We start from the raw sequence: 144,179 nt of genomic DNA, 5'->3' as shown, positions 1-144,179 counted from the left end.
ACTAAGTATCAGAAGTTACATTTTTTATTGTTTCTTGTCAAAGAATATGTGATCTTGGCCCCCAGGTTTCTTTGGGGGGGTTCTTTTTGCAATTTTACTTAAAATGATCTATATTTTTCCACTCATATAGAAAACAAGTATCTTGCTTTTGCTCTTGGTTGGTGGGTTTTAATGAAATAGAGAATTGATGCACCCCCACCACCACCACTACCACCACCAATTACAGTTGACAAACCAGGCACATGAAAGACGTTCATTTTTCAAAGCTTAGAGCCAGCCTGAACCCATTATGCATATGAACAGCATTACACACCAGAATGTCCTGTTTAACCCACTCGAAATTAGCATTAAAATAAAACTTGGTTTAGGTAGACACTTTTTAATGTCTTTCTCTGTCTTTTTTTTTTTTTTTTTAATTTGAGGAACAAATCAAGAGGGTGCTTTACAAAATGCAACCCTTGGGCAGTATACCTCCTTTCTAATCTAGACAGTCAACGACTTGGCCCTCTGCCCCCACACTTCCCCTGAAACAGGCCCCTTCAGCCTCCCCATCTCGGTGGTTCCGGATAGACAACCCTTCAATTATTATCTTTACTTGTTCCTAAAATCAATAAATGCATTTTTAAAGTAAACCTCAACCCCATAATGAGATGCTGTAATATTTTGCATCCTGTTTTTTAAAAAGTTTTGGCTCTCACTCTAAATGGGGAGAATACTGATATTTCACCAGTAGCAATTTATCTAAAAAATGTTAGAACGATCTCACCATTTGCAATAAGCAAGTAACTTAATTTTTATAAAATATATAAAATCACAACCAAATGTGTGATTTGAGATAATTTGCATTGAAGGGAACCAAAGTTTTGCCATCCTAAAGCTGCCTTTTTGAAATATTGATTTTAAGCTATTTATTTAGGAACAAGACTCAGGGTGAACCTTTGATCCTCCCCCACTTTCCTACCAAAAATATTTAGACAGAAAACCCTGTTCAGAAAGGCAATCTTAGGATATTGCCTTAGCCCAATTTGATGAAGCAGGTGCCTGCTAGCTGAACGCCCTCTGTGTCCCACAGTCTCTGAGTTGTCTAGCAAGAATTTTCCTGCCATGTATGTTCTGCTCTTCCTCAACAACTTGTAAATCACCCATTCTCACTTCTGAAATCTAACACCCTGTCCTCCCTTCACACTCTTTCTTTCTTATCCAAAATGTCAGGTAAACCCAATGTTGCCTCACTTCTTTGGAATTGTCATGGTTATGTAAATTCCACATGTGCATGTATTAAAATTTTATTTTCTCCTGTTAATCTGTCTCTGTTAATTTGATTATTAACCCAGCTACCTGAACTTAGAAGGTGGGAAGAAAAGTATATTTTTTAAGGCCCAACAAGTATTAGTCTTCAGAATTGTCAGTACTACTCATGAGAGCAGAGTGTAGGCCCAGATATTAACTCCAGTATAGTTAGTATAATTCCTCATTCACTTCTGATGTACATGGCAATATTTTCCACCAAGCTTCTCTAAAAATCTAAAGAGTGTAAGGAGAATGCTTCCCAGCTCCCATCTGAAAGCTAGATGCAATTTAAAAAGCAAACCTAACTAAAATATTCATGAAAATTTTGGAGTTATTAGGGAAACAAAACTCCTGTCTTAGCAAGCCATGGAAGGTCTTCTTAAGAACATTTAGTGTTTAATTCCCAGAGGTCATCACTGCCATTAACAGACAGTGGAAGAATGTTAATTTCAGGAAAAGTGTTTACACATAAATACAATGAACTCCTTTTGAAAAAGCTGATGTCAGAAAAGTTAGCTGCCCATTTTTGCAGGACATAATCAGTTTCCTGGTATTTCATTTTAATCAGGAGTTTAAAAATGCATGTAATAATTAGGATTCTTCTGAATCTTAATACTTTTGTGTATAATATTTATTAGCAAATAGGATTATCACATTTAAAGCTTTCATTGTTTCAGAAACGATAACAAAACATTAGCAAAAGCAGCTATTGAAAGTTCTCAGTTCTAAAAATCAGGAATTCTCAACGGAAATAAAAGGGATTCATCAGCTGCTTGTTCCACCACTTATACCCAAAATATTGACAATGTCCCAGGCCGTGTACTATGCCCATATTACCTCATATGTCAGCACAACTATCCTAAGAAGTAGAATATTTGTGGTGTAATAAGTCCACACACTCAGAATTAAAAGTAAGTGTATCCTTTTTTTTTTTTTTAAGGAGTGGAGAAAGACAGGAGGGAAGTACTCACCAGTTAGAAACAAGGGCTCATCAGTCCCCAGGTGGTTGATTCATAAAAATCTCAGGCTTTCATTTACAAACAAGTTCAACCGGCCCCTCCAAGAAATCATGGCATTTGCTCATCCAGAAGGATTCATCTCATGACACAGATAAGGGAGAGGAAACCTCATGATAATCAATATGAATGCGGAGAGTGGACCTTGTATTAATAAGGTACCAAATTTCACGAAGGCTTTTCACTGACAACATACATTTTAATGAGTCTCAATATTTGCCTAGAAAATCATTTCAGATGTATAAGGTAGTCAAGTGTTCATCCAGGAATGCAAAACATTAATTAGTTGAGACTTTTACTTTCTTAGTCTAACTGCGAACCGATAGTATTGTCTTGCTGTAGGAAGGCTGATTCTTCACCACAATTTATCCCTTGCTTTTTCTAATAAAGCTCAGAGTCAAAGTAACTTAATCAAGTTACTTCTTTAAGTTACTTTAACTTCTACTTCTTTGATGTGTTTATCTGCAAATGGCAATAATATTTTTCTTGGAGATGGTATAAGGAGTAAATGAGATAATAATATATACAAAAGATTTGGTGTAGGTTATAGGCTGAAAATTCATGTTGAAGCTTAACCCCGCCCCATGCCCATTACTCAGAATGGGACTATATTTGGAAATAAATTTTAACAAGGTAATTAAGGTAACATTAGGTCATGTGTGTGTGCCATAATCCAATCTGACTAGTGTCCTTATAAAAAGAGATTAGGCCCTGGCCGGTGTGCTAAGTGGTTAGAGCACCAACTGGAGCAAGGAGGGGTCTCAGGTTTAATTCCCAGTCAGGGGAACCTGCCTAGGTTGCAGCTTCCCTTGCATTCCCCCCCCCCCCGCCCCCACAGGGTGAACGCAGGAGCCAACCAATTGATCTCTCTCCCTCTTTTTCTCTCCCTCCCTTCCACTCTCTCTGAAAAGCAAAGAAGAACATATCCTCAGGTGAGGATTAACAAACAAACAAAAAAAGAAAAGAAAAAGAAATGAGGACACAGACACACAGATACAGACCATTTGAAAAATACAACCAGAAGACAGCCATCTAAAAGCCAAGGACAGAAGCCACAGAAAAAAGCAATCCTGCTGACACCTTGATCTTGGGTTCCCCTCCTGCAGGGCTGAGACAATACATTTCTGTTGGCTATGCACCCAGTTTGTGGTACTTTGTTATGGCAGCCCAAGCAAACTGATACAGCGCATGTTGGGTGTCCAATAAATGTAAATTTCCTTTGCATTGGCAATTTGGAGGCTGGCTGCTCTGATAATGAGCTTCCTCCAGATCCGAGATGCAGGAAAATTCTTGACTGCTTTGTGTACACGTCCTCCACTGCCTGGATTAGATCACATTCCTTGTTTGTAGGTCCCCTCCCAGCCCCAGAGCCCCGTGCTTTGCTAATAGCAAAAATTCTTTAAAAGATGAAAAGAGAGAGAGAGAGAGAGAGAGAGAGAGAGAGAGAGAGAGAGAGAGATGTGAACCCTTAGCAAGGCCTGTGGCATGTGACAGGTCCCTTCGGGAAATCATGTCAGCCATTGAGACCACCGGGCCCTCCCTGTGCCTGTTAGCACTCCAGGCCTCCTTTACAGAACAGAGGAAAATATTTGGGTTTGAAGGAGTAAATGAAATGCCTAAACTCGCTTACCTTGCTTCTTCTCCTAGCAGTGGTTCTCAACCTTCTGGCCCTTTAAATACAGTTCCTCATGTTGTGACCCAACCATAAAATTATTTTCGTTGCTACTTCATAACTGTAATGTTGCTACTGTGATGAATCGTCATGTAAATATCTGATATGCAGGATGGTCTTAGGTGACCCCTGTGAAAGGGTCGTTCGACCGCCGAAGGGGTCGCGACCCACAGGTTGAGAACCCCTGCCTCCTAGAGTAAAGGAAGCCCCGGGAAAGTCCATTCATTGATTAGTAATAATGTGTACTGAGTGGCAGTTTTTAAATGAACAATGAGTCACATCTCTCTTTTTGAAGCTTATCATGATTAACAATAAAACTGGCAAATGCCTAAACGAATTTAATGTGCAAGACGGATTAGATTGTTCCCCACACTGATTGATAAGAGGCAAACCCAACAGTACTGCTAAACTAGGCCCTTGGTCACTGCTTGGGGCACGCTGGAATTCTCATATAAACACGTCACTGACAGCGGGACTCTGATGGTGAAATGTCCTTTGGGAGCCACTCCCAGCTAATGGGAATGATCTTACCTCCCCACCCCAGGTGAAAACTGTGCTTGCCTGGTTCCCAGACAGTAAGGAACCCAGTAAGCCTCACGCTCATAAAGCGAGAATCAGCACGGATGCCATCCGCTTCAGCTGTGATCATCCTGCCTGGAGAGTGACAGAGAGCATGTAGGCCAGGGTCTGCACGGTGATAAGCTTGAACCTTGACTTAAGAAAAAAACATTAAACCTGTATTTGAAGGCACTGGCGTATGCCTTAGGGCTTATCGTTTCTAGGACCACAAGGACGAGGAGTTTGCTCTTGGGATTTCCTGATCAGGAGAATACCCAGCAATAGCATCACAGATCTTTGCTGTTCATAACTCTTACTGCATCTGGGGGCTTAGAAGCAGAACATCAAATTGATTATTTTTCTGAGCACATATTCTATCTAGATATAGTGGAACTGAAAAGGCTTATTTAAGAAAATGGTTATCATTTCATTAAAATGTAATGTTAATTAAAAATTCATTGCAAGTTTTATGTCACCCATGAGCTTAGAGGTTTAGTGTGGAGGCTCTGGAGTAAAAAACAACATGTTAGTTACTTACACTACCATTTATTCGCTATGACTTTGAGCAAGTTATTCTACCTCTCTCTGCCTCAGTTTCCTCATTTGTAAAATGGGGTAATAATAATATCTGTGTGAAAGGATTGTTGTGAAGAACAAGTGAGCAAAAGGCTTAGAACAGTTTGTGGCACACAGTAAGCACTCAAGAAATGTTATTGTTTTCCATGTCCTGCCAATGGTGACAATATTAATACATTCACAAGTTGGAAATTTTCCTTTCTTTAATAGATTTCAAAAAGATGACCCTAAGTAAGCAATGGAAGCTTGTACAAGCTCCTAGATGAAAATTCTGGTGCACTGGGTCTATGATTGCATTAATTCAATATAGTGATTAAAGACTTTTGCAGCAATACAACTGCCTCAATCTAGACAGATTCTGATTAACCAACAAGAGGTATTAGAAAGCTATTGTAGATCAAAAATTGATACAAAACAGTCAAACAGATTGCAGAAAGTTGTAAGTGATATTTAGTATATCTAGCCAAATGATATGTATTGAATATAAAATATACAATTACTGGCTAACAGTACAGAATTTGGCCTATAAATTAGGAGGTGGAAGAGAACAAAAGAAAATTAAGCATTTTATTTAATCTTAGATTTGACTATCAGGTCTTTTTTTATTTAAAGTTAAATTACTTATAGTCACCTATTGTATATAATTGCAATATTTTACACTTTCACAAATTCTCAAAATATTAAAATTCATTTAACCGAAACCCAAGCAGAGATTTCAATCTATCTCCACAGGGAATGCTGGCTTTAAGCGATGGGTCCTGCCCAGTGTCCTGCAGAATAACAAACTGACGTGTTCCAGAGGAGCTCAGCACCCAGCAGAGGGGGAAATGCACGCAGCCCTGAAAGGCTTTGAAGAGTCGCCAGATTCCTGAGATATTGCTACTACCTGTATTAGGCATTTTGTGAAATTTTTCAGGAGAAAAACAGTATACTTTAGTAACCACTTTCACACAGTCTGACTCAATTTCTTCAGGGAGGGGGAAAGAATCTGACTATTTCTAAATTACCATTTCAGTTTTGACATTCCTGGAATCTTTGGAAGTCAGTTGTACATTTTGCACTATAAACAATCCTCAATAAATATTAGTTTTAAGAATGAATGAATGAATATACTTTATACTCATTCTCCACATAGTTTATAAACATTTCTTTGAGGTCTACCACTTAAATACGAATTCAACTTTAATGCCTCATCTAATCTGGTGAATGTTGCTTCAGAATAAATTTTTCATAAAACATACTTAAAAATATATATGTATCAACATGTTTCTTTGCTGTGATTCCTTGAGTAATTTGGAGTGATGAGGTGCAAGCAATGGTACAGTCTCTTCAAACTAACTGCTCCTGGGTCAGTCATCTTGGTATATGCCACCAAAATCATAACTTTTTTTCCTGGGTTTCACTTATCTTTTTTTGTCAGAAAAGGTGATTTGATATTTTTAAGGTATTCTAAGTTTGCCTCCTTTCCAGGTGAACACCTTGGAAAGTTCAGAAACTCATTCTTCTCTGCCTTTCCAGGCATTGAGCAGTTTGGCAGCAGAGGCAGAGAGGCCGGCCTATAAAGAATAAGAACTAGAATTATGCAAGGAGCTATATTGGGAGGAAGGTTTCCATTAAATGGATGTCTTGGTCTTGCCATCTTTCACTGTAATTGCTGTGTCCGGAAAGTTGACTGTCTTTAGAGATTAATCTATTTGAAGTTTAATGGATCAGTGGAAGCTATTGAAAGACTGGCACAACTCTTTCTCCTTGGTTTTTACAGTCTAAATGAAGACTGCTATGTATAAAGCTGTACATGTTTCCATACCGACACCCCGCCCCTATCCCACCAAAGAGAAACCACCTTCCATGGACTTTATATATTGAAAATCGCTCGTGCTAAATCATTATAATTTACTAGGGGCCCAGTGCAGGAATTCGTGCACCTTGAAAGGACCTGTGGGCCTTGAGGCTGCTTTGGGCACATGGGCTTGTCCCAGACCATCCTCTGCACCCCTGCCTGGCCCCTACCACTGCGACCCCCAATCCTCTCTCTGCTGGCAGCCCCCACTCCCCGCCACCACTGCTGCTCCCATGTGCTAACAGCGCTGGCCCTACTCACACCTGCTGACAGCATGGAGCAATTGGGGCCTAAGCCAGCAGCGGGTACGAGTGGCGCGATCTCCCTCACTATGGGGGCTGGCAGCCACCACTCGCATCTGTTGATGGTGCCAAGCGATCAGGGCTGACACTGGGCAGTGGATGCGAGTGGGGCTGGTGCCAGCAGCAGGTGCAAGTGCCAGGTGGGACTGTGGCATGCAGAGCAAAGAATTTTCAGTAACCACCAGAGGCTTGCCCTGATGACAGCTACCGGCACCCCGCCTTCATCTGGCACCCCCGCTCACCTGCTCCACCGATGCCCCACCATGTTCTGTGCTCTGCCACCTGTTGCCAATGCCCACCATGTTCCGCGTGCACCCCCTGGTGGTCAGCACATGTCATAGCGACTGATTGTTCGGTTGTTCCGCAGTTCAGTCTATTTGCATATTAGAGTTTTATATAGAGAGATTAGTAATAATACATTTGTTTTACTATATGCTATACATATATTCTATATACACATATATTTAGCTAGCTAGATAGACTAAGCAGTGTGAAATAATTTGTATTACAAACTGAATTGACACAATGCCAAGGAAAAGCAAAGAAAATGTGTATGCACTTAATTAGTCTTATCTGTCTTGGCCTATTGCAGGTAAATGTATAATTTCCATGAACTTACATTTGAAAGAACCTTGGCATTCAAATATGTAACCTCTGTGGATTAATATAAAGCCACCTTCAATGTTTGTGGCACAGAGTCATTTTTGATCATTCTGAAGGGCAGATGCCAATCATACATAGATATGTGGTAAAAAGTCACTTAGTTGATGAGGAACCTAACCAATTCCCCAGCTTCCAGCTCAGCAACTTTGGTATTCTCTGCTTCTCATTCCATCTAGAAACACCAGTGAGAAAATAATAAAACTCTTTCTTTTTTGTAAAATATGACAGTGAAAGTGAAGATGAAAGAGAAAACAAAGAAAGTGATAACTTCTAATTTGTCATGCTCATTCAATAAATGTTTAATTCTTTTCTACAGACAAATGCATAGGCATTGATGATACAATTTTGAACAAATTAGTCTTCATGGAACTTATAGACTAGTATACAGAGCAGGAAAACAGTAAACAAACAAACAAAATCACAAACTAAATATATAATTAAAGATTGTTATCAGTAATAGGAAGTAAAAGCTCAAGGTGCTGTGAGTCAAGTATGGACCTAACAGACTGGAGCATGAAGGAAGACTGACCTGAACAGGCAACATGTCGCCTGAGTCCTGTAAGATGAGTGGGATAGATATTAATTAAACAGAGACCAAAGAATCAAGTTTTCTAGCAAAAGGAAACTGTTGAGTAGAGAGTTAAACATCTAGATTTGGAACTCAGAAAATAGATCTAATCTGAAAATATATACTTAGGATTGTTGGTAAATAAATAATATTCAATATTCTAGCAGGGGTTGGGGGTGGGGGGAATGAGATAATCTAAGGAGAGAAGATAGAATGAGAAGGCAACATTCAAACTTAACCCCAGAGGAGCTCTATTAGGGGAAGCTTAGTGTAGGCAGGATTTCTCATCCTTGGCTTGGATGACCTTTTGAGCCAAATAATTATTTGTGATGGGGCTTCCTTGTGCATTGTATGATGCTAACAGCATCCTTGCCTCTATTCACTAGATGTTATTAGCACCCTCTCAGTTATGACAACCAAAGATGTGTCCAGGCATTGCCAAATGTTCCCTGGGGACCAAAATTGCCCCTGATTAGGAACCACTGGTGTAGAATAAGCAAAAAGTAAAAGTTTCAACAGTAACTAGAGAACAAGGAAGAAAAGCAAAAGGGCATGATGAATCAGAAGCCAAGAGAAAAGACTATCTTAGGAATTATCAATCAATGCCGATAGTCAAGGAAGATAGTGTCTGGGAAGGGTCCAGAAGTTTAAGCAACTTGGAGATCATTAGTGACTTTACAAGAGGAATGTTGGTGAAGTAATGAGAGCACAGGCCAAACTGGAGTAGACTACAATTATATTTTTATTTATACAATGGAAAACAAGTATAAATGTAATCAATTTTAATAATATTTTGTGGGGTTTTGTTTGTTTAATGCTATTGGTTGCCTACTCAACAACAATTTCTCTTTGTTAATAGAACTGTATCTTTTTCCATATACTATGTAGTCTTCATGGGAAACTGCTTTACAGGCCCATGAGGGTGACCTCATTCTCCTTGCCAGTTATTGGTTTAGAAACAGGCATGCAATGCAAGTGTAGTCAATGATGACATGAGAAGAAATCTACTGGCTTCAGGCAAATGTTTCCTTGCCTATACAGATAACCCAGGAAAAATACCAATGTTCCTCTTGGATGTAGCCTCCCAAGATTCCTGGAGGATTTGGGCACTTTTAACACAATTTTCTTCTCCACTGTGTAAGGAGAGTTAACCTGTGAACAAGCCAAAGAGTAAATGCAGCAAAAGAAAAAAATAGGAAGGACATGTGCTCTTGAATGAAGGGGTTAGAACTTTGAACTAACCAACCCAGAACCTATCCATATTCAGATGTCTTAATAGATTAAAACTAATTTCCTGCCACCTTCCATCTGTTGTCAGTTGTTTTATTTATTTATTTATTTTTTGTATATTTGTTTGCATTTATCATCACCCTAGCATCTTTCCCTTGGGAATTTTTATTCTATTTTTAACAACCTCTGGAACAATACAATTCTTTGTCTCTGACTGGCTGCTTTCTTCCTAACCTGAATGGAAACCTGAATTTCCCATTTCAGTTTTCCACAGTAAGGAAAATCAATCACTGTCACCTCTTCACCCTGATCCATTCTCTTACACAACTGGTCTCTTTTAAAGTCAGCACCACTCAATTAGCTCTTCCCTCTCCGTGTCGCTATTGTCCACTGATTTTCACTGCCTCCCCATGCGCCTGGGGAGTTTGCCCACTTGGTTCACCAATCTCCTCCTTCCTCCATCCATTCCCCAGTGATTTACTTTTATGACCCTTGCACTTCAATGATGCCCAATGACCTCCAGTTACACCCACGTTTAGCACCCGCATTCATGGCCACACCTGAACCTCATCATTATCTGAAACTGCTCCACCCTCAAGACCTTAAACTCAGAAATTCTTTCCTCTACGACAGCCTCTGACGGTTTCACTTCTAGGAAGCCTCAGTGTGGCCCCTCCATAATCTCCCATGGATGTGAAACGTAAATGGAAAGCCCTCAGGAACTGAAAAATACAATCTATTATGGGAATTGTGATCGTTTAATTATTATACTCTTCTAAGAACCCAGCCTGGAACCACATTTGTTTAACCATTTCAATGAATTTTTACCAACACTCAAAATTCCTGCATCCTCTCACCCACCTTGTTAGAAGCCAAGCCCAGGACAACTTAGAATGAGTTTTTCCCAATCTTGACTCACTACAAAAGACCATTTGTAAGCTATATATATATATATATATGAAGGCCATTTAGAGGAGGGGAAAAAAACAGTCTTACTATTAGCTGAAGAGGAAAGCATATGCCATAAAGAAGATGCTACTACGCAACTGGAGTGGCTCCGTGGTTGAGCATCGACCTATGAACCAGGAGGTCACGGTTCAATTCCCAGTCAGGGCACATGCCCAGGTTGCAGGCTCAGTCCCTGGTGTGGGGCATGCAGGAGGTAGCCAATCAATGATTCTCTCTCATTATTGCTGTTTCCATTTTTCTTTCCTTCTCCCTTTCTCTCTGAAATCAATAAAAACACATTTTTTTTTAAAAAAGAAGACGCTACCAAATGTTTTGTTTTGTTTTTTAGTTTTCCTAGGGTCACCTTTCTTTCCATATAGTCAGTCTTGGTGTGTGCCCAAGTGTTTCTTTTTGTCCCTAGTTGCCGTCCTTCTCTTCCCTCACCCTGGCCATCCCTTGAGGTGCCTTGATCAAGGCCACGGAGCAGGCACCGTTTGGGAAGGTAACAGCAGCACTGCAGTCAGTGGACCTTAACAACTGAACAGGAGTTGGTTTAGCTCTTTGGATTCTTCAGAGTAGAACAGCTACCCTCTACCACCATTCCTCCCCACCAAAAAAATACACACACCACCTTCCTCTTTTAATATCACTTGACTCGAACAACAAAGCATTGATACATTACACTGGAGTCAGATCATTTAAGAATTTAATGAACATGTATTTAATATAACAGTTTAATGAAATAATAATATAACAATGTAAAATGATACAACTATATGCTGACCATTCCATTCAATGAGCTTGATGGCAGGGGGCGGGGGGGAGGTCAGGGGTAGGGAAGCAGATGAAAAAATATGCTGTTTCCTCATACAGCCTTGGCTCATGCTATAAGCCTATCGTGTTATAAGTGTCTCGGCCAGAGAGAGTATTGTGGTTCTGTTGTTCATATATATGTGTATGTATATAATTTATTGGACATAGGTGATGTCATCTCCTGCTCAACCCCAGAAACAGTGCTCTCTTCAAAATCCAGAGACTCTTGTACTTATTAAAAAGAAAGTATGTAAGTCACCAATATGGCTTCACCACTAGGGATCTTGAGGAATAATTTTGACCATGTATTTTTTTTGCTTTACATGTTGATTTAGACTCTACACCCTTGGTTAACTTTCATCTCTATCACACTGAAGTTCCCCTCTCCACCATGGGTAAGGATGAGAAGACACAGAAGCCAAGAGGGATGTCACCATATCATCCTGGAGACAAGCTTTTTAACACCAGCTGGACCATTGGGAAACTCAGCAGCCCACTTCCTCACAGGGAACTGATTTGCTTTCTGACTGTCCTCAGTCCCAATCCTCCATGGCCTTGTCAAGCCCTGGGTTCTACTATAGTCCCTGCCACTATTGACCAGAAATCACATCTTTTTAAACTAAGAAAACCTAAATCATTAAGCTCCTCAAATTCCATTCTGTCCACCTCAAGGAATATTTATAATTCTGTTAGTTTTTACTTAATGACTATTTTAGAGTGCACCTATCTTTCAAATGTCAACTACCCCATACAATGCTTTTATTAAAAAATGTCTTATTGTGGTAAAATATATACAAATAGTAACAAAATATAACAGCATAAAATTTACCACTTCCATCGTGTTTAGGTGTGGAGTTCACCACTGTTCATCTCCAGAACTTTTTCATTATCTCAAACTGAGACTCTGTACCCTATGCTTTTGAGTGCACGAAAATACTATGATATTCTGAATTCCTACTTCTATTAATGTATTTTCTTCAGTCTGTAAACATTTTGATTTCTCATCAAGATATGCTTTTCTTTGACTTGATTTTTCTTTATCACCCATTAACCATCATTCACAATTGCCTCATGTGTCCATCAGGCTGTCTTCCCTGCTTACTCTTCTCCTTCATTAAACTGGAAATGCCTTGAGGGCCAAGATGATGCCTTTCATACCTGTGCCCTCAGTGCCAGGCACAGCGTCTGACACAAAATCGACAGTAAATATTTGCTGGATGAATGACTAGAAGAAAACAATCACTACAGTTGTAAGAACACTTGCTGAGCATGGTGCTAAGACATTTACATGGATTTTTTCATTACAGACAGGTACTATCATTAATCCTATTTTGCTGATGAGAAAATGGAGGCTTAGGCCACTCAACTGGAACTGGCAAAGCCGGATTTGACCACCCAGTATTCCAACTCCAGAGAATGCACTCTTAAAGCTTTCACTATTCTGCATCTGCCTAGTCAACCATATACACTAACCCACTCCTGATACTAATCTCTGGCCTCCAAAATCTTTGCGGAGAAAATACTTAAGATTTCTACCCAATCCTAGCACTTCATTATTGAATGAATGTTAAAGGTAAGTAGTATTTGGTGTATCTGTATAGATTGAGTTCAATGTCCTAAATAGAAGAGTGATAGTGAGTGAACTAATACTGAAGAGAAAAAAGAAGAAAAACTATCATTTTTGTTCACATTGAAAAATGCTTTTATACATTGTGGTAGATTATGCTTATCAATTACTTGTTGTTCTCCTTGAAATAGGAGTATATTCCTTCCCCACTGTCATCTAGGCTTGGTCATAAGGGTTGCTTAGACAATAGACAATATGTCTCAGAGAGTGAGCATTTCTTCATCCTGATTTAAAATGAAGAAGACATGCAGAGCAGAGCCAGGAATGCCATAGTCTATCTGAGACTACGTGCAATGTAAGAAATAAGTCTTTGTTCTTGAGATTCTGGGGTTGTTTGTTATGAAGCATAACCTAGTGAGAGATGACTCATAGACACACTAATTTATCCCCAAATATATAAGGTCAATGAGAATATAGATATTTTTATACAGAATTTCAGCATAAAGAATTGTCCAAAGTAAACCCTTTAGTGGAGTTACTGATAGTCCTGAATAGAGCCAAATAGAAAACTTCTAGGACATTTATACTAAATTTGCTTTAGTACATGTGACTTTTAATTTGTTTGAGAAATATATAATAAAATGAAGGTTTTAAGTTTCAGGTAGAAGTTATGATCTGAAGAAGATACCAATTTTTAATAAAATATACATGTTAAAATAAATTTAATATTCTATGTTGGGTTTTGGTTTTTTTGGGTTATAGTAAATTACATCTTTTCCTCTAACATTCACTCAAATATTTAGGATTTATTTATTTTCTGAATAATAAAATATAACATTGATACTGATCTCTTTTCCCCCAATGATGAAAACTCATTCTCTATGCATCATGTTATATGTGGAAAACATACACTCCTATTAAAATGCCTTACAGCTCAGGTGAACACCACTGTGAATTGGTTTAACTTCTTCAGCATCACTTTTAAAAGGTCTATAAATCTATTTGTTGTAATACCCGTGGCCTCTCCAAAGCTGGTGCTATGCATAGGCTGACTTGTAAATGAGACACTACCTATGATTTGGAGCACACAACAGATTCAACTCAAGTTGTCCTTTACCCTACACAAGCCTGATACTTACAGCATAATTATAGAATATTAAAGCATTGCATGTTTGAATTAATAAAGTCAGGAAGGCTGAAAAGATCAATCCTTTTTTATTAGCCAGAGCAGATTTTAGTGTATCAGGTTAGTTGAGCTCTGCAGAGGATGCTGGTAAGTTGTTTCCCAGGTGGAAAGGTGGAAAAGGTATTAAAATTCTTCAGTGTCTCCCCAGAGCCTCAAGAAAATAAAAAGAATTCTTAACAAGACAGACTTAAGTCCTCTGAGATCTGGCCTCTGATTTCCTCTCCAGACTCATCTGTCTGACTTTAGCTACACTGGATTATTTAAAGAGGACATCTCAAGTCCCCTTCTTCTGGATAACTCTAAATTTCCTGATTTACCATGTGGCCTATATTTTATTTAGTATAACTAATGCTAGCTGTGACAACTGAAACACCCTGGAGATTTCAATGTCTCATACAAAGAGCCCAATGTTGGTCTGGTGGACAAGACAGGGGCCTATCACCCAACTCCAGCCTGTGCTTTACTAGGCCATGGTGCTCATGACACTGAGTCACAAACATCTGCTTACCCACCTCCCTTCCTCATTCCATGGGGAGTGCTTTAAAGCTGCATGTGGACCTTATTTGGTTTTGCACCCAGAGATCCCAGCACTTTCCCTGTCACAAAGCAAGTGCTCGATAAATGTTTGTTGAAATAAAGAATAGATGGATGGATGGATGGATGGATGGATGGATGGATGGATGGATAGATGGATGGATAAATGAGTGAATGGATCATTAAGAGTGAGGGATCATTAAGAGTGAGGGATCATTGTGAGGTTTTTCAACACCTATGGGAAATATTTCTTTCCTTCTTGAAAACTCTGTTGTAAGTGGGACATTTTCAACATCTAGAATCCTCAAAGTAGACCCCAAGAAACAGGATTTTCTTCAGTCTCTTAGACCAGGAGAGGATGTGATCTGACTGTCACTGGTCAGGTGGACCCACACAAGACTTCAACGCAGAAGCAAGCCTCATGAGGAAACAGTCTGTGCACCTTCCCCTTGGCAGATGCTGGAGGTAACTGAACAGATTTGATGGCATTAGTAGAAGCCACAGGGATTTTATAATCATTGTCCAATGGAGTTCCTGGGGCAGATGAGCAAAGGGAAAGTAAAGGCACTCATGGCAGAGCAGCGGAGATGGTTTCTCATTAGGGTGTCTCTGTGGTTGTGGTTTGGGACACTATTCCCCAAAGTTTGGCTTTGAATGTAGTTTTGCAGCCCCAATATTTCTTTAATTACATTCCTTTTTACAGAACTAGAAGGAGTCAGCTTCTATTGCTCACAATTAAGAACCAATTAAAATCCAAGAAAATAGCATGAAGCCACAGGACATTAGAAGAGCGAGAGAAAGAAAGAGGAGAGAGAGAGAGAGAGAGAGAGAGAGAGAGAGAGAGAGAGAGAAATCAAAGGAGAAGATATAAAACAGAAGTAAAATCATTAAGGTGATGAGTGAGTGGCAAATGGGCATAAAAGTTAAATTTTGCTGACTTCACTCTATGCCTTTGTTTTGTTAAACTGAGACACTGCTATACATTACATTGTAAGAATTCTGGGATAGTGGTCCAATTATAATCTTAATATTTATCTATCAAACCCATGCTTATTCCTTAAACATGCCATTAAGCTTAATATGTATTAAATTCATAAAATTGTGCTCTAAGTAAAAGCTGTTGTGAATAGCTTCAAGTGGTACACAAATTCATCTGTCTTTGTATAAAGTGTGCATTTGAAGGCAAGCTCAAAGTAACAAGATTTCTGAGTGAAAAGATAATGAGACCCAAAAAGTTTGTCTCACTGCAAGTAACAGAGTTTTGCTTAGAAGTGATTGAAATAGCAAGACAATCTTAGAGATCGAATTCAAGAATATTCTGAAGTAGAAAGTACTTCTACTGCATAACACAGTAACATTATGAGTGTACTGATAAATATCGACTCAAAAAAAAAAGAGCTAACATCATTTTGGAAGGAATAGTTAATAAAAGAGAATTTGGAGTTTTGCCCAAGAACTTTTAACTGAATGTTTGTTCTCATAAAATAGTTATTTCCACTAAAAGTTCATAGACTATAAAAACTTTGCTTCCTCAGGAATTGCTTTTTCTAGTGGCTGATACTTGTACACATTTATGTGTCAATTTAAAAAATTTTAAAAACCAACATTTTTGAGCAACCCACCAGAGCTTGCCACTCTTCTTCAAAAGAGCCTTTTCTGAATTCAAATAACTTTAATGTTTAAAATGCCTCGATTTATGATTTTCAACTTGGCTCATTCGCAATGTGAAAGTGGAATACCTACAAGATAATTGACTTTTACTTGCAATTACACCTACAGTTTAAAAGAAGTGTAATTGACACTAACATAACTGCTTCTAAATGTTTTCAAGGTACTGAAAGACTGGCTGGAAATGAAGGGCTGACCCTCTCTGAAAGCCTGAATAACCGGAGGTCTCATAGTCATCTGTCACAGCAACAGCTAACTCTTCTTTTAAAACAAGTCCATTTTTCAAGCTCTTGCTGAGATTGCTATAGATCCTGGGGGCAGGACTGAAAACAAGATCATAATTGAGCAGTAGGAGGTCTGCTTATCTCTCTCAGCGATGAGCTGGCAGAGGACAAGGGACCCAGACTGAGTAAATGCAGGAAACAATGCACCTGCTTGGAGGCCTCACTGATTTTAAATCCTGTCGGTAAGAAGGTGTGAAGAAGAAGCGGGTCTGAATGTTTTTATGTGCTGATTTAGGATCTGGGGAGGGGGTGGAGGCTGGGAGGTTCTATGGAGTGGGAAGTAAAGACATAATTAAAACTATTCATTTCACATACACACACACCAAAAAAAAAAAAAAAATCTCCTCTATTTTCCCAGTGGGCCTTGATCTCTTTGTTACACTGTATTTGGAAAGTTCTATTGAAATGTCATTCAGGAAGTGCCACTGGGGCCTCGTAGAAAAATAGAAAGGATAGTTAGCGAATAACAGGCAGTTGAAAGATAAAAGCATACGCTTTTTAAAAAGTAATATTTCATTTGAAGCCTCTTACTAAGTCTTTGCTCAAACCTGAGAACTTTGATCCGGATTTTGATTAAATTATTTCCAACAAACAAAGTGAGATTTTAAGACATTACTAATTTTGTGCAAAAACATATTTGATTTTTCTTCTTCACTAACACGCTAACAATAACATTTTACCAATGTGGAAAGCTGATTGATACCTAAAGGAAGACAAATGGCAGTAATAAAGTAATAATGCCCATCATTAAAATAACTACAATCATACATCTGTGATGGTGTCATGAATAAATATTTGGTGCACTTCATGATTTTGTTCTCAGCTAATGGATATCAACCTTCAAGATGATTTTCTAATTCCTCTTTCTGCCTCTGAAAAACCTCTTTCTGCAGCTCAGGATCTCCCGTTGGATCTCCGTTGACATCAAAGGGAGTGTCTTGTGTACAAGAGGAGGAGGGTTAAGGCTGCAAAAATGACATTTGTTGGAGCTAATTTTTACAGAATGTACACACCGTATGAATATATGTTTAATGTAAATATAGAATTATCCAGGAGAAATATGACAACTTTTCCTTCATCCGTAAGAGCTAAATGTGTAAAAGCTAGGTGTTTCAAGAGTACAGGAAGTAATATTAGCATAGATATTTAAAATTATCAGTTATTTTTATTCTCTGAGACCAAGCCAATGCAAAGTGAAAGCAATTTTGACAATTTGGAATAATGAGTCGGTCTTGAGGTTATTAATCAAAATATGGTCAATCTGCTTGTCTTCATTAAAACTTGTTGCAGAGGAGAGGGGATGGCTGGAGGAGGGGGGGTAAGGAGGGGAGAACCCTTTTATAATAAATTTGAGCTCTAGTTTCCAAGTTTATCTGTGTTCCGCTCTCTTGCTGAAATATGGATGCAAGTTTCAAGTTAGATAAATAGCAGCATAACTATCAATGCTTTCAATTATGACTATAATTAGACACTCGAGTAAATCAAATATCTTGCTTGGAGTGTCTCTGTATTTCACAGAAAGGATAAAATTTGTTTTTTCCAGGAAATAATTTTCTGTCATATAGTCAATGCATTTAATAACTGAGTAAATTGGAATCATTTCCTTTCCTAACATCAATAATGTTGTTCATTCAACTATAATGAATGTGGCATTGCATAAAATTTTATTGATCACTAGAAACAAGAAATGCAGAAAAATCACTTTTACCCTTTAAAGAATAAATATAGAAAGAATTTGAACACAGCTTATTAAAACTTTTGTGAAACGTGTTTTCTATTAGGAACAAATGGATTCTTATATTTTAAATAATCAAAATTTTGTAATTAATTTATTTTTAAGGGGACAAAATTCCAAATATGTTTGTAGCAATAACTCTACTGGAATTTATATATATGAATGAAATATTCATATGTATTTCAATTTGGGGTTATAAAAATAAATATTTAACATTATTTGACCACTTTCTAAGGTAACCTTTTCACACAACCTGAAATCTTAAGAAATATTAAATCTCTCTTTAAAAAAAATTACAACTTACATGTTTCTTATGTGGCTTCCAACCTTTCACACTCCAGCTTTTACAAAATTAAGTAACTACCTAAGCATGTTCTATGTCACGGTGTGTAAAGCACAGCACCAATTCAAAACAACTTAGTGAAAAAAATACTGATAAGAATTAAGAGAATAATGGTGTCTTGTGTACCTCAAAGATGGTCTTAATTTATAATCTGAAAGCTTTTATTATAACATAACAAGCTGTGTAATCCCCACTTTGAAATTAAAATTGCTCTTCAGGATACATATTGTAAAACGGTGACATCAAAGACTGTGATTTTGAGGAAAATTGTTCTTTATAAAGGAAATACCCTATACTTGTCTAAAAACAAATTTTGCAGAAAGACATCAAGACAGTGTTTCATTGTAGGTTGTGAATCCTTTCAAAGGGCCGGTGGCCTGAATATTAACATCATCTCACATATTCCCAAGATGTGTGCAATTACCTCAGAGAGAAGAGCTGGGATCGTGAGGTCTCGAGGGCTTAGATAATGACATAAAATAAATTGCAACGATTACCCGTGTACTTTTCCAGGAGACGTATTATTTAAAACCTAACTAGGACTTCAAGAATGAAACCAAGGAATGTCCACTTTATGAAATTGCTATTAAAGTGTGACCTAGAGTTGAAGACAAGGTTAATTATTGGTTTTTAACCGAAGTATCATTCTAGTTTAATATCAGTGCCCAGGTCCTAATATTGAAGCAAGTCACATTTTTCAGGGACAATTGCCTTTGAATGAAGAATGACAGGGCTCTGGTCTCTGCTGACCCTTACAACTCCTGCAGCGTAATCCATGGCAACTCAGTTACTACAGCAACCAAGGAACACGCAGAAGAACAGGATAAGACCGTGAAATCTGATGTCATACTTTCATAAGATATAAATTGCAAATGATATTCTAAAATAGATTTGTTGAGTTGTGTGATCTAAGTTATAAATTAATTGGAAGTGAATACGGAGCTTTCACTGAGACCAAGATTTAAGGATCCTGTGCTCAAGCACTCAGCAACATTTATTGACCACCTACTGCTATTGTGGCAAACAAAGATGAATAAGACATAGTTCCTGAAGTTCTTTTCTCCCCTTCACCTTCGCCCACTTCAATTGGAAGCTCAAAGTTAATTCACGGCCTTTCTTAGAGGCTTTGTTGCCAAAAATAAAGCATTTTGAAACACTTTCATTGGTTTGGTCAATATAAAATCCGTAACCAGCGCTCATTAGAAATTATCCAGATATTTGCTAAATTTCCAAGTTTCTTTCTATATTAATGGTTACCTCTCAGCCTCACCTTTCCACATTGGAAAACTGACTTAAGTATTTTTGTTTCTTGGGGATCCAACTGTAGAAAATAAGGCTCCCAATTCCTTCTGTTGGTGCTTCATTTTTTAAGTACTTGCTGTGACTTTCATTCAAGTATTTCTAGTATTTCATCATTAACACACATTTGGATATGAAAGTGAGAAAGAGAACTGTTATTGGCCTTAGTTTATCAGAGTTCTACGATTAGATTATAAAAAGTCAATTTTCCAGCACATAACATGGAACTGGGAATTGAGTTTTTTGTTAGGGCTCTGTTAAGGGTTCTTAATAATAATAATAATAATAATAATAATAATAAACCTGAGATGAATGTGGCAATAGTCATAATGATGTGTCTTGGCAGTAACTCTGCTATTGGCTCTGATCCAGTTCATCACTAGATCAAGACTCATAGACAACTCCAACTTTATACGCCTGGAGACAAATGTCATAGCCAGTCCTTCGACTTGCAAGTTCTATAAAAGGAAACACCAAGACTCTTGGGAAATATGAATGAGTGATATTACAACACATAAATGACTATTTCTCCATCTTTGTTCACAGATGGGATGGAGGTAGTTCTAACGATTGCATTTCCCAGCAACCCCTGAACTCCATTGCTGGCGTGATCGAGATGTGCTCCACATCCAAGCACACTCTGTGGGCCAAACTGCTCTGCTCCAGCCTGCTTCTAAGTCAGTGACTATAAACTGTTCTTTCTTTTCCTTTCAGATCAGTTTATACTGCAAGTTCAACCCTCCTGTCACATATTACAAAAATATAAAGGAAAGCATATTTGCACTTCACAAGAGTTTGGATGCAGAAAACAGCACTGCCATCTGAGAGCTCAATTATTCCTTCCTTCATCCTACAAAACACTTATTGAGCACCTATTGGCCAAGCACTTATGAGCCTTGAAGAAATACCATCCTCAGATCAACTCACGTGTCTGGAATCAAATGCTAGACATGCTAAGTAGGCCATTGTTATCAGAACAATAATTAAGATCCGTCAGCCTGCCAAGAGAAAGAGAGGCAGGGCACCAACTTCAGATCTGAGAGGGAGAGCAAGTGAGGCTTCCTAAATAGGAGGCCTGAGTGCCCTTATAGAGAAAGTGTGCAGTTCCATGCAGTGTCCACAACAGCGCGGCCTTGCAAGGGGTGAAACAAATGCAATATGATTGGGTTCTATGGGCCAGCGGGAGAGGGAGGCATGGGCCAGGTTGTGAAATTTGGTCTTCCTTCCCCTCAAAAACAAGCCAACAAACAAACCCTGGGAGCCTTTGAGAATACTCTTTCTGAGCTATCTGCAGCAAGTGCTGCCAGGCCAGCAGCTCAGCGTTAGGAGAGCCCTAGCTCTGGCATTGTATTAGTTACCCATCGCTGCATGACGAATTCCCCCAAAACTGAGCATCCTGGAACCACAAACATTTATTATTTCACAGTTTCTGTGGGTTAGAAACCCAGGTGTGGCTCAGCTGGTTGCCTCTGGCTCAAGGTGGCAGTCTGGTCCAGACTGAAGGGATGGTGCTAGACAGTGACTGAAGGAGGTGTGTGCTCCCAAGCTCACTCCTCTAGGGCTCCCCATGGGAGTGGAGTTGGCCTCATTCCTGGGTGTGTAACCCCAGGGAGAGTGAGACACACCCTAGATGAAAGACACCCAAGACAGAGCCACATACTTCTGCAACCTTCTCAGAGTGACATCTCATCACTTTTGTCATCTTCTCTTTGATAGAAGTGAGTCACTAGATCCAGCCCACAGCCTCGGGGAGAGTATTAACAAGGGTGTGAAGCCCCAGAAGGCAGGGGTCATTGGGGGCTGCATAATGAGCTGCCTAGTACGCCTGGTATGGGGACAATCCCAAATTCCCGCCTATTTGGCTGGCAATATCATTTCATGCTACAGGATCAGGAAAGACAGTGGGACCATCCTTTAATTGCCTTCATAATTCTAGTAACATTTTCTGTGTGTTTATAAGAACCCAGGCGCTGTATTCAACACATTATTTACTCTAGTTCTCAGAACAACCATGTGAGACAGGAAGTATTGCCTCTGCTTCACAGTTGAAGGAAGTGTAATTAATTTGCCCAAGGAAAAACAGCCAGCAACTGTTAAGAATATTATTAGCATCGGGATTCAGACCTGACCTAAGTATGTCTCTCTCCAAAGTCCACGCGCTTAACCGCTGTGCAAACAGCCTCCAGTCTCCTATCTGCTTCGGAAGCTTGTTTTCAACTGTGCTCCTCCCGGGCACTTCAGAACACGGTATAATATTCCTGATGTCTGAAGGGGGAAACATAATATCACACAAAAAAAATGTCAAACAGGACATTATGACAGTGGTTCTATACCCTCCAGATTAGACCTCATGGCGCTGATAATTTGATCATTGCTCAATGATCCAAAAAGTTGCCCATGCACAAATTGAATCTCAGACTCGCAGTGCTAATCCCATAATGCATGATCTCATCCTGATTTAAAACACCATCCTGTTGGCTTTCTATGCTCCAAGTAGCACTGGGAAGCCTACCAGACATACACTCCTACGCACAATGAGTTGTACGTTAAGGCAAATTTTTCTGAAAAGAGGACTGACAATGAATACACAGAATTTTCTTTCAAAATTCAAAGCAAAAGTATTAATGACACCACACTGACTATATACACTAAAGTACTCAAAAAGAGATCACTGAACTATTAAAGTAAATCTAAAATTTAAAAAAAAAAAGTAGTCTGAGTCGCTATGAAAGCATCTAGTAAAGAAACAAGCAGATATTAACTCCATTTGATTACATGGTTCAGAGATGAAACATGTTTAAATATGTTCTGTAATAACAGCCTTTATTTATATTTATACCAAGGAACTCAAAGTACTTTGTGAAATTATTTCATGCCCAAGAGGGAGGAGGAGATGGGTATCATTATCCTTTTTTGGGTGAGGAAGCTGACAGTTCTCTCATGCAGTCCTGTGCAGGGCAGGCTGCCACTGAGCAAACGTGTCACACAGTCTCCGTGTCCCAGGGGTTGTCTGGGCAGCACTTGAGTGAGACACGGTCTTTGAGAAGCTCGCCCTCTCCAGAAGGAGATCAGCATGTGAAAGAACAGGTGTTGCAGCAAAGCACTCCTGAAATACAGACATGAGCGTGATCAGTTCTTCCTGAGACTATTGGAAAAGGTTGACAAAAGGAGACAAATTCTAAACGAGACTCTGAGGGATGAATAGATGGAATGAGAAGTCAGGAAGAGAGAACAGCATATGCTAAAGTGGAGAAGAGTGTAGAAGTCTGGTGCATTTAGGGAGCACTCACTAAAGACAGTGCCCAACAAGCTCCCCTTGCTAGTTGTCACTTTAGCTCCACATACAAATTGCTGCATTTTTGCCTTTTGTTTATTGATTACTGTCTTAAGTTTAGGTTTTTGTTTTTTATAAAACCTCTTGCTTATTAGAACTGCGTATTAAAGTCCCTATAAAAGGACATCAGATGCAGGCTATAGGCAATTGACAGAGCTTTAATTTTCCTCAGCAAAAAACATTCTCCAGGATTGAACATGTTCTTTAGTTTTGCTTCCTGGTATCAGAGGTGCTCCCTGGCCTACCTATGGCTGCCTATTGTAATCCCAGAACTAACAATTTCTCTCTTGCTGGGTGAGTCCCACCAGGAATACCTACCTGGATCACCCACTCAGCGGCCTCCTGGGAACTTTTATAATTATTACTAAATGAGGGTTCTCCATAAAGTACCCCAGGACCAGCAAATTCATTTATTAGGAAATCAAGGAAAGAGAACAATCTATGAAATATAAAAATCATTTCTAAACAAAAAGTGTATTCCTTGCAAATAAATATAAGCTGGTCTATCCCCACTTATTCAATTTCAAAATATAGAAGAGTAAATAATTTCTTCTTTTTTAAAATAAATATTACCATGGACTTAATGCAAAAAAAAACACCCAAAAACTTGGAGAATAACATTAGATTTAGAGTTGTGAAACAGTGTTTTGTTTTCCAGTTACTAATCTACTGCATTAAAAATGTTTAAATAAAAGTGAAAGTACCTAGATAGATGAAAACATTTCTAAAAAACTTAACTAGACTTATGTACTAACATAGAAAATTGTCCAAGGCATTAAGTTAAGGCGAGGGAGGGGGCAATTGAAGGATTCCAATTGGTTAAAAGTGATTATAATGTGTATGTTAGCAAATTAACTTTTTCTAAATATAAGGAAAATAGATCTAATGGTTAACAGTGATTATGTCTGGGGAGGACAAAGTATAAGAAAAAAAACTACTTTTTATATTATAAATGTCTTCATTGTTTCAATTTTTTATAATGAGCATGTATTTTTTAATAATCAGAAAAATCAAAAACTGTGTGACTCTTATAATCTTTGGGGTATGGGTGAGATTGCTCAAGCATTGTTTAAAGTTGTTTATATGCTAGAAAGACCTCCCTGAGGTGTCTTATTACGAAATGTTTCCTCCTTCTCAGGTGAGATCTTAACATTTTTCTTGGTAAGCCCCTCCAGCTCTAAGTTCCCACCAAATGAACTTTGAAAGTAACAAAACAAACCGAAACCAAACCCAGAGGGATCCTTAGACCACAGCCTGACAGAGGAACTCCCGGGGCCTGAAATCAGCCCAGGATGGGCCTCTGCCTGAAGCACAGCCTCTCTCACTGGAACGAATCTGGGGCCCCGGGGCTAGATCACCGGGTTTTGCTGCTAAAATTGAATTAACTGTATTTTCCCAGCTGGAAAAAAAAATGTTTTAAGCTTTTCTCTCACAAATAGTTCTTAAGCCTTAGGAACCTGCTACTGTTACCATTGTAATTAGCTAGTTATTAAAAATAAGAAAGGAGCAAAAGGGAGGCCAGACATTATAAGCACTGGCCATCTGGGCAGCTTCACCAGGAAGCTGCAACTTTACACTCCCCAGGGAACCGCCAGTCCATTCCCTGCAGATCACTGGGGAAAGGTACCGGACAAAGGCAAAGATGGACACATGCCCAGCGCGTCAGGGTGACATAGGGAAAGTGCCTGTCAGTCAAACCTGTAAACAGAAACCATTGGCCAGAGGGGTGGGGGGCCACTGCAAATCCGCAAAACTTTGAGACTACATAATCCCCTAGACAAAGGAGTTTGGGCTCTTGGCTCTCTTGGTTCTCTTGGCTCTTGTGGCTCTTTTGCATTCACCCGTGTTCCTAGAAGCTGCATGGCCCATGGCCATTCGGACCCCACGCACAGTGGACTGACGGACTGCAGCTGGGAGCACACACTAAGCTAGCCTGATGCTGGATTGGCCTGTGTCCCAACGTGGACTGGAAACTTTGGGCAACGGCTTTAATCCTAATGGGGCCTTGGAAACTCGGGGATTTCATTCCACAGAAACCAAGCCTTCTACAATATCTCATCCTCCCTGTGAGACTCAGAAATGTCTTTTTCTTGTGACATTGCAAGAACCCCACTTCCACCAGCAACAGGTGGCGACAGGGAGAGCTCCCACCGATAACACTACCACTGGCCTTGCTTTGAATTTTTAAAATAAAAATGGTATTTATTTTAAGACTAAATTATAGGTTGGTTTTAAGCTTAATGCATGGTTATTTTATGTACTTTTACAAAGCACAGAAGGACTTCCTGGTGCATCACCACCTGACTGTACATTAGGATGTCCAGCCCAATACCCCCAGCAAGGTGCAAGGGCCGGACCGCCCCCCGCCCCCTCCCGTGTGCTGGTCAAGAGGAACACAGGCCTTTGAAGTGCCCCAGGCTCTACCCCTGCTTTTCTGCATATGGTTCCCTCTGCCTGGATTCCTCCTCCTTCCTCCTTCTCCTTTCAGACTCAAATCAACCTTTAGCTTCTTTAGGACATTTCCCCTATACTCTTTCCCTGCTATGCTCCCATATCACCTGGTACATACCTCCTTTTACAGACTATTCACACCGCAAGCTTATTTACTTGCATTTCTCACCTCAACTCAACTAAACAATGGGTCCCTCGAAGACAGGCACAGTGTTCTGGTCACCTCTGTTTCCCTAGCAGTGCTTGCCACAAATGGTTTAATGTGTTTAACAAATGATTACTTAAGTAATTTCTTCAGAAATAGAGAAAACATTTAACTCTAACCCAAACTTTAATTCCACTCCTAATCCAAAAGAATCATACTGTATCCTAATGTGAACTCAAAAACAAAGAAAGAAGAAAAGGAGAGAGAGGGGGAAGGAGGAAGGAAACAACTTTGCAAAGCATTTGTCTTACCTTTTAAACCAACCTATATTATATGAACACTAGAATTGAGGTGGCTTGTACAGTAATGTTCCCCCAACATATCATAGTCTCATTTTGCAAATATTTATGGAACACCCATCATGTGCCAATCACTATACTGAGCATGGTGAGCAAAATATACAGTATGTCACAGATCCCATAGTTTGATGTGGTCAATAGTCATTGACCCATGGTCCCATGTATATATTTATAGGCCATGATCATTGCCACGGATTTTAAAAATATGCATAAGAAGGGATCCTAAACCTAGTTTGGGAGCATCATGTTCCCAGGAATGTGCCCATCAGCCTAAAGTGAAGAATGAGAGGATTTCAGGAGGCAATGAGGTTGTGGGGAGAGACTGGGTTGGGAGCATTCAGAGAGGGAAGAATATCATGTCACAAAGCTTCCAAGACTGAAGAGGCCTGGACGTGGATACAGAGGTCAAGGTGCCTTGAGAGCAAAGATGCGGGAGAGAGATGAGGACAGAGAAGAAGGCAGGAGCAGGTGACTGGGCCTGCTTGGCCATCTCAAGGACAATGGGAATGCACGGAAGGGTTGGAGCCTGACAGTGACACAGTCAATGGATATTTTGAACAGCTCTCTGTCCGCAATGTGAAGAAACAAAGAAGGAAAATGGAGGAGACCATTGTAGGGGTCCAGGTAAGTGAGGCTGACAGCCTGTACAATAACAGTAAAGGTGGGATGAAGAGGAAGAAAATAGATAAGTGAGATTTCTAGAAGCTGAAACCAACAGGACTTGGGGATGAGGTGGATATGGGATGTAGGGGGAAGACAGGCTGGGATTTCTGGCTTGCGGGATGGACGATTCATTTATATCCTTTACTGAAATCATTAATCCTGGGAGATTTGGATTCATTTTGGACATGTTGAGTTTCAGGGTTCTTCTAGACACCCAAGTGGAATTTAAGTAACTCTCATACTTACTGCAGGAATGCAAAGGAGCCAAATCTTCCGTTCGGGCTTTAGAAGACAGAATATCCAACCAGGAAGGATTTGAGAGGAGATCTGGGGAGGAGAAAATTGCCTCTCTTCATGCCTCCCACCTGAGCTAAGTCCACACCAGCCTTCTTTGTCTTTGTAAAATATTTTTTCATGGGACATGCTGAAAACAGGACTATCAGCAAATGCTAAAGCCAGTTGCTGTGAAGACCTACAATGGGAAGACTCAAGCACTCATTCATTCAGTCAGTCACCTATTTATATATGTGTTAGTACTCTCTGATCATTATATTATATATTATATTATATATTATATTATTCAATTATACTTCTTATGGTTTTATGCATGTTTACTTTTCCTTACGGGAAGATAGGTTTTTAAGGGTAGAATCTTTCTTTTCAACTCTCTTATTTCTTTGCTCTTCTAAACGTTCTCCAAATAAAGATCTGTTGAGAGAGTTGAAGGAATGTTAACTAAACATCCTGGAAAAAGGCATTTATAAAGCAATTTTTCATCGCAAGTTGTTAATATGAGCTAATCAGCAGGTTTGCATGTGGCCTTTATAATTCGGCAGAAGGAAGTGTTCACACACTGAGCTACTCATTTGTTCAATCAACAAGCATTGCACACCCGCCAGGGCAGCACAAGGAAGGGGAAGCAAAGATGCTTTCTCTCAGGAGTGGCCTCCGATGCTGCCACCGTGGCCACCTGCCCGGGGAGCTGCTCAGCCTGCAGTCTCTCTCCAAACTAGACAAAAGCCACAGCCTCTGCTCAACTAAAAGGCAGGAGGAAAGGCATTTTTCTCCTCCCCAATCTTTCCAAAGCCAGAAAGGAAGACTTGGCTCACCTGCATTATTAAATGTTCGTATGAAAGAAACTTAAACTATTTAGGATGATGATTTTGGAGGAGAGTCAGCATAAAAGCTGAAATGAACAGGAAGGTTCTTGTCAAAAATCGCAGGTGAAACCGCGGAGAGGTATGCACCCCTCCCTGTTTTCTGACGACTTCTGAGATCCTCTCTGTGGCCATTTCGTCATCCTTCCATGACTAACCCTCTGTCTGGTGGCCTTAACCTTCTCGCTGCCATCAGGCCTGGGAGAGAGATTTGGACCCCACTGTGGGGCAGAAGGGGTTGGGGGATGGAGAGGAATCTGTGACCTGCTGCAGAGGGCAGATCTTTCCTAGACAGTTGGACGGTGTCCTCCAAGCCCCCAAGATGCTGATCTGTGCGTACTTCTACCCTGAAATCAGAGCCTGTCTCTGCCGTGACCACGGAGCCAAGTCCTGGATTAGGACTTTCCCTCGCTGTACCCTGAGCACAGGAGTGAATTCCATCATGCTCAGTCTTTTCAGCTGCTTCGTACAGATGGAAGCTTTGCTCAACGCCAGAGGGCTGCTAGGAGGAATAATACAAGGCTATAAAATTCCTTCCAAGTGTAAAGGCATTGTGTAGTGTATAATAATTTCAATGGTCATTAGCATTTTTTCAAAGTCGCTTAGGAAACATTTCTGATCTCAGGATAATTAAAGAATAATGAAAGAGTCTTGTTCAAGGCACCTGTGCACCAGTGTTCGACACACAGCGAGCAAGGTTAAGCTGAAGTGCGAGTTTACTTTGGAAAATGACAGGCTTGTTTTTCAAGGTGCAATAGTTCGTTGCAACAGTCTACAGCACGAAGTTTGCAATGATGAAATAGCAACTCACATCCTTCATCAGTTCAACAATATTTCTTTCATGCTGGATAGTTATTAAAATGAAAATCTGCCCTGGTCCAGGAATGTTTAATTCTTCTCATATGTGTATTGTTATTTTTTATACTTTTGATTATTTTCTTAATCTACTTTCCAGGCTTACTTATTTTATCAGCTGAAAAGCTGGAAAAAATCCTTATGACTAAATACTTTGCTGTTTATTATTTTACTTATTTTTTTAGCCAAACCCTATGATAACATTTTAATTTGATAATGTTCCATTAAACACATTAATAGGAGATAAAAAATATATATAACAATTAATATATATTAATAATTTTTAGTAAGATGCATCCGCTAGCATAAAAACATTGTATTTAATTTTTTTGAGCTTCAGTAAATGTGACAAGTGATTTGTATTAATAAACTGTAGGTACATCTATGTACACATTTTCAGAGTATAAACTAGAACCAAACTAGAAGCTATATTATGTGGACAGTGTTCTGAAAATAAAGACTCATATGGCCTGATTCTAACACTTTTTGTTACAATCAGTATATCAGTGATCTTGCCTTCATTTCTCCATAAAATGCACAGTGAAAATAATGTTAATAATATAGTGATGTCATTATGAGGGACTAAGTCAGAAAAACATTCCCCATAAATGCTGCAAAAATAAATGCTCAGTTAGAACTTAGGTCTTAAACATATTGTAAGTACAACTAAAACTAATGTGCAAGCCCATTTAGATCTAATTTTTAGAATATAGCTAAAATCAAGCTGGGCCTTATTAACTGTATAAAATATAATAAATATCCTTCCAAGTAAGAGAATAAAAATATTATAACATAGGCTATTAAGTTTTTTATGGCAAAGATTGCAATAAAGGAAAAAGAGAGATTTAAAATAACTGTTTACTAGTGACACTTAACCACTTAAATAAATCTTTCTATAAAGATGATTACACTAAGCCAGTGGTTGGCAAACTGCTGCTCATGAGCCACATGCGGCTCTTTGGCCCCTTGAGTGTGGCTCTTCCACAAAACACAGACTTCTGCGCATGGGCCACGAAGTTTCAATCGCACTGTATGTGCGCGCCCGCACATGGTATTTTGTGGAAGAGCCACACTCAAGGGGCCAAAGAGCCGCAGTTTGCCAACCACTGCACTAAGCCATTATTAATAAGAATACTTATATTTAGACTTCACTAAGTCAACAGCATTTCTTTTGTAAGTTTGTATTTCCTTTAGCACATTTTTCTAGTAGATGAAACTACTGTGTACTCAAGTTTTAAATTTAATTTTTAGAAAGTAGCTATGGAAGCAATCAACATCTGTGTTGGTATCTGAAAATAAACATTGAGCAGAAAACAATAAGATTAAGTAATATTTACATAATGAGTCTAAATTAACCACATATACAAATGTCTTGAATTAAAGTAGCAAAAATTTGAAGCTAAATGTTTGGGTACTTTAGAAAAGCTTTATTCCAGACATTTCTAAACAAGTTTCTTCAAAATAATTAGAAAAGGAAACAAATCCTTATTAGCCATATATATGCTTATATATGTGTTAAAGTTAGTCACAATCTATTTTTTATATGGTATTGTGAAATTGTTATCCTGCACATTAAAAATTTGTGAGTAGAGGTTACAGAAATATTTTTGTTTAATATAATCTCAACTGTTATAAAAAAATTCACTTTGCTTTGGGGATTAGCATTGTCTTATTTGCTAGCTTGTTCAAAGTATATATATATAGCTAATATGCTAAGTGTCTGACCGTCCAACCGGTCGCTATGACATGCATTGACCACCAGGGAGCAGACACTCAACGCAGGAGCTTCCATGATGTGCACTGACCATTTACAGAGAAATGGCACCATGGACTTGGCACCCACAAAGCAACACTGAGCTTCCCCCAAGTGGGACACAGGCCCCACCACCACCCCGGAGCTACAGCCCACCAAATCGCAGCCGACGCTGCCGAGACCCCATGGTGCAAAATGCGGCCTACAGCCCAGCTCAGCCCAGAAACGTGGTTGTGGGTGCCGGGTAATGGCATCATGTAGCAACATCCAGCTTCCTTTCCCTAGCTACTAGCCTCCTTGCAGTTTCTTCAGCCCAGGAACATGTCTTGCTTTATAGCCAGGTGGAAACATTTTGCATTTTAACCAAATGTCTGTGAAACGTTTTCCCATGCCTCATCTCATTTGATCTTCACAGAAGTCCTGGAGTAGGTAGGTAGAAGACTCAGTGGAATCCTATTTTCTTTTCATTAGCCAGAAAATGGAGATTTAGAAAGCTTAGAAACTTGACCCGACTGAAAAAAAAACGTAAGAAATCATAGACCTTGAGAATGGCTTCAGGTTTTCTCACTCGCAGAATATAGTCAAACATGGCTGCAGTGAGAAAACTTAAATACTTTACCCTTTGTTCTCCCTCCATGATCTACAATAATAATCTGCTTCATGTTAATATTTACTGCTGTATTGCTGACAGTTACCTGAAAGAGAAATTGGAGCGTTTCACTGGGCTGGAAAAAGTTTAGCTAAATCAGAAAGCAGGTCTAATTAAGCAAGTTTATCTATATATATAAAGCTCTCCTTGGCGCCAATCACACGTGTGTGTTTTGACCTGTCATTGTCAATCATGAATTTGGTTCTATTATAGAGAAAGGGTGAATAGTAATATTAAAATATTTCTTCTAATTAATTTTCTTTCAATGTGCATGGATTCATGCACTGGGCCACTAGTTAAAATATATTATATTGGAAAAGACAAAACTATGGAGACAGTAAAAAGATCAGTGGTTGCCAGGGTCTAGTGTGGAGGGAGGGGTGAGTAGGTGGAGTACAGAGGCAGTGAAAATAGTCTGTATGATACCATAATATTGAACACATGTCATTATATATTTGTCCAAAGCTATAGGATGTGCAACACCAAGAGTGAACCCTAAGTACACTATGGACTTTGGGTGATTATGATGTGTCGGTGTAGATTCATCCATTGTAACAAATGCACTACTCTTGCTGGAGGTGATAATAAGAAGGAGGTATATGTGGGAGCAGGAGGCATATGGGGAATCTCTGTACCTTTTGTTCAGTTTTGCTATGAACCTAAAACTTCTCTAAAACATAAAGTGTAAGGGGGTCAAACAGTATAAACTTCTAGTTATAAAATAAACAAGTCATGAGGATGTAATGTACAGCATGGTGACTACAGTTAATACTGTATTGTATATTTGAAAATTGTTAACAGCATAGATCTTAAGACTTTAGACTTATTGCGGCGATCATTTTGCAATATATACAAATATCAAATCACTATGTTGTATACATGAAACTAATATAATGTTATATGTTAATTACTATTCACTTAAAAAGAAAAAATTCTAATAAAAATTTTAACTATTATAAATTTATTATGAAAATGAAAACCTTTATCTAACTTTTTCATCTATATATTTTACAAAAGACAAATGCAAATAAATGTCTGACTGAGAATAGCTGACAATTTGTTTTTCCTCATGTCTTTCTCTATGAATTATTTCCAAAAAGTTCTCTTTCTTAAAGCCAAATATCTTGAAATACTGAATTTTCCAAGTGCTGTTGTTGCTGCTGACCAAATTCCCCATCTTGGTGGGCTTATGCTTGCCATACTCATCTGTAGAAGGATTCATCCTATTCATATTTGATGTACAAGTTTCTTCTTAACTTATTTTCTTCTTTTACTTCCTTCCCACTATTTCTACCCACCACCTTATAGTCAAGCAAAGAGAAAGAAGAAGGTATACCATGCCTGGCATGTGCTCGGCACGCAATGAGAGTATGTTTGTTGAAAGAAGAAAGAAAGAAAGAAAGAAAGAAAGAAAGAAAGAAAGAAAGAAAGAAAGAAAGAAAGAGAGAGAGAGAGAGAGAGAGGGAGTGGAGGGAGGGAGGGGAGGGAGGGAGGGAGGGAGGGAGGGAGGGAGGGAGGGAGGGAGGAAAGAAGGAAGGAAGGAAGGAAGGAAGGAAGGAAGGAAGGAAGGAAGGAAGGAAGGAAAAGAAAAGAAAGAACTAATTTCTTATCTATTCACATTCAGTCTTTGGTTTCCCAGTTCATCTTTCAGGCTGTGCCAATCATAGGCAATAAAATAAGCAAAGTGAATATCATGTCCCCCCAACCTTCTAGTCCTTCTCTCCATCTTCTTCTTTCCCTATGAGCAAGACCAAAACCCACGGCTTTTCTGCTGCCATTCTAGATCTTAACCCTGATGCATCCGTTTCCTAGGGCTGCCATAACAAACTGGGTGGCTTAAAACAACAGAAACTTATCATTTCACAGTGCTGGAGGCCAGAAGTCCAAAATCAAGGTGTCAGTAGGAGCCGGCTGCCTAGACTCGGGGTGGAATCCTCCCTTGCCTCTTCTAGCTCTGGCCTTGTCAGCAAACCTCTGTGCTCCTCGACTTGCAGTGGCACCATGCCAATCTCTGTCTCTATTGTCACATGGCCTTCTTCCTGGGTGTCCCTGTCTTCACATGGATCTTTCTCTTCTTATAAGGACACCAGACATAGTGGATTAGAGCTCACACTGATGACCTCATCTTGACATGTTTGTATCAGCAAAGATCCTATTTCCAAATAAGTTCACATTCACATGTACAGAAGGTTAGGACTTAGGTGTATCTTTTTGGAGGACAGAGTTCAACCCGTAACACCGGCCACCCCTTCCTGGAAGTGCCCCTGCTTCAAGACTATTCCTGAACAACTCTGACAACTATTACACCAGTGGCAGCAACAACAACAAGCACAATGGAAACAAAACAAAAGAACTCCCTGATGATGATTTATATTATCTTCATGTTTATTCCAGAAGTGCTCATTTTGAACAAGTTTGCTACAAATAATGAGAAAAGGAAACAAATCTCTACATCTTGACTTTATTAAAGTCAACAAGTATTTCTGGTGTATGTTTCCAATTCTCTAACTTTAGCTACTTACTGCAAGGGAAATCATCTGATATTCATTCAGATTAAAATTTGGGGAAATTCGTATTTTAGTCCAATGATGTGAAATCTTGTGGTGAAATGACAGGTTTTTAAAGCAGGAAATTGGAAAGTGTTCAGGGTGCATACCTGGAATTCTGCAAATTTATGCCACAGAGACCATCATCAAATCTGCCCTCATAATTGAGGTCTCACCTGCCACCAGCATCCAAGCAGAGCGAAGCTTCAATTCTTATCTCACAAGTCCAAGGTTCAAAAGCAACTTTATGTAAGTAGGTAAGATGGGTTTAAATATGCTCATCCTACACAGTCTCTCATTCAAAATACAGGTATTCCTAGTTTGTAGTTTTAGATGGCATGGTTTTTATCAGTTGAGAACCCAGAGTGAAAAGAGCGTGTGAAATTCCAAGTCTCATCTGCTCGCTCTGCCTCCTGCAGACCTGTAGATCCTAATCGTCATTATGCCTTGTCCTGGCTCGTCAGGAGTGCACTGACGGTGAGTTGGCTTTGCAGCCCTAATTAACGGGAAATTGTAGAGAGAAAACATTCTCTGTTTCTTTAAAAAAATATTCTAAACAAAATTTAGCAAGTTTTTAAAGTAGTATGAGAGTCTAAAAGATTGAGAGCATTATAATTATCTCTAATGAGGCAGTTTAGGCCTCCATCTGTGAAGGCCCCAGGGCTTACGACGGCCCAATCAGATCAGGAGCAGGACATTCTCTGGCTGTTCCTACGCTGTAATTAAGTCCTGCGAGTGAGGAATGCTGGCCCAGGTTATATTCTGAGATTCTGAGACAGTGTGCTGGTGTGGAGCTCTTAGGTGGTAAATGGAGCCCAAGAACTGTGTGATCTGTTGAAGATGTATTTAGGATCTATATATGTAAGCTGTGAGTGGGAGGGGCTTTGGGGAAGGATAGCATATCACTATTTCTAAATGGAGACAGCTATTGCCTCTGAAGGAGCTAACCATAAACACCAGTAAGTTTTTAAATTTTTGTTTTATTTTGCCTTGTTTTTACCAGTTTTCTCCGCCCAGGGAGAGCACAAGCCAATTAATATGTGAGAGAACAATGTTCTTCCACTAATTTAATGCACTCATTCGTTTATTTGATACACATTTACAGGCTGACTGATAGATGACAGGCCACCAGTGTTTTAGGCAGAAAGGAAGGGACAGGAACAGTATGTGTGACATCTGCTTCCCAGGGAAAACCCTCCAAGCTTTCACATGTGTCTCATGTCCCCAGCCACATCACGTGGCCATCCCCAGATGCAAGTGAGGCCAGGGGAGCAAGCATGGGCTCCCCGATTCCTATAGATAACAGGAAGTGGATATTGGAAGGGAGGTGGAGTCCATGAACAGTGCCTTGGACAGAAGCACTTCTAAGGAGGTGGTACCTGAAATAGACAAGAAGGAAACAGCCAATTGAAGGTCTAGAGGAGGTGGTTCTAGGCAGAGATCAAAGCAAAACACAGCCCTACATTTGGGATGATCTTGGCCAGATCAAGAAACGTGGTGTGGCTGGAGCCTAGTGATTGAGGGAAGAGTGAAAGAAGGCAAGGTCCAAGAGGTGGTCAGACGAAGACCAGGGAAGGCTTTGCGGGGTAAGAATGTCAGATTGTATTTTGTCTAAGTATAGGGGGAGCCTGCTGAGAGATTGTATAAAGTAAGGAGTAAAATGGCACACCTTGCATTTTTCAGAGGTCATTCTGGCAAGGTGCTGAGTGGAGAATGGATTATTAGGGGTGAGACAGAAGAAAGAGAGAATACTGAGGAATTTGCCACAGGAGCCTGGCAGGAGATGATAGTCCTGTGGACTGGGGTGGTAGCAGAGGAGATGAAGAAAGGTAGATGGATTTGGGATTTAATTTATGGCGAAAATAAACGAACTTGCTGATGGAATAGGGTATATCATTTATTGTCCAGTGACAATTTTGAGAGCAAAAGGAAATGCTATAAATAAATACTCTGGATCAACAAACCTAAGTGACTCTCCCAGACAAATTAGGACACAGGCAGAGGTGAGGGGAAGGGGGGGATGAAAGAAGACTCCTGCTTGGGTGGGGCAATTGGCTCTAGTGACATGGAGAAGGGAGTGTACCAGCTGTGTGTGTTTGAAGGAGGTTGAATTTGAGGTGGCTATGAGATAGCCATTTATCTCCACCCCCCCCCCACACACACACACACACAAAACAAAAACAGAAGTAATAAGAGATAGGTGAATAGTTGGATGGATAGATAGGTAGATAGATGGTAGACAGATACTTTTTTGAGGAATTCAATCTGTAGGTCAGCAGGCTGGAAACTCCAGCAGGAATTAATGTTGCAGTCCTGAGTCTGAACTCCATAGGGCAGGTTGGCAGACTAGAAACTCAGGCAGGATTTCTATGGTACCATCTTGAGGCAGAATGGTTTCTGCTCCTGAAAACATCTGTTTTTGCTCTTAAAGCTTTCAACTAATAGATAAGGCCCACTTACATTATTGAGAGTAATCAGCTTCACTTAAAGTGATTGTTGACGTTAACCACATCTACAAAACCCTTCACAGCATCACCTATGTTAAAGTGTGATTAAATAGCTGGGTGCTATTGTGTAGCCATGTTGACACCTAAGGCTATCACACCCATAGAAATGTCAAATAGAGAAGAGCTAGCTAGCTCATGGAGAAGTCTTGAATGACGATATATAACCTTCTGTAAAGCCAAGGAAGAGAATGAGATCCTTTAATGCAGTGATGGAGAACCTGTGACACGCGAACTCATTTTTTTGGTTGATTTTTCTTTGTTAAATGGCATTTAAATATATAAAATAAATATCAAAAATATAAGCCTTTGTTATACTATGGTTGCAAATATCAAAAAATTTCTATATGTGACAAGGCACCAGAGTTAAGTTAGGGTTTTTCAAAATGCTGACATGCCGAGCTCAAAAGGTTCGCCATCACTGCTCTAATGAGAGGGAATAGAAATAGAGAAAATGGACTATGCTCAAGTCATGGAATACTCCACATTCAATGTTTGAGCCAAGAATTATGAGCCAGCATATTAGATCGGCAATTAAAGCTATGGAAGTAAAAGGCAAACCAAGCAAATGGTCTTTCATGAAAGCAAAGGGAAAAGGTTTCAAGAAGAAGGGAGTGGTCACCTTATTACATGGTGCCGAGAATTAACTTTAAAATGGAGAAATGTCTGGCACTTACCATTGGATTTAGCAACATGAAAGACAGAAGATGTTTGAGAAGTTTCAGGCTGAAGGGAAACAACGAAAGGGAGTATTATTATGGGATGGAGGAAAGAACCAAAATATGGCATCTATGCCCAGCTTGGGGGTTGGGGCAACTTTCTAAAGGAGATGAGTTCCTAAAACAGGGGAAACCTAGAGAGATTTTCATGACATATTAACAACCACACACTTTTAGTCCCTGGACAAGTGGGGACCCTGGGAAGAATGCTGGCTGTGGGCAGATTTGAGTTTTAATTAAGTTACTATGGTAACCAGGAAAGTATGGATTGTAGGGGTGTTGAGTCGGGGGAGGGGCAGTTAGAGCTAGTTGCATAAGTAGTCAAGAGAAGAGATGGCAAGGCCTGAAGGTCGCAGGAATGGAAACATGTTTTAGGTTGTAAAACGATTATGGGCTTGCTTGAATTCAGGCATAAGGGAGAAAAAATTGCCCTAATGAGTGTTGTTACCACCAGAGATAGAGTCCAAACTGGAAAGTTAGTCTTGTTCATTTTGCTTAGCCTTTTGTTGGGTAGGGTGGAAAGTTGATGAAGTGAACTTGGGGACGTCTTAAATTTGAGGTGTCTGTGGGACAGTTTAATGATGTTTTCAGCAGATAGCGGAATCTGAAGTTCTAGAGAGACAGCTTGGCTTAAGGCATGAGCCCCAACAGGATGCTTGGCGCCATGGGGTCGATGGCATAATCCAGAAGAGTGTGGCCACAGCTCTGGCTTCTTCTAGAGTTTCAAAGCTTCGTGGGGAATTTGTGATTGTCCTAGATGTGGGCTGTGTTGAGTGAAAGTTTGGCTAATGCAGACAGTTTGGCTGGTTGATAGAAAAGGTAAAGATAGGGGAAAATGATTTGAAAGGAGCCAACAGCTCACATTTCTAACTCCCCCCCCCCCGCCCCCCCGCCCCCGGCCCCATAGCTAGTCAGTGTGTGAAGGAAGCATCTTTATTATATCTTTTTCCCCTCTGGCTTTCTTGCTGTGAGTCTTAAGTTACTAGGGACCTGCAGGAGTTTCAATAGCAATGTCATAGCCAAAAGGTTTGGAAGCTGCCTTTAATGCTTGGCGTGCTGCTAAGAGTCATCTGTTAGGCTAAGGGAAGCGATCATCAGGTGACACACTCGTTTTGTATTGCCAAAGTAAGAGCAGCCAAGAGGAGAAAGAAAAACCCAGAGATTTATCAGACAGACTATTGTTGACTAACCTCAATGTAGGGGGAAAATATGGAGATTTTTTATTAAAGTGCTGAGTAGCACACAAGACTTCCTTCTTATCCTCTTAGTCCTTACAGGCTACCTCTATGAACATACTGAGAAAGCCGAATTTGTCTGAAGCACAGGGGTGCTTTCTTGGCATGAATCCCAGAACCTTCCCGCACTGTGTGCTTGGTGGGGAGGTCAGGAGAGTGGCATAGTTTGGAAGTGTGATGGGTATAAGAGGAATGGAATCATTTCTTCACTTGGGCCATGGATAAATATATCTGACAACTCTTGATGTATTTCACCTCAGTCTCTAAGAGTAGCTGTATGTTGCGGGGGAAGGGGGGAGCGGGGGAGGGTAAACACTATGCAATCTGAGAATGAAATACGGGTGAGTCCGAGTGACAAGATGAGGTAACACTGAGTGTTTGCCAGCCCTGACCATGGGTTGAAGTGCTAAAGTTTCAGGCAGTGGAAAAAGGCAGGTGATACACTCTGGATAATGGATATGAGTGAGTTCGCTGATGATACCCAGATGAAAAGCTGAAGTCCGTGGAGAAAAATGTAGCTGTCTACGTTGAAAAAGCTTCAGGTGGTGGAGTCAATACATAGGAGAACCGCTATTACAAAAACATGTGGAGTACCTGCAAATACAATAACTTGGTTTCTATGTTTTAAAAAACTGCAGGAAAGTACAGAACAGAACAGATACCTGTACCAGCCAGTATTCAGAGTCAAAAATCGCTGACATTTTTGTTTTTAATTATTTTTAAAGACAGTAAAAAAAAATTTATAAAGTGGACCTTTTGTGTCTCGACTCCCCTTCTCTAACTCCTCAGAGACAAACATTATAGAAATTTGATATGTGTATTTCCCATCTGTGTTACACACAGACATACACATACATGCATACACACACAGATTAGTGATGTTTTTTAATATTGTCATGTACTGTGTAATTCTATGTCTTACTGTTTTGCATTTCATAGTGTGTTTTTGACAATGATTCATGCTGATATGCATTCATCTTATACATTTCAATTACCATGTACTCATTTCAACTTCGTTGTATGAAGGTGCCATACCCAGTTCCTTCATTTTAATTGTTGTACATTTATTTTTAACTCCATTATATGAATACATTGTAAATAGCTTATTTATTTTCCATGCTGCAGGTTGAGTACCCTTATTCATGTCTCCTGCACATGAGCATGAGTTTGTCTAGAATATATGCCTCAATGTAGAATAGCATACCTGAAACTTTAATAACAATTGCCGATTTGCTCTCTAAAGATACCGGATCATTCTATCTTCCCAACAACATACATTGGTATTTTGGGGAGAGTCTTATCAAAATGAGAGTTGGCCATGCAGTTGGCCATACCTTATGGAAGCCTGACAATTTAGAGCAGCATGTGTATGAAGGATGGGTTAGAATAAGGGAGGCCTCACAAAGCACAAGGGGCATTTGGCTGATTGTATTACTGTTTGTCAGAAATCCTGGTGGCCCTCTCTACAGGGTCCTCCTGGCAGTAGAACTCACTGTGAGAGAACCATGCTTCTCTGGCCCTGGTGCTTTGGCCAAGGAATACGAATAGAAAGTTAGAAGTGCTCACTTCTGAGCAGAAGTTTTAAGAGCTCATGATGTTTCTCTCTTTCTTTTGCCAGCAATTTTCCATATAGGGATCACTTCTTCAGTGCAGGTCCCAAAGTACTACGGGTCCTCAAATAACTTTGTTTTATTCAACATCGTTTTATTATAGCACTGATGAGTTGCCTAAGGAGCTTTACTCTTGTTTATGTCAATTAACTTATGGTAAAATTGGTTTCCCTAGCCATCATTGTGCTTAAATTTTGCAGAACCTATCGACGAAGACGTTAAGTGAGGATTTACTGTAAAGGCAACAGGGAGCAGAGCTTCAATCAACCCCAAAAGGACACAAAGCAGGAATAAAATATAAACTTTTGTTGTTGGAATCCACTTAGATGGTGTGGTCACTATTGTTGCAGCATAACTGTGCGTCTCCAAACTGCTACAGACATTTTCAGAATGAAGAGAAGCAGTGGTGGCAGCAACCGTAAACAAATTAAATGAATGAATGACTTTGCACACTAAGGGAAAATGTTTCTTAGGGCTGTGCAGATTGATTTTTAAATCAATACTGAAATGCTATGTTGTATTGGTATTTAGAACATCTTTTATCAGAACATTAGAATCTCTGTAATTCCTTTTGTCATCATACATAGCAGACAGAATCAGGAGAAATCCAACTTTCTAAATTAGGAGAAAAATAAGAAGTCATCTGTATACTTGAAAAATTGCCATCTGAAGATTCTTTATCGTAAGCCTTGGATTGGATCTTGAGAGATATATAATAGATCTATCACCCTTGAATATCACAACACATTAGGTTGTATCTATTTATTTCTATTAAAAAATAAGACAGGATTTTACAATTCAGTATTTTATTTGCTATCATTTACAAAGTAGCAAAATGGCCCGGCTGGTGTGGTTCAGTGGTTGAACATCGACCTGTGTACCAGAGGTTATGGTTCCGTTCCCAGTCAGGGCACATGGCTGGGTTGTGGGCTAGATCCCTAGTAGGGAGCATGCAGGGGGCAGCCAATCAATGATTCTCTCTCATCATTGATGTTTCTATCTCTCTCTCCCTCTCCCTTCCTCTCTAAAACCAATAAAAAATATATTTTTTTAAGTAGCTAAATGCACAGCTTGTATTTATTTAAGAAAATAACCTAATTAGAACATGAGAAATTAAAAATGAGGAAAAATTACAGAGGCCATTTGTTCAAAATTCTGAGTTCTGGTGCTATAGCGTGGGAGAAGATAAGTTATAAAGGATATGAAAATAAATAGCACTACACTCTTTGGCAATTCAAACAGATATCCATTAAGCAAAAAATATTTGTTAAGCTTTTATTATGTGTTAGTTATAATGTTGTGTGAACTGGAGGCTCAAAGAAATGTAAACCCCAGTACTTGACCTTCCTGACCTCAAAACACACTTGGGCAAATGGGACATAAACATATGGAAAAGCGCCTGGTGGTGCTGATAAAAAACAAGTGATAGATACAGATAAAGAGGATTCCAAGGTGGCCTTGGGCCCCCCATGGTTCTTGCCCAAGGTCAATAGCTAGCAAGTGGCAGAGACCAGACTGAAATCTGGCTTCTTCCAGCCCTGAATCACAACTCTATAATTTAGAGATGCAAACTGGTGGCCCGCAAACATGTTTTTATCTTTTTTTCTTTCTTCTTTTCTTTTTCTGTCTTTCTTCCTTTTTGGCTTTCACAGTTTCGTAAAAATCAAGGCAACATCTGATAACAATTCGGAGCATTCCTATGAAACTTATATTCTTGGCAACTCTGAGCATCCCATTTCCACAGCATCCCAGGCTGGAGCTAACTGATGGTTCCAGTGCATGGAGTGCGCCCTCCCCAGTGCACCCAGTCAGTCTGCTCACAGGACAGAGGCACGTGCAACCATTCCAGCCCTTAGTTTATCCCTCCAGTCAGCCCCATCCTCAGACCAGCCGGCATAAGGATATTATACAGATGTTATCTGTCCTGGTTTACATAAAAGAAATACCCAACTGGATGCCTAACATTGGAAGATTTAGTTCCCAAACTGTCAAATGTCACTTAGCCTGCACCTGGCTTCTTGTTCCATTTTTCCGACCTCCTTTGCTACTGCTCTCTTGGTCTAATCTCTGTTTATGTCTTTCCTTGTCATTCCAATTTGATGCATGATCCACCTTCTCTTAGTCTGTGACCTCAGCTCTCCTCCTGCCTCTGGCTTTCATCTCTCTGACTCTGATAAAACAAACAACCTTCCCGTCAACACCCATCCTGGGCCACTGGCCCCGGGGACCCATTCTCCCATGAGCAGAGCCTCATGGGCAGGACCTGGCCTAACACACTTTCTTGCCACAGTTTAATTTGTATTGGTTTATTACCATTTCATTTTTACTTATTGATTAGTTTCGTTCATCTACTTCCAATTATTTTCTGAAACAAATATTCAGAAGAAATGCACACAGGTACATTAAATTATTAAAATAAGAACAATAGAGTAAAATTCAATGAATAAAGAGGGTGAGATATCATTGCGCTATTCCAATGGTGCTTATATTTAGCAGTTCTTAACTTCATAGAAACCATGGCATAAAAGAAACAAAAAGGAGAGATACTCTAAATAGATATAAGTTATGTGACTTTCAAATAAAACAAACATACTAGTGCATCTGGAGAAAAAAAATTTCTGCAATTGAACTCCAAGAAAAAAAATCAAAGACTTAATGAGTTAATACTTTTTTGCAACAATGAACTATTTCTCAAAGTTAGAAGATAAATAAAGCGGACACTGCCTTCAAAGAAGAATTTTTCAACCCACAAGAACGGAACATGTTGATGAATAAGAAGATGCATTCCTCTTTGCAACTTTGCAACCTAAAAGCATTTGCTAGTGTTGTAAACATCAGCTTGGTTGGAATGCTCCATCCACGGGAGTGGACGCTAATCCTGACCCTGCTGTCGTCTTTGACATGATCTAATTTCACTGAATGCTACTCTGACTTCCTAACTTTAATTAGCACTTAGCACCTGAAAATGGATACTTTGAGGGCAACGAAGGGGAGCTTTCCAAAGTTCCTCTGAAGTGACACTATTTTTCTGGACAGGTTCATTGTGTGAAATAGACTCATCATTTCATTACTGCAGGACATCCAATTGTTGGGAGCTGCAGCTCATTCCCCTCTCAGCCTGTCTGGGCCTGACAGCTCCTTTACAATGGTTTTGAAATTCCATTATCTCCAGTGACCCCTCTGACCTGCCCTTTGCTTAGCTGGCATCTCCTCTCTTTGGGTAGGGGGACTACCCTAAACCTTTCTCTTTTAGGGCCTTTTTCAAAGCTATTCTTTTAGAGACCAAACAAGAGTTGGGAGCCCACGAGTAACACACAGAGAGCTTCTTTTAACTTTCTCCTAAATGATCTAAGCAGACACACCCAGACCCCTCAGTAAAGGATTCAGCAGAAAGATACAGGTGACGATCAAAGTGTTTTCCTCCTCCCAGGAAGCTATCAGAATCCGATCGCAATCGAAAATGCCAGTTGTTACTCTTTTGTGTGTGTGGCCTCGGGCATGTGCCAGCCTCCTGGCTTTATAATGACTGCCAGACCCCCTTGCCAAGGTGAAGATGGGGGTTTGCATGTCCCCAATTCTCCAATCTAGGCCTGAAGCCTTGGCTGATAACATTGTCAGAAGCTTCAGCCACTGGAAGAGGCGACTGAGAGCCCGGGGTGATGACGGCACCTTTCAATTAGCACTTTGCTCTGCCGAGCTGGCCGGCCTGTCAGTTGGCACAGAGGCCTCCCACCCATCAGCTACCTCAGACGGGGCGACACAGCCAGATCTGTGAAAAGGAGACAGCAGTTAACACGGGCAAGCAACAAAAAGTGAATCAGAGAAAGGAGCCAGAAGATGGGCGGGGCGGGGGCTGTGACAGGGCCAGCCACGAAACTCCTGCCTCCGGGGACAGGTGGAATGTAGCAAGGATAGGAGAGCAAGCTCAGACCTGACTTTTCCCCGCCAGTTGGAAACTCAGCATTCTGAGCCCTGATCTTAAACATGGTTCCCTTACTTTCCCTGTGTATCTGTTTCTGGAATAATCATGCCGACACCTTGTAGTTAGGAATCCAAGACAAAGTATATTTTAGACTACAAAATGTTGACAAATGGTTAAAAAAAGAAAAGAAAAGTCCTAACAACGATTGACATGATTCTTCTCAATTTTCTCTTTCTGTGTTGCCTTGGAGACGCAGCCTCATGCAGGTAAAGCTCTCTCTCTTTAGGAAACCACAGTGGGTGCGGGGAGCCCTTCTGCCACTTTTATCAACACACGTGGCAGAAGCAGGTAATCCTCGCGAGTCCATATGGAAAACATTAATTCCTTGCAGGTGTGTGGGCAGCGGGCACAGGTGCTCCTGGAAATCTCATCTGGGCACAGGGCTTTCCCCTCGCCAGCACATGAAAGGCCTGGGACCCTCGGAAATCCACCTGCACACAACAGTCCAGCCCTTGGCACCAGCCGCGGTTGGGGCACCGCCACAACACGAGGTGACTTTTACAGCGGAGAAACCATCACTTTGATAACAATTACTGACCATGACAGCGTGGAAGCCGGTCCTAGAAAAATATGTGGAGAAGCGCATGTCTCTGACTTGATAGAGAGCGAGCCTTTGAAACCCTCCCTCCCCCTCTCAAGGTGACTGCAAAGATACAGGGCCAGCGAGGCGTGGAGAATTCCCATCAATAATTGGGAGTGCATAAGAAGCTGCCACTAAAAGCCTGAGAGAGGGCTCGGCCTGTGGGGTGACTCTGACATTGATCCGAGCATGATTATTCAGCTCTTCATTTCGCCGGCAAACTGAAGGATTCAGAGGTGAAAAACAGAAAGTTCAAAGAGACATATTGCTTTGTGAGGTGAAGGCAGCATATTTTGTTAGCGGTGGGAAAGTGGCACCAGGTGTTAACCTCGGTTCCTGAGTTCTGACTAAGAGAAGAATCCAGAGCCCAGACTCAGATTATAAGAGAAGGTTTATTTAGAAAGTCACAGAGGTAGAAGTGAGCAGTAGAAGAAATGGGCTCAGGAAACACGTTCCAGCAAAAGAAGGGCCCTTGGAGCTTAGTAGAGAGAGGGGCCAAAGAAGGAGGAGAGGTTTGGACATGCAGGGCAGGGGGCTAGGAGGGGGAACCTAGGAAAAGCAGGGGGGGCGGGGGGATGTGCCAATATGCGCAGCAGAGAGAGCCCGGCTGGGTGCTCCGGCCTGAGGGCTTTTATCTGAGGTCGCAGGGGAGGATCTCAATAGAATGCTCATCAGCTTTCCCAGTGTGTCTCCTCAGCTCCTCAGGGTCTCCACTGCCTGGTTGGCGCCAGGGGAGGGGTCATTAGTCATTGCAGCTGGTCCTGATGGCACCCATGGCGTTGCTGTGCCGGTTTTTGCTGCTTTTCTGGGCCTAGAGCTGAAACACAAGTGAGGCCTAGATGTCATCTCCAGGGGTTAATACTGAAAGAGAGTGGTGGTGCGAGGGCTTGTAGTTTAGCCCGTTGCTAGGCCCGGGGGGGGGGGGGGGGGGGGAGCGGGGGAGGAGAGGGGTTTCTCTGTGCTGGTGACTCTCTGCACCTGGCCCATCATTCCTACTCTGCTCATGCCCATCTGTCTACTTCATCTTTCACTTCAATAAGGACCAGATTCTACGTACAGCTACAGACTTCTTTTATCTTTCAGAAACCCAGCACAAGTAGAAAGTAAGTTTCTGTTTGTCTGACTTTTAGTTTTGTGTTTATTCTTTTGAATGGGAGAGGGAGGAGATCATACTGAAGGCTTGCTGGCTCCTCCAGCAGAGGCCCCTGGCGGAGGAGGGACACCAGTTGGGCCTGGGCCTGCGGTAGGAAGGATGGGACTGGGGCACATGAGTGAATGAGGGAAGGGGGAGGGCAGTTTGCCAAATGTCCCAGGCATCAAGTTTGATAGAATATGGGGAGTGGTTGAACAGAGAAGAGAAATAAATGAATTTAAACCATTTTTGTTATATAATTGTTATAATACTCAAAAACAAAATAGTGTAAGGAACTCCCATTCTCATCTTACAAATTTAATAATTATTGAGGGTTTTGTCATATTGCCTTTATCTGCTTGTTGTGTGTGTGTGGTGTGTGTGTGTGTGTTGTGTGTGTTTTGTTTGTTTTTTGCTCAAGTATTTTATAGGAAATCCTGAAGAGCATATATCACTACACTTTCAAATATCTGACAAGCACGCCGATTCCCTTACAGGACTGTACGGACATTATCACACTCCACAAAATTAACAATAGTCTCCTGAGTCATCTAAAGACCAATCCATAAAGTGTTTCCCCAGCTGCCTTTAAAATGTCCTTTTACATTTGGGTTTAAATCAGGGCCCAAACAGGTCAATATATTGTATTTGCTTGCTATGACTTGTAAGTCATGTGTCATCTAGAGTTATCTCCCCTGGTTTTTATGTTTGTCCATATCATTGACTGTGAGGAAATCCCATCTCTTGGCTGTAGGAGGTCCCACATTTTGGAGCTGTGTGTTTCCTTGTGCTATTTTTCCTTTTTAATCCTCAGAGGACATGCTTTTATTGGTTTTTTAGAGACAGGAAGGGGGCGGGGAGAGAAGAGAGAGAGAGAGAGAGAGAGAGAGAGAGAGAGAGAGAGAGAGAGAGAGAGAGAGAAAGAGATGTCAGTGAGACATTGATTTGATTTGTTGCCTTCCAAACATATCTTGACCTGGGGATGGAACCCTCAACCTGGGTATGTGTCCTGGGAATAGAGCCCATGACCTTTTGGTGTATAGGATGATGCCCCAACCAACTGAGCCACATTAGCCAGGGCCCCTGTACTATTTATTTTTACTATAGTTTTGAGCCTGGATGATTACAAGAATATTGAAACCACTGGCAGAAATAGGGAAATCTCAAGGAGAATGGTCTAGTCTAGAAGAAAGGTAGGTTGTGTTGCTTTTTAAAAAATAAGATTTATTTTTAGAGTAGTTTTAGGACAGCAAATTTGAGAGAAAGGTACAGAGCTCCCATATAACCCCTGTCCACACACATGCATAGCCTACCCCACTATCAACATTCAGGATGGTACATTTGTTACATTCAATGAAACTGCCCTGATACGTCATTATGACCCAGAGTCGATAGTTTGAATTAGGGTTCACTCTTAGTGTTGTACATTCTGTGGGTTTGGACAAATGTGTAATGATGTATGTCCAACATCATGGTGTCATACGGACTGTTTTCACTGCCCTAAAAAGCCCCTGTGTTCCACATATTCATCCCTCGCTTTCCTCCCCTGGCCACCACAGATCTTTTTTATTGTTTCCACAGTTTGGCCTTTTCCAGAATGTCATATAGTTGGAATCATAGAGTATGTAGCCTTTTCAGATGGGTTTCTTTCACTTAGTGATATATGCATTTAAGTTTCCTCCATGTCCTTCCCTGGCTTGAAAGCTTATTTGCTTTTAGCACTGAGTATTATTCCCCTGTTTGGTGGACCTCGGTTTATTTTTCCAGTCACCTACTGAAGGACATTTTCATAGCTTCCAAGTTTTGTCAATTATAAAACTTGTATAAACATCTGTGTGCAGTGTTTTGTGTGGACATAAGTTTTCAAGTGCTTTGGGTAAACATCAAGGAACACGTGTGCTCAATCGTATGGTAAGAGTATGTTTAGTTTTGTAAAGTAACTACCAAACTGTCTTCCAAAGTGGCTGTATCATTTTGCATTCCTTCCAGCAATGAATGAGAGTCCCTGTTGCTCCGCATCCTCGACAGCATTTGGTGTTGTCGATGTTCTAGATTTTGAGCATTCGTGTATCTCCTTGTGTTAATCTGCATTTTCCTGATAACCTCTGACATCTTTTCATGTGCTTATTTGCCATCTGTACATCTTCTTTGGAGGTGTTCGTTAAAGGCATTGGACCATTTTTTAATTGGGTTGTTTATTTTCTTAGTGTTGAGTTTCAAGTGGTCTTTGCATATTTTGCAAAGAAAAAATAGTTTCATTGAAAAATAAAATCCTCATGTTTCCAGTTATGCCAGTGACCATCACAGTTCCTCCTCTGAACAGTCCTTGTTCAGATATGGCTTTTACAAATATTTTCTTCCAATCTGTGTCTTGTCTTTTCATTCTCTTGACAGTTTGTTTTACCAAGCGAATTTTTAACATTTTATTAAAGTCTAGCTTATTGTTTATTTCTTTAGACAACTGTGCCTTTGGTTCTGTATCTAAAACACCATCGTCAAAGTCATCAAGGTTTTCTCCTATGTTATCTTCTAGAAGTTTTTTAGTTTTGCATTTTACATTTATATCTGAGATCCATTTGAGTTCATTATTGTGAAGGGTGTGAGGTCTGTGTCTAGAATAATATTTTTGCATGTGGATGCCCAGTTTTTCCAACAACATTTGTTGAAAAGACTGTCTTTACTCCATTATATTGTGGTTTTGATGTGGGTCTAAGCCTGGGCTCTCTACTCTGTACCACTGGCCATTTTGCCTATTCTTTTCACCAAAACCAGGAGTCTTGATACTGTGGCTTTAAGTCTTGAAGTTGGGTAGTAGTGTCAGTTCTCCAACTTTGTTCTTCTCTTCAATATCATGTTGACTATTCTGAGTCTATTGTCTCTTCATATAAGTTCAGTTTGAAAAGAACTCTTTAGACCAAATCTCCAGAATTAATTCATCTCCAGTTTATTTTCAGTCCAAATAAAATCCTATTGATTACACCAACAATAAAATAAACAAACAAAAAACCCCACTATGCCTCACCCTATGTTAATGCTATTTATGTCTGTAGAAGACTCCACCTTAGGAATATCAGGAATTATACACTCTGCAATGCAGGAAGGGCCTATTCAGTAAATTCCCTACTGTTTATGCCCAACTTTTCCTAATTTTATGAATTGTTTTGAGGAAAGTTAAATAAAAACACTTTCTGCTTTGAATATGTTAAAGTGGATAAAAGAGGAAATGGTTAATGCATTATCTTTACAAGCATCCCTTTTCCTATTTCCAGAGAAAATATTTTCATTAAAAAATAAAATTCTCATATTTCCAGTTGTGCCAGTGACTATCACAGTTCCTCCTCTGTGTTGCTCTGTTGTGCTCTGGCCCCAAGTATTTCCCCATTCTTCCAGGATTTGGGGCAAACTGAGTCTCCTCGGCTCTTGGCTGGGTACTGAGGCTTCTTCCGCACCAGCCCATTTCCTTCCTTGAACTCTCTCCCTGTTTCTAAAGAACACTCACCCTTACTGATGTTCTTGTTATCAACACTCTAACATAGCATTCGGCTAAGTCATTTGTGTATAACACCAACATAGGAGTTTACACGCAAATTATACCCCTTAAATTCCTGTTCATTTGAGCCTGTGTGCTTAGGGCCTGAATAATAGAAGATAAAATAATAAGATGTATTAAGTGTATAGCATGTGCTCGGCTATGTGCCAAGTGCCTTGGAGCGTGGTCTGAGGCTACTGGAGTTAAAGAAACTTACCTCTGATGGCAGAGGAAGTAGATGATCGAGCCGAGCTAGGACTGCAGTAGGCGGTCTGACTGCAGAGCCCCTACTCTTAACCAAAACAGTGTGTTCAAGCCATATATATATATATTGATTTCAGAGAAGAAGGAAAAGGGATAGAGAGATAGAAACATCAATGATGAGAGAGAATCATTGATTGTCTGCCTCCTGCATGCCCCCCACTGGGGATCGAACCTGTAACCCAGGCATGTGCCCCGCCTGTGAACCAGACCAAGACCTCCTGATTCATAGATTGACGCTCAACCATGGGGTCATGCCAGCCGGGCCAAGCCATTTTGAATGTTGCTCTACAGCAACTCTTCTCCTGTAGTTTTCAACTGAGAAATGGGATGTTTGACTCTCTGAAGTGAATCAGCAGTATTCATAAATGCCACTTTTTCATGAAATCCTCCCAGTAAGCCCCACGCTATTCTATGGGAAGCAGGGAAACACACCCTTCTTTCCCTAAAAGAATGTGACAGAAAGTGTCGCTATATCACCAACAGGAAGTGTCCATATTTTCACAGCACATTGCAGTTTTGGCAAACACCACTAGAAATGCATTGCCACTTCTGAATTACATGCAGATCTTGCTACTTGATAAGCTAATAAAAAGGGTACTACTCTATCACAATTATTCTAATACTAGAGGCCTGGTGCACGAAATTTGTGCACGGGGGAGGGGGGAGGGCAGGCGGGGAGGTCCCTCAGACCAACCTGCACCCTCTCCAATTTGGGAACCCTCAGGGGATGTGCTACTGACAGCTTGGGCCCACTCCCCGTGGTTCTCTGCTCTCTGTGGGGCCTGCCTACTCTACACCACAGGGATGGGTAAGCAGGCCCTGCTGGGTGCTGCCCGTGGGTTGCTGCCACCTCCTTTATGTTCAGAAATCATTCCTCCTCAGCTGTGAAGCAATCAACTTAAAAATGATCAACTAGCTTCCTCACTGAGAGGAGTGCGTGTCACATGGATGAGGTAAGTAAGCCTTTGCAGACGGATGGTGAGGCCTGCGGATCTGCAGTCACTTAGGTCTCACCTGGGAGGGCAGCCCCACCAGGGCTGAGTCAGCGGGAGGCGAGGCAGCTGTACCCTAGGCTATGGGAACCGGCCAGGTAAGGAGCAGTGCCACCCCAGGCTCCTCAGCATTGGCATTTCTCTCTAGTTCTGACTTCTGGTTTCCCAGACTCTGTTGGACTCTCCCCATTTGGGCCCCATTTCTTCTATCTGGAGTTTCCATCTCTGCTTTGACTCATCTTCAGGGGCCCGGCTCCTGGCTGCCAGAGCTCCTGCTCCCTGCCTTCTCCCTGATGAAGCCCATGTCTCTAGAAATTCCCCGTCTGACCAAGCTGACCCCTTGCCCTGATATAACAGAGAGGTGGAAGAACAAAGCTCTACTTGACCATGGAAATGCTTCTATCCACAATGGGAGGAAATCCTTTCTTCTCTTTTTTGGTCTCCTTCATCCATTTCTCCACACCCACCTCCAGATCCCACATTGTGGCTACCACCAATCTGTTCTGTGTGTCTAACCTTGTTGAGGTTGTGTGTGTGTGTGTGTATGTGTGTGTATGTGTGTATGTGTGTGTATGTGTGTGTATGTGTGTATGTGTGTGTATGTGTGTGTATGTGTGTATGTGTGTGTATGTATGTGTGTATGTGTGTGTATGTGTGTGTGTGTGTGTTTTAGATTCCACACTTAAGAGAGGTCATTCAGTACTTGTCTTTCTCTGTCTGACTTATTTCATAAAATGCCAAGTTTCAATTAAAGGTTCGTGCAAATAAAGATGCAGGTAGGTTTGGTTTGGTTTGTTTCTCTGTCTGGGTTTACAGATCCCTGAGTAATATCCACTAACCCGTCCATCAGCCGAGTTTCTAGTCAAACACCAGCCATGGATGACTAGAAAGGTAATTCGTGTTTCTGGAAACATATTAATCTAGGGGTACAGCGCTCTCCATTCCACTCATGACTCAGTATTTCTCTCGCACGTCCACCTACCTTGTAAGCTTCTTAAATTCCCCTCAGTGAGCATAGGCGTTCCCCAGGAGGGCCAGATGCCCACTCCACAGGTTCCCCAGGCCTGCCTGGAGATGCCACTGCTTCCCTCCCTGAGGCCCGTTGCTGCCCAGGCAGAGGTGCACACTGAAGTCTCACCCTGTGGCACTCCTGCCCAGGGCAGTGCCGCTGTGCTGACTGCATGAGATGCCCCTCGTGGTGCTGTCATCATGGAAAGCCCTGCTGCTTGTGCCACCTGTGCCTTCAGAGGCGACTTAACAAAGTGCCTGGCAGTGGTCAGCGTGCTTAGGTGTTCTCTGCATTGAAGTGAGGCCTTGTGTTCTCACTGGGCAACGTGGCTTTGGGTAAAACTGCTCTTGTAACTTGTGGGTTGCTTTGACCTCAGCCCCTTGCCCAGGCTTCTAATGTGGACATGTGAGGGCTAGGCGGGGGCTGTGGAGGGGGCAGAGTGTGAGGTTCTTTTTTTTTAATATATTTTATTGATTTTTTACAGAGAGGAAGGGAGAGAGATAGAGAGTTAGAAACATCGATGAGAGAGAAACATTGATCAGCTGCCTCTTGCACACCCCCTACTGGGGATGTGCCCGCAACCAAGGTACATGCCCTTGACCGGAATTGAACCTGGGACCCTTGAGTCCGCAGGCCGATGCTCTATCCACTGAGCCAAACCAGTTAGGGCGAGTGTGAGGTTCTGAATCAGGCTTTCCCTCGGACCTTGGCACATGGCCTTGAGTCAAATTGACAAGCCCATCTCTTTCTGGTTTCCCACTGATCCTTTCCCAGGAAACCACTCAGCTCCTTATCAATGCAAATCTTGGGCAGGCAACACCCTGGCCCTCAGCAGCCCTAGATGGAAATGCATCTGGGTGATAGAGTTCAAGCACAGGCGGAGATCCCGAACCACAGGGGAGGACAAAGCCCAGTTCTGCAACTGCACATCCAGCTGTCCTAAAGTTCAATTAAGTAAGCCATGCATTAGCTGAGCCTCTGGGGGAGGTCTTCGTAGCAGAGATGGGACTTGTGACTTCCGTAAAATAAAGGATTGCCAATGTTCTTTTCATTGGCCTATTGTGCCATTAATGTATTAGTGGAAACTGTCAGTTGTAATGTGGTAAAGATTATTAAGATGAACCCCATGGGAGCTGATAATTTGAAAATGTATGTTAATTGCAATTCTTATTGGCTGCTTTAAAATGAGAAGTGAAAGGAAGCCAAATCCTCAGTTATGGTTTTTTAAAAAGTTAAATAACCATTTAAAAAATTATTTTTATCTTTACCCATTCACTAAATCTGTTGTACGTAACTATCACAACAATAATTGCTATAAACACTAATAATTTGACTACTAGAGGCCCAATGCGAAGATTCGTGCAAGAATGGGCCTTCCTTCCCCTGGCTGCCAGCACCGCCTTCATTCCAGTCCAGAGCTGCCTTTCCGCCTTCCCGCACAGCCCAGAGGCCCGGAGTGGCTGGGTCGGAGCGCACCACCCCAGCCGCTTGGTGCCTTCATATGCAAATTAACCTGACATCTTTGTTGTGTTAATTTGCATACTCGCTCCTGATTGGCTGGTGGGCATCATGAAGGTACAGTCAATTTGCATCGTTCTCTTTTATTAGTATAGATAGACACTATTGTTTTAAGCACTCTACTGTTATTAACTCACCTAACCATTGGAGAAACACTGTGATTGGTAGTGTTACTTTTCCCACTTTTCAAATGAGGAAACTGAGACACAGACTCAGTTAGAAACCTGTACTCATTATTAGGCAAGATTTTAAGAAGTAAAACCATGTGGATGTAAGAATATTTCTCACTTTGTCAACTGCTTCAATGATTGTAACTTCATGCGCATATTACCCTGAATTCCTTTGTAGAATCATGAAACTCCTCTACCAGTAATTTCCAAAGTGTGGATTTGACCCATAGAAAGTTGGAAGAAGTTGAGAAATAAATGTGGTTACATTGGTTTTTTTTAAAAAAAAAAAAACTGAAATAGAAGACATTAATGGAAGACCTATGTAATACTTTCAACACTAAAGATTAAAAAAATAAATAAATACTGAAATAGAACAAAAAAAAGTATACAAAATATCAGATTACATCACATATGATAATGGTAAATGTTTCATGTAACTTTTAATTGTATATTGTGTGTATGTGTGTGTGTGCGTGTCTGTTTGTCTGTCTGTGCTAGGTCACAAATAACTGGGTTACAGTCAAAAGAAATTCGCAGGGTCTCCAGCCTGTGGCTGGCAGGGCCAGAACTGTGTGAGTTAGAGCTCATGCTGAGTTAACTGGACCTGCCTGAAAATGCTTAGCTGGTTCCTTGTCCCAATCACAGCTAAGGTATCAGATGCCCTTGCCTTTGGCACACAATAACAGCTATCTGTCTATTTCTTTCATGGTGAGATCAAAAGTAGCATATTATCTTCATGGCATGAGTTAATCGCAGAACCCCAAGAAATGGAGCCACACACACAGCATGGTTCACGTAGGATGATAATCACAAGGGAACTATGACAAGAAGGCTTCCTTGCCCCTCCCCCAAGACTGCCAGTCCTGAACAAACCTGCATTGTCATCCCACTGAGGGTAACTGTAACAAACCCGGCAACCAGAGAGCCCTGTACAGGAGCCTCTGGTGGATGTTACCCCAGAAGCCACAGCCCCTATAGAAGCCCAGCCTCATCCTCCCTGGGGTTATAATAAGGAGCATCCTTGCCTACATTCTCTGAGGTGTGAAAGCCTCCTGGTGATTGGCTAAGCCAGTGATGGCGAACCTTTTGAGCTTGGCGTGTCAGCATTTTGAAAAACCCTAACTTAACTCTGGTGCCGTGTCACATATAGAAATTTTTTGATATTTGCAACTATAGTAAAACAAAGACTTATATTTTTGATATTTATTTTATATATTTAAATGCCATTTAACAAAGAAAAATCAACCAAAGAAATGAGTTTGCGTGTCACCTCTGACACGCGTGTCACAGGTTCGCCATCACTGGCCGCTAAGCCATCTTCATCCTGTATCCCTGATGCGAAGCTGCCATTCACTGTATACTGAGTGAATTTGAGGGGGTTTTCTTTTGGTGTGTGCATTCATTTTGAAACATAATTTGAACAGAACCATTTAAAAAATAAGAATTACTTAAATAAATGCACAAAAAGCAACTAACCAATATGTAACATATTTTGAGACTTGATGTATTCATAGTCAGCATAGTTGTAAACTAGAAAAGGAAATGAAAAGCAGCCCTGAAGAGCAGCGACCTTCTGGCCTCTCAGGCCATATTATTTTAGCCCAATGTTGCTGTCAGACTCAGAAACTTCCCTGGCTGTGCTGGGTTCAGCCGAAGCACTGGCCGTCCCCACCCACAACCCTTTGTGGGAATAGCTGTGGGACTGGGTGTTTTTGTGAGCAACTTATCATAAACTCTGCAAGTATGAATCATTGGCAGAAAATTCCCAAGGGAATTCCTGACTATTGTCAGTTTGGGAGATATGAAAAAGTTATACTCTTGGCTATGGCACCACTTGCTGCTCACAGTTCTCTCGAAAAATGTAATGCTGCCACATAGATAAAATTAAGGATCGGGCAAACATTTTTTTTTCTTGCTATATTCCATATCCTGTCGAACTCTCTCTGTGTCCTCATTCTTGACTTTATGGTAATAACTGCCTGTGGTTAATTACCTAATGTTATTTATCACGCTCTTAGAATGTGCTTTACTTTATGACAAATCTTTTATATTCACTGTCTCGTTTGATTTCTACCACACCTCATGTGGTAGGTACAACTACTATACCCATTTTATGGTGAGAAAACTTTGGGCTACAGAGTTATGGGAGATTCCCAAGGTCACACACAATGAATGCAGACCGAGATCTGTTGAATTCCAGGCCCCTGATCCAAGCTGTGCATCTCTCTGTTTGGATGCCCAGGTTCCTGGTTGGCATCTGTCAGCCCAGTACAAAGAAACAGCCTGCTTCCCTAAAACTTCATTAGTCACTGCCTTATACACTTGAGCTTCTCGGTGTGTTTTGTTGTTGTTGTTGTGTTGTTTTAGGACAATATAGCCAACACTTTAGTCTACCTAGTTAACATAATCCCTTCACCCAGATTTAAAGTATAATTTTTCAAAACTAGGTAGAAGAGAATCATGGCTGTCATAGTGACATGAAAACAAACACGCATTAAAGATTTTACTTAACACATTAATGAGGCAACTAATAAGATGCTGTTTAAAAGAGAACACGAAGAACAGAGCCGTTCTTATGGATCAGGAATATGAAAATGGATGTGCAGATGAAGGCAAAACCAGCTTCTTCCACAATGGAGCAAACAAGTCCGCAGAGCTCCTACCTCTGGATAGAATTGATCTCTGTGTCTTTAGACAGCGTTGTGTTATGCGTAACTCATGGAGTTCTGCATCAGTTCAAAAGCAGAGAAAAGCATGAATCGGATAGCCTTGTAGTACACTCTGCTCCAGGGAACTGCAAATCCAGCCACCACTCTACCTGTGAAGATTCATTGGAACACAGCTTCCCCCTTTGTTTACTTATGGTCCATAGCTGCCTTCACATCACCACAGCAGGAGGGAGTAGTCACAAGAGACTTCTTGTGGCTCCCAGTGCCTAAGAGGTTGACCATCTGGCCCCTCACACAAAAGATTTGCCAACTCCTCCTCCAGATAATGTCTAGTTTTTCCCTGCAGCATCTTTTTTCCTCATACCGGCTAAAGCACATGGCTTAATAGGCTATGGAAGGCAGGTGACAAGAAACAATAACTAATTGAGGGAGGTATTTGATGTATGAGTTGGCTAGAGCTGATATAACAAAAATCCAGAGACCAGGTGGCTTAAACAATAGGTATGTGTTTTCACACCACTCTGGAGTCTGGAAGCCTGAAGGCAAGGTGTAGGTTCCTTCTGAGGCTATGAGGGAGAATCTTTTCCAGGCCTCTCTCTCCTCGACTTGTAGATAGCTGTCTTCTCCCTCTGTCTTCACAACCTCTTCCCTCTGTGTCTGTGTCCTAATTTCCCCTTTTTATAAGGATACCAGTCATGTTGGATTAGGGCCCATCCCAATGGCTTCACTCTAACTTGATTACTCTGTAAAAACTCTGTCTTCAAATATGGTCACCTTCTAAGCTACTGTGGATTAGGACGTCAGCACATGAATTTGGGAGGGGACACGATGCAGCCCGTAACATTTGGTTAGAGGGGAATTTGTACACCCATTAGCTGTACTGTGAAGATGGTCAGATTCTCTACCAATGTGTGAGAGCTACACTATTGCAGCCTCTCCAGACACAGAGCCATTCCCATCCCACTGCTTCTGGAGCTCAGTGGCTATTCGAGAACATCTCTGCAGTGGTACTCACCTGTGTTTGAAAAGTTTTGCTCTCTGGCTGCAGCTAGCAAGTATGGAACACTGACATGTGAGCAGAAACCTTAGCAGCAATGCATTCTGTGTATTGCTTTATATTTTACAGCTACCATGTATCTTGGTTTATTATAATAAAACAGGAAAAACAAGGTCTTACTTTGGGTCTGAATCAGTAGCACCTTATATAAAGTGTATTTTGCCATTGATTTAAACAATAAAGGCAGAACAGTGAGGTGCAAAACAGTGTGTTCTTTTCTTACTCTGGAAAAAAATTACTAACGATTTCCCCTTCATTTAGAGACATTTAAAGATGCTGTATGTGTACCGTAATGTTGTTGCTATTAATATTTTCATGTCCATTAAAAGAAGGATAGCTTTTTACAAAAAAAAAAAAATCAGCAACATGGCATTACTTGCGGTCAAGAGTAAAATCCATCACAAAGCCCAATCTTGAGACCAGCTATTTGAAATATAGAAAGTCTGTTCAAAGATCATTATTGAGTGGCTATTATCTTCTAGGTCCGTTTTGATATGTTACTTCCACTAATCTTCACAACAGCTCATCAAGGTGGGGGTTAATAGGCCTCTTTTCATTGATGAAGAAGCAGAGGTCCTAGGAGGTTAAGTAACTTCCTCATGAACTGGTAGCGAGCTCGGCCTGTTGTGGCTCAGTGGTTGAGCATTGACTTATGAACCAGGAGGTCACAGTTCAATTTTAAGTCAATCCCCAGTAGGGGCATGCAGGAGGCAGCCAATCGATGATTCTCCCTTATCACTGATGTTTTATCTCTCTCTCCCTCTCCCTTCCTCTTTCAATTCAATAAAAATATATTTTTTTAAAGAACTGGTAGCGAATAAGCAGCAGGCACTGGAGTCGCACCGCCATCCATCGCCCGTGGATATGCACTTTCAGCTCTTTCATGAAAGCTGTGACTATGATAGGACTGTATTATGGAAAGAGCCCCTTTGCATACCAAATTCTGCATAATTTGCTTTGAACAGGAAGCCACCACCTGCAGATTTTACACAGTGCAGGAAGTAGGAAAGACGTGGTGATGAGCAACATTGCACTGAGTAGCAAACCACTGGATTCCAAACGCAGAGGGAGACATCACTGGCCGGTTCAGCCTGCTCGTCCTGGCAACAAGATCTTTGTCTAATGTGTTTTTCTAATGCTCCGATTAGACCTCCCGGAGCTCAGGTCCACAGAGTGCAAGCCGTGTGAGTTATTTCCCTGAATGTGGAAATTGGCAAAAAGAGAGGGAAAGAGCCTGGAAGAAAACAAATGGATTCCATTTTCCCTCTCCTTGGTTATCACCATTCGCTATTGATTGTATTTGCTGAAATAATTAAAAGCCTCGCCCAGTTTTTCAAAGCCTCTGAGCAAAAACTGAGAGCGTGCATGGTCCTTACTGTTTTAAGGAACGACAGCCAAAGCCAATTCTACATCTGGACAGAGAAGGCATAATTTGAATGTTACAGAGAAGCTTTTGTTGCCAAAAAAATATTTCCATATCGACTTGCTCTGAGCTGACGTTTTATTAAGAAAAACAAGAAAAACGGGCATTGTCTTCAGAAGGCCTGAGTTAAATAAACCATGTGTTTCCTGAGCAAGGCCTTCTAACCTTTAGAAACTGTTCATCAGATTAGACAGTTGAAATTCGGGGGTGGAGGAGCTGAGATACTAAACAGGGAGACTTTGGTGGGTGTGGTTCATACCAACGCACACTTGGCAGTTTAGTGAAGGGCTGAAGAGGGCCCGCCAGGAGGATGCAAGGCCAGGAAGGCACAGGCAGGAGGCCCACAACATGTGGCCTGCATGGTTGCGAGGAAGAATAAAGCAGAGGTGCATAAAACGCATTCAGAACTAACATAACTATTTCTCTCACCAGTCCCTCCGTTTAAAGTCTCTTATCTGTTGGCTTAATCTCTATTCTACAATATCTGCAATAGATGCAGGTAAGCGAGGCCCAAATGGGCACTGGGGAGGCCTAGAGAGTACAACTAGGACAGACGTACCCAAGGCAAAGGGGACAACCACACAGGCAGTGCGATCCAGGGTGATAGAGAGCTAAGTCTAGTTCTAACGCTAAGCAGTTCTGAGTTACTGTCCAGGGAGAAATATATATACACATATACCTCCTCATCCCCTTTCCTCCTTCTTATCTGATAACTGGAATTATGTGAGAGAGTTTATGTCCTTTCATTGAAGAGACTGCGCACTGTTTAAAAGGAAATGCCCCCACGAAAGAGAAACGGTCAAGCTGTTACCAGCCATTTATATGTCAGCAACCGCTGATGCTTGTTGGGATAAAAGGATTCCTTTTAAAAAAAAATTTTTTTTTTATTGATTTTTAGCGAGAGAGGAAGGGAGAGAGAAAGAGAAAGATCGATGTGAGAGTGGGACATCAATCGGCTGCCTCCTGCACGCCCTCTGCAAGAGATAGAGCTGGAAACCCAGGCATGTGCTCTGACTAGGAATCAAACCGGCAACCTTTTGGGGCATGGGACAATGCTGAAGCAGCTGAGCAACACCAGCCAGGGCAAAAAAAAAACCCCGGATTCTTAGTCACACTCTAGTCTTTTTGAATCTGAACCTCTGGCTTTGGATACAGGAAGCTCTATTTTATTTTTCTGGGTCTCCCACTCCCCCACCCCCAGCTTCATTGAGGTATAATTGACCAAAAAAAAAAGTAACATGTTTAAAATGTACATTTTGATGATTTGATGTATGTATAGATTATGAAAGGATTCCCCTTATTGAGTTAATTAACATATCTATCACTTCACACATTTCTCTCTTTTTTCTGGGAAGAACTTTTAAGTTCTACTCTCAGTAAATTTCAATTAAAGTACAGTGTTATCAACTATAGTCATCATAATACACACTAGAGGCCCAATGCACAAAATTCGTGCACGGGAGGGGGGTGTCTCTCAGCCCAGCCTGTGCCCTCTCACAATCCGGAACCCCTTGGGAAGGGTCCCTAGGCCTGGCCAGCGATCAGGGCCTATCCGGGCTTTCCTTCCCCCAGCTGCTGGCAGCTGGCCCCGCCCCGCTGCTGCCACTGCTTGCTATCTGTGTGGCACTGCCCTCCCCCCAACCAGCAGTCGCCTCCCTCTGTGGGCGACAGGCATGGGGTGCGATCCCTTGGCTGGCCTGGGCCTCCCTCTGCGGGGCGATTGCTGGCCAGCCCCACACACCTGCCACAGCATCACTGGCCGGTGGCCTGAGCCTCCACTCTGTGGGGCAATTTATCATGGGGGACTCCCAGATTGATCACCCTGCAGAGGGAGGCCTCGCCCACCCGCAGGCCACTGACCGGGTAGCCTGGGCCTCCCTCTTTGGAGAGATCAATCAAGGGGTTCCGTGATCAATCGCCATGCAGAGGGTGGCCTGGGCCTCCCTCTGCGGCGTGATCATGGGACAATGGCAGGGCCCCCCGACCAATCGCATCGCATCTGTCTTGGCTGGCCTGGCGCCAGTGCGTGCCATACCGTGGTCGTCCGGAAGGTCGTCTGGAAGGTCATCCAGATTGTTGTTCTGCTGTTCTATTGTTCCGTCTGTTTGCATATTACACTTTTATTATTACAGGTTAGATCCTCAGAACTTATTCATCTTAGAGCTGAAAGTTTGTATCCTTTTACCAACCTCTCCATATTTTCCCACCTCTCCAGCCCCCTTTCTACTCTGTTTCTATGAGTTTGACATTTTAAAATATATTCCACATGTAGGTGATGCCATACAGTATTTGTCTTTGGCGGGAAGCTCTGTGTTAAAATGGGGCATCAAAGTTCACAGAACTAGTTTATTGGAGAGCCATCATTTTTAGAACAATGTTTTAATTCCCCCCAAATTTTTTTTCTTAATAAACAAAATTTATTTCCATAAAAAGAATATGTTCCTCCTGAAAACTAAGATTAAAGCACTGGACTGTGGTTGCTGCTTTTAACAGCAGCTTTATCTTAGGTGCTTTCTAGTTCTCCTGCAAACTTCCAGCACAATTTTTGGCAAATGAGCAGTCATTTGGGGAGACACTCAGTAAATCTGAGGTGAACAAAAAAAGTCCATGTCTCGCGATGTTTATACAGAACTATTAACACATCCTCTTACTGCTTCCCGATCCCAGTCCATATGCATCTAGTAAAAACAGAGACAGAAGTAAAGTATATGAAATTCATGAGAGAATTAGTGCCTAAATCTTACTAGATGAAATTTCTATTAGAGCCTGGATACACGCTGTGGTTTGCATTAGCGAGGTAACGGACTGTGACTAAGTGGCTGATACTTGGGCATCTTCTCTACTAGAAGCAGAAATATATGTCTGTGCATCGTGATCTCAGGTCCACAGCTCAAGAGATCCAGTTCTGGACACACTGGTGCTGCATTAGTAGAGAACAGAAAAATGAACATTCATACATATTTATGTATGTGATTTATTCCTTCCCAGAACTTGATATCAAAGTGATGCATGCTGCCTTAACAGCTGCTCCGTACAGAGGTGGTACTTTAAGTACAACTCACACACAAACAAAAAGCTCCTGTTAGTATTAATCTTTTTTCATCCATTTGCCTCTTGTAGGTTTTACAGTCTATCACAGAGTAAAAATGTAAACACACTGGAGAAGGGAGGCAGTGGAGTGGAGCCGAAGTTACATATTTACACCAGAAAAATAAAAAGGAGGAAATTGGAAGGCAATCTGGCAGTATCTATAAAAATTTCGAATCTGCATTCCCTTTAGTACAGTAATTCCACCACTAGGAATTTACCTTAAGGATATTACTTGGAAAAGTAGCTCTGGACGTTAATCATGTATGTGATAAGGTGGCTTACCATGTAAATTTGATTTTTCATGTAACACGGGTCTGCCAGCAGAAGACTCTGCTCTGCACGGTCGCTCAAGCACCCAGGCTGACCAAGCCTCCACCATCTTCGCGCTACACCCTTTGGAACTTGTGACATCCTCAGTCACAACAGCGGGAGAGGAGTGGAGCATGGGAGCCTAGACCTTCTCTTTTATTCTTCACACATCATCCTGGTACTGGCCCATTGCCCTTAGCTTAATTGCAAGGGATGCTGGGAGCACTAGGGGAGTACATAAATTATCTGAGGAGCCCCACTGTCTCCTCCGCTAACCATGAGATGCTCATGAGGTATTGTGTGTAGAAGCTGAAAAATCGAATGTTGCTAGTGGGGGTTAATTTAAATAAACTGTGGTGTATTATGTGGTTGTTGCTTTTTTTAAAAAAAAGTAGATCTGAATGTACCAATAAGGAAAGATTTCCAAGACGTATTATTTACCAAAAGAAGCATGACATAGAACAGTGATGGGGAACCTATGACACGTGTGTCAGAGGTGACACGCGAACTCATTTTTTTGGTTGCTTTTTCTTTGTTAAATGGCATTTAAATATATAAAATAAGTATCAAAAATATAAATCTTTGTTTTACTAAGGTTGCAAATATCAAAAAATTTCTATATGTGACACGGCACCAGAGTTAAGTTAGGGTTTTTCAAAATGCTGACACGCCGAGCTCAAAAGGTTCTCCATCACTGACATAGAACAATGTATCTCAGGGTGATCTCTATAAAGATCGTTTTTAAAGAAGCATGGGCTCACATGCAAATATATGCACACAACATTTTTCTGAACCACTGGACAAGATTCTATTTATGATGGTTATTTTGAGGAATGGAGGAGGGGATGGGAAAGGAAACATACTTTTCTACCAATGCAGCCACAGTACTATTTTTATCCAACATCTTAAAAGATAAAAAGCTAAATTTAACAGACTAGTTGATATATCATGACATTCTCATTAATTTTCTCAAGATCAACAATGATAATGTGCTTATTTGCAGGGGATTCCTTCTCTTCAGATGCTAAAATGTGGGGGGAAAGTTTCATGAGGTCTACAACTACTTTCAAATGCTTCTGCTAAAGAAGTGTGGTGTGTGTGTGTGTGTGCATGTGTGTGTGTGCAGAAACACAGAGCATGCATGTATGTACAAAATGTTAACTGTTGAATCCACATTGTAGATACATGGGAGTTCATTGCCCTGGTCTGTCACCCTTTCTGTATATCTGAAAAGTTTCAAAGTAAAAAGCGAATGAAAATCAAATGAAACTAAATGATCAAAAGCATCCCACCATAAAACAAAGAGCTTTACAGATCTCCCGTCTTTCCACGTCAGGGTTAATGCGGATAGAGTTCAGGAGTAGCCACGTCAAGACGTCTGAAACAGACATCAAAATCTGAATTTTAAGACACACCAGAGAAAGCAGTGGTGCTGCTGGTCTGTAGTAGAACCCGTTCTCTGAAAGCATTTCTGTCCCGGCCTATAAAAGGCGAGGGCAACCCTATTAAGCGTAACCAGACTATTTAAACTGCTTAATCACTGTTGTAATCACAGTGCCTGCTTGGCTGGTAATGCCGTTTAAAAAACTCTGTAACCTATTTCAAACGCTTTTCTGGAATCTGTTCTTCCAGTTAGCATAAGTGAGACTCTTAAAAACCACGCACAGGGGGATGAAAAGCCAGGTGACTTTATCATCCTCTCCAGGCCCCGGGGGTGGCGGTGACTGCAGAGGAAAGTATGTCCTGCAGGTCATTCTTCAGGGGGCGCGTTATGCTGCCAGGCCAGAGGACAGCTACCTCTCCCTGTGTCCTTCAGGGTCACTGCACACAGAGGTTTATTGCGAGTCCCACAAACGCCAACGTTTCCCACTCTCGGCAGTTCTCTGCAGCCACAACCCCGTCCCCACAGCGTGTGGCGAGGGAGCCTGAGAGAAGGAACCATCCAAGGCGTATTTTTCATCATTTGACAAAATAAACCGTACCCTCCTCTTTGGAAAAGGGAAATCGTGCTTCTGCCGCGTCCAGGAGACATTTTTCACAAACATGTCTGTGACTGCTCCGTGCAGTCTGAACTCATGACACTCCCGCTCCTGGAAAGCGGCGTGGCCCAGCCCGCCTGACAGGCAGCCAGCAGTACGGAGACAGAAATGCATGCACGTTACAGTGAGATTAACACCGTCATTATTTTTATCAGAAATATTTAAGGGAGTTGGTAGGCGGCCCTTATCTCCTCTCTCCCCTTTTACAAGGAGGAGAGTTAAAAGGCGTTTCTGCAGGAGGAGCCCCGCGTCTGCCCTGCGTCTGAAATGCCTGTAACGTGCAGGGCGCTCTGGCCAAGGTCCAGAGGCTCAGACTCCTTTTTTCCCGGCTGTTTGTGAGCTCAGGGCTGACTACTGTTAGCAGACATGGAGCTCTCTGCAATTCTCCCCTCAGAACCAGCTACAAGAAAACTACCAATTATAGCCAAGAAACAGCCTTTCAAATACACACACCACTGTAATGCGGGCTGGAAACCAATTGGAAACATTTTGATTTGCCCTTTAAGGCCAGAGGCAGGCACTTAAGGCAAAGTCCTAGGATGTTCTGAAGAGCAGCCGGACTAAATTTAGCATCTAACCAGCAGTTGGCATATATGTAATGAAAGATTTAAAAGGGAAAAAATTCAGCCCACAGTAACAGAAGATGGAAGTGGATGAGAAAACAAGGCTCCTAATAAACAAATGCTTTTTTAAAAAAAAAAAAAGGGGGGGGGGGTTACTCCAGGAATAAAACAGAGTGGTTATAATGTTACTGCTTCTCATACATGCATCTCAGGTGCCTGATTGTTATTCATGAAAGTTTGTAAGTTGCTGACTGAACTGTGAGCTCCCTAATAGGAGGAATTCTGTCTTTCATGGCAACTCTGATGCTTAGTACGCTACACTGCCTGGCGCATGTTAAGCACTAAATAGATGCACATCGGTCAAGTGAACACATTAATGTGTGCGTGTTCACCGTACAGAAGCTTCTAGACTTGTAGATAAGCATGAGTCTGCGTGGGTGGGCTGGTTGTGAGCTTTGTGGACCCGTCTAATGAAAGGGCTCTAGGTGGGAATGGCTGAAACCAGTGTTTCTGCCTCTACATCACTGCTCTTGCTGTCTACTAACCTGGAAGTCTTCGCTGCTAATAATCTACAGTTTCAGAGATAATATGTTTGGATCTCTCATGTTTTATAAGCAACACTTCAGAGTGAGATGCATGTAGTCAACTTAAACCTTAGGAAATCTCCATGAATATTGCAAAGAGCCCACATTCGCCTGGCTGGCCTCGGTGGAGGAGCAGCTGTGCAGTTTGCCTGGGGTCAGAGAAGGAGCCAGAAGTTCCAGACAGAGGTGTACCAGATGCTGAGAGTTGCATGCTTTTTCTCTGAGTCAACTGACACGTCATCGCAAGGATGGACAGGAATCCAAACTACACTAAATGACACATATAAGACAAAGAAATTTAGAGTTATGTTTATCTTGAGTGATACGCAGATTACCAAGGTGGTAAAGAACTAAGAGGCCAAATACTTACAGATCTGAATGAAAGATGAGCCTTGAGCAATTCCTACAGCTGTCTTTTTTATTTTCTTTCTTCATTTGATGGACCCTAGAGTTAGACATTCATTTGTACCACTTTCTTTTTGTCTTTCAATGTTGTGTTAATGAAGCCACTTAACAAAAATGATATAACTGAAGAAGAATCTTGCAGTGTTTGGCTCCAATTGATTATAAGAATTTTTCTTTGATGACTTTTATCTCCCCTACTGTTCTTGGACTTTTTAAGATAGTCACCATAGCTCTAAAAACAACACACACACACAAACGCTAATCTTTTCATTAAGCACGAATGGCACTTAGGAAATAATAGCACTATTATCAACTAAAAGATGTTTTTTAGTCATACAGTTCCTTGCCACAGAATACAGAATCAGAGGTATAAATAATAACGAAGGTATAAATAATAAGGATGTGCTCCAGATACCAGAGTGAAAAAAATTATCAAGTAGGTAAATTAAGCTCGAGTCTACAAGGACGACAACGTGAAATTGAGCTAAGTTAACTGGCGGCAGAGACAACCACCAACACCTAACAGGTTTCTGGTCCATGGTGAGCCCTTACGAAATATTTAAATAGAAGATGGAGGCCTGTTTGCACAGACCTGAAAATGCTTTTAAAATAAAGAAAAAAGATCTATTTAATAATTATGCATAAAAAGCTGAAAACACAGGAGCATGGCTCCCAATTTAATCAATATATACACTGTTATTGGATTTTTTGAATTTTGATGCTAGGAAGAATAGAGAACCAACAGTAGAACTCTGAGCCCTGATGTGGGTTTTGATGGAGGTAGGAGTAGGTGAACGGTCAAGTGCAGTCAACGGTGTGGGGAAGGGGGCACGTTAATTATGAGCCACTCCAGTGGTCTTCAGAGCTTCGCCTGTGGGATAAATGGAAGCTTGCATCGAAATGCTTTTGTACAGCTGAGAATGCTGATGGCTTTGCTTCAAATCCTGGACAAAGTTAAAAGCGACCTTAATGTGTTAGAGTCCCACCCTCTACTTCCCAGGTGAGACTGAACGGCACAAAACATGAAGGGTTTTGTTCAAAGGCCATGGGGCAATCAGTAGCAGAAACAGAGCTAGAAGCCAGGTCTCACCTTCCATTCATTTAACACATTTTAACAACTAATGCTTTGTAATATATATACATATACATACATATATATATATATATATATATATATATATATATGTTTTTTGAGGGCGTTAGTTGTGTTTTTAAAATGTAATTAACTTCATATGAATATTTTTAGGGGATTCTATTAATCAATTTAACACAGTATAAAAATCTTGAGATGAATGAATGTATCTTTAGCATGTTTTTCTTTTTTAAAATTAATTTGAAAGAGAAAGGAAGGGAGAAAGAGAAACATCGATGTGAGAGAAAAACTTTGATCATTTGCCTCCCATATGCACCATGACCAGGGACTGAACCCGCAACCTAGGTACATACCCTGACTGGCAACCGAACCCACAAACTTTCAGGGTATGTTCCAACCAACTGAGCCACCCACCAAGGCATATCTTTAGCTTTTGGTGCACAGTTTAATCACTAAAAATTGTTTCATCTACCTGGTATGCTATACTTTATTACAATTAAGTATAGTACTTTAATATTCCCCAATCAATGCTTCTGTACTGAAGTGAGGAGTAGGAAATATTCTTTTCCGTTACAACACTGAAAATTTGCCTTCAAGTTTGTCTGTACTGTAAACATCACAAACATAATCTCCAATCCACTGAAAACAAAAACAAAAGCAGAACCCAGGTTAGTGTCCTTTGCACTACCATAGCAATTCTGTCTCTTCCTGAGCCACCGGAAGGCCTATTTGCTACAACCAAAGAGTAGGCTAATCATCCTTTTCTACACGCATTAGGAAACTGAGTTTTACTCCTCTGGATTTTACTTTGTTGCTTTCGCTGATTCTTCTCTGGGCTAGGTGGAGAGACTGACAGTAAGCCGTACAGTCCAGGGACTGAGATTTTTATAGATTTTTTTTTCTCATTTCCATCGTGAATCTTTATCACAGCGTTTGAATGGGACACTGTTTTCCCAAAAAGGGAATTGACAACAGCGAGAGCTGTTCTGAAGCACGGCCAGCTGGCCGGGACCGCACTGGGTGATGCAGTGCAGTGCTGTTGCCACAGCGGGCTCACCTCTCAGAAGCACCCAGGGAATCTGGTTATACAACCTCTGCGGGCAGTTCCTGTGTGGGAGACTCCTCGCCAGTTAAAAGGCAAAACAACTGGGCCCATTCCGTCCTCTCTTCACTGAGTTTGACTTACTCCATTTGAAAAATGTGGTTTCAAAAACAAAGTGGAAACAACACCATGCTGTATTTGGTCATTTAAATAGAAAGAGAGGTCCCAAAGTACATTTGAAAATGCAGTGCTTTTGTTCTTCCCCCCCCCCCCCCGCCCCAATATATATTTTTTTGACTTCAGAAAGGAAGAGGGAGATTTAGAAACATCAATGAGAGAGAATCATTTATCGGCTGCCTCCTGCATGCCTCCTACTGGGGATCAAGCTTGCAACCCAGGCATGTGCCCTTGACTGGAATCAAACCCAGGACCCTTCATTCCAGAGGCTGATGCTCTATCCACTGAGCTAAACCAGCTAGGGCTTTTTCTTTCTTTTTCCCAGACTAATCATTAGTGACCTTGGTATACAGAGTACAGCATTTAACTTAGTGACTTGGCTATAAATTGTAATGGAAGGCAGTTCGGTGTAGCAGAATAAAATGCTAAGATGAAACTACTATTTGAGCATCAACTAAAATGTGGTCCTCTGGAGTTATTTTATTTTTTTATTGATTTCAGAGAGTAAAGAAGAGGGAGAGATAGAAACATCAATGATGAGAATCATTGATCAGCTGTCTCCTGCAACCCCCGTACTGGGGATCGAACCTGAAACCCGGGCATGTGCCCTTGACCAGAATCAAACCCGGGACCCTTCAGTCCACAGGTTGATGCTCTATCCACTGAGCCAAACGGGCTAGGGCCCTCTGGAGTTTTATTTGTTTTTAGCAAGGAGAGCACTTGATAAGCATTTCTTTGGTACAAGTACTGCTCTAGGCAGACACGGCAAGATCCCTGCTTCTAAAACTAGCCTTTCAGGAGAATCTCCCGGGGAACTTTTGAAACATAAATATTCATGACTAGCACTACGATCTTGGGCAAGACAATTGTGCCTGGAGAATCTTCTGGATCATTTCCTCATTTCAGTTTACTTTCTCACACCCACCCCCCCTACCCCCCGCCCCCAAACACACACACACCTAAAATACCTCACTCCTTGTGGGAAGGATTAGCCTGAAATAGTATAGAGATCTGAGCACTTTTCCCCAACTAGTAGCTGCCTTTGGGTGATGGAGATGTCCCCTGAGGGAGAGAAGCCTGGTGACCAGTCTTTGCACCTCCAAGCCCACAAGAGCAAAGAAAACCTCCCAACTGTCAGAGTGCCAGTCACCTTGGTCACCTTCCCCGGGAAGGCCAGCCTTGAAATGTGGTGAAATTCACTGCTGGCCTCTGACTTGCCTCAATTCAGGATCACAAAACATGCTTTTATCAACATTACAATTTCACAAAGAACATTTGACGTTTTCCTTCCTCTGGGATTAGTCCCTGAAGAAAAATGAAGCTGCCGATAGCAAACTGCTTTGCTTGAATGGAAACTAGATCAATGCGGATTCGACGTTGAGATAACAAGAGTGTGTGTCCCTCCTTTTCCCCTCTCAGCTCCCTTTGTAGGTCACTGTGCAGACTGTGCCACCAGGTGAAACTCGAGCTATTTTCTGTTTGGGAGGACTAGGACTTTATAAAACTTCACGGCAAAACAATGCTTGCCAAGTGTGCGTTCAGTAGTTTTATGGGGAAACCAATGGGCTCGTGGCTCTTGGCAGGATTAGCACTCCCATCATGTGCATGGCCTGCTTAAAAACGGGCAACAGAAATGCCCGCGGGCAGAAGGCCCCAGTTAACAGTCATCATAGAGAAAGGGCAGAAGGTAAATTAAAATAACAAGCAAGCAAACAAACAAACAAACAAAAAGAAAAATGAAAAAAGAAGAAAAGGAAAATACGTTGAAAGCGCTTTTTCCATAGGAAAAAAATATTTTATTTTTTTAAGAACAAATTCGGTTTGAAACAGACGTGGAACGTGACTCACGGATTTCATTGTCTGGGGCTAACTGCAATGTGGAACTAAAGCAGACTGAAAACCTATGACAGGCTATGAAAATAAAACAAAGAAAGAAAAAAATATTTATAACTCAAGCATAATACTGTGTTACTTACAAATTGGACAACGAAATTTTAAATAAATATTCATGGTACATAATTACGGCACAAATATGCAGCAATTTGGCAACCTTTTATACCATTTTTTTTTCCTCATTACAGTGCAAAGGGGAATGACACTGCCGTTTAACAAGCTGTAGCTAAATACATTGCAAAATTCAGATTTTATACAAAACATCTTGCTTAGACTTTATAAAAAACCAACATTGCTCTATGTACACAATCTGGGTAAGAAAAGCCATTTCTGTCTTGTTTGCATGTGTATTTTTATTAAAAAGGTGAATAAGGCTACTGTTAACACCCCAAATCCATATACAGTAAAATCTGGACCTATATACAGCATCTTCACTTAAACATTATGGTGCAAATTCCAAAGTCGGGTGACTACGGATGATAATACAAGCAAGGCATTTACAGTAACTTTCCAAAGCTGAACCAACTTCAAATAAAGGGACAGTTGGTAGATTGTCATATTCTGCACCAGACACAAAACAGACGCACAGAACACTTTTCAATTGGTCGCAGGTAACTCTTCATCAATTCATCTGATTTTTCACAGTTTAGCATGTAACCAAAATGTAGCCAACTGATGATACACACATTTGATTTCATTACAATCAGACTATTTCCCATTTTTCCCCTTCTTGCCCCTCTCCCCCATACTAAAGGTAATTTTTGATGGCTTACAAGAAAATCTTGTATGAATGCACATAAAGGAGAAGGTTGGGGTGATGGAAAGAATTACATATGTACTGTGGTTGGTCACCATGGCAACCTTCCACAGAAATATGATATAGATATATATAATATATATTGCAGATATATATTATACATATATGTACACATGTATACCACACACCCACTCATACATACACACACGCACTTTGGACCAACATCATTTTCAGGTTCAGAAAATAGAGAAGAATAATTTCTGCTGCAACTCATTTTTGCAGGTATTCACTGAAGGTTCGAGAACCTTAAAATGCTGTTGCTAGTTTGTTTTTTTTTCCTCCCAATTCAGAAAGCAAAGTGTTACCATAGAAACAGGACTATGTTAAAGATGTCTATTTTGCATAGCACATAAAAAGTAGGTTTCCTGTTTACTCATTTTGTTTCCCAAAAGGGAGGGTTGGGGGGTAGGAGGAGGGAGGAGGGAGCTAAAGCCAAACTTTTGGCTGAACCGTGCCCCCCTGGATGTGACCCGGTGGATTCTAGTGAACACTTCAGCCATAAGGCAAGGGAAAACACAACACAGAAAATAAATGCCGGAACATCTTGTCATTGTTAAATATATGATGCAGTAACATCGATTTCCTGGTGTTCGGGGCTTGCATTTCCTAGTCTACAGTTACGTGAGACGCCTTCAGAGGACTTGGTTATTTTTGTATTTGCTCTCATTATTGTTATTTTTGGAGTGATGTTGTTTTTCCCAGAAGTAGCTGTCCAATTTTTTTTTTTCCTTTTGTAAAGCACTGAGCATTGGGACCACTTAATTGCCACAAGTGAATTTCACATCTTCTGGTGTACATTGTGTGCAATCTTAAAATATATATTAGTAAAAATCTTTCACTTTATATCCCTTGTGTTCTATACACCTATTATAAATACATCCTATCCTCCTCCTCCCCCTCGATATCATAATTTATTTCCGTCTTAAGGACTCTAAGAGGTTTGCCATATGTGCTTCACCTTGACCCAGAGCACCTGCACTCGGCCTTGCTCAGTACCTACGCCGCGGTCCCCGCAGCCCGGACAGCACCGCCATAAACCAAAGTGTTATAAGGCTCGATCGGGAGGAGGGGTGGGGAAGGGGCTTGGGGGGGAACAGGGGAATCTGACCTACCTTTTACATGAGAATTCTTTAATAATGTTAATGATGATGGAATTACAGCCTGTTTGACCTTTGGCTTTTAAACTTCTAGGTCAGATTTGGCTCTCTGCTCTTCTTCTAAATGCTTTCCCTGTGTTTAATAAAATGTGATAAGTATAGCAGCTGAGTCTGCTTTAGACATCATCCAAAGCAGACCGACTTTCCTACAGCCTCGGAGCTGTACATCTTATTGCCAGTACCACAACAGTCCTGCGGGCTCTCCCCCGCCCCGCCTGCTCCCTTCCCTCTCCAGGCCTGTTCCTCTCCCAACAATGACCCTTTGTTCCACCCAGTGAAGAGGGACTCTTCTCTTCCTGCAAGTTGCTATTTGATAAGAGTGAATTCCTTCCAATGCACCCTAATCCACTGTGTGTGTGTTGTTGTCTCCTACTTGCCTCTTAAAATCGTAGTGAAACCAAAGTGCTGTGCTACCTAATTGGGTCCCCCGCCCCCCCTTTTCCCAACTTTCTGTTTCAGAGGCAGCAGCATTGAACTGTGTTCGCAGACAGCCCTTTCCCCCACCCCCGCCTCCTTCCACCGGCTCCTAGTCTTCCTCGCTGGCAGCCTAGCGTCTGGCTGGAAGGCTCCTTCTTAGCAAACACAGTTTCTAGAAATGTATCATATTATTATCCATTCGACTGGAGCTGTTTGTTGCAAACGGATGGAGTAGGAGACCCCCAACGGGAATGTTCCATTCGTGACGCAGAACGTGGCGTGAGGGGAAATCACATGGGAAGTACGGCAGAGCCCTGGATAACGGGAGTGTGCAACCGTGAGGCCTACACGCTAGCGCTCTCTGCAAGCCCCGCCGAGCCAGAGGTCTATGCGACACACGTCGAGGGGCACGCCCGAGGCAGAAGACGGCGTTTCCAGGCGGGGCGTCCCAGGGCATCTATGCCGAGGACGCTCAAGGGCTCTCTCGCGTCCGCCCGCCACGGTCTGCGCTTGGCTGCGGTGCAGGCCTGCGTGACCGCGGCACATGGCTTCCAGGAGGGCAGGGGTGAGGCGAGCGCCGGTCCCCACGGGCGCCCTCTACACAAGTCTTCCAGCTGCCGGTGCGCATCTGGATTCACCGCGGCCGAAACGCTACAGACTAGGTAAGCTGTCCAGCTCAACGGGGCCCTTCGGAGAAGGAGTGTCCCCTCCACCCCCGCCGTGCTTCAGTCCACTCGAGACACAAGGGGTCGGCCGCGCCCCCGCGGGCAGGTGGGAGGGCGGGCGGCAGCAGGACAGTCCGTTTCCTCCTCCGGGAAAGCGAAGGCACCGCCACGTCTCCTCTCAGACCTTGTAGTAAATGTTCGCGGGGCTCTGGGGGGGCATCTCCTGGACTATGTACACGGGGTGCCCGTAGTCCCCGCTGACCTTCTCGTAGTGGGGGCAGAAGACACTGTCCGCAGTCCTCAGCGGGATGATAATGTCACTGGGCTCCGAGCCGTTGTTGTTGCCGCCGCGCTTGGGGGTGGCCAGCGTGCTGAGCGACAGCGTGGCCGTGTGCTGCGGCGAGTGCTTGCGGTGCCTCCGCCGGTACTTGAGCAGCAGGACCACCAGCGTGATGATGATGACGATGAAGATGATGCATCCTGAAGCAATCCCCGCGAATAAGGCCACTTCGGAACCGAGGATATTGTTCCCGGAATGCCCGGCGCTGTTGCCGTCGGTGCTGGAACCTGCAGAGGCCGAGAAAGCACCACCACCGTTAGCGCTGCCCCAGCTGCTGCTCGTAGGGACCCTGGGAAGCGAGGACATGAAGCGGGGCCGGAGCTTTAACGGGCGGCTAGGCTTTGACAAACCAATTACCTCGGGTAATAGCTAAACGGAAAAGGCAGAAGTCAGCCATCGATGTGAAAGGAGATGTGACTCGAGGTCGGATTTTCACGCTGCTCTCAAATCACATCGTTCCCTGTTCATACATCATCATCCGTCCGCCGCCGGGATGGGCCGTGAGAGCCAGCCCTTGCTGTTGCTTCACGCCTGAACCCACGTCAGCCAGCCTGCGGCCACAGCAGGCGCCTGGCTGTCAGTGTCTGCTGCCCACGCTGCACTGCCTGCTTTCCTCCAGGAAAGGTGGGTTCCGGGGAATCCAAGCCGGGGATCCAAGCCGCCTGCCTTCTCCAGACAAGCCCCGCCCACTGGCAGAGCCACGCAGGCAGCCCGGGAGTGATGGGGCCTGGGAAAATGTTCAACTCCTCACTCGTTTGTATTATTTGATTTACACTTAAAATATATTTGGAAGGCAGCAGAAACTCTCATGCTGAACAGACTGCCAACCCAAATGTGAAGCACTAAAAAACTGCCTGGCATCATTATATTACCCATTTATCAGTTTGTCACAAGAATTTGACACATCTTGTCACTGAAAGTTAGAAATAACAACTTCCCTCCTTGGCGCTTGGAGAGAGATGGAATATTGCTACAGACGCTAAATTCACACGACTGCTAACCAGGCGTACGGATCCCTAATACAAAAACTGCTGAGGTCTGCTCAACAACTTCCATATACAAAAAAAAAATCATTAGCATGGTAACAAATACAGAGCTGTTTGTTCAGACTGTTAAGAAAACGAAGTTAAATGACAGCCAGTTTTATCTGGTATTGTAAACTTTTGCCAGGGATCTGTTTAATATTTTATATTACACTGACTATGTAAAAAAAGTTTTTTGATGATAATCGCCTGAAAAACACAGCATTATGTAATATTTTAAGATGTTGCCATCTAAAATGTAGAAGAGGATCATTCAGGCTCTTTGTGGATTAGATATAATTAGATGAGGGATTAGGACATTAATTATATATACATTAGCATCGGCTTTAAGCTAGTGTTGTTGCAACCAGCACAATAAAGTGCCGGCCAATGAAAATAACTCTGTTCTGAGAAAATAGTGCTAATAACTGGCACTTACATCTGATGAATTCCACTCTTCCGATTGGAGGACTTTTGCAGGAATGAATTATTTTGTTCTTACTGGGCAATTAACAACAGCTAACTGAGAGCAAAGGTGACTGACGTCAGCAACTACGAGGTAATCCTGCTGGTGTAGAAGTACTTTGACTCTGCTCTACCTCTTGAGATACTAAGTGTACGGTGCACACAGACTACACACACAGTCATGCTGCTATACCTGGATTTGGTTTGACAAAGGGACTTGTTGTTGAGCTTCTTCCATTTGTACCAGCTTCTAGTTCTGGACGTCTTGTTGGATCATTATGCCTGGTTGACCCAGCAGAACTCGCATCTATATGAAAAACAAATGATTACTTACCGCACAGACATCTGATAAGATCTAGCTTTAGGAACTGGATATATATCTCAAGAGGCATGAATAGCAATGAACATAAGATTCTTTATGCAAAGGACTACGAGGTACAAGAATATAATGTTCCTTTTAAAACAAAACGGTTATACTAGTTATTTCAGAGGTTTAGATTGGGAGGCCATCTGTGGAAACTATAGGGATTCTTGCATTTGGCAGGCAGAGCATTGCAGATGACATTTCAATTTAACTGAGCAAGTTGATTGACTACTATACCAATTTCTAATTAGAAGAGTAATTCGTTCTGCACAATAGGTTATCTATATGTGAAAAGGCTCAACAAACAATAGTCCTCTGTAGTCAAGATGCAGAAATGGGCAAAATTGCAGAAACTTAGTTTTTTTTCTGGATATTTTAATTTTGAACCATAGAGGTGGTTTGCTTTTGAGAAGAAAAATATACATACACGTATATGGCAATAGACATTCTACCTGGCTGACCTTAACTTTTACCTCCAATAAAAGAAATCTGTTACAGTGACTTGAGGAAATCTCAGTGGCTCAAGGTACAGAGAAAGGTTTGCTTTCAAAACTAAACTGAAGAGTGACTGAAGGCGAGTGTTAGCAATACTGGCGCCACGCTAGCTGGGGGGCTCAACCAGATTACAGTGGCTTCATGAAGCAGCAGATGGTCTTTACCTTGTCCAACTTTCATGAGGATCTTCATGGCTCTTGTCTGGCACACCCCTCCCTCCTGGTTATCCAGGCCCTCCAAAGACCCATTTGATGTAGCTGATTGAAAATAAAATGGACAAAACAAAAAAATAAAGAAAAATCAGGAAATCAATAAGCCAACTTTACATGAACATGAAATGTCTGAAAACAATTTGAAAAATAAGAATTCACTCTTAGTCATAAGTTTTCTGAAAGTATGGGATGCTGAAAGTCGAAAATAAAAATAAAAAAGAAAGAAAGAAAAATGGATACTGTCAACACTGCCGCATGTATGCTATCTGGTTTCACATTTACTTAAGCACTTTCTCCTTCCTTCATGACCAAGTGGTTTAGTTAAGAGTACACAGATAAAAGGCACAGCATCTTCCAAAAAAGCTTACTGACTATTTCGGGGTCAGACTCAAAAGAGCAAAGTAGTTACTACGGTAATTTCAAAACGTGGTAATCATCACACAACACCTGCTTCCTCTACTACAGATTTCCTGCTTCAAGAACAATTAGCTTGATGCACCCTGTTTGTCAAGCATCCAAGTTCTGTAAACACGAAAAGATTCCCACACCCCCTTTTTCTTTCCACAGCCTGCCTCGAGCTTGAAAAGTACTGTATACGTCCTAGAATCCGGCTTTTCAAATTGTGAAGTTTGCCCCCCTCATTTTGTAGTCAACTACAAAGAACGAGTGTGTTGTTATTAACTGATGTCAACCTTGGTCAAAGATTCAACCACGCTCCCTGTTTTGGGACAACTCTGGATGGAGAGAGGGGGACCCACACATCCCACTGCTCTGTTTGGTCCTGGATATAGGGCGAGGGTTCTAGCAGCCACCTATCTCATTCCCTTTCTATTTCAAGAGGAATAGAAGGAGGAGGGACAAGAACATCTGACCACATTCAGAATTTCCTTTTAAACAATCCATGCTCTACTCCATTTGGACGTGTTCTTGTTCTGTCCTTTTAGGACGGTGAGTTCTCTGAATTGCTTTGTAACTAAAGCTGTAAAAAGATAGGCTGCCAGGTACTTTGCTGAGGAACAGGAATTAAATTACAGGTCAAGTTCCAGAAGAGAAAAGAAGGTGGGGAGTGCTAGACATTTTCATTCCTCCACAGTTCAAGGGGCAAGGAACAGAAGTGTTTCATAATACACTTCTGCAATGTAAATCATTCTCTACTTTGATTATGAAAGTCTTCTCTACTAACATTATATATTTAAAGGCACAGAAAAGGGCACAGACTTTCTGATAAAAATAAACCCAAAAGACATTTTTAAAATGGGCTGTTTGTTTTCCAAATGTTGGGTGGGCCAGCAAACAAATCTGGATGCATGTAGAGAAATATGCGTGTCGTGGATAATTATATGAACTGGACAATAAGACACTTATTTACTTGTCTCTGTATTCTTGAGTTATCGACTTTTACTTTCATGGTTTTCCTTAAAAACAATGGCCACCTCTTGTATGTATAAATATCTCTTTGCTTATCTGAGTGTTTCCTTAAAGTTCTCAGTCTCACAATCATATCTCACTCTTCTGCTATTGCTGATTCTGATTTTCTCCTGGGAAACTGGGCAAAAGTTGCCATAATAATTTTATGGGATAGAAAGTAGGTAGTAGCCTCTTGCAGATTGTTAAGAAAATGTGTGGCAGCAAAGCTAAAATAAATACTTAAAAACTAAAAAATATGAATCTAAATAAATCATCTAACCACCCCCCTCCCCGCAATTTCTTCATTTTTCTCTTTCCCCTTTCCCTTCTCCAAAACGGTGCCTAAATTTCAAAGTTCCTTTTTCTCTTAAAGACCTAGAACCGTATGGAGATCTACGAGCAGGCACTATTTCTGGATAAATATAGAGCAGTGTTATAGTTTTTTCTTAATTATTTAGAGCTTTCTCATTTGATCTTCCTCAAAAATTAAAATATGTTTTCATACAGAAAGAAACTAGAAAATGTCTTTTTTCTGGCTGCTGGGTTTACTTAGTTCAAGTGAAATCTCTGTTTCCAAATGCATACACACATAAATGCACCCATAGGCAAATTTACCCAAACTCAAAATTAAATGACTTTTTCTTGTTTAACACTAAGCTGGCAAGTGATAAAAATAGGAGCTGAAGGGTGCTGTGCAGAAAAAAAAATAGGAAAAATATAGATTTATTTCAATCTTGAGAAGGAAAGGTCAAAGATTTAGGTCTCAAAGAAAAAAAAAACTGAACGGCAGAAAGGGTAAGATAAGGCAGGGCGCAGAAGAGTCACTGGCAAATACAATTAAAAATGACATCTGCAGAGGTAGAAACAAGGTAACTACTTCTACTCTGTCACCCTGGAAGCACAGGAGATGCCCATAATTGCAGTGACTTTTTCTTTAGATTTTATTTGTAGCTCAATGCCTTTCCTCAATACCAAAGACTCTGTGCAGAGCTCCCTTGGGTCCAGATAACTCCCGAACATAAAGAACGCTGAAAGTATTCAAATTAAATTGCAATCTATAATTTAGCATCCACAGACTATAAGATGGCAGAAAGAACATTGTGAGAATGACAGTGCATTGTGCCCTGTGAACAGTTGAAATTTTGTGTATTCCCTGGGGAGAAAGAAGCCTCTAAGCCCTGTTGTTGCAGAGAGGGGAACCCATGGATGCTACCCTGGCAGAGGTCTTACACAACTGAAGCTACTGCTGATGGTGGAGGGTGGGGGTCAGTGGAGAGAGTGGGGCCGAAGGGGAGAGCTGGCCAAGAGGCAAAACACTGTGGGTGAGGACAGTTTTTCTTCTACATTCTGCTTCATTCCACTTTAAGTCAACTTGGAAGTTGCAAAAGCTACTGGAAGACATTGAAAAATTCATTACCAATGTTAAAACAGCACAGGAACACTTGGCTATTTAAAAAGGGGCTAACTATTGGGGGGAAAAGGAGACATATGTAAAACTTGACAATAAAAAAAAGAATAAAGAAATAAAAAGGGGCTAACTTTTAAAATACAGTTAGATATTCCGCCATGAAAATACTTTTGCCCTAAATTAGGAATGACCTAAATTGTCACAGAAAACCCTGCTTTAAGATGTTACTACCAACTGAAATTTCAGCAGGTAAACTTTATAGCAAGCATAAAATAATTCAGAGTAACCTCAACTTATTTTATGTTGGATCCCATAGTCAAAATTGACCTACCTCCTCTCTACTACTTCCTCATGGGGAGTGTAAGGGGGTGTGGTTCTCATTCTAGGGGTCTCCCTGCCCCCACCTTGAGAAATTGCAGAGCCAAGTGGCCTGCCCTGATTGTGCGTGTCCCTTGGCTGGCAGGGAATGCTGAAATAAAGCCGCAAGCCCCATCGTCTGCTTCCTCCTGCAACAGCCAGTTACCAAGAAGCTTTAAAAGGTTGAGTGGCTGACTTTGAAAAACAACAAGAAACTGCTTATGCGTGGGAATAAAATCTATTTCCATTTCAGAGGAAATGGAATTATTTTTATTGCAATTATTTTTATTATTGATTGGAATGTATTGGGGGAATTTTTAACATAAAGGAAGTAAAAATAAATTGTTACCTCATTCTACATTGTTTTTCTTTGTATCTCTCTACAAGCATTATCTAATCCCACTACAATCAGAATTACTAAATGGATAAAATTGCACTGAATCATTTAGAGACAGAAAAATAACATGGTTATACCTAAGCTTTTTAGGCCCCAGACATTTTTGTTCCTTGGCCCAGGGTAAAAAAAAAAAAAAAAAAAAAAGACTTTATAAAATTAAAAATTACTAGAAAAATTTCTCCATGCAGTTAGCAAATCGGTTTAATAAAAATACATGGGCATTTTATAGCCTGCTTTTAAAAGCTTTTGCTTCGGGGATCTAATTGCATGTACTGAGTATACTGAAAGCACTATATTGTTCCCCCAGGGCCTGGTTTTCAGTGGGTGGAGATCATTGCTCAGCAAAAAAGTACCCTGAGTTCACACTGCCTAAAAGTCTTCTTCATATTTTAAAACTACACAGCCAACGTCTGTGGTTTCCCATTAATTTGCACATGAACTTATCTGCAGTTCCTGCTCACTGGGAATAGTATGCTGGTTATCTGAGTAGAAAACCAGAGCACCAGTGAGTAAAGCAGACTGAAAGGGCAAGAATATTTCTGGCCGTGTTTTTTAGACTGTGACCAGGGAGAGGAAGTAATATTGCACTTAAAACATGTCTTCATTAGGCTGTTATTGCTCTGCACCCAGGAGGCTAAGCTGCTGCACTGGATCTGGGCTGTTTTTTAGTCCATTGTATCCATAATGTTGTGTTAATCAGATGGAGAATTCAACTGCTGGGTTGGTGCTGACATATGGGTTGCAAAAAGGTTAGAAATGAGGGCAGCACAAAAAAAAAAAAAATCCTACAGAATCATAGCTTCACTATGAAGGAAAATTCTTAGGTTATAAGGGAAAGAATGAATCATCAACATATACTAGTGCTTTGGAGAATATTTCAAACTACTCTAAAATGTAGCTTATTGCGATGGGGCTGGGTGGGTTAGGGAGATGGGTGGACACTCAAAAGCAAATATTTTTATTAATTTCACCAAAGAAGTCCACCAAAGAGAGAGAGAGATATGTATACAGGGTCAGGAAAATCTGAGTTCAGTTTTCTAGCAAGAATGAACACCTTGTCTTTCTATAAAGCTTATGCATAACATAGTCACTATTATTTGAGTATGAAACAGCATTTTATGAGCATTCTCAAAATCACCCTCTTTGCCCTTACTCTCCTTCCTACCATGTCATCATATGCTGGCCCTGCTAATTTTGATTTCTTAGACCAGCCTTCCTACACACTAGTCTCCTTAAGCTCAACACCGTCTTCTGAAAACCAGAAGCCTATTACCTGGCAAACACAGGAACTGAAAGAAGCAGAATCAAGTGAGGAATATGGAAAGTAAAGCCAAGACATTAAAATAAACATGGCACTGAGACAAGGCTACTGTTTTCCTCTACCAGGGCTAACGACTCTGAGTGTCTAAAAGAAAAGAAAAAAAAATGGAAATGAGATATGTAAGTTGAAAAACAAGGAGGTTGATAAAAATATAATTACTTAATGCCAACATACAACCCAGGAAGCTGAGCTCTGTCTACTTAACACCCCGACATCAGTTCAAATTCAAATGTGTGATGCAAATTCAAAATATGTACTAAAGAAACAGCGATCCCATTTTCTATAGCTCAAATGAAGACAGTTTAATGCCTTGGGTACCATGGTTCTCCTTTCTGATACCAAATTAAAGGAGGGGGGGAAACCAATCTCACCTGGAAATGATAATGTCCCCTGAGTGCCCAAAGGTCAAGACTTTTAAAAAAGTAATAAAAATTAATATACGGAAACATCTGTACATGTGCCAAAAGGGAGAAGAAAAATTAACTTTTTCTAACTTCTCTTCCTTTTTGTGTTTTTCTTTGTTGGATTCACTGTGAAAGAAACGAGGAATACACCACCACGACTTTCCAACAGCCCTGTTATTTTTGCTTGGCATATTATTTTTTAAAAAAAGCTCCACATTCTTTCAAATAACATGGCAGTTTATCCCATAATGCCTGCTCTTAGGGTAAAAGTTTTATGAATACTTCTTAAATGGCCTCACACAGGAGAAAAATACAAAGGCACATATTTTCAAAAGAAACTGTATACCCACAAAAGCTTCTTTTTTTTTTTAAGTTCTCCACTTGATAAGATAGTGCTCAGTGGCATTTGATTACCTGATTTTAGTGTGGGGGGAATAGTTCCCAGTTAAGACACTGGATAAGCTCCTCGTGATGCAGGGTGTGTGTGTTTCTCACCCAAGAAAACCATGTTCCAGTGTGAGAGGAAGAAACATTTAAATTGAAACCACGTCGCTATGATTGTGCTTGAAAATTTTAAAGCAGTAAATCAGGCATTAAGCAGTAATAACTGTCTCAGCACCAGTGACTTCCATACAACACAATTACTTATGTTTCTCCACTAGACAGAACGATTTGGAAAAAATGAATTTAAAAATGAAGTCACAATTTAGACCTTCCCTCTTGGATTCTAGCATTAAAATATGAATAGAGATACCAGGTATTGAGTATAAGTGGATGGTCTTAATAAAATGGTATAATTTTATTTCCACAATTTCAAATGTTCATCATGAATGATAGGATTAGGATGTTATATTGACAGCTCAGAAAAAAGAGTTTTTAAAAAATGTAACAGCCTTAAAACAGCTTAGTAAACTGTCTTTTTGAGTTCACTGAAAGATTTAATGACATATATTACTTTGCCATTTTACATTACTTTTTTGGGAAGACAGGAGACAAGACATTGTAGATGAGAAAATGTGCCCCTCTCGTGGCATAATAGTTTAGATGGACATGATTTTATTTGCTTTGACAATTTAGACACCAATGGTAAGTCCAAAGGTACCAATGTGATATATATTATTATAGCTCATATCTCATACATCAGATGAGACTTGGACATTGAGGGTCAACCTACTGAGAGAATAGTAACAATATAAAGTAATAAATACCACATTTAGAACATAAGAAATTCTGTCATAGCTTGCTCATAAAAAATTTTTATCCACATCAAGGATATGTTTATTGAGTTTAGAGAGTGGAAGGGAGAACGAGAGAGAGAGAGGCATCAATGTGAGGGAGAAACATCAATTAGTTGCCTCTTGTATTTGTCCCAACCAGGCCGAACCCACAACTTAGGTATGTTTCCTGACCAGGAATTGAACTGGGACCCTTAGGTGTATGGGATGATGCTCCAGCCAACTGAGCTACACTGTCCAGGATACTCATACAATCTTTTCACTATTAAAAACTGTATACAAAGATCAAGTGAAGATCATTGAAGATGCGAAGACCCACAGTTATCTTCGATAAATAGTCCTGAAAAGTCACTGATTACATACCATCCAAGTGAAAAAGATGGGAAGAGAAGTAGTGAATGTGTGTGTATGTGTATGTGTGTGAATGTAAGTGTATGCACACCTCAGGGGTATATATCACTGAAAAAAAATACCCACCAAGTATTAACACTTTTGTGAGAAAGATCATATAGTCCTGGCAATAAATTACATGTCCTCCTACTTTTTTACGAGAGGCCTGATTAAACACATGAGATCATTTCTGAGTGGTTTACTTTATTTCCCCTTAAAATATTGCTTTCAATACATGTTGTCTTGATTTTTAATGAATTCTGCTGAGAAAAAAAAAAAACATCCCTTGCTAAGTCTAAGATTTTATTGCTAAAAAATGATAATGATTTTATGCAGGTGGAATCTCTCATTAGGTAAAAAAAAATTCAACATGAGTCCATAAAAAAAAAAAAAAGCTTTTTATCTAACATGCTTTAGGGGAGTTTGTCTTAGCATCACAGTGATTCAGACAAAATTAACATCATGAGAATGTGATAATCAACAATAAAAGGATAATTACTTTTATACATAAAAGTGAACCTTACCATGGGCCAAAACCTACTAAAAAAGACGAATTGTGTTTTAAAAATAGGTGCCCAGATGACTACTTCAATATAATAACCACACTCACATTTAAAAAAAGAGAGAATGATGTAAGAGTTCTAAAGATAAAACATAATTCCCTATTGTCTATATTAGTTTAATTTAAGTATTCATATTTTTAAAAATGAAACTTTCCGGTCAAAAGATACTGATACTATCCAATGAAAATATTCTGACACATGAAGAAGCATGTGTTTGAGTGAGTGATTCTTTCTAGCACACACTCCATTGCTCACTCCTGAGTTTTTAACCGTCTTAATCACTAACATATCTTTGTGGAACTATGGAAATGTCTAGCTAGCAAAGGACCAGAGTAAAATGTTCCTGGTGGGGAGGGGTGCACATCCCACGAACCTCTTGCTCATTCTACGGTCACTAATTGCATGCAATAATATTAATGACCCCGTAATCGCCAGACCCCAGCACTGAGGTGGAAAACATCCATCTGAGGCCGAGCACAGTGCTGGGTGCTGGGACGTCACCAGTGACTGAATTAATGTTTGCTGACAGTTGAGAATACAACACTGCAGATGAGAAAATGTGCCACTCTCATGGCATAATAGTTTAGATGGGCATGATTTTATTTGCGTTGACCATCTAGACACCAGTGGTAACCCCAATAAAGGGCCCTGTCTGAATCTGCCCTACACATGAACCTTATTTTGTTCAGGGCAACATGCTCTGTCCTCTAAGAATCCAGAGCAATTTTCCACACGTTTGCTTCGATAAAGGAATACCTTCATCTCCTGGTTTAATATCAGGGACAATGAAACAAGGCTACCTCACTAATGCAAAGAACCACTTGCTAAGCACAGCTGTCTTTTAGCAACACACAGCCGGGCTCCTCTGCCAAGCGATCAATTATCCAACTGACAGAGGTTCTGCCAATCCATCCATCCATCCATCCATCCATCCATCCATCCATCCATCCATCCAAACTGCAGCACCTGTACCTCATCTCTTAATCCCTTTACTCTGAGAGATTTTTATCGTATAATTTCACTATTTAGCAACTTTCTATTGAGGGCCTTAAAGTGCTTGGCCACATTAAAAAAAAAAAAAGTAGCATAGTCTTATTGAAGAAACTGAATTAATAGGTAGTAGATCTAAAAAGAAAAGAAAAATTCAGAAGATCTGACAGATTGCTATTACAACCACCTTGACCCAATGGCTCTCTCTTCTTCATTCAACTTTGGGGCATATTATTGCAATTAGTTATTATTGAAGTTAGTTCCACAATGTAGGGCAGGGCATCAGGCCCAACATGTTTGACAGAAGCATAGAGTCCATTGGGTATCCCTATCACGCGAGGGTCTTTGCTATTGCTATGGATGTGTTATGAGTGTATAGACATAGACTCTTTCCTGCACTATGTTTGTGATGTGATATATGCAAATACTAACGTCCCTCTCACTGTGTATACATTCATATGCTTAGTGACGCAGGGGGCACTGTCACATAAGTGACATTGGTCTAAGGGTCTGGTTTGAGTTTTGGCTCTGACATTTCATGGCTGTGTGAACTGTACTAAACAACTCACACTTTCGAAATTTCGGTTTTCTCTCAGTGATAAAAATTTCCCCGTCACCTGTGTTTCAAGACTTCAAAGGGACACAGAGTCTGTGAGGCCGCAATACCTCCCCCCGAGTGAGCAAACACCCAGCCTGAGACTTCAGAATGTTAGGAACAAATGTGTGACTCTTAAGGACAATATAAATAAGTTTTTTTAGAAGTAATCTTTTTTGTGTGTCTGTCTATGCCTCTTGGCTATTTCCTAACCTTCTTTATTTTGCTTTCAATGTTGATCAGCATGATGAATATTTAAAGGCTATTAAGAAAGAAACTTGTTCCCTCTCATGCTTGTACTAAGTCTCTGGTATTGTTCAATTATTTAAAAAGTCTAAGTGAACCTTTAAAAAGCTATAAATACAGGTGCTACAGATATTAAGATGTATTTTATGAAATAGTAAAGGCGGTTTTATTCTGAGCAATTCCTAAATAATTTCTTTTTCCCCCCTAATTAATCTCCTTCATTTCTCACCTGCTCTTGTTTTGCTCTTATTCTGCATGAGGCGTTGGTTTCTCCCATCACTTTGAGAATCAGGGTCACCTTATTCTTCCGTTGGCTATTTGGGAATTAGGAATAGTGCTCACAGGACTCTCTCTGTCTACCTCTAAATGAGATAAGCTGTCCCTACTGCCTGGTGAGGCCATGGACCATGAACAATCTCACTCTACCACAGCCTTCCCCGCCTAAACCCTGCGTGAGCTGGGATGAATATCCCAATGGCCACGACTCCATCAGACCCATGCACCCTAAGTCTCAGCACAGTCTCCAGTTAAGCAGAATCCCGGCTTCACTTCCTAAGTGCAAAGAACTGAGGCTCTATTCATACCAAATTCACCAAGGAGTCTTCCTGAGATACTCTGGGACAGCCTTCACTGCAGGCAGAAAAGGATTTCACATTATGTTAAAAAATAATAAAAACAAGCTTCTAATTATCAGACTAATGAAATGATGTACTTCCCCAGCTAGTCTCGATGACAAGGCAACTCTGACACATTTCTTTTCTAGAAGAACCTCTATACTACATTAGGATGCTGCTAAAATTACCAATAAAAACACAGCATTGCCTTTGTGGAACAGGGAACTGAGAAAACGCCTGGCAAATGGTTAAAGGCAAGTGGGGAAAATGATTAGGCAATTGGAAGATTCCACCCGGTGCATCTCCTTTGGGTCTTACAGAGGATATGCTGCCATGCCTGGGCCATTCCACCAACTAAAACATACATAAATGCATGTTTCCTGGCAAGGAAAGCCCAGGACAAAGGAACTTTCATAACACTCTAGGAAGGCAGAGAGGGAAGATCTTATAATTAAGCTATGCAGCATTCCTGAAACTTGTAAACTTTCTGGAGTTTCATTGTATGGATGGCTTTCAAATAAATGATACTTTCTGAGAGCATCTTCCCCGCCCTTAGCTTGCAGGAAAGCATACTAGTCGGTTTGTCTGGTCTTCTGTCTTGTACATCCTCCCCTGTGCCAAAGAGACCCTTAGCCATCCGCGTTTGGTGCCAACCACGGAGGTAAACACTTTACACATATTACCCCCCATTTAAACACACATCATCCTGAGAAGGCAGGTACTGTTACCCCCAATTTACAGATGAAGAGCTGAGGCAGAGATTGGTTAAGTTACTTGTTGAGGGGCATTCAAGAAGTCAGGTCTGTCCACATCCAGACTCTCAACTGCTATGTTAATCGTGTGTATGTGATTCCCCCAAACACCAAGATTCTGATGAACATCCTATCACAAAGATGATAGTTATAGGTTAAAAATAAAAAGGTGTTAAAATGCTTGAATTCAGCAATTATATGCAAGGCATCAAACATAAATCCTCACCCCAAAGTCAGAGGACATAAGTGATAGGCTGATGTAGACATATCACTAAACTTGATGTAGCTTTTATTACATTTATCATATAAATAACCAACGAAAGCATATAATTACTTCACAGACACCACAGATCCTATATAATAAAAGGCTAATATGAAAATTGACCGAACGGCAGAACAACTGGTCGCTCTGGCACGCACTGACCACCAGGGGGCAGACACTCAATGCAGGAGCTGCCCCCTGGTGGTCAGTGCGCTCCCATAGGGGGAGCACTGCTCAGCCAGAAGCCGGGCTCAGGGCTGGCAAGCGCACTGGCGGTGGTGGGAGCCTCTCCTGCCAAGGCAGCGCTAAGGATGTGGCTTAGGATTAGGCCTGGGGAGAGGGGCCTAAGCCTTCAGTCGGACATGCCCCAAGGGCTCCTGAATTGTGAGAAGGCTCAGGCTGGGCTGAGGGGACTGCCCCCCTCCCACCCCCCCCACCCCCTGAGTGCATGAATTTCATGCACCAGGCCTCTAGTTCTTATACATTCTTCAAAAAAGCTAGGTGTAAAAGAATATTTGAAAGCTCCCACAACTACTTTAACTATTTTCCTGGGGAAAATACAGTACATTCAGTATATTTTAGTGCCATTTGTCTCATCTACTACCCAAATACAAGGAAATAAAAAAACAAAAACAAAAATATAGACACATTCAACAAAAATACAGAAATGAAATCTGTTCTTCTGTTTTGATTCTTTAAAAATAGTGTTTCATGATATTTGTGTGCAAGTGTTTTAATTTATTTTGCAATTTTGTTCAGCAGTGGAGTTTATGCCTAAAAATAGCAAAGCTGACTGTGGAGTCTTCCCATTTTATATGCTCTGATAAAAAAAAAAATGCTTTGGAGAACTAAGCCAACAAAGGGCTGAAGAATGGTGACTCACTCTAACTCATCCAGTGTTTCTCAAGGAAGAGTTTCCCAAGGCACGGAAAGTGAGGGGTGGCTTTCGGAAGGATGGCAGGGTGTACCTTCGAGAACAACTTTTAATGGAAGCAATCAGACAATTTCCCACAAACCCATGTCTTGGCTACAGATTTGAAGTAAAATAACATAAAAGCCACATAAGCTAAACTGGAAGGTGCTCTGAGCATGTAGTGTTCTTTTATGAGCACCTCTGTCCTGGCCACTGTTTCCTGACACAGTATTCATCCAATGACACTCATTTTTGTCTCTCTTCTGACTCACATAATTTTGTCCTGTGATGAAAACCTCTTCGTGGCTATTTTGCAAGATTTTAAGCGAAGGCTGGTTAACTAACCCACAGAACCTTCATAATGTTGGATGTTGCAAAGGGTCAACACACCAAAATTGTTGACTCATTCAACTCTATCACCTCTAAAAAGAAATTCAAACCAAGCACCAAGAGTGTCTATAAGAAAACTTTAAGACACAAATATGGATGAAGGCTGAGAACAGTTAGAAATGCTTTCCTAGTATTAACTGAAGCGTTTACTAAGACAGAACTGCCCTTGACAACAGGCAACTTCAGAGATAGGTATTTCATAAACTCTCTTTAAATTTTAAGGACACAATAAAAGTAACTATAGGTTATGTAAAATGCTTACTATGATTTTAAGGTAATTAAGAATCTGAATGCAGTATAAAATGGGGCTTTTCAGACCAAGTGACCTTAACATCCCTACCTTTGGATTTAAAAGATTAAGAGATTTTATTATGCAAATTAGGCCAGAGGCTAATTACAAAGATAGGTCACTTGAAAAAGTCAATTCTAAACATTCAGAAAACTTGCATATATCATTTTGCCACATGTCAAAGCAAATAACCAATTATGAGATTTAATGAGGATTCATAGCATTTTGTCATGTGATGAGTATATACTCAGTAGGCTTAAAATATACTTCCAATTAAAAATTAATATTTACTTCTGAAACTCAAAAGTATGATGCCTGTATTTTAAATATGGTAATACTACAAGTCAAATTAAACATCTTTAAATAATTTACAGCAGGTCCTGTCTATTCCAACGGGAAAAAAGCTACACTAACAAGATATCCTATATTCGATGTGTATGTCCAATCATAGTCGGGAACTGGAGACTTCCATCACCAGCCAGAACTACAACAACAACAGCAGTTTCTAGAGAAGAAATTAAAATTCAAAGAACTAAAGCTACTTTCTCATTAAGCTCAGGCAGCAGGACTAGAACCCACATCCCTGGGCCCAGTGCTCTGGAATCAGGAAATCTAGGGCACCAATTCAGTCCATTAGCAATTTGGACTGTTCCCCTGCAGGGTAATGCAGTACTACTCCTAACTATCAAGTCTCTTCTTTCTCGCCATGGAAAGAAAGCAGCACACAATATTGATGATTTTAATACTGATGATGAAAATCATATTGATGATTTTCTTAGTTATGAAGGTGCTAAGTAGACACTAAGATCTGAAATTAAGCATATGCAGCATATATTGTAGCAACGCAAAGACACCAGTATTATTTACTGACTACCTCAAAATGAGCTGATGAAGTGTTAAACATACACTTGTAAATTTTAGGTTTTTTCCTCATACTACCTAGTATAGCACTATTTTAAGTACAATGTGGAGAGAAAGAGAGAGAGAGAGAGAGAGAGAGAGAGAGAGAGAGAGAGAGAGAGAGATTAAGATTGTTTGATGTGTGCCCAACTGGCGTGGCTCAGTGGTTGAGCATTGACCTATGAACCAGGTCAAGGTTCGATTCTTGGTGGTTGGGGCACATTCCTGGGTTGCTGGCTCCATCCCCAGTGGGGTCGTGCAGGAGGCAGCCAATGAATGACTCTCTCTCATCATTAATGTTTCTATCTCTCCCTCTCCCTTCCTCTCTGAAATCAATAAATATATATGTTTATTTACATATATATTGTTAAAAGATTGTTTGATGTGAAAAGTAGTCACTTTTTAAAATCTCTTAATTGTTTTGGTGCCTTGGGATTCTTGAAGAAGCAAAAAAAGTTAGCATTAACTATTTAAACTATTTTAAAATGTGTTCTTCTCATCATTAGTCTCTTTCCCAGGGAAAGCGGTGTATCAGTGAGCTTTGCTGTAGGCTGGGTGAGAAAGCGGTTTCTGCACTTTCCCAACTTCTGAAAGGTCTTCCTATGCCTGTGACGTGGCGGAAGCCTTTCAGCTCTCTGTGGAGAGTCTGCGTGGACTTCCTGGCACACTTCTGAGCTCTGGGCCCCTCACCCAGCCCTGTGACAATCACCCAACCAGCAGCATTCAAACCGCCTCTCATTGTTTCAACCTTGAAATGCTCAACTCTATTTTAAGAACAATTCCTTTATCCCAGGCTTTTGCACTGTAAATCAGAACTCTACAGAGAGTTCTGGGGGCCAGCGGAGCTCAGCTACCTGCAATGAATCTAATAATGAGTTTTTAGAGAAAGAAAAATAAGAGAGGTCATCATTGTGTAGATTAGTATTATAATTAATTACAAAGTAAACCATGGTTCTAAACACAAACCTATCATGTGTTGGTAAGTCATTTATTATTAAATGCTCACTACATTAAACAAAAAGATGTTGCTTATTTAGTATTTATATTTACTTCCTGCATATTCAGGCTAAAGACTAGCCCCATGTTTGCTGAAATCCCACTTGCATTCACTGGGGACTTAAAAATGAAAAGCCATCTTCAGGAAGTCATCAACTAAAGTACATGGAGGAGAGAATCTGGGTCTGTTGACTGGTCTGCATGGAAGAGCCAATCCGTGGGCTTGGGCTGCAGGTACAGCTCTAATGACACACATCTAATACCACAGGAACATCTGATACTCTACGGCATCCGCTCTTCAGGCACCCCCGCCACCTCCATAGTCTTTCTTCCTTCCACCCTACCGAGGGGAACTGACCTTCTTAAGGAATTTATCTAAAGTCACTTTCAGTTCCCTATAAATGGTATGCTAAACATTAGTGTCCTTGGTGAAGCCTTACTTAAATTGTCTTTAAAAAAAAAAAAGCCACTAGGCTTCCAAAAGCTTAAGGTTTCCATTTATTTTTACCTAATAACTATTTTAGATTCTCAAAGATTTCTCTATTATTTTGTACACTTTACCACCCAATCTGCTTGTTTCATCCCTTAGAATGCTTCTATTTTCATTTTACAATAATTCTTTCTTTAAGTATGTAATTTACCACTTTTCCTTTCTGTGTGTTTTTGTTGTTGTTGTTACTTATTCTTGCTCAGCCACTCGCTGTGTATCAGGTTCACCTACCAATAGGGTTTCAGCCTCCGGCATTTAAGGTTTACAGCAAAGGACACAAGAGAATTGGACGGCTATGACCACTTTTGTTTTCATGGCTAATGTAGTAAAAATAATATGTTATTGAGCACTAAGTCACTATTCAGTGAATTATTGATCCTGAGCTTTAAAAAAGAGCAGCTAAGAGGCTGAGAAAGCAGAGTTTTAACCTGGTCACCCAGAGATGGGAGGGTGCAGCCAATGGACAGCAGTTAAGTATTCCCTAAGGAACTGAGGACTATGGTAACAGATAAGTGAGCAAAATTTTAAACAAAAGAAATTAGGAAAAAAATACTTCATTGCTTTAGTGACGTGAAGAGCTGTCTCAGTCACCCAGACTGCACTGACAAAACCCTGGCCCTAGAACGACCCTGGCTTTGTGCTAGGATGGGATTTGCACTGAGTAGGCATGTGCTCCAGGGGATGCACCATGTGACTTCACAGCCTTATGAGAGGACAATGGCTCAGATATGACTCAAAGGGTACATAATATCTGTTCCTGATGCAATGTATCAAATTGCTAGATAGGTTTTTAAAAAGTAATTGGTTGAGCAACCCCAACTTTTGTCTTATTCTTCTAAATCTGGTTTTGACGTGCCCATGTACAACTGTGGTTTGTAACACCCATCCTTCGAACCTATATGCTCCATCTCACTGATGCCTTCATGAGGAAAAGGTACTATTATACCCTTATTACTGTTGAATCCATAGTACTTAGGTACAGTTTCTGGCACAGAGGAAATATAAATGAATGAGTGAATGGATAGATGGATGAATGGATGAAGAGAAATGTCACAGCACAAGAGTTACCCAGCAAAATCTCACCAATGGTCCTTAAAAATGCTTTTGTTAGTAGAGATGCTGAGTATATTCATATATATATATATTCATTTATTTCAATGCTATAAAAACTCTAGGATATTTTTTTCTCTTTAGGTATTTATATTTAATGAGTACTATTAGTATAGGGTCCCACGTTCAATTAAGGTTTCTTTCCCAAAAATGGATTATCACCAAATATTTGACACAATAATACTTTTAAGGAAGCAAAACTAGATACAAACCTATTTAGCTTATCCTAATTTCTATAAATAAATAAATAGAATTATACTTACATATAATGTAATAGTCTTTGTTCTTCTGAAATTCTAGACCCCAAAGGTTAGGGCTGAATTCTTGAAACTTGATAGTGAATTTCACATCTTGGTCTGGTCTGGCACAGTTGAGGAGAGGGGTATTTTCCTTTTTAATAGTGCATCTTTCTGCTTGGTCTTTATCAACCATATAAACTTTATAATATTCATATTGGCCAATAGTTTTAGAGTCCATTTTGGGGCAAATAATATCCAATTTGTCTCCTATCTGTGGGTATAGTACCAGTCCTTGTCCAGGTAGAAATCTAAAAGCATAAAAAAAAAAAATTGAGTTGACAAAAGTTAACAGTATTAATAATTATCACAAAATAGCCAGACGACGCCAATAACTCCAAATTACAATTTTATAAATCCAAACTTTTATTTGCCAAAAGTATCTTAGTTCAGATCAGCATGGGATGAATGTATTTAGGGATTAAACTTTAGAGAAAAGAAAGAACCACTCTCCTTACTCGACACCAGCAATTTTCAACCTTTTTCATCTCATGGCACACACAAACTAATTACTAAAATTCTGTGGCACACCAAAAAATATATATATATTGTCGATCTGACCCCCAAAAAGGCATAATTTTGATTCATTCACACCTGATGGCTATTGTTGTGTTGGCTGTTGCCATTTTTTACCTGATAATCCAAGGGAAAAGAGGTCAGTGCCTCTGACTAAATAGTCAGGCACTTCATGTTTTAGTTTTATTTTTTCAATTCTTGTGGCACATCAGTGTGCCTCTTTCGACACAACTGGTTGAAAATCGCTGCCCTGCGCAACAGGAGCAATCAGCCTGCTGACGTTTCTTTACTACCCCCTCGCTCTACTAGCTCAGTACTCCTTTGTGTAACTTCACAATTACTTTTCCTGCTGGTGAGTCAGACCTCCCCACCTGTTTGTTATTTTTTAACCATTGGCGGCTTTCGTTTATTAGGCATGCCACAGAAGGATGGCATCAGCGCCAGGGAACAGTGGGTGCACTAATACTCTGTTGTCTTGTTAGTTTCCATTGGCTGTTGATGTTAATTAACAGACAAGTTTCATCAAGAATGCTTCAAATTACTTATCATAATTAGTCAGTCACTGATCAAACAATGGGTTTTTTATTACAGTGAACAAAAGAAATGTCTTACAAACCCATAAAAGATAACTAGAAATAATTAGTTGTAGTATTGATTCAGCTGCAAGATGAAGAGTCCCTGACTTGCAAGGACAGCAGCTACTGTCCTTGCTCCACCAACCCTTTCTTCCCTTCCCTGGAGATGTATTTGCTCCAATTAATTCTTAGAGGCAAATCTTTAGAACTAAGACAACTGATACAATATCCCCTTAATGCTTACAGCTAAAAGCTTTCCCCCCTCCCCTACCTCTTTCTTGCTAGCCATGCTGCTGAAAGATCGTTCTTAATGGGGAGTTTCTCTGAGAAACTGAAACAAGAGCTTCCTAATGAACATCCTTCTACAAGTGCTAACACCAACAACACACTTAGAAATCCCAGCTCTTCCTCTGTACGCAGCCAAGCCTTCAGGCTCATTAAAATATTAAAGCCCGAGAACAAAGCGTCATGTCTGAATCCCGCCAATTCGACCCTTTATTTAACCAGGGAAGCCCACCAGCCATAACAATTAATGGGTTGTAATTTACTGAGAGAGAAAGCCAGGATGGTAAGGCACCCCCAATGTCAAATCCGTACTGAGGAAACAGGTTATGATTTATGCTAATGAATGGTATTAATTTTCTGAAAATTGCATGAGGGTGGTTATGAAGCATCACAGAACATAACAGAAATTACATTATTGGATTTATATTAAAATCCAATAGTTTTTATGGCAGGAAAAATGCATGTTGCCGACAGTGGTTTGTCATTTTCCTTGGGAACGCTACTTTACAATCCCAAAGAGAGAGGAGTCCCCCCTACACACACTTTATTTTTGTTATTAAGCTTTTATAGCCACAACATATGACATTTATTCATTAACAAAAAGAAAAAGAAAGAAAGAATGAAAGGAAGGGAGGAAGGGAAAAAGAGCAAAAATCACCTAACATAATATCAGAATGAATATTTTTTATAACAATGACGAATTTCATACAAACATGTGTGCATACTTGAAGAATTCTCTAGAACTTTGGACAAATGAAGATTACCAGTTAGTAAGGGTCTCTCTTTGATCGTCTTGACCATTTTTCCAGTTTCCTGTGGAGATGCTTTAGAAATTCAACTCCAAAGGACTGAAGGACTCCTGGGTACTCCCCCAACCTCCCGAGCACCAGTGTGGTCTCTCTAGGCAAGTCCATCTTTGTGAGTAAGAAAACAAAGACTCTAGGTGCTGGTGGAGGGATGGAATCAGAATGTCTGTGGAAGAGCCGTTTTAGTCTGTACCCCTGCCCCTTACAGTGCTTCTGATACGTCCCTGTAGTCAAGAAGAGGGGGCAGGATGCCTGGCAATCACTACCCTTGAAATCGTGTGAGCCTTATCTCACTCACCTGCCTGACACATCCCTTTTCTCAGTTTTATTCCTTAACCTTCTTAGGAAACCTTCACTGCAACCAAGAACCAGAGGCCAATTCCTGCCTAGGGTTCCCACCTCACGTCAAATACTTTCTACCCTAAATCTTCTCCTTTAGTAGCTGACACAGAGCGACCACCACATGTAAGCTTGTTAGAAGTATTCATAAATCACAGCCAAGGCCTACACCAGGATATCTGTATCCTGCCTCCTCTCACAGCCCTGATCTTCACACCCATCAGTTTTCACCCTGGACCAGTGTCCCCAGGGCTTGCCCGGGCCTCAGGCGTCAGCATCCTTAGCAGCCAGATGGACCCATTCTCTTGTCCATCCAGTCAATTCTTTACAAAATGTGCATCAGCTCCTCCACCCCCACAAGCTGTATATCATCTCTGCAGATCTTAGAACTCTCCCACATCACACCCTATGTCTAAAGTTCAGCTCACTGAGCTCTTCCTTCATTCAAAATGCTCCCAAGATCTTGTTTCCTTCGTGAGATACATTTTCTTCCTGCTTAACCAAGGACTCATCGGAGGTGTCCTCCCACCCATGTAAGTAACTCCTCGTGACTCTCTCTTCACTCACCAACTCGGAATTACAGCTTTTGCTGATGCTGATGGGTGAGGCCAAGAAGACGTGACACATGGGCTGATGTGCCAACAAAGATCTCCACGTTCTAGACCATATTTTCAGGAGGCACAAATCCCATGAAAAGCGGTAACAGCCAGTGATGGGGGAGCCATAACCCATAAAGGGAAGGGGAAGAACCTCGAATTTCAATAAGCACACCTAATATGCTCCGGGAAAGTAAATCTCGATAAAACTCACTATTTCTAATGCTTGAAAAGAGTCAGCTCACTTTTCAGAACATATTGTAGCAAAAAGTAAAGCAAGAATGTTACCCTTTCCCCTGAAAAAAGTAATTGTTTCAAGTGTTCCTTAAAAATATTATTGCTTCTTTATGCAAATCCATAGAAAAAGACCCAATAATTGAGTGCTTTAGAGGTTTACTTTGTAAGCATGTATATATATATAAACTGGTCAGCATAGCAGTGGCTTTAATTGATGAGGTTATGGTTTCTCCATAGACAAAGGGTGAGGCCGAGTTTGAGCCTAAATCACAGATTTCTTGTACACGTCACCACTATATGCCTTCGAGCCCCTGCAGCCACTTTCTTCCCTCCCAGGAACCCTCACTGTTTCTAAGGCAACAGGGGAACAAACAGGAGTAATGAAAGTATAACAACTAAAGCGCCGTATTTCATGCCAGACTCTCAGAGACAAAAAAAAGTAGAAGATCCTGATCATCAGGAATTTACAATCTATCTCCCTGAGGGCCAGCGGGTCCCAGGTGTGTCTGATTCAATAGCGAATGCCCAAGGGCTGACATATGGTAAATGCTCAATAAGTAATGTATTCGTTGAAAAAAAAATTATGGAAGAACAAATGGGAGCCAAAATATACACAAATAAAGTTAAGTCAAATTAGGTGCCACAAACTATTTGCAATTACAGGCATGGAAGGAATTCCCGAGTTCAGACCACCTAGAGTTGGGACAAGGGTGTGCTGCGAGCAGAGATGAGATTTCCAGGAGACAGCATCCTAGGCGTGATGTTTCTGGAGAACAAGGAGCCGTGCAGATGGAGTTTCAGAGCTGTTCTCTCTGGAAGGATTTATGGGTATGAGCAGTCTTCTACAATCGCTTTCTATTAAAACTGCCAGGCAATTAAACACCTCCAGAACCACTAATAACAAAAACACTGCTGCTTTTGAGCACTTACCCTGTGCTAAGCACTGATCAAAGCACCTTACATCACATTCTCTTCATGTAATCACTACACACGTACCCAACACGCAAAACAGGTGAGGATGCACCTGTGCCAAACACCAGGCACAAAAGGAAAAGCCCCCTATTCTCTGCACACTTTTTGGTTCTTACTGCATTACATTGAAGCATAAATCTGGTTTGTGAAATGAATTTTTTTCTTAAATTGAGCTTTTCACAGCCAAGCCATAAAGTTAAAAGAAATCAAGAGAAAATCAGTCTGCACACAAGCTTGCGAGCACCTCCGTCTAGCTCAGCGGTTCTCAACCTGTGGGTTGTGACCCCTTTGGGGGTCGAACGAACCTTTCACAGGGGTCGCCTAAGACCATCGGAAAACTCATATGTAATTACATATTGTTTTTGTGATTAATCACTATGCTTTAATTATGTTCAATTTGTAACAATGAAAATACATCCTGCATATCAGATATTTACATTACGATTCATAACAGTAGCAAAATTACAGTTATGAAGTAGCAACGAAAATAAATTTATGGTTGGGTGTCACCACAACATGAGGAACTGTATTAAAGGGTCGTGGCATGAGGAAGGTTGAGAACCACTGGTCTAGCTCCATGCCAATCACCTTGGTTGTGCCCAAAGCCGAGTCTGCTTCTGAGGTAAGAGAACCAGAGACCACAGCTCATGAGGGCAGCAATCTGGTATCCCTGCCTTCCCCTAGGAGGCCACGAGCGAAAAGGTGACCAAGAACCAAAAGAAACTTCCCCAAATATTTTGCAATATTCAATAATACACTTCTGTTGACCTAGGATGTGTCGAAAACAACTATGATGGTGACAACTGGCTCATTTTAAGTGACTAAACTGGCTATCCAGAGTGGATGTCAAATATAGATTTCTTTTTGTGTGATGAAATAATGTTCATCTTGTAACCAGAAGGAGCACAGAGGAAAAGCCCCATATTATAATACGTATCACACAGGTGAGGTTGTTTTTATTAAGCCAAAGGACAAAGAAGATCAATAGTGCTTCATGTGCTACGTAGGAGAGAGAACACTGTCAGGCCAGCTTCTTCTCTGAGCCAGGCTACGTAAGGGCAGAGCAGTCACCTTGCTGCCTTCCTGAGAGGGGGAAGCCGGATTTGCCTCCCCATCAGGACACCCGGGGCTCAGCACTGTTTCCCGGACATTGGTGCTAGGCTTCTCATGGAAGGGCTTCCTTGGGATGCTCTGAGAGTGAGGCGGGCTGGGCAGAAATAGGCAACTCCTGTGTTTTTCCCCCCAATGAATCATTCCCAAGCAAGACAATAAATGTGATGACTTCAGATCAAACAGAGTATAGAGATAGTATAATGTGGAATAAAATGGACCCCCGAAGTAGGGTTCCACATGTAACCTGCCCGAAATGAAATGATTTGATGTATGTTTTTATCTTCTGATTCCCTATTGAACTTAATCCAAGTTTTTAAAAGTTACTCTGAAAACCAGACTGTAATTCTTCCCTGGGGAATACTTTGAATCAATCTAATAACCTAAATTAGACATTAATATTTAATAATCTAAATGAGATCTCTAATAATCTAAATTACACATTTCAACTTCATGTTCGTCTTTGGAGAAATTATTTTTATAATACAGACATTGTGTGACATGGTATTCTTCAAAGTTTAAATCCACTCTAGGAACCCATGCTTGTTTAAAAAGCTAGCACAATGCATTTAAAGCATAAACCAGCCACTTAGGAGTTTAGGGATCGTGACACACAATTTTCTTGGACAGAGCAGAACATCACAAGTTGTGATCTCAAGCCTGGGTTCTTCTATTGACCAGTATTACATTATCAGGTCTCGCGGGATAAGTCAGATGGAGGCCATGATTGCCCAAGTGACTTCTGAACCTGGCTGGATGGAACGAGAGGATGCCTGGGAAGCCAGGAGCTGAGATGCTTGGGGAGAGCTCTGTAGTGGAACCACAAGTGCACTTCCCAGCACCCGCGGGTGCCCCCTTTCCCTTTCTCTTTTCTCTCCTACCCTCTCCTGCCTCGCTCTGACCATAACACATTCACCTCAGGACAACCATCCAAAGACTTCTTCCACTTTTCTTTGAGGTTCACCTAGAAGAACAGCCAAATGACTGAAAGGCCCCTTTGATCCTGATACTAAGTCTGTGAAAATAGACATGAAATATGAAAGAGCTGGGTCTTTTTAAAGAAAGCAATAAATATGCCAAACTACCATAAGAGCAAGGGCAAATCAAAATGCTGTAACAAATGCAAAAATATAAAGCTGATGCAGAATAAAAGAGATGAAAATAAAGACATTGACCAGAATGGCCAGGGTCTGTGGCCTAACAAATGATTGGATCAGGCAAAGCCCCTCCAACCACACATGACAATGGAGTTCCTAATTTAAAAAGTGTCAGCTCAGACCCAGCGCCATCCTGTAACAGGACCAGTGCCAGTCCTGCCAACGTGCACATTGTAGGGACAGGAGATCTACTCGGGACGATCTGTCTCTGGAGCGAACTGCCAAGCGGAACTGGAATCATAAGGAAATAATTACTTCTCTCGTGGAGCACTGCTTTTAGTTTTCCTCTCATTTCAAAATTATATCATCAGAGTATATGCTTTATACTCTAATGTTTAGCTGTCTGGGGTTTTTTCAAAAGTTTCTGCAATAAACACTACATGATTTTGTGATCAGATTGGAACATTATTTTTGTACAGTTTCAAAGAACAAACTCTATCATTTCTTGAGCAAGCTTTCATAACTCTGGCTTTTAAAATAAGCATTAAAATATTTAAAGCCTGTAGACTTTTCACTTTTTTGATGCAATTCCTTAGAAAGCTTAACTGAAAAAAGTCATTGTAGACCTGGCAGTTGGTTGAAGCGTCATCCTGTGCACTGGAAGGTTGCAGGTTCAATTCCCCACCAGGAAGCAACCAATTGATATATTTCTTTCTCTCTCTCCTCTCTCTCTCTCTCTCTCTCTCTCTCTCTCTCTCTCTCCCTTCCTCCCTCTCTTAAATCAAATTTTTAAAAAAGTTATTATAAGTCTGAATTGGGATCTATTTAACCAATCCATTTTTGAGTCCACAAAAGCTGTTGTAACAGCTACTATGCAATGTACTAGTTCATTCAAACACACACAAAAACATATGGGATAGACAGAATTTAAGCTTCATCACTGAACTGCACCAATCTGGGAGTTGGCTAACAGTGTAGGGACGCGGAATGCCAGCTTCAGGAACTTTACGGACAGGTTTACCTTGGCAGTTGACGTACCAAAAATCACAGTGTATCATAAAGTAGAATTATTCACAAATCAAGGTTCTTTCTTTTTACCACATTTTAGAAAACACGCACTTTTCCCATAAAATGCTTTTGATTTTCATTTTACTTAAATGCCAAAGGCTGCAGGGAGGAAGAGCAGTCAGTTCATAAACTGGGTGAGTCTGAGATTCCGAATGAGGAAAAGCACTCTGCTACTTTGCTGTAACTGGCTGGTCTTTCCAGTTACCTGCTGACAAAAGATGCACGCTGCTCTAGATAAGCCCAAGCCCTTGACCCATAACTTCACCATGCACTTGGGCCTTGCAGTCTATAGGGAGATAGAATAGGATTAACACAGAAGCCCAAGATCCCTTTCAGAAATGCTCTGTGCACTTGGGGAATAGAAACACCGTGGCAGAAGGACACGTTCATGAGTGTGTGAATTTGATGGCACATTTCATAAACAGGCAGGATATTCAGTCTTGTATTACTTTCATTTAATGCTAGATTGCTGCTACTGCTTAATAAGATTTTTTCTAAAAGCCCCAAACAGGAGAGTTTGTTATAAAATAAATAAATGAATAAATAAAAACAGGGCCCCCCAAAAGACTTAGGCAATATCGGCCATAAGAAATACTTGGGGAAAATTTTTTCCTTTTTTGTGCATAGCACTTTACTGCCCCCTTTTGCACTTTAACATCAGGACAATTTTCTTTACAAACATTCTGAAACCAGAGAGATAGTGCGGTGTAGCTATTGGGTGTCAGGTTTATATGGAATTAGGTTACCAGATCCCACTGCTTGGGATCCCACAAATAATTAGGTTACCAGATCCCACAAATAATTACCTTAAAACTTCCAGCGAGTGTACCACTACCTCCTCCGTGGCTTTAAACCTCCAAGAAACAAGGTAGTAACTGGAGGCTATAATGGACATTTTCTGCCTTAATTCGAATGTGTATGTGTGCTGGAACAATTGTCTGTTTTCACAGGTGCCCCTTCTTTCACACTTTTCTGAAACAAATAATATCTGCAACATGAACCTGATGTATTCAAGGAAAAGAAAGGGGCATAAAAGCAGGCTATACAATTTGGGACCATTAACGTGTTATAAACCCGAGAACCAAGAGGAGAGGTGTGCTTTTCAGACTTCACACCAATGACAAGCAAAATCTTTTCAAGAAAGGGAAAGATGAGACGCACAGGAATGCAAGTGCACTGTGGGCCCATGGGCCCGTAAACCAGTTTAGCAACTCTTCAAGGTGAGGCGCTACAGTACCTGTGCCTCTTCATCTGTGCATGTACTCGAAAAAAGCATTCAACTAGTCCACAGGAAAGTTTTACTTATAAAATTCTAATCTGCAATACATTCTTGGCCCAGTGACCTCCACTTGCATTTAACAGTCTGTGCGAGCTGATGTGTATACTTTTATTTAAACTTAATCCATTTCCCTCTGTCATTCTGCAATTACCATACAAGTCAAAATAAGATTAAATTTCACAGCCTACAATGCTGCACAATTGAATGAAAACTGACTCCTTCTGATGTTAATCTTGTCTTTTATTTGTGATATAATGCTCCACACACTGGTGGCTAGAATAAATTTTATTTTTAAATCCTCAAAGGTAATATTCTCACAGCTTAAATTTTCTTGCAGGAAAATAACCCAAGTCATTACTTCACTTTTATCCACACCACGATTTTCACTGTCATAAAAACCTGCCATTCACGATAGGACAGCCTATCGCAAGCTGAGGTAAAAAAAGGTACCTTCATCTATGAGTCAAACTTTAAGAGTGTGATACACAGATATCATTGTTTTCTTTTCACAGTTCACAGAGACCCGTGGCTCTAAAACACCCCCTCCTTCAAAACTTCCCAAAAAAGAAAATCATGCCATGAACGTGGAATGAATGTCAGGTAAAGTCACACTGAGGAACTCGAATGCAATGCCTGGGATGCAACACTGTGCAGTGGGAAAACGAAGGAGAGAGTGAATCACTAAGGCCAACCTTTGTCATGCTGGCTTGACCACGCTGGCTCCATTATCGAAACAAGTGTTTCACAACCCTGAGAGGGCAAGAGACAGTACAAGCTTCTTTCCCAACTGTAAGCTGTTTGCACCTGCACGGTCTTGTTCCAAACCATGCTTTTAGCCAGAGTCTATAAAGGAAGGTGGAACTCGCGTTATTTATAGGTGAGGCCCCAGAAAAAAAAAAATGCCTTTCATAGAGAAAGAAATTTAAAGGGCATTTCCAGCCGGTTCTCTGTTGGTTTAGACAGAAGCGTGGAGAGCTATGTGATCATCTACCCGAGTGGGAAAATCACAGAGATGAAAGGCACGCGTAAATCATTCCAGGGATGGGTTGGCATGTTAAGAACTCAAAGGAATGGAATTAAGGTCTTAGCACATAGCTATATCACAGCCTAGAATTTGGGTGTATCTTTTCTATCAACCCCTCCCATCCCTTTCATTCCCATCATCACTTTTTTATTTTTATTTTAAAGAGTCTTGTCTATTTAGAAAAACAGTTCACCCATGTTTTATGGGTGAATGAAACTTTGGTGGGGCAAACGGCTCTGAAAGAAAGAGTGGGCACACCAAAGGCGACCAGTGCCTGCTCTCCAAGCTGAAGTGTGCCTCTAGGACTTAGCCTGTTGCATTCACCCTTGGACCTCTGCCCCCTATCCTCCCAGGACCTGGTATAGAATGGGAGGCCAATAGGTGTCAGTGTAAATAAAGAATGAATACTTTGATAAGTAAGGTTTAAGAAGAGACAAAATTCTTTTCGTTTTCTCTTGATGTAAGATGAGATTCTTCTTGCCAGCCAAGCATAATAAGGCTAGCAACACAATTTATAAGGTTGTGCATCATCGCTTTACAGCCACCTCCTGAATACTTCCTTCTTCCCGGCTCCAGAGCAGGGTCAGGGATAGGTGGGAGTTGGGCATATGACAGGAGACATTTTCCTGCACCTTCTATAGCCTGGTGACAGCCCAGAGAGTGGGAAAGAGGGAAGAGAAGCCAGACAGGTCACACAACAGCCAGGTCTGCGCTGCTAATGTGTGAAAAGAATAAAACCAATTGGGTTACTACTGACTTCCCTAAAGATTACCCCAAAATTGTGTATCTTAGAAGCATGTGAACGATGTGCCATTGTAATCCTGTGGACAATATATTTCCTGCTCAGTCACCACAAGCGGCCTGGCATTACCTTGACCAAAAAACAAAACACCCCCAAAGTTAAATCCACTAAGGTATTCAGCTGCTCCTGAACTAAAAGGAAGGCAATGGGACAGGAGGAGATAAGAGGATGCCCTGGAGCTCTCTAAAAGAAATAAAGATCTGGTGATTTGGCCCTCCTGCTGGCTGCTGGGTCTATAGGTATAAGCAGATGATAAGTCCCAGGGAAATGCCATCCGGGGAGGCTCAATCCGGAGTCAAGAGAACCCCAGGCCCACCAATACTTGCCGCCCGGCTTCCTGAAACAAACTGCTCCAAACTTGCCGAACATCAAAAGCCAGATGGGCTATACTGAATGAATCCACAGGCAAGACGCCAGAATCCCAGTTTGCTGTAGAAATAGGCCTGGGCTTGATTTGAGTCTTCTCAGCTCTGACAAGCTGGAAGCTGGCACCGCTCCCAAAATCCAAAATAAAATGGCATTTAATTGTGACTAGACTCTAAAAAAGATGTCATACTATCTCCTTAGCTTGACACACACTCCGCGTAGAACCAAATGCAACTCTAAGAAATCTGACTTTTTCTCCCAGCAAACAAACAAGCAGATATTAAAGGAGTGATACCCACTAAGTGCATTAATATTATACACTTTCATAACTAGTCCCCACTGGCTACAACCTTGTTATGTCAAAGACTTAAAGGATCAATTTAGAATCGCATGCCCACCAGAGAGAGACTATAGGTCAAGATGGACAAGGAAAGAGTTGTACCCAAAACTTTCCTTTTATGTACCTTGTGCGTACTGCTTTGAGCAAACACATAATTTAGTACACAATTTCTACTTATTCCATGCCACAGCATAAGAAAGAGAGGCAGGGAATTAGGAAGGGTTCTGGAGCCGGAGTAATCAGGTCCACGTGCACACTGAAGCACCTATTAGCTATAGGACTTTGGGCAAGATAATTAACCAATCTGTGCCTCAGTTTCCCCACTGGCACTATGGGAATCATAAAAGTACCACTCAGATGGTTACTATGACAGCTGAATGCATTGGTCAAGCAATCAGAACAGCAGCGGGCACATAGTAAGCTATATGCAACCTTGTTCAATAAAATATACTATGCCCACCAGGTAAGTAGGTTTCTAAATAAGAAATACCATTTTAATATTAAATGCTACACTGCCCTCCCTACAGGCTGAATGTGTTTTTATTCAACAACCCAATCTCTTACTGTACATGCAGTAGAACACACAAAGTGAATTCTGCCCAGACCCTCCTCCCTCTCTGGTGAAGTTGGGCTATGAATGTCACAGGGCTATGAATGTCACAGGGCTATGAATGTCACAGGGCTATGAATGTCACAGGGCTATGAATGTCACAACAAAGCATCAGGAACAGAAAGCACAAAAGAGAGTACCCAATTTTGGTAGCAGAAGGGAAATTAAAAGGTGCTTCATAGAGCAGAAAAGTCTTAAAGAATGTTTAAAAGTCTGGCAGCTAAAAAGCCACAATGGCACATCAGAGCCTATAAAAGGTGAAAGTGCCATGTGAAAGTTTTTATTAACATTTTACTTTTATTTATTCTGCGTTTGTATGTGAAAGGCAAATGGAACCAGAGCTAGGCACACAGTAGATATTCAATTAATTTTAATTAACAATAGCTGACATATATTGGCTCACTGTGGCAAGCACAAAGCTAAATAAGCTCTTTAAATCCTGACCACAACTTTATTACTCTTTTATTCAGTACTATTAGATAATTATTCCCATTTTAGAGACAGGACAACTGAGAGACACATAGGGAATACTGCTTCCAAAGTTTCACAGCTAAAAATGAACTAAACTGGGATTGGGCTCAGACAGCCAGATTCCAAAAGCATGTACTCTGATCTAAACTAAAAGAGCACTTACCCGGTTGTCTTTGCTAAATTGAATTGCCTGACCTTTCCATGATCAACACAAGCCTTTTGAAATAGGATACTGCTAATTATCATATTAATAAGGTAGCTGAAAAAGCATTGGGTTCACTATCCCACACACGGTCGATCTGTTTCGTTTGTGGGTTCTGTCTTTGAGTTATGCTCTGATAAAATAACGTAGTTGTTTGCAGATGTACACTTTATAGACACACAGCTCCCATAGCTGAAATGTTATTACTTCGAGTTGCTTATTGCAGACATCTACTGTGTATTTTGCTTTCAGATGCCGGCTTTCTCTCTAGACTCAGTTTCCCTTCTCCGGGGCTGCTTTTCTGGACGCCTCTCCGGAATGAACACCATTGCCTTTCTCTGTGCCCCCAATGCACACAGTCCCAGGCACCACAGCACAAAATGCCTTTGCTCCCTCCAGGATTCCTTCCACTCCCCTTAGGATGTAAATCCTTTGAGGGTAGAGAGTGTTCTTTGTATTCTCAGAGTGTAGTAATAGACCCCACAGTTCATAAATACCTGTTGAATAAATCAAGGAATTATCCACCGTCAATGATCTAGATTCTAGATCATTTGGTCTGGCCCTGCTAAGGCCTTAGGGGCGAGTTAATGAAATGTTTGAGCAAATATAGCAGGCTAATTTTCAAGTTGATAATTTTGTATGGCCCTCGAATGACGTTATAAATACCCAAATGGCCCCTTGCTAGAAAAAAGGCTCTCCACCCCTGCTCTAGATGATCCCTTATGGTCTCCAAAGAGGCAAGAATGGGGACACACAGCAGTGAGGCAGGGCCACCGATTTCTTCAGAGATCCTAAAACAGCCTTTCAGAGGACGATGACCTAATGTTGAATAGTTTTCCGAAAAGTTTGCTCAAAGGCAAAGGTTCTCAAGGTGTGGTCTCAGACCAGCATCAGCATCAACTGAGAGCTGGTTAGAAATGTAAGTTTCAAGTCCCATCCAGACCTCAGGAATCCAGAACTCGGCGAGGCCGGGGCGGGGGGGGGGGGGGGGGGGGCAGCAGTCCTGTTTTAACAAGCCCTCCAGGTGATTCTCAAGCCTTAATGTTCTAGACTAGAGCCCTCGGTCTAAAGCTAGAGCGCCAGTAGCAGGTGACATATTAATACAAAGTAGGCAGCCATAAACATACATTTGGATTGTGTCTGTTCATTCAACCAATACTTACTGGATGTCAATGCTGGCCCATAGATAAGGATGAAATTAAACCATTCTTGTCCCTGCCTTGTAGGGATGGGGAGGGTGGCGATAAAGGGGATTAAGACTTGCATGTGAATCATGACAGTGCAGTGTATACCGATCTTCCTATGCCCGGGGTATTTAACTAAATTGCTGTGGGATTACAGAGAAAACATGTAAAGAAATGATGTTTGATCTGCTACATCATAGAGAGGACACTCATCCAGGGGAAACTGTGAACTTTATGGACAGGTTTTTATAATAAAGATCCATTTTCCCACAGACAAAGGGGGGTTGGGGAATATTTGTTTTTATCCAAGATATACCCCAAACATAGTTCTGGTAGTTAACTGAAAACTGCCATGTTCTAATCTCTTCTGCAGGTTGATGAACATTCTGAGCTGGCCTTGAACATAATTGGCCCAGCCTCACTCACTATTATGGCAGTTCGTACTCAGGGCAAATGTTTTCAGGCCAGATTCAGAAGCATTTCATCCGGTGGTGAAACCACGCCGGGCCTCAGGTTCCCAGGCTGGAACTCGAGAGGCTGACGAGAAGCTGGAGGCGACATTTCAGACACCCTGGCCCTGTAGGTCAGAAAGTCTAAGCTGCGTAGAGCTTAGTATCCTGCAGGGAGTGCAGGCTGCGGAGCTACAGTGGAATAGGCAGAAGGCAGGCAGTGGCACCCCCCTCACCCCAATGTACACCCCTACCGAACAAGCAGAAGCCCAGGACTGTCTATAGTCACGTGTTTTTGTCCATCACAAACACACACTGACACTCCGGTTTCAAAAAAGGTGGGTAGCACTCGTACCTATTCTGGGGTGATAGAGGAGTAATCCGTCCATAAAAATAACAGAGTAATGCCTCAGGTGCTGTAGGTGCTGAACTGGCAAGTATTGGATGAATGACACAAGGCCTGTAGTCAAAATCGGATGCAACCAAACTTCAATGGAGAATATGAACTGAGCTGTTTACTAGTTTCATACAGAAAGCATGAAGTATCTCCAGCGCCTGCAAAGTTTTCGGAGCAAGGCAGAGCACCAGTGTCCCATTCCCAGCGTTCAGAATGTCTGCCCACTACTGGGTATAGTCATGCTTTAGAGAAAGAAAATAGCGAACTATGAATACTTCACTACTGCCAAGTTTCTCTATGTTTTCTTTAGAGAGTTACTAAGGGCAGGAACAACTTGTTTTTCTTTAATGGAGCATTCTCCTGCTATGTTATTTATTTGAAAACAGCAAGCATGCACTCACCTGTCACAAAATGCTGTGGACTAGAATTACATGTTTGAATTTATACGTGAAAAGGAAAATAAAGCGCCACTGCTGATTTGCTGCGGGAGCAACAGAAATAGGTTTACCTGGCATTCAGTGGGCACGGAAAACATTTCATAATTGATCACCTATTCTTTTTACCGGTGAGCCAGATTCGACCATCCTTACGGGTAACACTTCTGAAATACGTTCAGAGCAGGTAGGACAAACCTAGCCGTGGGATGATGGTTAGTTACTAAACAAGTGGCAGGGCTTTTTCCTGCATCATTTCTCTAATCACTTTAACCCTGGTCCTCATAGAAAGCTGGGGGCCAGGGCAATTCAGCTTCTTCTTTTGTCATCTGCCTGCCATAAATATGCACCAGTCTGCAACTGAAAAGCTGAAGGAGGCCGCAAGCTTGCTGGACATTTATCATGCTCTGTTCCCTGTTAACAAGCAAATACTTTAGCTGAATGGGCCATTAGCAATCATTGTCAAATGTAGAATGCAAGGTGCTTGGATGTGACCAGCTTGTAAATTAGGGGGTGTCCCTTCTGTGTGATGAATCCAGACAAGCGCAATGGATCTTTGGATATGGATTACTGAATTAAGTTAGAGAGGAAGGTAAAGCAGTAGGCCTTGGCTTTGGCAGGTCTATGTGCAATCATTTAAAAAAATGGTTTGACTAGTAATCTATGACAGGCACATAATAATGAACAGAAAAACAGGCAACAAATGCAATAAATCTACAGCCCAAGACAGATGGTCAAGTCAGCTGTCTGAGAATTAGGAATAAAATCAATGAAATGGGTCTGAAATAGAGTATTTGGGATTAATGAAGATCTTCACAGATCTTCTACTCACAGAATGTGTTCGTCTAGAAAGGCCCCAGGTAGCCGTAAGGAAAACAGCGCCGAAGCCCCTGAGCCAGCCACTCCATCAGGAAAGGCCCTGGGGGCGTTTGTAGCGGTCAGTATTGTCAATGTCTTAGGAGTTCAGACTCTCCTAAGGAACTGCTGAAACTTTTCTTCAGCGCCAAAGAGGAGGCAATAAAGCAAATATTTCCTTTCTGGCTTGACCCAATTGCAGATGTCACTCTGCATGTAACCCAATCACGGCTTCAATGGCTTATTTTGTTTAATGACCAAAATGGAAAGTGTGGAAGGCAAACACAAAAGTACAAGGTTGCTCGGTACAGGGGGCAATTAAGATGCAACAGCATGACGACTTTGTTATTGTATTTAACGTTAAAACTGGGCAGCGCTAACATGTTTACAAGTCTTTTATTTACATGAAGGGTGCCTATCCCATTGGACTCAAAGGTTAAAACTCGCATTTATGAGTAAAATATCATCTAGAGAGAGCCCATCGGATTACTACTGACTGGAATGAAAACTAAATATATATATATATATATCAATATATATTATATATATCATATTATATATATTATATATATCAATAAAAGGGGGAATTTAGTTTTCATTCCAGTCAGTAGTAATCTGATATATATATATTTTATTTTATTTTTTTCTAGGGTGGGAAGGACAAAACTCAGAGAAGTGCTCTCTGGCTAAGGGAGAGGGACAATACATAATGTTTACCTTTTCTTCTCCCGCTCTGCACTTGATGGCTCAGGGTCTGGGAGAAGGCTGAAATCAAAAGGTCTCTGTTTTCTTTTGCGATAACTCCAGCCCTACCTCTCCCCTCTGGTCTCTGTTCCCTGCCAGCATGTCCCTGCCTGAAGCCCAAATAGATTAAGGCAGGGACCGCCAAGTGCAGTTAATCCTACAGAATGGCTGCCGCTGTTAGGCCAGGAGTTAAAAAGGAAAACCTTGCAGGCCTTCACAACTGCAGTGATCTGAAGTTTTAATCAGCCCCAATCTCAATCTCTCAAAAAGGCAGTCAATGAAATCTACCTTCGCCATATTATCTGCCACCAATGAGCAAGAACTGAGCAGCTTTTCTTTCCTGCTTTCACCATCGCAGGCCACAAGTAGGGCTTTCATACTTTCTAATCCGAGTTCCCAAGTCTGTGTGGGTCTCACATAATAGGCAACAGCCTGGAGCAAGGGCCTCCGTTTCTACACCCTTTTCAGAGACGTGTCATTTCCAACATCAAGCTAATCTATATGTTGCCATGGCTTCACCCTTTATCTGCCTTTACATCTTATGAACTGCATGGATTTGCCACATTATTTTTATCTGAAAGACAGAAAATGGTGGTTTTATTGCCATACAATCAGATTACTGCTGCTAGTTTCTCTATGCCTTTTTACCATACTTCAATCAAAAGGGATCAGTTTCTTTACACTCTGCCCTTGATTTACATTACATCTGTAAAGACCTAGTCTGGGTTGTAATCCCCTTATTAACTATGACCAGGGTTGATTTGCCTAAAAATAAAAGCAAATTGTGTCAGACCCTTTCACTTTGTTTTTGATTCGGAACTACAAAATGGATTACTAAAGAAATCTTCAGAGTTCACACGGCTAGTATAGTACTGAATTTAAAATGAGAATTAAACAAGTTAAACAGGGGAGCCATGTCAACGGTTTACATTTTCCATCATGGGAGAAGGGCTGAATTGCTGATGTCTTTGTATTATTTGGCTTTAGAGAGACAATGAAGCCACAGGAGTTTTTCCAAGCTGTTCGGAACACTGTCCCATTCGCTATCCTTCCTTCTTTGCTTTTCTTATATTCCTCTCCCAGCCCCATTCTAATTCCTCCCCTTAAAAAAAAAAAAAAAAGGTGGGGGGGGGGGAGCTCTTCCCTGAAAGACCCAATTCCTAACTAGAAGCTTATAGTTCTATGGGTTCTGCATATTTTAATCAAAATATTTTAAACAGTCGAACACTCCTATTTAAGGCTCTACTCCTCCACACAAAGGGTGAGCTCATAAGCAAATCTATGTAGATGTATGATAAGTGACCTGAAAAACAGGCTCTTTATGTCAGCAGCAAATGAAGGCAGCGATTAGGCAGGCAGGAGTACCATTTTCATCATTATTTCTTAAAGAAGAGCGCTTCTTTTTTTGTCCAATTTGCAATGGGAGAGTTTAAGAATAAAGTTTTCATAAAGTGCTAAAGGAATATCCCTCTTTAAGACTTTTTTTTCTCTTTTGGTGAGGGTCTAGTCTTTCCCTCCCCCGCCACTCCCATTCCTATGACGCACCACTGCAGTCAGGTTGGGGTCTCAAATCTTTTCCTCTTAGGAGAACACGCTGGGAAATGCTGCTCTAAGGTAGATGTTCAGAATCAGCCTCCTGGGAGCTACCTGGTGCATTTCAGCGGAAGGCAAGGTACAAAGATTTAGTTGCTCCATTTGAAGGAAATTATGGTGGTGATCCACCAACTAAAGGATTTATCTCAGTAAATTTACAGAGAAGAGGTTTTATGGTAATTAATTGAAAATACACCTATTATTATTATTCTTCAGCTGACTCCATGTGGAGAAGCCATACCAATCTGTAGTATTTTTTATTTTATTTTTTTGTTTATTTTTTTATTTTTTAGCTGGCCTGGAAAAGATGCCTAATTCACCTATCCTCATCTTTCAGCCTAGGAGTCAGAAACATTTAGGGATGTGGAAGTCATTTGCATTTCTTTGCATCAGTTGGACAAGTGTCCACAGCTATGCTTTGTGGAAGATTTAGAACCAAGTGCTTAACAAATCATCTTAACCCTCAGCTCCCATTTCTGAGGCTGAAGCTATAATTGCTGAGGTTAGAAAGCGCAGTCCCTAGACACCCGATTCCCAAATAAATTCTCTCCTCGTCTGAAAGACGGCTACCAAGCATGTTGTGAGATGTCGCGTTAGCTCTGTCTTTGTGCTCTCTCTGGCTCAGTTGTCCGGTGGAACGACGACAGTCCATTGCCTACAGTTTATCATCCTGACAAAACGTGAGGAATGTGGATGTGAACGCACTAACAATTCCACCCCTGGCACTTTGTGCTTTTATCTCTCTATATTAAAACCGACAAGATTAACCCAAACGCAAACTGTGGAGCATAGTTCAAGGGGCTATTCAATCAGCGCTGAATGTGCATTTGTTTATCTACAAAAATAAGAATTTCAGGCACAATGGAAGGCAGGCTGGCTTATATATGGTACTGAATGGGCTGTTTAAACAGCACTATCCATTGTAGTTTATTTTATCCATCTCTGACAGGTCCGTATTTATTCGGAGCCTGACTGTGATGGAGCCCATGTATTATAGGTTATCTGGATATTATCCGGCCATTCTTTTCTATCAAGTCAATCAATATCAGGAATTTAGTATTATGTAAGGAAAAATGACATGGGAAAAGCAAAATGCTTTGTCAACTAACTAGTATGTGGTGCATAGGAAATAGCACCCCTAGACATAAGAAATTAATGCTCAACTGAAATTTTCAACAAAGTCGGTGTAATTCATTCTAGAATACCATACCAATACAGACTTGCTTCCTCTCAAGTGAAATCAATATTTTTTTTTAAGAGATAACTATTTTATTTTGGCAAGAACATCATGTTTGGAAAAAATTGTCCTACTGAAATGTTAACTACAAATGAATGAAAAAGCCAGATTTTGCTATTCTCTCCCAAGGTTAACACACACACACACACACACACACACACACAAACTGCTTAAACAACCTAAATACCTAAATGTCTAGAACTAAACCAACTTTACTAGAGCACATGGATACAATGCTAATAATCAAACAGGGCTAGTGTTTCAGTATATAGAACTTCTTTCCATTACTGCATACACTTTCAGGGACGGGAGCAGCAGACAGTGTGATTCAAGTAGTTATGGAGGCAGTGAATTTACAAAGGATTTTCTGGACTCTGTATCCAAACAGCTGCTGCATGCTCCCTATGTCCACCACCTGCTAAAGAAGCTGACCCCCGGATGAAACAAATCTAATTACTGATGGTTGCTTCATTACAAATGAGTTGTTCCCCAGTTCATATGAACTGATGTGAAACTTCAATGCATTTGATTGCCTTCTTGCCACATCACACTGACCGACCAACTTTTCTCTGGAAATAAATATGCAACTTCCCCCAATAAAATGAACCCGTGACATGAGGGGTTTTTATTCACTCCTCCAGGAAAAAATCTTTCTGACCTTTCACGCTGGCATTGAGCTACATACTTTGTTAAGTAGACCTTTTCCAGGGGCAAATTACCCAGTCCTCCCAGGCAAGCCATTATCATGAGAACTATGAAAGAAATTCTACTCTTGAGGACTGGAGCAATCAAGCCAACAGCAACATCAGCAGTGCAAGGAGGCGGGCTTCTTTCTCTAAAATGCAGGCCTCCAGTAGGTCTCTAAATCTGTGACCACAGCTAGGAAAAACAGACTAATGCTAATAATCACCAGGACGGTGAGTAAATAGCAGTCACCCCCACACACATTAGGAAAAGAAATATTAATGTCTACCTTACATTGAAATAATTATTGCTCTACATTTTTTTTCCAACTAGGTATTTCTAATGCTCCTCCCAGATACACACAAACTAGTAGCTAATAATGCAAAGATATATATATGGAGGGAGGGAGAGAGAGAGAGAGAGAGAGAGAGAGAGAGAGAGAGAGAGAGAGCTGAACGCTGGAGGGGTTAATGGGGATTTCTTTAAACTAGATTTAAGTACAAATATTAAATCCCGATGAGGATGGCGGGGGATCAACCCCCAAAGATTGTACATCAGTGAAAGCGCACAGAGGAGCGGCGCAGACAGCCTGGGGAAGAGGCAAGGTCTGGCGCCGAGCATTGCGCATGGAAGAGTGACCTCTGTAGGCACAAAGCGAGCACTGGCTGGCCTCATCCGGGCTCCCCGCCCGCCCGCCCGCCCGGAGGACACCCGCCGCTGTGAGCAGGTCTGAGCCCGGCGCTTTCTGGCACCACCTGGTGCCTCACCCTTCCGTATCAGCGTAAAGATGTTACTGCCGCTAGTTTCTCAGCAAATACGGTATCTTACATTAAGGAACAACAACAAAAAGACGCCCATATAAGATGAGGCTACGTGGAAGGGGGTTGCATTAAGCAACTTTTAAATGTGAGCAGTGTTGTGAAGTGCCAGCGAGCATCGTGCATGAATTTGTTTGATCTGATTCAGTGCTGTGACGTTCCTCGCCCTTGTCTTTGGGAATTTCTGGGTTAGCCTGTTGGTGAATTTGAAATTGACCACTTTCAAAAGGAGTGGATATAATTCTTTAATTAAGATGTGATTTCTAAATCAACCCCCCATCCCTTTACTCCTAAATCCACGGCCAACTTGCTCAACTTCAATCAGGCCATTGATTTTGCTTCTGATCTCAAACGCTTACTCCAGGAACCAGCCAATGCCTCCATCGTTTTCCCAAGGCTGAAATTCCATGATTCTGTAAAATATGTTTGGCTAAGATTCAGAATGCATCCCGAGAATGAGGTAATATGCAATACTGAGTGCACAGACGAGTAGTTGTGAGATATTTAGCGATGGATCGCCTTTTCTAAATTCTAAACGTACTCTGGGAGCTCACACTGAAAGTTAATCTCCACGAGGCCTGGCTTTCTCCTGGCTGCACCGTTTGATAACAGCAAGTCGGGTCTAAGGACCCCATTCCAGCCCAGGCGCCCCAGGAGTGAAGGCTTCCGCTAGGTCGGCTGGGCAGGGCCTTAAGCTTTTGGAGCGAGCGTCCTGAAAATCTAGCCAGCTATCGGACCGCACTGAGTCCGTGGCCACTGGTTTAGAACAGAAGAGAGAGGCCGGCGTGCAGGGATCTCCAGGAAAACCCTAAGGCCCCTCCATGGGACGGGGAGCAGTGAGCTCGCCCCTGGAGTTCTCCCGCGGAGCTGGCGAGCTCTCCCTGCGCTCTCGGGCAGGCGGCGCGCCTCCGAGGCGCTCAGGCTCCGGGGCGCTACTGGCGGCCCGGGGACCACAGGCTCCCTTCTCCGGAATGCGCCCCACTGTCCGGGGCCCGCCCGCGGGGCCGCACGGTCCTCGGGCGCTCGTCGGGGGCGCGGCACCCCCGCCTCTCTCCAGAGCTCGCCAGCCCCTGTGCGCCTGCTAGCCCTGTCTGTGGCCCTGCTCTCCAACCTCGAAAAGAAGGGGTCCAATTGCCATCGGACACCTTTGCGGACGTGGCACAGAGCCGCCAGGAGCTTTGTAACCCCCCGGAGCTCCACGGGGAAGGAAGGCGGGGAGGGAGCATCTGAGCGCTGGCGCTCCGACTGGAAAGCCGAGCGAGGAGACTATACCCAGTGTGATGTGGTATGGATGGGAGACGGGAATCTGGGGGGTGGGGAGGGGGGGGCCGAGGGTCCAGAAATAGGCTCTGAGGCTCCGCGGCCCGTCCTTTCTCTTGTACGGACCGCGCGGCGCGGCAGACCCGGGGTGGCGAGGGTGATCGCGGACGCCACTTACTTGGAGTTCGAGGAATTCCAATAGATGGGCTCTAAAACTATCGATCTGGAAATCGCACTTCTGCATAAAACCATCAAAACTCCCCAGCAGTACTTCCACACGGAGTCCCTCCTCGCGGCCATGGCCAAGCCGCTCCCAGCTCCGCGCACCCGGGACCGCGGAGGTGTGGGGTGAGGGCCGGAAGCCCTAATTCTCCAGACAGAAAAGGGGAGACGGCAGGCAGATCTGGGGCGCGCTGAGCTGCTCCAGCGGTCACCGACGCCAGGAGCGCTCCCTGGGGGCCCTCACGGCGAGAGGCTGGAGCGCACACGCGGGGCGCGGCGGCGCGGCGGGCTCGGGGCTCCGGGTCGCCGCGCCGGACCCAGCTCGAACCGCCGGCTCCCGTGCGACTCCAGGGTGTCGGGCGCGGGACGGCAGGGAGGGCGCGCGGCCGGGACACAAAGGCGGAGAAACGACGGGGCGCGGGTGGCGGGCGCTGCGTCCCGAGCGGGGCTGCCTCGCACTATAGATCCAGGAGGACGGGCAGTGGCCCGAGCGCGCGGGCGCCGCGACGACGCGATTCCATGTCCCGGAGCGCGGAGCGGCAAGGAATGTCTCCAGAGCGCGGGGGCCTCCCCACTCCTCGCGGCTCGCAGCCTGCGGAGCAGGCAGAAGGGGCTCGGTCCCAGCCGCGGGCGCCGGACGCGCGCGGTTCTTTGTGTGCGGGGAGGGCGCTGGGACCCGCTCTGCGCGCAGCTCCTAGATCCGGACGGCGCCGCTGCCCCTGCCGAGGAGAGTCAGCGCGGCCGGCGCGCTGTCAGAGCGCTATAAACGCGGGGCCCCGCCCCGCACAGCGCAGCCCATTGGTCCTCCGCACGCCGCGCCTGTTGGTTGGGCTGCTGGCCCGTCGGTCATCCGCCCCCGTCCGACATTGGGCCCCGCCAGGCGGGGCGCCGGCTGACAGGTGAGCCCCGCCCCCGGCCCCCGGCGGCAGAGCGAGCGGAGCGCAGGGAAGTCTGCGGAGAGGAGTCGGCTGCTCGCCGCGCAGCCCCAGCGAGGCGGGGCAGGGACGCGGGCAGGGCCGCGCCGGGCGAGTGGGAAGCGGCGACTGCACGGAGTCGCCTGTCCCAGTTCCCAGGTCGCGACTTCATGGCCTGGCAAGTGTCCTAACTTTGAAAGAGGGACAACGTAGAGGGCGAAACTTTACCGACAGAGTCGAAGGCAGTGCGTTTCTCCGTGCGTCTTCCTTCTTTAAATGAAGTGATCCCTCTCTCTGGTCTGACTCCACTCCGCACGCGCATCCCTTCCTCTACCAGGCCTCTCAGTGATGCGTGTCAGACCTGATTTTGGTACCAGACGTCAGCAGGGGCCCAGACTAAGCCCATGGGGTCTAGAGTTGCCAAATGATTCCCAGGGACCGGGCGCGGTGGGGCAGCAGACATTGAGGGCGTGGACGTCCTGGCCCTGCATCCTCCGCGCCTCGCTTAGCATCGAAGGCAGCACTTCTTGGAAGTGTCGCCGGCCGCGGGACTTTTCCTTAATTAGCCTCCGGGACACACGCCTCCCCAAGGTGGCTGGGAATTTAGGGGTGACGGTATCAAATAGCGCCCAAATGGAGAGGTGGCAGGAATTCACTTGGGTTCTTGGCGAAGTGCTTTTCCAAAGAACCGCTTGGACAAGCGCCACCCTGTCGACTACTTCCACGGACCCACAGCGCCCACTAGCGGCCAGCTTGACATCTCTGCGTGCGAGAGCACAATAGTCTGTCTACCCACCCCGACCCAGTACAGCCCCCACCCCCACTTTTCCCCTCCATCTAATAGCGCAGAAAAAGTCCAAAAGACAACCTTTCTTAAATGACCAAGAGCTGACGAACACGGAGGAAATTAGGCACAGTACAGATGTACAGTTCAGTTTGGAAAAAAAAAATTATGCCGTATATCCACAATATGCTTTCAAAAACCCCAACCCGTTTACTCCAGAATTTAATGTTTCAGGTGTAAAGAACTGAGCATATTCCTACAGTTGTAGTTCTTTACCCAACTTATCCGCTAAGCTAAATTTAAAACAGAAAATGTTAGAAAAATCGTGTTTAGATACTAGTTTGCTTTCACCCTTGTTTTTAACATTTGAAGATTTTTATGATGCATTAAGTATTTTTTTTGAAATATTAGCCAGAAATTAATGTATATTTCAACTGGGCATGTAAAAAAAATAGTAAAGGCTAGTTTAAGATCGAAAAGGTTATTTAGGATACGCAAGGTTGTGAAAACATATTATTCCAAGTTGATCTTTACTCGAGAAAACTTTATATTCAATTGCTAGTTTTAAACAAGCCTCAACTCAAGGAAATAATTTTTAAAAGACTCAAAGGCGGTAAAACCGATTCCAGGGAATCAGCAGATTTCCAGAAGGGCTAAAAAAAACACAGGAAAGGATAGGCAGTATTATTCATAAATTCACAAGGGTAAAAATAAGTCGTTTTTAATAAGCTTAAAGCATTCAAGAAATGTATTTCTTAAATTTCTTAAATATTTCTTTTAAAATGTTAAATTTCTTAAAATTTTATTTAAAAGCTACTAGCTTAAAGATCTTGTAAAGGAACTGAAAGTGAGTGTCTTAGTACGTTTTTATTTAGCAAACATACATTGTGAAGTTTAAGTTGTGACCTCTTAGCTCCTACATCCTCTCTTCAAGTTAACTAGAGGAAATAAAGGAAATTTGCATTGTCTGAAAATAACCATAGCTTCCATTTTTAGTAAATCAGATATTCTCACGTCCACAGCATTTTACCTTGAGAAAAATATAAATGTACGTATAAACTCGCTTCCTATTTTTGACAAAAAATTAAAATCCTACACAAGATTCCTGTTGTATAACTTTGGATTGTGTGAACATGTATCAACTTTCAGTAAATATGAATAATTAGCTATATATACTACGTGAAAAGCATCAGCAGCAACTTCAACATGTTTCACTGCTGCTTAGATAGTAATTTCAGCAATTAAAAGCATCACCTCAAATCGTATGTCATGCCACGCAAAAAAAAAAAAAAAAAAAAAAGTCGTATGTACAAAAGACAAAGCTGAATTTTTAAGTATGGGAACCCAAGAAGAACCAATCACATCAGTTATTTAATACTTCTTTGCATTTAAAGGATTTCTATTTTACAATTAAATTGTTGGAGAAACATGGTATTTTTTGAAAATCTATAATTTACCAGCACATTATTAACCCATCAAAAATAAATTTTATTTTAGCATAAAAAGTTAAACTATTTCTAGAGTTAAGGAAGAAATTTCTAAAAATCAAATTAAAAAAATGGAATTTAGTCAATTACAAAAATAGATATAAATTTGAATGTCAAATGAGATGGCAAATGCTTAATGCAAGTTTAAAAAAACAAGAGGGCAATCAATTCTGCCCAAGTAAATTCTCCTTACTAGTTATGTTTCTGCCCCTTTGAATTCCTGAGCATGCATTTATCTTTAGAACTTAAGTTTCTTATATATTCCTTGCATGGTAACCTATCAATTCTAATAAGTACTTCAAAAGACATCTTTAACATACTTCTGTAAAAACAAAGAAAAAAGCCTTATCTAAATTTAACATTACTGAAACTTTATGTACTTAAATGTTGTCCAAGCCATGAACTTTCTATGGAGCTCTGTATTTCTACTAAAACTGTACCTTTGTTTCCTTGCATTGCTTGTAATTTATTTCATACAAGTCACATAAGTTTTTAGAACTCTTATGCAAATGCTCAATTTACTGGGGAAAACTTTGAAACAAGTAGAAAATAAAACCCTTCCTTAGATCAACTTTGTCATACACTCCTGCCCCATCAATAAAGCTCCTAAAATTCAGATCACACATTAAAGCTTCTTAAATCTACTTATGAGTTTGGTAGAAAAGTATTAATTACAGTGGGTTCTTGGTCAAAAGAAAAATTTTCCCATTGGGAAATTCAGTGATAAATCATACATTATAGACCATACAACATATTCCTTATGAAACCAAAATATCATTTTCCACTATAATAGTCATCTAAATCTCTAGCTCAATCTACCATTGCTTTTACATTAATGCAAAAAAAGGCAGCACAAATGGAAAGAATACAGTTATGGCTCCAACTATCTTGTGCACCTGGCCTGAAAGAAACCTCATTTCCCTATTTGCAAATGAAGAACAGGTTAAGAGGACCAACCAGTCACCATTCCGAGTGGAATTGGTAGTTTGGTGAAGATATACTCACAAATATCTAGCTGTGCAGTTCTGATTTTGTCACTCAATTGTAATAATTTAAATTCTCTTAAGTAGCATTCCCACTTTATGGACTGATATATATATATACTGCAGATTATAAAGTTAAATTCTGCCCTAAACATATAAGGGATATTACTGATAGCAGTCATTTGATAAAAGGTCTCCTAAAATGGGTTGATAAAATCATTTTTGCTCCCTCTTTAACCCACTTTATAGTAAGACATTTAACGGCGTTTAGAAATGGCTTCAATTATATTATATATTCCTTTAATTCTTTGTCGTCATTAGATCCATAGTGAAAACCTTTAAAGTGAAGGAAGCAATCATTATTCAAATATGTACAAAGTACAAACCCATTTTATTCTGATGTTAATAAAGTATGTTTAGTCAGTAACAATAGAAAATATACTGACACTATTAAACACACAGGCTCACTCTTGCCTGATAGTGAACCTGCTGGGTCAGTGAAGTTGTAATTTTCAACTTACTGGCTTTCAGGTATAGAAAGACTAAAATATGTATAAAAAATACAACCATTTGAACATCCTCTAGTCCAGCGATACCTAACCAGTGGTCCTCAGACCATTGGTCCCTTGAGGTCCAAATGTTTGGCAACCGCTGCCTAATCAACCATTGAAGACCCAGGAAAAAAACCACCTTTTCGAGAGTTCCAATGATGTTCAATCACACACACAATTTTGATAGTGGGTCCTCTGTATCCCATTCCAGTGTTTCCCAGCTGCAAATCAGTTATTCTAGTAACTATAGATACTAAATATATAAAATCAGGCAATGAGATCTAATAATCTGAAAATCAATGGCAAATCTGCTACAAATTGTATAGTGCAGTGCAATAACTACTCCAAGATTATGGACAATTATCTCAGTTGTGTTTTTTTAAAAAACATGAGTAAACATGAAAAACAAAGGTAATAGCAAAGGAATCAAGACCACCATTAGTGGCAATTCAACAAATGAAAAAGTTAGGTCTACTGCTTGGGCTTTCAACACACACTCCTGATTTCTAGGTTGAGGCCCTTAATTCTTTTACCTTCAGTGGTCCTCTTAGGTCCTTTCTCTAATAACAGTCTGATAATTGAGTGTTCATAAGAATACTGGAGGGCTCTAGCTGGTTTGGCTCAATGGTTGAGTGTTGGCCTGTGGACTGAAGGGTCCCAGGTTCCATTCATCAAGGGCACATGCCCGGGTTGCTGACTTGATCCCCAGTGTGGGGCCTGCAGAAGGCAGCCAATCAATGATTCTCTCTCATCATTGATGTTTTTCTCTCTCCCTCTACCTCTCTGAAGTTATATATATATATATATATATATATATATATAATTTTACATAGAATACTGGAGAGAGTGACAGGTCTCAAAAATTAAGATAGCCCATCTTCAAAATTTCTCATGGCCAGTAATATAAACAAACGGTTCTGGGTATAAACAAAGAGAAAATTGAGAACTGAAAACAGAAGCTTTAGTTAATAGTAAAGCTTTGGAGAAATTTTAAGTGACAAATGGAGGATCCTTAATATAAAATGAAGCATTTCAAATGATATATACAGTTCAATTAGCCAAGATTCTATGCTATTTTACTTCATAAAATAAAACGTTCAAAACCACTGAAAATTCTTAAGTTGCTGGTGGCCACACAAAAAAGGCTATGTGCATATATTAGCACAAGTAAATGACTCAATATTAAACTGAGGACAGAAATGGCCTAAATGGCTACATCTTTATAAGGAAAACTGAAGCAGTAAATCTTTAAATATAAACCCTTTCCCCTCTTTGCAAACATTAACCAGTCCTCACACCAAACTAATTTAAAGGTTTAGTTTATACAAATGAGTTAATTCTGCAAACTCCACAATATAAATGGCAATAACCATTTATTTTAAATACTGTAATAAAAAGTCATTAGTTAATTCTATAATGCATTAAGAAATAACCTAAAAAACAAAATTGTAAATAAAGGCATATTTAATAAATTAGGGAACATCCAAACTACTAATAGACTGAGAATCTGAACTTTTATAATAGATACACAAAGGCAGTGGAAACAAATTACTACACATTGTTGCAGCACAGAAAAAATCAGGTGTATTTTATTAACAATTACATCCTCTTTCCTATAGCCTGGCACAGGAACAATCTCAATATCTGATGTGAGTCTCCAACAGCAAGCAGATACTGCAATATGTTATTACCAACTTACTGCAATGTGATTTCACACCAGATGTGGCAGTAAGATATTTTTTAAAAATTAAAGGCACGTGTAAGCTAATGTCAAATACTTTTAGTCTGGGTTATTTAGATACAATGTTTAAAACATTTGTATAGCAAAACAATTTTTCAATAAACATTTCCCAAAACTTGAATACACAACTTAGGAGCAATGGATCTGTACAAAAACAGTGTAAGAATCATGAAATTAGTTAACCTATATTTAGAAGTTGAAAAATAACTTGTAAGCAACCTATATACTTTAAATAAAGTGAATGGTTTAGAGTAAGTATCATGTTTATCAAGTCAGTTCTCACTACAGTTCATGCCTATTTAAAATTCTAACTTTAAAGATGTGTAAACTGAGTTTATTGTTCCGTACCACAATTAGACTCAGAACTCAAACTAAAGCAACAGCGTTTTACTTGGCATGCACACACAAAGTAATCCACCACGTAGTCGTTTCATTAACTTCTGTTTTCACTTTTAAGGACTGATCAAACTGTCTCAAAATATTGGAGAACATTTCCTCTATTTTGATGACATGTTTATGCATCTCAGGTAACATTTTTATATTCATATCCTTTTCTTTAATAAATGTTTTAATACCAGTACACTTAGAAGAACATATGTAAAGATAAATGAGGCAGACTGTACTCTGTAAGAGTCATCCACATCACATGCAAAAACAAAATAAAAACTTGAAATAAGTTTGAGTGTGTTTGTCCCCAAAATAAACGTGCAAGTACCCTACATTACAGATGATTTGACTGCCTTAGCCTTTTGTGAAAGTACAAAGCTAAGTTCTTTCTGATGGCCCACTTTGAAAATAATCTAAGATCTATAAATTTGAGAAGCATTTTTCTGTAGTTTTCATTAAGTACAATTTATTGAGGTGATATTTATATCCTAAAATAGAGGTACAGGATTGAGAATTTAAATCTTTTTCTGAGTGCTTATTACTTCTTAAAGGTAATACTGATGTCATAATTGCTGTATCAGCATAAATATTTGTAAAAATATCCATTAAATACTAGTCCATGAGTATATTTAATATACATATAAATCCTATGTTAAAAGTATGAGAGGAAATGTAGCATAGTTCTAGGATTTCTAAATTGCTGACCATCAAAAAGTAAACCACCCTCTTTAAGACTTAACAGAACTTTAAAAAAAATTGCTTCAACATATGAATTTAAGACGACTTTATTCAGCAAAATCATTTATTTACACAATGGGGAATGCTGGTTTGATTTTGTCAGTGAAATAAAAACAATTTGAACAGAGACAATACTGAACTGTATATATTTTGTGTTAGAGCTGACCAACTGTTTCCTTACCTGTATCAGGAACATCAAGAGCAACAGTATCATGAGGACACTGATTTAACAATATACCACATAGGTCCAACAACACCCCAGGAGCTTCCAATGCAATTACCAACTTTTTCTTTTTTTATAAATATATAAAAAAACAAAAAGTCAGCAAAACCAGCATTATGATATAGTAAACAGAGTATAACTCCGAAGTCTGTGGGTCAGTAAAAACCTTATCAGACCATCCACAATTTATAAAGTGATCTGCTCCTCTTCAGATCACTAACACAGAATCCAAACAGGTGAAAAATATATCACTTTCTAGAAGATAACAATGATCTGATAAGGATTTCACTTAATAGAAGTTAAGGGGGAAGAAAAGGAACTGCAGAGCATAGCCCCTATTAGAACAAGCTAACTTTCCAGATTTTCCAAATTAAAAAAACAAAAACAAAATGAAACAAACAAAAAAAAAACACTTCAACATGAAGCTACAATACAAAGTTTTTCCATTTTTCTTTGTAAAAAGTTCAGAGTTTGCAATTTAATCCTGGGTTTTTAAGGAGAAGGACAGTTTGGGCCTGGACTTCCCCTTGCCCAGGATAATTTTTTGTTCTTCTTTTTGTTGACGTTGTCGCTCTTGTTCTAGTTTCATCCTTTCCTCATGAATCTTTCTTTGTTCTTCAACAATTCTCAACTGTTCTTCAGCCTGAAAGTTAGAAGTAAAAAGTTGAAAATTCTGTGAATTTCATGGCTTTCATTCGTGGTATTTGGGAAATTAGATGAGAATTTATTATCAATAGAAGCCAACAATAGTATGTTTAATAAAACTTGGCCTAACATCACACAAACAGTGAGAAGAAAAATATTGAGAATTAGAAAAGAATTTATTAATTATTCCTACATTTTCTAATTTTTAAAGAAATTATAAAAAAGCATTTATATATTTTGAAAATGAAAATTTCTACAAGCCATGCTTGAGATCAGTATACTTTTAGCCCTGTTACATATTTTTATAGATACCTTCAGTACCATTAGATTAACAGATTGTCAGTTACAAACCATGGTACGGATTTATTCAGAATATTTTACCTACCAACTATGCTAGCTAAATACATAATTAGCAAGCCATACAAAAAATTATACGAGAAATCCTCACTGGGACTACATTACATTGTCAATATACAACCAAAAAATAATAAAAGCCTCTTTCTTTGGAAAGAAAAAAGTTAAAACTTTTTTAACCTGGCTGACTATAAAATGGTGTCAATTTCAAATGGACACTTGTATAATTAACTCCTGCAGTGTGTTCAACTCCTTCAGTCTCATAGCAACCACTTCCTTTAAGCATTCACTATAGATACCCCCTCTACCAAAAACACAGGCCAGTCACATGATCTTCTTCCTCAACAAGTCTCTCCTTGCACCCCAAAGGTACCATGCCTTCTTCCTTATTAATTTACAACCAGGTGCAACTTCACTCCTCTCTCAGGGGACATCAGGCAAATGTGTGGTGGTGATTTTGGTTGTCACAACGGGGGAAATGGCTCCTGGCATCTAGCAGATAGAAGACAGGTATGCTGCTAGACATCCTACAGTAATACATGGGACAGCCCTCCACAACAACGAATTATCTAACCCCAAATGTTAATAGTGCCAAAGTTGAAAAAACATTTTCTAACCCTTGGATTTTTAATCTCAATGATCAATGAGTTGTCCTTTTTTCTGTATCTGACCTTGATCTTAAAATATTCACAGAGTCCTGTGAATGCCTACCTATTCGCAAACTCAACTATTAATATGTCATTACTTCCATCATCTCCATTAATTCTACTGAAATTATTTTTTACATGGTCAAAAACTAACAGTAAGTTTAGTGCCTGTTCTCTTCAGTTATTCTCCTGCCCTTGAACTTGAGTCTCCTGTTTATCTCCACTGATAGGTAATGGACTCAGAATGCAAGATAAAATGTTGAAATTTTATCTTGCGGGTAAGAAAAAGCCCATTTTTTTAAATACATAATTAACACAAAGAGGTTTATTTTACTTTTTGCTCTCAGATGGGGAGCGGTGGTGGTGACAGGCTAAAAGGTGAAAGGTTAAGACAGTGGGGGGCAAATCCACTGTGATCAAGTAAGGTCAGAGATGAGGAGATGAGAATTATAATAGTGGGAATCTGGTGGGTAGGCAAGATGGAAAAGTAGATTTCCATGTATTTCCAGGTCTTCATAGTCAAATCCAACACAGAACTGAAATCTATCTTCTTCCTCTCAGATCTTTTTCCTAAGCTACATTTTCAGCTGGCTAATGAAAAGCCACCTGGGAAAGCTCTGGGCACCTTCAAATTTCAACATGTTCAAGATTTAAATTCCAGTAACCTAACCCTAAAATACACCAGCCCTTTCAACATTCCCCACTGCCATCCACATACTATAGTTTTCTGTCTTTTTCCTCTTTCCCTGCCAACATCAAATAGTCATAAAGTTATGTTCTCTCACCTAGAGTTTTTTTTTTCCATTTCCAATTGTTACCGTAACTGTTCAGGGCATATCTCTTACAAACTTAAAATCGTTTCTGTTTCCAGTCCCTGCCCTTTGATCCACCCTACACAATGCTGCAAGTCTCAACCTTCTTAAGCATTGCTCTCTCCTGCCCTCAAACTTCCAATGATTTTCAATGTGCACAGAATATAGCTAATTTCCTAAATTAGCATACTACCTAGGACTTCCTTTTATATGGCCCCAACTGTTTCTACTATTCTCTCTTAAATTGTCCTTTCTATCTTGCTTCCCCTCCTCCTCCTTTGCTCATGCCACTTTTCCTCCTATTGAAATCCAGTCTGTACACCAAAATCCACTTCAAATCACCACTCTCTTGCTTAGACTTTCACTGGTAATTACAATAAAAAATTATCTGCTTCTGACCATCTTCAGTAAAATCATATGCCAATTACTTTACCCACAGTTTTAATAAATTATCACACATTTGGAGGTAAGAGCTGGCACGTGCAACTGAATCAAAGTGAAGATTCTTAGTGTGTGCGCATATCCTTGGGAAACCCTCACCAACACCCAGACTCACTTTTCCCTAAGGTTCTAATTCAGCCCCGAGGAAAGTAGATTATAACCTTGGGGAGTGAAGGGTTTGAACATCACAACCTCAAGACATAAGAGAAATCTATTTACAAATAGCATTTTTTACCCTATCACATTGATAGAAATTCAAAAGTATAGTATCAAGTGCTAGCTTATGAAGAGTATATTGGCAGTAATCTACTAAAATTGCATCTTCATAGTAATTTTACCCAGCTATTTAATTTTCTGGAATTTATTCCATAAGTGAACTTGCACGCATGCAAAATTATACAAAGTTATTTATTGCAAACATAGTTTGTAAGAGACTGAAAAACCCAAATATTCACCAATATGGAACTATCAATAAATTACAGATCTATAAAACAAAACATCGTGAACTTTTTTTAAAAAAGGTGTCCCCTATATACTAAAATAGAAAAAATCTCCAAGTTACACTATTAAGCGAGAAAAGCAAAGTACCAAATACTATGTATCATATGTTACTTTTGTGCAAAAAGGGGAAAATAAAAATGTATGCTGCCCTAACCGGTTTGGCTCAGTGGATAGAGCATCGGCCTGCGGACTGAAGGGTCCCAGGTTCGATTCTGGTCAAGGGCATGTACCTTGGTTGCGGACACATCCCCAGTAGGGTATATGCAGGAGGCAGCTGATTGATGTTTCTCTCTCATCAATGTTTCTAACTCTCTATCCCTCTCCCTTCCTCTCTGTGAAAAATCAATAAAATATATTTTTTAAAAAAATGTATGCTATTTGTATCTGCCTAACAATGCATTATAAACTCTGGAAAAACAAATAAAAACATAATTGAATATACCTCTGGAAATGGGAATGGTTAGTGGATGGACAGGGGAAAAAGGTAGAAGATTTCACTGCTTATTTTTCTAAAACAAATTTTTGAATCATACAATCACATTACCTAATCAAAAAATTAAAAACAAGATTTTAAAAGTAAAGTAATTTCTTTTATATACAAACAATACTAATTCTACTGCACTGAAATTACTTTTAGATTGGATAAAGAAAAAGTTTCAGTTTCACTTAGGTCTACAAATATAGGCGATAAAAGTATGTATGTGTGTACAGCAGTTGTATTACCACAGGTAACAGGGGTACCCTTAGTGTCTTACAAGTAAGTACTTGATAATGGAATAATTTTTATAAATAAATTAAACAGGTGACTATCCTGTCTTTACATTAAATATTTGTATTTTGTTCTATTATAGCTTTAAAATAAGCTTAAACATTATTCAATCACAGCTTGGCAAAAACAAACAAACAAACAAGAAAGAAAAAGTAGACTTGTCTAGTAAAAACTAAAGCCATCTCTCATCTTAATACAGTGGCTCTCAAGTGATGAAAAACCGGTTTCCTGCCCATCCATCTGTATGGTCCGACCCTATACCTTATTTGTTTGGTACTCTTCTAAACCCTACCCTCTCTCTGCAGTAACTGCCTGACTTGCTGTATCGTTCCTGATGACTCCATTTGCTAGAGAATATACATTGTTCCTTCCCCTCTTGTTTCAAATTTATGCAAAAGGCATTATTCGCAATGATGGAGGGAGGAAGGAATGTGCATGTGTGAAAATATGAACAATACTAACCTCTCCTATAAGAATTACATAGTAGGCATCATGGAGGCCAAAGAGAAAGCTAACACCCATAATATTAGAGTCATTACACCCAGGGCCCTGTTATGTCTCACAAAGATGGCTTTCAATCCTATACCTCACTCCAAAAATTGGCGAGATGAAATACATAAAAGCAAAACATACCATTATAGAAGGGCCTATTTATCCCTCTCAGTATCTTCTGTTCCAACTTCCTTTACCTAGAGGTCTTACTGCCATTTAAAAAATTATTTATTGTAAGCGTTCTTCTTTGCAGCAGTCTCTAACAAATAAGAATACTGAAATCTACTACTCTCCTCCTGAAACATGTATTAAATTTAAAAAATACAGATATAAATATTTTACATAACTTATAGGAATGATGGGAAAAAACAAAAAATATTATAATTAGAAATCATGCCACTAAGAAATAACTCAAAACTATTGGTTCAACAAGATAAACTAGCGCTACTGACCTAAAGTCCCATGCTGCCAACAACATTATCATATTTCCCTTCTTTCCTTAAATATTTATTATTTTAATGGGGCTTTCAATAGGAAGATGAAAGGACAACAAAAATAGAAATCTCAATATGTGTCTTGCATCTTTATATAATAACATTTCAAAAAATACATTTTTATTGATTTCAGAAAGGAAGGAAGGGATAAAAACATCAATGATGAGCGAGAATCACCAATTGGCTGCCCCCTGTACACTCCCACCGGGGGTCTAGCCCAGCATGTACCCTGACCCAGGAAATGGACAAGGGGAAAGGTTGACTTGGGTCATAGGTCAAGATTCAACCACTAAGCCACACCAGCCAGGCTACAATAACATTTTTTTGTGTCCTCCTACACAAAGGATATTCTACTTTCCTTGAAAGCATATAGAACCAAATAAAAGTTTCTCCAACATCAATAGTAATTTCTTATGCTTTCAAATTTACTGAACACAAGAAGTAAATTAGTTAATTATGTCTAAATTCTTTCCAAAATTTCTCAAATTCAAACTTCTTTTTCCAAAAGATACCTTCTCACTGAAGTTTTATTGATAACATGAAGTCAGAATAGTGTCAAACACAAATATTCTAGAACCACTAGTGCTAAAGGCCCATGGACCAGTGGCAGTCTGCAAACTAATAGATCCACAGGTATAAAAGTGTTTTAGAAGCTTTAAAAACAATTATTTTTCTATTATTTGTCTTAACAGTATTATGCAAAAGTAGGACTCTAAGGCAAATTGAAATTACAATACAAAAAATAACTGAACAATTACCACCACTTGAGCAATACTGCTCTGTAATGTACTTGCTCATCTTTTCCCAGACACACAGAAAATAAGGTTCATGAGGGTAAACAAAAAGTCTACTAGATGGAAATAAAGAGGCCAAACTGTCCCTAGACACCTAGGCACCCAGACACCCAACCCAGAGTTAGAAGGAATCAAAATCTTGGCAGGGCACACTAAGTTAAGAAGCTTTGCTCTAGAAGTCACAATCTGGCATTCCAGGCCACCCACAAAGAACTCACTACACTATCCAATCTCTTATGTCCTAAGAGAAATTCTATTCTACTTGATGGAAATTCTGTTTCAATCAATGTTTTAAATACCAATTATAGAGTCCCTCTCTTCTAGAAATATCCATGCCTTACAAACCATACTGTATTTACCTTTCAAAGCTCAACCTTCAAAGCTCAAATTAAGATGCACACTTTCTTACTTCCTCCTAACTGCACTGAGATTTTCTCCTTACATGTAATCACTAAGAAACATTATCACATACAGGGTGGTACAAAAGTAGGTTTAACCGAAGCCATTATGCTCAATTAATATTTGACAAAGGAGGCAAGAGCATACAATGGAGTCAAGACAGTCTCTTTAATAAATGGTGCTGGGAAATCTGGTCAGATACATGCAAAAAAAAGGAAACTAGATCAGCAACTTACACCATACACAAAAACAAACTCAAAATGGTTAAATGACTTAAATGTAAGACGAGAAACCATAAAAATCTTAGAAGACTCCATAGGCAACAAAATATGAGACATATGTCGCAGCAATATCTTTACCGATATAGCTTCTAGGACAATTGAAACTAAGGAGAAAATAAACAAAAGGAACTACATCAAAATAAAAAGCTTCAGCACAGCAAAAGAAACCATCAACAAAACAACAAGAAAGCCCACTGCATGGGAGACATATTTGCCAATGCTATTTCAGATAAGGGCTTAATCTCCAAAATTTACAGAGAACACATACAACTTAACAAAAGGAAGATAAACATTCCAATAAAAAAATGGGCAAAGGACCTAAATAGACACTTTTCGAAAAAGGACATACAGAAGGCTGAAAACATGCTCAAAGTCACTAATCATCCTAGAGATGCAAATCAAAACAACAATGAGGTACCATCTCACACCTGTCAGAATAGCTATCTTCAACAAATCAACAAGGACAAGTGCTGGCGAGCATGTGGAGAAAAATGAACCCTCGTGCATTGCTGGTGGGAATGCAGACTGGTGCAGCCACTGTGGAAAACAGTATGGAGTTTCCTCAAAAAGTTAAAAATGGAACTCCCATTTGATCCAGTGATCCCACTTCTAGGAATATATCCCAAGAAACCAGGAACACCCATCAGAAAGGATATATGCACCCCTATGTTCATAGCAGCACAATTCACCATAGCTAAGATCTGGAAACAACCTAAGTGCCCATCAGCAGATGAGTGGATTAAAAAATTGGTACGTCTACACAATGGAATACCACGCTGCTATAAAAGAGAAGGAACTTTTACCGTTTGCAACAGCGTGGATGGTACTGGAGAGCATTGTGCTAAGTGAAATAAGCCAATTGGAGAAAGATAAATATAACATGATCTCACTCATATGTGGGATATAATGATCAACATAAACTAATGAACAAAAACAGATCCAGAGACAAGGTAGCATTGAACAGACTGTCCAATCTCAGAGAGAAGAGGGGCGGGGGGGGGGGGGGTGAGGAGAAAGGCGGGTGGTTAGAGATCAATCAAAGGACTTGTATGCATGCATATTAGCATAACCAACTGACACAGACACTGTGGTGGTGGGGCTTGCCCTCTGGGGTGGGAGTGGTGGCGGTGGTGGGGTCAACTGGGGGAAAAATGAGACATGTAATACTTTAAACAATAAAAACATTTTTTTAGAAGTATGTTTATAGTAGTGAGTACACAAAACAAGTTTATTCTTGTATTATTATTGTATTATTTTTACATGAACTATAAACCTACTTTTTCCCCACCCGCTACTTATTGATAAGTATCGATGTATCTTATAGTGACTCCTTCTCCAATCCATTTGTATTGCTTTTTCTACTTAAGCAGATTTTAAGGTCTTTTTACTGAAAAAGCAGAATTAAGTCTTCCCCTTACATTCTGGCTTTCAAAAAAACCAGGACAGTGATATTAACTAAGAATTCATTTTACTGTGCTCACTAAGTTGCCTAAGGTATTTCCAGCATTGGCTCTTATACGGGGGCACAATATCTTTTTTAAAAAACCATGCTCCAAAACAAGGGGAACCTTTTCTGTGCCAAGGGCTATATGGAATCTATTAACATCATTTTCGGGCCATATAAAATTATCAACTTAAAAACTAGCCTGCTATATTTGGCCAAACATTTAATTAACTTAACCCTTAATGCCTTGGCAAGACCAGACCAAATGATTTTGCAGGCCTTATATGGCCTGTGGGCTGGATGTTCCCCACCCCTACTTTAGTACCAACTACCCCCAAGGTTCTAACTTTTTTATATTCTTATCAACCATGGATACATTTTCTATGGTTCTCTTTCACTTCCACCTTCAATGAGATCCACTGTTAATTACTAATACCATCCCAGATCTTTCTCCGTGCCCTTATAAACAGTCACAGAATTTGTTTTTTTCTAAACCACTTAACTAGAGCTTACAATTTGCTTTTCCCCCTCCAGTCAGCAGTATGACTTAGCTGCAAATGTCTTCCTATGGCTGTATGATTTTCAACACATTTCTAAATAGACAAAACTTTTTTAGACATCTAGAACCAAGAGTCTCTTTTGAGCCATGTCTTCATTCTGGGTATTAAATAGCACTAATCCCTCATTCATCCTAAAGTAAAATCCCTTCTATCTCTGAGTTATATTTTTACTTGGAAGTAGAATCACCCATATGCCACATTCATGATGAAAATGCTTTTTCCCCTATACAGAAATGTCTGATTATCCTTTGGTTTTTGGAATATTTATGTCCACAGACTTTTAACTTAGCATTCTTTTTCATCAATTTTTTTTCTATTTTTAAAAAATTACTTCATCCTCGCCAGACAGCTCAGTTGGCTAGAACGTTGTCCCGATACATAAAGGTTGGGGGTTTGATGCCCGGTCAGGACACATACAAGAATCAAGCAATGAATGCATAAATAAGTGGAAAAAAATTACCTCAATATCCTTATGTTGGCTTCTTTAAAATTTAAAAATTGCTTTATATCACCTTTTCCATCTCTGTATCATGTTATAATTAACTAGAGGCCCGGTGCACGAAATTCGTGCAAGGGGCTCGGTCCTTGCAGTCCCCAGCCCCGCCCCCTGCCCACTGGTCGTTCCGCCATCTGGTCTAATTAGCATATTAGCTCTTTATTATATAGGATTAATTCTCCATACTTGTTAGATTATAAACTTGGAATAGGAAAAATAATTTACTAATCTGGTACACTTATCACATATATATTTATGTGATCCATCTATTCTGTCTAGCAATCGGTAACAAGGCAACTAATGCAAAGTGAAATGTTGCTTATTAGTTGGTTTAAATACTTTTAAGACTGTTTTCATTATTTCAGGCACAGAAGTGTGAATGAGGGTAGAATAAAAAAAAAATTGGGAATGAAGGTAGTACAATTTTCTCCAGGAAACCGGTTTTAAACAACTGCAAATTTCGGAATTTTCTTCAGATTAATTAGAATATCTAGATGGTCCCCAAATAGATTACTGTGGAACACAGTAGCTAAATTCTAGTCAACTATTCCACTCTTGCCTCAAATACCTTAAAATGACCCTGAGAACTAATCTATACTAATAAAAGGATAATATGCTAATTAGACTGGGAGACCTTCCAGGATACCTTCCAGACATTCTTCTGGACAAAGCCATGGTGGCAGGGCCAAGGGAGAGGCAGTTAGAGGCCAAGAGGGGAGGGCAGTTGTGGGTGATCAGGCCAGGATGGGTCGGCATTTGTGGGTAATCAGGCTGATGGGGGCGGGGCAACTGGGGGTAAGCAGACCAGCAGGGGGCCAGTTGGGGGCGAGCATGCCAGTGTGGAGGGAAGGTGGGGGCAAGCAGGTGGGGCAGTTGGAGGCAAGCACACTGACATGGGGGCATTTGGGGCCAAGCAGGCTGGCAGCAGGGGGCAGTTAGGAGCGAGCAGGCCAGCAAGCAGAGTAGTTAGGGGCAATTAGGCAGGCGGGTGAGTGGTTAGGAGCCAGCAGTCCCGGATTGTGAGAGTGATATCCGACTGCCAGTTTAGGCCTGATCCCTGTAAAATGGCAGTAGGACATCTTTCGAGGGGTCCCAGATTGGAGAGGGTGCAGGCTGGGCTGAGGGACACCCCCCCACCCCATGAATTTCGTGCACCAGGACACTAGTAATAATCATAAAGCACAAAATTATTCAACAAATTCAGAAAAAACAAAAAAATATTATTCATGTATGCTTTATACATACCAGTTTGGCTTGTGCTTCGGCAATTTTTCGGTTATTCTCTTCCAGTATTCGCTCTAGCTCCTCACGTTTTGCACGTTCTTCCTCCTAAAGGGGAGGACATGTTAAGATGTTAGAAAAATAAAATGTTTAATTTTATTGATAAATATTTACTAATCTTCCTCTGAACTTTTTTGATCTGATTTACAGGGTAGCTTTATATAAAGCTACCTTCTGTCTGACAAATGATAAACTGTGCAGCCACTAAAATTTGTTTCTAACCCTAAATTTCAATCATCCCTCCCAGTCCAAACAGCAACCGACTAAACCCTCCCTAATTGATAGTTTCCTGGCAATTATTACTAGTACTTTAATATCACACAAATCAACAAGGACAACTAACAAAACTGGAATAGTATTTACCAAATTAAAAAAAAATAATATAAAATATAAATAAAGTGAATATTTGTCTCACCAATTATGTATACCTACGTATTCTTTACCTATACTCCTTTAATCAGCATTAAAAGTTGAATATTTACTGTCTTGTCCAGTGTCCTGCAGAGTGTGCTCCTCGGCTGCCATACACGCCAGCTTCCTCTTTAAAATGATTTGTACTGTTAGCTTGGCAATACCTGCATCAGCAGCTCAACCATTTATAAACAACATACAAGGAAGGCTGAGCTGAGGAATGCAGATGTTTATGGTAAGAAGGAACAAAAAATGTAATTCATCATTCCTAAGGCAAACAATTAATAAGAAAAATACATTTACTGTTAGTGAAAAATACAAATGGTAATCCATACTTCATGGAACTAAGGGCTTCTTCCATGGGGAAAATGGACTTAACATTCAGATGTTGACAATTTCTAAAGGCAGCTTATCTTGTCATCTACAGTCTGAACTGAAATTCAGGAATCCATGGGGTGCATAGTCAGGAAATAAAATTCTGTAGTTTATTTTTTCTTGGAAAATTTAATGAGATTTTTATAATGCAAACTATATGAAGATTGCTCGATGGTTTGGGCAGTGTTAAGATCACAGCAGACATATTCAAATGATTTTAATATTTGGAAAGACTGGCAGAGGGTTGTGTCCGTGTTAAAAAAAAAAAATATTGTTAATATGAAACAAAAAGCACATGAAGAGAAAAAAATCTTCCTATGATTAATAACTCGCTACAACACAGCACCATTACTCCAAAAATATCTTCATAATTAAAAGCCCTGACACAAAAATTTCATACTTTCAATTGCATCAAGTCTGTGATAGCCACCAAATACAGACATATATATATGTAGTTAAAGACAGCACAAGGGAAAATACATTTGAAAAGCTAAGCTTACTCAAAAAAGAGATTAATGTCAATTTGTCCACAATAATGCCAGGACTAAAAATGACAATGAGGCATATATTTTGAGTCAAATATTTAAATTCAAGAAAATATAACTATAGGATTTCCAGTGGCACACACCAATTGAATTCATATTCACTATGGAAACTATGTTGAGGGACACTCAGTGCTGTAAAATAATTTGCTTTGAGTGTGTTTCAGAGACTTTCAACAAGTTTTAGGATCCTGGAGTAATCAGTGCAAGTAAGCCATAAAGCTTCAGTAGCAAATTACTGTCTCACAGAAAGACATTTTCAACTTCTGCTCCAGCTGCTGATAAAACAAATCATGTGTTTAGCTTGACTCCAGACAAGGACAACCTGTTCCTTCATAACTCTCTAGAGAAAAAAAGGAGTTGTTAGTAGATACTAAAAAGTGGATGAATAATATGGACATTTTTCCTAAAAAGATTCTTTGAAACACATTAGGAAAATGGAGGGCCTTATGATCAAAACACTAGAATTAGTCCATGGTGTTGAGGCAGAATTTGGGGCAGGAGATGAGGGATAAAAGAAGAGAAAAAAGAGCAAGAAAACCTATTTATCAAAAGCAGGTGCTCTCGTCACTCAATGTTAGGCCCTGCTCTTTTTAATCTGACTGAAGGCAAAAAGCCTCTCACAGTCTAGGTAATAAGAACGATAAACAGAAAAGAATACATAACCACAGGTGGATTTTTAACCTTGTCCCTTTAAAACTCCCTGTGTCCCCCGACCCTCCCAAAAAAGAATGTAAGTCCTGCAGCCATGGCAAAAGTTTCAAACACTTCTCAAATATGTAAGCCAGTTCCATTAAATCAAAAAGTTTCCTTGAATATGTTTTATGAAAATAACTTTTAAATATCAGTCAGCACTTCTGAATAGCTAAAAAATTAACTTTCGCAGCAATGTTTAGATGAGAAAGGAATTAGTCTGTATTCCATCTCTTTCTGAACTGAGCAGGAGGCACACCCAAAACTGAAAGTTTTGCCATGGACTGTCTCTACTTTCCAAACGACCGAGCGTTACCTCTCTGGCTTTTTGTGCTGCAAGCTCAGCTTGTCTCTGTCGCTCGAGTTCTTCGAGCAACTGCTTTTCCATGATGCGCTTGGCTTCCTCCACCCTTCGGAGAACTTCTCGCTCAATTTCATCCTTCCTTTTCTCCAATTCTTCCTCTACCCTTTTTGCTACCAATTCTTCCACTCTTCGTGCTGTTTCTTCCTCGATGAGTTTTTCTTCTATTTCCTGCTGCCGGCTAGCGAACAAAATGGAAAAAATGACTTAGATAATATAAGAAATAAACCTAAAATTTAAAACTAGTTATAAATCTGTAAAACATTGAGCCTGATTATAGGTTTCTATGATTTTACAATTCATTTTCATGCAACATTCAAGGATATAACAGAAACCATGATGTTAAGTGATACAGAAATTCAAATAAACATAAAATTATGGTTTTTTCCATCACTTTCTGAAATTAAAAAAGCAGTACAGTACATACAAAAGCTTAATTCACCAGTTTTTATTTAGAACTGTAGAGCAAATGTGAAATAGGAAATCCACTTTTGTTATCAACTTTACAATGAAAAGACAAACTGTAAATACTAATATATGGACTTGCTCATTTGCCAATCCACCCAGTCTAAGGGTTGAGCTGCAAAGAAGTCAGGAACAATCATTATGTAGCAATTACTAGTAATTCAGACCGGCAAAATTCATTCCCCTCTTCTACCCTCCAGGCAAAGTCAGAAGACAGACTCAAAGAGTTTCAGGGTGCCAAGGCAATAGTTGTATAACTTTTAGTGAAAATATACCTTATTCAGATTCTGAACTTTACTGTATCTTTTCTTTATTTAATTGGTTTTCAATTAAAAGTTCTTCTAGAGATGGAAAGTGGATAAAAAATGTATCATCAGTTCTACTAAAAAGCCCAATGAACCAAATACTGTTTTAATTTAACTCCATTTAGATATTATGAATCAACTTACTTAAAATAAAATTCTGCATTGAAAGTACTGTCGTTTATCAAATCAGTATAGTGGAAACCTTGTTTTATACCACTGGTGTCCAATGACTGCCTCACACATTATCTAGGTTGAACTGAAAACCAAAACATAAAAAAAAGACCTCATATCTTGATTTGATTACACCAAATGACAATATTTTGAGGTAGACTGGAAATATATTAAAATTAATTTCAAAGGTTTCTTTAATAAAGTGAGCATTAAACACCCAAATCCACTTCAACTATATTTTGGGGGGTGATTCAATTTCCATTCTAGCGCTTTCATTCTCAATTCCTGTTACTACAGTGATACCATCCTAATACTGACTTACCTTTCACATTCTGATTCATGTGAAAGATATCTGTGCATTTAAAATCTCTACATTTTTTTTTCTGTCAAGGTAACAGCTACTTGAGAAAGCATAACTTCTTCGAAATTTCTACGTATTTCAAATATCTATTTTGAAGATTTTTAATTCCTTTTTTACCTTTATTTTTATTACTGACACTATTACAGATGCCCCCACTTTGCCCACCTCTACCCAGCCCCCATCCTTCCTTCCCTCTGGCCATCACCACACTGATGTGTTGCTTTTTTAAAAAAAATAATTACTCCCCACCACATTAGTGATTTTATTTTAAAAAGGCACAAAAGCCTAACATGCTCTAACTGGAATTTTCTTTTACTCCTTTTTAATATCCAATAAAAATACAGCATTAGGGTATAAACCTTATAGCAGCTCAGTAAGAGAACAGATACCTACCCCAACATTAAAAATAAATAGCTAGGAATGTCTAAAGGAAATCAGGCAGCAATTTCAATGGAAATTAAACTACATTTCAAATAGAAAATTTTTGTTTATCTACTTCATCCAGAAAAAAATAAATAAAAGATAAAACAAGTAAGACTGACAGCTGCTAAATCTGGATGATGGATGTATTAAGCTTATAATATTCTCTCTACTTTTGCATTAAGTTGGAAAGTTTTCATAACACGAAGTGTTAAAAGTATACACACCCATATATACATATTTTGTTAGTTGGTTCTTATGCAGTTAATAAATTAGAAAAGCCTAAGAAGAAACTCTATAATGGTACAATTCAACTCTTAAAGGAAGGACAATATAAAAAGTTCCAATTAAAATTTCCCATGTAAAGTAAAAAAGAAGGAAAAGAACAGGATAAAGCTTTGGTTAGTTTATCAATAGAAAAGTTGCCAAATTAATTTAGAAATTTGGTAAAGGTAAAAAGACCTGATACAGATTCAGGGTTTTTGTCAACCAGTCCTTAAGTAATAGCAATAGCACAAGGGCTAATAGGGCCTCATTTCCAAAGATAAGTATATAAGCAAGCAAGTAAGGAGAAAAGGAGCCTAAATAAATTCAGTTTATCACTTACAACAAAAGCCAGATCAGCATGGTGTTAGCTCCCCCATGTCTCTGCTCCCACTGATGGATACCAAACCAGAGGGGCTGGGTGACAGGTACAAGCACAGGTGGTGGGTTGCTCTGCTGCTAAGAAGTAAATTCTAACTACAGCTCAGCAGTTTTATAGCCTGAAGGGGAGGGCAAGTGGAAAGTCCCAAGCTCAACTAAAACAGGGAGGATGAGAAATGGCCTTACAGAATTTCTCACAAGGCTGCTTATCTCCCTTTGTTCCTGGAGGAGCCAAAGAGCAGCCCACCATGACTATAATTAAGCCTTGCTGCTGTGTCCAACTGGGAGACAGGCTAGGAAGGTTATACCCCTACAACAGAGTATTATCAAGAACATAATCTTTGTTGTTGCTGTTATTCTTGCTAAAGTTAAAATTGCTACTCTAGTAAATCAGAAAAAAAATTTTTAATCAATTTTTAGATCTAGTGCTGAAAAAGCTAAAATCTAATATTGCTTTAATTCTCCTCCCCATAACACTGAATTCAGAAAACCAAAGGGCACTTGTACAACTGAATTAAGCATGAGTTAATCTTTATTGATGACAAATTTACCATAATCAATGATAAAGCAGCTATTACACCAACTCATAAGAGGCATTGCAACTTTCATAAAACAAATAATCACTTTTGTTACCTTATAAAAGATGTATCATCTAATATCATTGCCTATCCACTCACTCAAACTTTCGCCATAGGAATTGTCAATCTCTTGATGTCCTTTTATCTCTCTAATCTTTTCCTCTGGCTCTTCTGCAGAGTCCATTTCCTTGCCTAGATTTTGGGGCACTGATTCAGAAAGAGATACCAAATCTTCAAGTTTTTCAATGGAAATGGTGTAACATTAGGTCTCCTTGATCTCAGGTGTTTTAAAACACTAGTCACAATTGATTTTAAAATAGCAACTATTAAAATATCAAGAGCCCAGAAAAACAACAGTTAAAGGAGATCATGAATTTGTACATAGCAGCTTAAAACATTATTTTAAAACGTCTTTAAGGATGTGAGGGCGATCTGGCTGTGACATCTGTCACGCCATTGATCGCCAGGGTTGATTCGGCTGATCTGGCTGGCTAGGCGGGTGTCCCCCTCCTCCCTCACTGATCCATGTGCGTCCCTCCCGAAGCTGCGCGCTCGGTTGAAGAGGACGACCTCCCCCCCCCCCCCCCAGGAGAGGACCGGTCTTCGGTCAAGGGTATACGAGTAGCTGCGCTCCCCTGCTAGAACCTCCAAACAAGCTAAAACGTCTTTAAAATGTATGAACTCAACCCTAGGAGCTTACTTCTCGGAACTACTTTCATAATATTACCAAACAACATTTACTAAGTATTGACTAGGTACCAAATACTCTGCCAACAGGTTTATATACCATGTCATCTACATACATCTTTGATGGTTCCTGAGGCTAAGCAGGTTACTAACTCGGCTATACCTCATTGCAAGAGCTAAAAGGTAATTCTCAATCTGGGTAGACTCCAAAGCTAATGATCTTAAGCACTATACTACCCGTCATTGTTTCTCCAGGACAAAAGTGAGAGACAAAGGCATACACAACGATCTAAATACCAAAATAATTATTTTAGAAATTCATAAAAATCGTAATTCATAAAAAGTCATAAAAATCTTACCAGCTAGATTGTATGTCCTAATGCCCTCACCTCCCCAAAATACATAGTTCCATCTACTAAATTTGCTTACAAATGCTGCTCTCACAACAAGTTCAAGTAGTCTTCAAATGATCACTCATATAGATCCCATGTTCAGTTTAGATATTCTAACTTAGCAGGCTCCCGATTGGTCATGCAGTTAAACACTAAGCCTACTGGAATCTAGATATCGCCAATTACCATTTTCCTGATTTGCTGCAAGTCATTTTCAGCTGCCCACTTTCCATCAGTTAATACAATATGCATACAGCATCTCAAAAGATAACCATATGAAAACGACAAAAAAAGTGCAGGAGAGGGCAGAGAGGGATTCACACTAAATGGCCCTGACTCGTGGAGGAAAGGCAGAGCTTTTGAACCAGGTGAATTAGCTATGGCATAGTATGCTATGCAAAACCAGGGAGGAAAAATCTTTTTAAATTTTAAAGGTCTGCCTTTTATTGCATTAAGACTGTAACTTGTAAGACCACTTCTTAAATTCACCAGGCTCAATATGGCTGCATTTACATAAATTATATTAAACAACATTACTTATTGAGGCCCATTATATGCCATTGTTTTGATAATTTAAATGCACAATTTCTAATCTTCACAATAAGCAAGTCAAGTATCTTTGTTTCAGATAAGAAATCAAACTTACAGGTAGGTGATTTATTCAAGGCCTCAGAATTGTTAAAATGGCAAGGCAATCTGGTTTCCATCCTTACCACAAACTTTCTAATTAGTTAAGCCCAACAGAAGATTCTAATTTTGCTGTCTCTCTCCATAGCACACTGGACCTCTTGAAGGTACAATTGACAGTAGGCATTCTTCTGGTACCTCTTCTCAGCTTCCACCCAACCCAATTGAAAATACAAACATTCCCTTAGGTTCTTTCAATCCCTGGAACTCTTTTCCACCCTCTCCAGGGGTCATTCTGCTCTCAAGGTTCCCCCAGGTTTGTCCCTCTATCAACGTTGTGTAAACTGACTATATCCAAAAATTAGTGCCCACAGTGAAAATGCGAAATAGAAACTCCCTTTGAGGGAAACTCCCTTTCCCTCATCCCTCTCCACTGGGTTTCTGACATTTTAACCAGTGTCTGAGACACAGTAGTTAAACATTCGGTGGCTGAGATATAATAGCCACAATATAAACATGAACCAACATTATTACTGCTTTCTTTTCCTATGTTTCACATCCAATTTTATTTGTTCTAAATGTTTAAATATCTTTCTTTGGCAATCCCACAACTGCTCCCCCACTACTCCTGTGTGGACTTACTATAACTAGTTTCTACCCTATACAGCAACCAGGGATTTTTTTTTTTTTTTTTTTATAAAAGGCCTTATATCATTTATCTGCTTAAAACCTTTACTGTTTCTAGGGTGAAATCCAAGCTCCTTAATATGGCATACAAGACCCTTCCCATGATTCCCAGCTTCGACTTGACCTTTCCAGTTACTCCATGACTTTAGTATTTATAGAACTTCATGTTCCAATTAACATCCACCTTTTTACTCTTCAAGTATCCTTCTAGGCCTACTCTTGACAATCTCTATTTTTATCCACCACTCATTCCGTAGAACTGAAGTGTTGACCCATCCAAGATACTTCTTCCTTTCTACAGTCACATCACTATCACTGAATCTGTACCTATGTCTTCCAGTTAGAGCAAGATCTTGGAGAGGGGTCAATCTTTTTTTTTTTAAATATATTTTATTGATTTTTTACAGAGAGGAAGGGAGAGGGATAGAGAGTTAGAAACATCAATAAAAGAGAAACATCGATCAGCTGCCTCCTGCACACCCCCTACTGGGGATGTGCCCACAACCAAGGTACATGCCCTTGACTGGAATCGAACCTGGGACCCTTGAGTCCGCAGGCCAGACACTCTATCCACTGAGCCAAACCGGTTAGGCAAGGGGGGCGGGGGGGGGGGGGGGGGGGGGGGGGGGGGGGGTGCCGCGGGTCAATCTGTATATTAACAGCACCTAGCACACTACCAGGCACATAAATTGGGTAGTTGAATGAACTAACCAATAGGGATTTGGAAACAGAAGAGTTCTGCCCATTCTCGTGGCTTCAAAACCTGGGTCTTTCCCTTATTTCCTTTGCATTATGTCAAAGGCACTACTAAACCATATTAAGTAGCGCCCACAGTATGACACACGAATTCAGTGTACAGGTGGATGCTAGTTCTGCCCATTCCTTCCTATATAAATGCTAAAGGTAGTTTGCTTTTCCTATCAACTTGGAACTACAGAGCTGCTCTATTTTCTGAGTTTCATCCTTGGACTTCTCTGCTGTTTATGTTTGCTCACTGCTAAATGATTCTAACTATTCTTAGCATACCACATTTCCTTCCACTTTTCCTACAAGTCTTAGCTTTCTAGTGAATGTAAAGTGTCTAGTGAATTGAAGGTCTCCTTTGCTTTCACACGAAAAACGTATGCAATTATCTTAGGTAATTTTAAAAAATATTCATCTGTTGATAGTTATTTGAGAGCTACATCTTTACAGTTAATCTTGTTCCAGACCAAAAAAACTGGATTCTATATAATCAAGGTTTGTTGAGAAACAATTACTTGTATTTGGTTTTCATATATATCGCTGCCAGTTCTGAAAAATAAAGGAACGATGAAAGCATTGCTTACATTTTAAAATGAATGCAGCAAAATACCTCTCCAGGTACTGTATACTCTGTAATATTAGTGTTCCCGTCCCCTACCTCTCAGTAACTTTGCTCTCAGAAACAGGTTCTGCTGAAAAATCGACATAATACAAACCTAAATGCAGAAAAATTAAACCCCCCCCAGTCAATCTAGTACAAAGTAAAGGAAAACTGTCTCAGGAAGATTTTAAATTCTCTGCCTCATGAGCATTTATTTTCTAAACATGCGCTGAAGAACGGAGGAAGCCAGCCAGTTCAACAGCGGAAGTGAACCTATCTGACTCTACCTTTCAACCAAACCGTGGGAAAGGAAGATCCAGAGCAGAGCACCCAAACTAAACGCTACGTTTTAAACGCAAAAGTCCCTCCGTTTGGGATTACTGACACCTATTCTTGAGTCAAAAGATACTTGAGGAATACATTCCACCCAAACAAGACTTCCTGCATGCGAGCAAAGTCTCCATCCACATCAAGTACACTACAAGGGGAACCGAATGTCAGAGCTGGACCGAAGTTTGCCGCAGAAGCCTGTCATTCACAGCTCATCCAAAGCAGCTGGCAGGAAGAGTAGGAGACTGACTGGGAGGGTGCCACCCAGGGAATGCCGGCGTCAAAACGGACTGTATGCATGCACACTAAAGGTGTGTACAATTTGTCTTTACACCTCACATCACAAAACCAAACACGGAACAGCAGCCGCGACATTTCAACTACTAGGAATACATTAAAATAGAATGTATTGGGGGGGGGGGGGGTGAGGGGGTACTGTTGGACCTTTAGGCCTAAAAAGTATCTTATTTCGGGGAAGCCCAGTCCCACAGGGAAGCGGCAATGCAACAGTGCTCTGGGCAGCGGCGATCGGCATGCCACGGGTGGGCTCCTTCCTGCTCTCGTCCTGCGGGTCTGCAACAGCCCTGCACACGCGTCTCCGGGTGGCTCATCGCGGCCACGCAGCTCTCCGGCCCCACGCGGAACTCCACCCCCTGCTTCCTGCGCTCTCCACCCTCTCTCGCGCCAAAATCGCGTGCTCCCCTCTACGCCTATCCGGCTCAAGTCCCGCTATTTCCCTCCCCAGCCCAGTCCCGGGTCTGTCCTGCCCTAGGCTCCCCGGAGGGTCCCCGCGACCCCCCGCAGCTCCCCGGCTCGGCCTTCATCCCGACTCCCCCCCCCCCCCCCCCGCCCTTCCCCCGCGGGCGCTCACATTTTTCGCTGCCGCTCGAACTCGGCTTTCTTCTCCTCCTCCTCTCGCTTCTGCTTCTCGTCCAGGCTGCTGCGCTTGCTCACCGTGCGCCCGAAGATGTCGATGCGGTCGGGCGGGGACGAGGCGCGCTCCCGGTCCCGCTCGCGCCGGGACACGGCCGTGTTGGTGGAGCGCGAGCGGGACCGCGACTCCCGCCGCCGGTTCCGTTTACTCTCCCGGGACTTGGAGCGCTTCCGCACGCGCTCCTTGTCTCGGGACCGCGACCGGGACCGGCTCCGCTTCTTGTTGTGTTTGCTGCTCTTGGTGTGTTTGGAGCGGGACGAGCTGCGGCTCCGAGACCGGCCCATCCTTCCGGCCGGCGCTGTGCCTAACCGCTGGCCTCAGCCCCGCACGCGCCTGGACGCTCTCGCCTGGGCCTCCGGACGCCGGCTGGCGACTCGCTGAAGCCGGGGGAAGGAAGACTGTCCGCCAGCTGCCTTTCCGTCACTCCCTCAGGTGCACGGCCGCCACGAAGGCCACCTCCAAAGACAAGGCCGCAACACCCGGAGTTACTAAGATGGCAGCCGATGCTGCACCGGCCGCCCTTCCCACAATGCCCCGCGCGGAACGCGCTGTCGCGCCAGCCCCGCCCCCGGACGATTGTTGCCGAAGGCGAAGCGAGCATTTCCGAGTGCGCTCGGCTCCTTCCGCCAGCCCCCGCGCCCCCCCAACGCGCAGGAGCCGAGGTCCCTGGCTTCAGAATAGTACACTTTTGCTTTCTGGTAAGATGCCAACGCCTTAAGAATGAACCTAATACGCTGTGGTGCGAACGAAATCGTGTCTTGGCAGGAACTGACTGCTTTATTTTTCTAGGCTCTGGTTTTGTCAGGCAGCCCTAAGTTACATCAGAGTGACCCTTCGCAGATGACTTGCCTCTCTGAGCTAACTTCCTCATCGGTACAGTGGAGATAACCACAGGCTATGAGGCGGTTGTGAGGCTTACAGGAGATAAAATAGGCTTTGATAAGTGAGAGCCTATGCTTTATATAGGCCTCCATGTGCCATTGTTTTAAATGCTTTGAATTTATTAACAGGTGTTTAATTCCTGTTAATAGGGATGGGTACACTGACGTCCAGAAGGTAAAGTTGCCCAGGTCACACAGCTAGCAGGTGGCAGAGCAGGAGTGTGCAAAATCCTTGCACATAACCAGTAACCCCACCAAACCCTAGCCAGGTGAGCTGTAATCCTACATAGTACAACAAACTGCTACTG

At 41.0% G+C, this 144,179-nt stretch overlaps 2 protein-coding genes across 2 annotated transcripts; both read right to left on the bottom strand.

The window, feature by feature from the left end:
* Window positions 1–71,074: 71,074 nt before the first annotated feature.
* EFNB2 (ephrin B2) lies at window positions 71,075–115,180 on the bottom strand. The gene is made up of 5 exons (XM_081084797.1): window positions 114,400–115,180; window positions 91,839–92,122; window positions 75,499–75,591; window positions 74,669–74,782; window positions 71,075–73,215 (listed from the first exon to the last, which is right to left on the bottom strand). Exons 1-5 carry the CDS (start codon window positions 114,519–114,521, stop codon window positions 72,827–72,829), a joined length of 1,002 nt encoding a protein of 333 aa, XP_080940923.1. The 5' UTR covers window positions 114,522–115,180; the 3' UTR covers window positions 71,075–72,826.
* Window positions 115,181–122,059: 6,879 nt separating this feature from the next.
* ARGLU1 (arginine and glutamate rich 1) lies at window positions 122,060–143,688 on the bottom strand. Its single transcript, XM_081084796.1, has 4 exons — window positions 142,928–143,688; window positions 134,999–135,224; window positions 132,626–132,709; window positions 122,060–122,894 (listed from the first exon to the last, which is right to left on the bottom strand). The coding sequence occupies exons 1-4, from the start codon at window positions 143,272–143,274 to the stop codon at window positions 122,730–122,732; spliced, it is 822 nt and encodes a 273-aa protein (XP_080940922.1). The 5' UTR covers window positions 143,275–143,688; the 3' UTR covers window positions 122,060–122,729.
* Between the last annotated feature and the right edge of the window lie 491 nt (window positions 143,689–144,179).

Source organism: Myotis nattereri (genome assembly GCF_964212035.1).
Source record: "Myotis nattereri genome assembly, chromosome: 2".
NCBI classification, from domain to species: domain Eukaryota; kingdom Metazoa; phylum Chordata; class Mammalia; order Chiroptera; family Vespertilionidae; genus Myotis; species Myotis nattereri.
This window is presented reverse-complemented; position numbering and strand designations above follow the sequence as displayed.

Coding starts and splice junctions, on each gene's coding strand:
- EFNB2 (XM_081084797.1), bottom strand. CDS start 114,521: ATGGCCGCGAGGAGGGACTCCGTGTGGAAGTACTGCTGGGGAGTTTTG. Junction 92,123..114,399: donor TGGAATTCCTCGAACTCCAA/GTAAGTGGCGTC, acceptor TTATGCTTTTAG/ATTTCTACCTGGACAAGGAC. Junction 75,592..91,838: donor CAAAGACTATTACATTATAT/GTAAGTATAATT, acceptor ATTTTCAATCAG/CTACATCAAATGGGTCTTTG.
- ARGLU1 (XM_081084796.1), bottom strand. CDS start 143,274: ATGGGCCGGTCTCGGAGCCGCAGCTCGTCCCGCTCCAAACACACCAAG. Junction 135,225..142,927: donor TTCGAGCGGCAGCGAAAAAT/GTGAGCGCCCGC, acceptor TTTGTTCGCTAG/CCGGCAGCAGGAAATAGAAG. Junction 122,895..132,625: donor CCGAAGCACAAGCCAAACTG/GTATGTATAAAG, acceptor TCTAACTTTCAG/GCTGAAGAACAGTTGAGAAT.